The sequence below is a fragment of the Mytilus trossulus genome, chromosome 10 (assembly GCF_036588685.1).
Source record: "Mytilus trossulus isolate FHL-02 chromosome 10, PNRI_Mtr1.1.1.hap1, whole genome shotgun sequence".
NCBI classification, from domain to species: Eukaryota; Metazoa; Mollusca; class Bivalvia; order Mytilida; family Mytilidae; genus Mytilus; species Mytilus trossulus.
Genome location: NC_086382.1, coordinates 66,853,233 through 66,997,411, shown reverse-complemented (window position 1 = coordinate 66,997,411; position 144,179 = coordinate 66,853,233). Strand labels below are relative to the sequence as shown.

Here is a 144,179-nt window from a genome sequence, read left to right as displayed (position 1 = left end):
TGTGGTTTCAATATTTTTTTGTATTTAAAAGAACTTCAAATCATTGACTGAGTGATGAAAATAATAACCGATCCAACTTTTGTCTTTGAATTTATTCTGGTCTTGTTTCTATGTTTTCTCCATTTATTCTAGGTGGTGAATTTCAATCCTTCTGAAAAAGAACCAATAAAATCTAAAGAAATGTATTATACAAAATTGTTTGCATACATGTAGCAATAATATGATTTTCAATAAAAAATAGCTATGCAGTATGGATTTTACTGATTGTTAAAGGTTGTCCAGTGTCATCAGTTGCTAACGGCCTAAATCCTTTGGTCTCTGATGGAGGGTTTTCAAATTAGCAATATACCACATCTTCCTATTCTAATACCATATAACAATCAATTAATTTTTGATTCTTTATAGCATTTGGGTATTTTCCAAAGTTATATACATAATATACATATATACTGTAAATTCAGAGTTAATGCGAGTTTTTTTTATTGCAAAAAATGCAACGGAGTTGTAAACGCAATAATTTAAACTCAAAATCGTAAAATTAAAAATCGCATTCAAGTCTAAAAAGCCAGAATCACAATAATAAATGCACGCAATAATTTATGAATTTACAGTATAAAGATCAATGTTAAAACTTTAGACAACTATAATAACATTCCATTTTTCACAAGAATTTGCAATATATTATACAAAATGCAGACAACAGAAACAATATTTCTTTAAGCTTTTGAAGTTCTGACAGATTTCAATTTGTGTTTTATTTCAATGAAAAAATACCTTGAACTCTTTGAACATATTAGAAATTATAGCATTGATACAAAAAAAATATGTATGTTTCATCCTTATTTTTTGTGTCGTTGGCTTGCTGTCTCATTTTAATATACATTTATACATACATCAATTAAATCTTCTTCTTTATTAAAAGTAAAAATGGGATATTTTTGATTTTGATATCCCAAAACATTATAGTTCTATCAAATTTATAACTTATTACCAAAAACACCAATGTGTTTGATATTAATTTTAAGACATGTATAAATGTTCCAGACCATATCAGTATTTGGATCTTATGTTTACGGTCCAGAACTTACAGTCCCACCATATGTGTACAGTCACACCATTTAAGTATACTTGTACTGTCTGGTACCAGCTCGACCAAACCTGTGTTTTTATTGTAACTGCAATTAAACTATTTGTATTAATCTATTAAAGATTTCAGTTATGTTGATCTGTACTGTACATTTGTTTCTAATAAACTTGACCAACTTCTTAAAATTGGGCAGACTGTATGCGTACAGTCCAAATACTTGTATGTTTTGGAACATAAACATGATTAGCAAGCATTTGGCAGGATGTCATGCTAAAATCTCATTAATATAAGTACTAAATTTTTAGTATATACATGTAAATCCACAAGTTACTTACTGAAATTCATGGCGAACACTCACCAAAATCTTAAAGAGGATACAATTTAGAGGAAAGACTGGACAGATGAATGCACTAACACTATCAAAACAGAGCATAAAACTTACCTAAAAACAAGATGTTTTACATTTATCCAGGAGCAGGATAATTAAAAAGTTGTTTTTTTCTTTCTCTGCCGTCCATCATATAACCTTTGAATTCATTCATGCAAAATATGAAAATCTGCAAAGGTAAGACCTTGAACCTCAGCTCATCCACATTTTGAATTTTGAACTGCATACTTGTCCTTGTCATCTTGCTGCCAACCTAAACATAAAAAAATGATAAAAACATAATTCTAGATTGACTTTGTTTTTATTTTTGTTGGTACAAACAATTTTCTCAACTTTAAAACGAAAACATCATCACCAAAAAGGAGGTCATACTAACCTCCGATCGAAATATTTAAACAAACAGATATTATTACTTGATTGAAGAAATGGCATAGATACTCTTATTTTTGAAAACTTGATGTCTACTGCATACTTATATTCCTTTGTACGAGAGTATGCATATTTAGATGGACTCCATGGACTTTATTGTTAAATAAGCATGATTAATTTAACAGTTTTTCAGCTCTATGTGTATATTTTGAGAGAATCTTGCAATACTGTATATTCTGATATTCAGAACTTATTGTGAGGTTTTTATTAACGATTAATACAACTGAAAGCTGTATCTTATTTTCATTTCTGATACATATTTATGAGCTGAAGACCAGTGCCGAAATTTTCTCACTGCATTGAAGACCCATAGGTGACCTTCAACTGTTGTCTGCTCTCTGATTGGGTTGTTGTCTCTTTGTCAAATTCCCAGTTTCCACTTTGCATTTTATAACATGTATGCTGATTTTTCTTAAATTACAATATTCAATCATGCAATTTTGTCCATTATTGAAAATACGGACGGTAAGCAAAAATAAATGCACAAAAAATTTAACATTGTTATATATAATGATATATGTATTAAAAGGCTTTTTTTTAAATTCAAAACAGTTGCCTACACTCCAAACATGACTGTTAATTTCCTTGTTTGATTTCATATTTTTAAAGCCTTTATAGCTAGCTAGATGGTATGCCGGGCGGATCTCGCCATTTTAAAAAGCGGGGGTTCCCAACCCAAGACAAAGGGGATGGTCCTATATTCATTTGATTTATTTTATTGTCTCATAGTCATACAAGAATATATATGGTTTGAGGGTGGGGATCAGGGATCTGGAATTTTTTTAACCTAACCACTGGGGATCTCAACCATTTTAAAGTTTCTCAAACATGTGGGGGTGGGGGTGACCCCAATTGACTCTTCCTATATTTCATTTGATTTGTTTTATTGTTCTACACAAGAATATATATGTATGGTTTAGGGGTGGGATCTTGACCGTTTACAAGTTTTTAAACTAGAGGGGGTGGACTTCCCTTTTATTTTATTTTATTAATTTTATTGTCCCCGACAAGAATATATATGGTTTAGGGGTGGGGATCTGGATCGTTCACAAGATAATAGCACATTCTCAAATTGAACAGGGTGGGGTAACCCCAAAGACCTCCTTTTTATTTCATTTCATTTATTTTATAGTCCCATTCAAGAATATATATGGTTTAGGGGTGGGGATCTGGACCGTTTACAAGATAATAGCATATTCTCAAATTGAAGGTGTGGATTAGCTCCCCTGGACTCACCCTCCCTTCTTTCTTCCCCCAAAATACCTTTTAAAAGGTCCCAATGCACATATAGTTTACATTATTTTCCCTTGATTTACACTTTAGAATATATACACTATACAGGTGTAATTTTTTTTTAAAAAGATAATACAACTGAAGACCACAGTGGTGGATCCAGAATTTTTCATAAGCGGGGGCCCACCGACTGCCTAAGAGGGGCCTGCTCTTGCAATGCCTCAGTCATTCCATATATAATCAACCATTTTTTTTCCCAAAAAGGGGGCCCTGAACTCCTGACACCCCTTTTTTCCCCTCATTTCAATCACCCTGATATAAATTTAGATTTATCACTTACAATAGGAATGGTTTGAATTGCCCAATAATTCTTATATACCCTTAATATCAACATATTACATTTTTGATAAATGAAAGGCAAAAGTTTTCTATGGTAGAAATGGATAGCGGGAAGCTGTGTTCAAAGTGCTGGGTTTTTATGACCCTCGTTGTTTGCGAACTAACTATTTAGGCCAGTGGTGGATAATAGTGTGTGTGCATTAATCTTCTATACCTCCTTAATCAATATATTCAAATACTGACGGCAAGTGTTGTAATGTATCAATGTCTTATTTGAAATTCCGTACGTGCTATTTACACGTGGGATCGAGAGTGCAGGGGAAGGAAACTTGTCAATTATGTTTATTTCTAAGCCGTAAAATTAACCTTTGGTAATCCTCAAATTGGTGTAAGAGGCTTTACGGGCTGACTACTAATAAATGTCTTAATCTCAAAATAACTCGGCAGCGTCAAATAACAGTGCATGTAAGGCTCGTATCGGAGGGGGTGTCTTTTTTTCTGTTTTCTTTTTTTTAGTTATATTTTTAATAACTTACACTTTTTTTCATTATTCTCTTTCTTTCACTATTCTTTATTCCTTTTTTTTCTTTGTCCTTTGTTCTCTATTCTGTTAATTCACACCCATACCCTCTTATGTGGACTTACGGTAGTTTATTTTTTAGTTCTGGCAGAGATATTAGATGCAATATATATGTCTCTGGTTCTGGTATTATCAAGTCAATTTCTTTTTCATGCAGTGTCATGAAATATAATGGTTTTATGCATATCAGCCAAGATTGTGCGTAACATTTTAATAAACAATTCAACACTATATACACGTTATTTGAATTTGATTAAAATCGATGAAGAACATGAATTTGGCAGCTAGTGCCCCTTAAACTGGGAAAGTTCAATTGAAAAATTCTGATCTACTAGCATTCAACACCAAATTACTAGCCTTACTTGCTGTATATCGATAAATGTGATTGTGTACTGTCAATACCTCAACATCGAGAATACGTCATGTGAGGTGTTGGTCGCTATGTTTGATACGGGGTCACCGGTTGCGGATTCGAGACAGAGAAGAAAATCCAGGTAAAAAGTGTCGAATTTTGTTTTTGAAAATTTGAGTTGTAAATTTTCCTTAAAAAGTACTTAATTCCGTTCATCTAGTTGTAAATTTTCCAAAAAAAGTACTTATTTCCGTTTATCTATATATTAGTAAACAGAATTAATTATTTTACAATTGTTTAAATATATGTGAGAATTAAGGCGAATTTTCTTTAATTACAGATAAATGTATTTTAAGTTCAGGAAATGATTTATTCTTCGGGTATGTCTAAACAACCGCTCAGGACCTCCTGAGTGCACTCAGGACATACAAAGTGCACTCAGGACCCATTACCGACATCGTATCTGCACACATGATGGATGTTTATATTCGTTATACTCTTCATATTTAAGAGTTAAATTTTGGTAGAATTTGAAATTGTAAGGGCGGATCCAGCCATTTTAAAAAGGGTGGCTAACCCAGGACAAAAGGGGGGTTCAACTACATGTCCCCGTTCAAATTCATTGATCGGCAAAAAAAAAAGGGGGTGTTTCAACCCCCCGGACTCCCCCCTCTGGATCCCCGCCTGAATCGAACTTAGATAGATATGTTAATTCTTATAAAATAATGAGGGCACGATTCACTAATTACACAACTACTGAGCCATGAATTATCCAATCAACAAAATTGATTGGATTATCTTTATTGTTTTTTTAGGAATTGTATCGTTAGTTCAGTTTTACCTTTAACATGAATTTGTATATAGAAAAAATAAAATATCTCATTCGATGTACTTTTTCAGTTTATTTTTCATAATGACGGGTAAATTAATTTGTTGTGTTTTACAGTTCACGAATAAAGAAAATTATTTTATAGTTGCGTTTTTTTCTGTAACAAGTTCGATTCTCTCTCTCTCTCTCTCTCTCTCTCTCTCTCTCTTTCTCTCTCTTAGTTGTGGTTTGAACGAATTTCGTGTCAATAGACTGTTTTCGAAAAAGTCTTTCTTGCTGTAACAAAAATCATTTTTTTAAATTAAGTTTAGAATCTTACTACAATCTTATTAACATATTGTTTAGAAATAATTATACCCAAAATATCATAATTTTCAAAAAACGGAGACGAAAACGGAGACAAATTCATTTTCAGAATTTATTTTCACATTGAAATTCATTTCAGGCTTGTGAAACTGGACAAAACGACTTTAATTACAGAAAAAAACCTTAATAAATGCGGATTTCTTAAAACATTCGTATAACTCAAAAATAAAATTCCTGGACAAGTTCGATAAAAAATGAGAAATAACATCTAACTACATGTATATGAGTTTGATTGTTTGAAAAGTACGGCTTTTACAGTTAAGAACGGATTCCATACACAAAACTTTAATTTATATAAATTCTTTTGAAGTATGAACATTTATTTCCCATTTCAAAATCGTACAAAGAATTAATTACTGCATGATCCAGGACAGGATTATAAAATTAAGAATAAAACTTAAAAATTTATGGAACGAAATTTTGATAAAATACGAAAATCTTAAAACATCGTGATATTCATTTAAAACGTCACAATATTACTTCCCGCATGGTCACACTGTACTAACAACACAATCTGTAAACAACAATAAAGATAATCAAATCAATTTTGTTGATTGGATAATTCATGACTCAGTAGTTGTGTAATCAGTGACACGTGCCCTCATTATTTTATAAGAATTAACATATCTATATAAGTTCGATTTCAAATTCTACCAAATTTAACTCTAAAATAAGAAGCGTATAACGAATATATGCATCAATCCTGTGTGCGATGACTATTAAGGGTCATGAGTGCACTTCGTTTATATGTCATGAGTGCAATCCGGAGGTCCTTCAAGTGGTATTTAGGCGTACCGTTATTCTTCTGGCGGCTTCATTTTTTGTTTTATCAATAACTTATACACAAGGAGACATTTTTTTTTTGACAGCATGAACCCCAGTTAATGAGCAAACACAAATTTAGAAAGAAAATCGTTTACAATTAAAATTTATAAAAGGAAAAAAGGGGGGATAATAAACAAATTTTATTTACGCTCACATACTTCTAAAAAAGATTTGCATATGTAAGCTCTCTATAGATAATGTTAAATTATTTCAGGAGTTTTGAAAAAAAGAATATATTCAGTTTAATTTCGACTAAAATAGTGATTCTTTTTATAGATTTGGTACCTCAGTTTCGACGCAACATTCATTATATTATAACAAGGCCTTATACAAATCCTTGATTATAGAATGTTTGGCAATATAAAAAGACGAAAGTAGACAAACCCTAATTAAGCAGGGTTTCACAAGTTGATCTCCAAGCGGCCCACATTGTACATCGAATAAGATCTATATTTGTCAACGTTTTCAAAAGGAAATAACTTGAATTGAAAATTTCCCAACTATGAAAATTTGTTATTTCTAAACGTCTTTAATTATTATTTCGGAAAGAAAAAATTATTTAGCATATTCATATATTTTCATAATTTTTACCAAGGATACCTTTTTTTTGCAAAGTTTACTTTTATATGTTTTTAACCATCACCAGCGACATATTCTCTGCAATCACCAATTAGTCCTAATTATTAAAGATCAATTGACCAAATTCAAATGATGATTGGTATATCGTATTGAATATGACCGTCGGTCATCCGTGACGTATCCAAAATAACGGCGCATGCCGATAGATAGATAGTTTATTATTTAGCGTCTCGCAATTTAAATTTCATCAAGGGGACTTAATTAAACCAGTTATTATACAAATCTGGAAAAAAACTATGTACATGTACTTTTTAATATTTTTAAAACAAATTACGAAAACGTTTAGTGTAAAAATCACCGAATATAACATCAACGTAAGTCGTTTTGGAATCCTAATGCAAAAGACAGTCGATTCAAACTGAAATAACTTCTTTAAAGATGGTTTGATTTTTTCGAAGACACATGTATTATATGTCCATGTATTATGTATGTCTCAATACATGTATTATATGTCTATGATTTTATCAAAACAAAAATTACAAAATTATAAAATAAGTCATCAATCGAATCAGAGACATGAACTCTCACTATTATTTACTAGTATACATGTCCTAAGTTGCTTAATGTCCTGTGTGCAACCAGGAGATCCTGAACGGTTTTTAGACGTACCATTATTGTATATGCATATATTTAAAGTTGTTCTTAATTATATGCATACTAGGTATCAGTGGCGGATCTAGGGGGAGGGTTTCGGGGGTTGGAACCACCCTTTTTTTTAACAATCAATGCATTTGAATGGGGACATATGGTTGGAACCACCCCTCATTCTTTTGTCCTGGGTTGGGACCCCCCTTTTTCAAATGAATGGATCCTCCACAGAGGTATGTTTATATATATGTGTGTATCAGTCCAAATGACTTCCCAATTAGCAGAGGCGGATTTCGTTTTTTCCAGCCTCCCCCCCCCCCCCCCAAATCTTGGGAAACAAATGGTAGATTATATACGGAATCACGGAAGCATGACTGGACGTGACCCCTCTAAGGCAGTCAATGAGTCCCCACTTATGAAAATTTCTGGATCAACCATTGCTTAGTTCTAGTTATCTTAGGTCCTAGTGTGAAATAAAGCCAATGGGTCTTTTAAAACATATCTTAAGTCATATATGTATTCGTTTTTTCACGGATTTGTTCATGCAATATTGAAATTATGTTTACTCAATGCGTAATTACTAAAGTTTATATTTGCTACTTTTCTTCTTAATTTCATATAAATTATTTTTTATTTTTTTTCGTCGAAAATTTAGTGGTGTTGAAATAGGGGATGGACAGTCACACAGATACCTATTATCACATTTAACAAAAGAAATGTTGTATAATGTCATCAATCTGTATTACACGTAGACAGGATGTTCTCTAGAAAACTATACGTTATACACACCCGAGAATACACGCACTGTCGTAGTAATGGGAAATTACTGTTTGTTATAGTTACCTGTAATCAGCTTTGCAACACCATGTCATAACAGTTCAAAAAGATTTTCTTCAAATAAAAATGGAATATTTTCTTTAAAATTTAAAATTTAAAAAAATAGACTTTGACAAAATTATGAAATAGAAAGAATTGAACAATTTAAAATCGTATTTTAACAAAGATTTAGATATAATTTTACAACGATCCTTAAAAATAACCAAACAAACGTTGAATCAGACTATATGAAACTACGCAGTTTTATATCAAAATACTGACACACACCAGTTTGCCATCTCAGTATGCAAGGCAAGGGTGCTTGGTGAGGTGCTGGAACTTGATGAACATGTAACATTAAGTTACAGTCCTGTTAGGATTTGACTGCCTTTTTACAGAGACTTTCTATGCTAATCGATGTTCCAGTATATTTCATATTTATATTTATTTGTGAGGCCCTCGTCATCATTTATATTCACTAAAAGCACAGTCGCCTAAAGATTTAATAAATATAGCGAAAAAATTGCGAAAATTGGGGGAATTAATATATTTTTAGTAGCATTATTATTTTAAAATCTTAAGAGGTTCCCCGGCCGTTACTTGCAAATTAAACTCTAAAAGTGTATAACGATCTATAACGAATATATGCATTCATCATGTGTGCAGATACGACGACTTTATAGGGTCTGTCATAAGTGCACTTTGTATGCCCTGCATGTGTGCACTCAGGAGGTCCTCCTGAGCGGTGTTTAGACGGACCTGGAAAATCGTATCTGATTCAGGATCAATTCATCGGTTACACTCCCCTGTCACCAGTGATACTTTTTGCTGACATTCTGAAAAAGTATTGTGTATTCCCTGTGTAAGTGTTGACTCTCAATTTGCACATGCGATTTTTTAATATTCCCCGGACTTCTGCAAAAAACAATTATTCAGTTCACTGATTAAGATGGAAGGTAAACGAACAGAAAGTCACAGGACATTCCGACAAAAAGTCACAGGACAAAAAGTCAGACACATGTCAAACTCAGACATAAAGTATCAAAGTTGATAGGACAAAAAGTCACAAACAATTTGTTGACAATTGTTTAAATGTAAATGAAAAAAGATTTTGAAATATTTTCTTTTTATTACATATATTCATTTTTAATTGAAGGAAATTGTTCATAATATAAAAAAGAAGATGTGGTATGATTGCCAATGAGACAACTGTCCACAAGAGACCAAAATGACACAGACATTAACAACTATAGGTCTTTACGGCCTTCAACAATGAGCCAATATAAAAAAGATGTGGTATGATTGCCAATGAGACAACTGTCCACAAGAGACCAAAATGACACAGACATTAACACTATAGGTCTTTACGGCCTTCAACAATGAGCCAATATAAAAAAGATGTGGTATGATTTCCAATGAGACAACTGTCCACAAGAGACCTGGCAAAATGACACAGACTTTAACAACCATAGGTCACCATACAGCCTTCAACAATGAGCAAAGCAGAGGTAAAGCCCATACCGCTTAGTCAGCTGTAAAAGGCAATCATACCATATTTTTTTTTTTTATATTTACATAATGTACATGTTAAAAAATGCGTGCAAATGTAATCAAAAGCTGTACACATTGTACATGTTGTACGTAATGATTTTTGTGTGCAAATGTAATGGTAATGTGCGCAAACCTAATGCACTGATTTATTTGTTTTTAATAAATTTTAATTACAAAGTTGCTACATCATGTTCATGTATAAAACTTCAAGAAAAATACAAAAAGAGTGTTTTCTTGTTCAAAGAAAAATAATCTCAAAACTAAATTGTGACTTTTTGTCCTGTGACAGTGTGTGACTTTTTGACTGTGACTTTCTGTCCTACATTCAGATTGAATAGGGGAGTTTGGTTGACCCCGTCTCCTTCTATCTGAGACTACTATGATATCTCAGTGATGAGTTTATGTTTCATGTACAAATGTATTGTGCTTGTCATGTATGTATGTCAGATAAAAGCTCTACAGAGCTTATGTTGTATTGTTATATATGTATAACCGACAATAAATTAATAGCCCCTAACAAGTAAGAATTAGGTTACTTCTTTTTGTTTTGACATCTTGCAAGGGTTTTTATACCCCCGTATTAAAATTATACCCCCACTTTAAAAAAGGGGGTATACTGTTTTACCCCTGTCTGTCCATCCATCCTTGCGTCAGTAAGTCCGTCCAATGAATATTTTTTGTCCCATTTTCCTCAGGAACTACAATAGAAGGATTTCTGAAATTTGGTTTCAGGGTTAAATAAGTCAGCTATACTGTGTGATGCATTTTCAGTTTCATCACTCCACAACTTCCTGTTTTCCGAACACTTGTATGATTTTACACATGATAGCCAAGTTGAAAGTTGAAAACTAACAACCTAATTTATGTACAAAAAAAATGAAAAACAGATATGTTTCACATAAACAAATGACAATCACTGAATTATAGGATCCTGAGTTGGAAGAGGCACATCCATAACAAATTGGCAGGGTATAAGGAACTTTGAAAATGTTTAGTTTTTGTGGTTTGGTCTTTTTTCCGGATACTGTAAGCAATAAGGCCCCTTTACTTAAGTGAATGAAATAATTGTAAGATACACATATCTGTCTGCCATATTTTATATGAACTTGACCTCATTTTCATAGTTCATTGGTCAATGAAACACTGCATTGTTTTGTCAGTTTATCATATGATTAAAGTAACAGGTAGATTATATTTGGTAGATATGAAACAATTGTAAGGTGTGCATGTCTGAATGGCAGATTCATATATAAACCATGACCGCATTTTATTGTTCTTTGGTCAATGATAAGTTTTCTTGGTTTTGTCATTTTATCAGTTTTTCAAAGCATAGGTCTACTTGTTGTTGTATGGAATGACTACAAGGTATCATATAAAAAAATGTCTGCCTGCCAATGTTAATTTTACTGTGACCTCTGATTCATAGAATAATGATAATATTCATGATATTGAACAGCAAGAATGATGAGTAAGTTGATGTTATATACAAATAAGGCAAAATTTTCAGTTGCCTACTAATTATGTAATAGTAGTTTACTCTTTTATGTGTAGGGCAAGAACATTAAAGATAAAGAGGAAACTGTAAACAGAAGAAATATCAACAAAATAAGATTTACAGAGGTCAACAAAGCCTAAATAGTAAGTCCACTGTTATAAAAGTTTTTGTCCTTGAATAATGATTAAATATTTATTAAAATAAGATGTGGTATGATTGAGAAAACTATCCATCAGAGTTCAATTAAGTGGATGTAAGCATTGTAATTACTTATTAGAGGCCAGTGATGACCTGTAACATGTGTAAATAATGAGAAAACCCATACCCTATACATGTTATAGTAATCTATAAAAGACAACACTAACCAAATTTGAAACAGAGCATCAATTCAAACGTCAAATATACCAGACTAATTTATAAAAACAAAAAATTAGGAAAAATAAAAATGACAGATATGAACCAACATCAACCACTGAACTATGTACAAGCTCTTGATATTGGACAGGTATATTACCCGTCCCTAGGATTTTCATGGCATTCCATGGAATTTCCATGGCAAAATTGTTGCCATGAAAAGGATGGAGTATTGAAACGAGCTTTTTCATGGTTTTCATGAATTCCATGGCATCGAAAAAAAGAGTGACAGGGATTGTATACTCAGTATTTCCATCGTTGCCATGAAATCATAAAAGGATGGAAATCATGGCATCGATGGCAAATTGCCATGATTTCCATGGAAAGTATGGCATCAATGGCAGGTTGACATGGCCTCTATGAAAAGTATGGCATTTATGGCAGGTTGCCATGAAAATGATGGAAACAATTACAGATTGCCATGGAAAGTATGGCATCCATAGCATTTCCCTGGTATTCACTCACAAATGGACATGCAGACCTGCAATATTACCATGTATAGTTCTGTATAGTTTAATAACATATTCTTGTCCTTTGTCCTTTTCAAAATAGGACACGGGGAAAGTAAATATCTGTAGGAGTTCTCATCAGATTGAATTAACCTCATTACTTTCAAAATAAAGCTTCACCGTTAAAATTTCATTGCCATATATTACGAGCAAAATAGACCAAAATAATAAAAACTATTAAAATTAGACTATGTTTTAATGTAAAGATAAACATTTTGGAAATGTTCAAAGTTCATTATTGCATCTGACGTCTATCTTGTCTTGTGTTCCTTACTTGGCTTTGGCAGATGGTTGATGACCTAGTGGACAACTTTCCATTTCTTTCGTATGATGCCTAAAAAAAAGTTACCATATATATTAATATCTATTCTGAAAATATCATATATACTATTGAAATAAAACAAAGAGGTGGGGTTTTCCTTCGTTTTGACATATTGACTTGATGGGCTTTTCTCATTGTTGAAGGCTGTATGGTGAACTATAGTTGTTAATGTCTGTGTCATTTTGGTTTGATAGTTGTCTCATTGGCAATCATACCACATCTTCTTTTTTATATTGAATTTACTATTTTTACCATATATCATTCAATATACAACAGAAACATCTAAAACTCGAAATTATAAAATTAAACTATGAAAAATAAGATGTTAAGCATGTTTTAAAGAGTAATTATATTTTTAGAAAAGAATCCTTGTAAAATCAAGGGCAGATAATTATAATGACCTGTTTTGGGGATTTTTTCAATAAAATAAGACCTGTGGGCTGTAACCCCAAATTTTCAAATATGTATATCATGTTTATATAAAAATTAATATTACAGATGGTTTTACAACTTTTGAGTTTTTTCCAAAATGTTTTTTTTCCAAAATGTTTTAAAAGTCCAATATGTGCAAAAATTACTTAAAAAGCATTCATAAGAATTTCTTTCATATAAAACTACTTACTCCAAGTCTGATTGAATGTGTCCATTCTTTAGTCCTATAAGAAAACAATTTTCTTTTGTTTCACCATGCAGTTCTGAAATATAAAACATATTACAATTAAAATATAAGAAATATTAAAATTAAACAAAATAATTATTACATATTCTGTATGAAGTGTATAGGTTAATTATTCTTTACTGTGATTAGTATTGGTCTTTTATTTCACTTTAACATCATAGGCCCATATTTACATGTATGTCTTGCCATTTTTAAAATCTTAAATTTGATCCATAATCATGATAATTCAGAATTTAAAAGATAATACTTTTTGATTTTTCAGAATAGATGTCTATATATATATCATGTATATAATTATTACAGTCATACTACAGATCTCCAATTTTGCCAAAACTACTATCGAATAATATTCTATAAAATAGATTGTCTTAAAGATATAAGTCTTGTCATAATACCACAGTAATTCATGGTAATTATGTACATGATGTAATTATGCAAAAAAATGCATGGTCTTTTATTATAAGTTATTCTCTTGATCCTACATGGTACTTATATATATGTCACAATTTATTTGAAGGAAATAGCAGTTTCATAATATTCAAAAAGGTTGAAATACTTATTCATAATTTTTACTTACCAGAAGATTTAATCCAAAATATATGAAAACATCAATCTTCACAAATCCAATAGCTATGTCATCAGAATAATACATCTGCACTTTTTAATGTCATTAGAATACTTTGGCTCTTTTTATGCCACAACTCTACATCCATGGTAAAATTCATATTTTGGTCAAGATAAATAAGACATCTTTTCTTGTAATGTCTGCAAGTTCAAATTTTGAATCTGACCAGTGTTGGGGTTGTTTGGGGAGTTGTTTGATTCCTTGAAATGTTTCCCTAATTATACTATTAATTACCGAAATCTTAAATATTAGATATATATAATAATGAATAAAAAATATTCACCAATTTTTATCTATTATTTTTATATTTTGGACTATAGAAATTTAAGAGAAATGTACAAAGCCATATGGTCTCCTTCTTTGGGCCCCACCTCTTGTCAATGAATGTGTACATATCATTTCCTGTCCATTTCACAGAGGCAAATGAAAACACATGGGGAACCTACATAACATTTCTATCACTAATTCAGTAATTGTTCAGAAAGAGACTGCATGGAAATAATATCTGTGTATTATTCACACTGTATCATGATTATTACTAAATTAAAAAGAGATACACTTAATAATTAATTAAATTACAAACGAAAGTGAACCAACGCCTGGTGAGTCTGTAGTACGATAGAGTCCATAAAGTGGATACCCGAGGGTATGCAGGGTCGTTATGATAAAAAACATAAAATGTAGAGAGTCTTATAACAACAACACTTTACGGACTGCTGCATTAATTTATTGATCGACATGTTTCGGTGCCTAGGGCACCGTCATCAGGATAAAAACAATACATAAAATCATGTTGAAGTACAAAATCGGGTTGTTAAAATTTAAACGTCACAATGTTGCAATGGTAAGTAACGTTATTTCACTTTCAGTACGTTGCTATTAATAACGTTACTTACCATTGCAACATTGTGACGTTTAAATTTTATAAGACTCTCTACATTAAATAATTAATTGTACTTGAAAATAAATGAATTTAACCTACATTTCCTATGCTAGAAAATTAAAAAATAACTTATTGTCTTATTATTACTGTTAGTGAAATAAGTATATAATATTCTGGTCACTTTTTATTTGTTTAAATGTATTTAAATATATAGCAACACATAACATAAAGTGATAAATTACCTAACAATGCTATCACGTTTTATATTTAATTGAATTTAATATGCAATCTTTAAGACTCTTCTAATATATGTTGGATTTCAGGGTGGTACAAATACTGGCTATATGGCACAAATAATTATCATGCACACTCTCATCAGTATTGATATATTTTTCATTTGAAAAAAAAATTAAAGGAACTTAATTTTTAGGTGAATTCCATCTCGGGGATCCAGCTATTTTTAAGCGGAATCCTCCTAATATTCTCATACAGGAGTATTGATAATGTTAAAGTAACTTTTTATGTTTCAAATCATCAAAATATTCTAAGTCCAATTTGCCTTCGTTTTCATCTTAGAAAATTTCTAAGTGTTGCTTTTCCATCGTTTGCCTTCCTTAAAAATTTCAAAGTCCAAGTTTGCCATCGTTTCCATTCCCCCAAAAAGTTAAAGTCCAAACTTTGCCATCGATTGCCATAGATTTTCATCCTTTCCATGGAATTTCTTTTATACAAAATATGAAAACGATGGCAAATTTTGCCATGGAAAATTTTTGCCATGAATTTCATGGAATTTCATCAAATTTTACATCGTTTCCATCCTTTTTCCATGAAAAATCGATGGCATAGATGGAATGCCATGAAAATCCTAGGGACGGGGATATGGCTGGGTTGATATAAAAAGAAAAAAAAAGAAACACTTAGCAGTCTGATTTCCAATGAGACATTTCTCCTATAGACATGATAGAGATCAAATGACTTTTAAGGAGGCTCTTGGGTATAACAATTTCAGAAAAATATTTAATAATTTTTTTTCATAACTCATTTTATTTATAACTTTATCATATGGTACACCAAATCATTCAAATCATTCAAAACAATCAATTCGGTTTGGCCCCAGATGACTTTTAAAATGTATATATCATTGAAAAAGCTCCAAATTATCTCCCTTTGGTGCAAAAAGGCCATTGTAATGTAATATCTTTTTTAACTCGTCGGTGGCCTTTATTTTTATGCCCCACCTATGATAGTAGAGCTGCATTATGTTTTCTGGTCTGTGCGTCCGTTCTTCAGTCTGTCTGTCCGTTTGTTCATCCGTCCGTCTGTTCTTCCGTCTGTCCCGCTTTAGGTTAAAGTTTTTGGTCATTTAGGTTAAAGTTTTTGGTCAATGTAGTTTTTGATGAAGTTGAAGTCCAATCAACTTGAGACTTAGTACAAATGTTCCTTATGATATGATCTTTCTAATTTTTAAACCAAATTAAACTTTTGACCCCAATTTCACAGTCCACTGAACATAGAAAATGAAAGTGCATGTTTCAGGTTAAAGTTTTTGGTCAAGGTAGTTTTTGATGAAGTTGAAGTCCAATCAGTTTGAAACTTAGTACACATGTTCCTTATGATATTATCTTTCTAATTTTAATGCCTTATTGTATTTTTTATCCAATTTCATGGTCCATTGAACATGGAAATGATAGTGCGAGTAGGGCATTTGTGTACTTTGGACGAATTCTTGTTTATTATAATTTTTAAATAAGCTGTACTTTAACTAAACTATTATAAAAGTTAAGCGATTTCTGTAATTTAGTACTTGAATATTCAAAAGAAAGTTCATCATAATAATCATAAACATGATAAAATAGCCATTTTATTTATTTCTTCAAGGATAATTTTTGAGTTTGTGTATTTGTAGGTCAGACATCTCGATTTTCATAGTCATCATTCACAGATCAATACTGAACGGAAAACTTAAAGCTGATATTTTTCTCCATAGTGTGACTTTTTTTATTAATTTGAAATGGAATGTGTTTTATCCTACATTTATTTGAAAGAGGAAATTTCAACATGAGGACTATAAACAAAAAGGAGTCATATCATCACGATCATTGATGCACAAGAACTTGATCATAGAAATACAACAATGTAATTATCAATTGAAAGATGGAACGAATGAACTAAATATTAGAATGTTGTTGTCCAAATAAACTTGCTTTGTCTTCTCATTTGAATCTCTCCATTCAATAAAGATGTACAGAGGAAGATCTTTGAAGAACAGATTGAAAAAAATGTTTTGTCTAAGAATTGCAGGAATATTCTAGTGAATGAAATTATTTATTGACTTCACTCTTATATAGTGGACTGAGTAATTGTACATAGCAAGTTGTGAATAAAGAAAACAAAAACTTTAACAAAAAGTGTTTATATTATAAATTTCCAAATATAAGCATACTATTATGTACACTACAAAGGTATATCTAATTCAAATTGTTTGCATATGCAAGTATTGCAATGAAACTATAACAAAGAAAATCTTACCTCATGAAAAGAGTAAACTATTCAGTCAAAATATAAAATATTTTTCAGTTCTAATTTTCATAATAGAATAAACAAGTCAAAGATTTCAAAACAATATTTTTTCATTTATTTAGACATTTCATCATTTTGTTTCAGTGAACGGACTTTATTCTTTGACTGTAAATATTATTATACATTCCAAAATAAGAATAATCTTTATTGTCATATAAACAAATAAAAAACATGTTTGTGACAAAAGAAAAATATATATATATATATATATATGTATATATAAAAAATATAAAAAAAACTTGCATACATTTAAAACATTTTACTACCAAACAGCATTCACTGTAACATACACATAACTTTATATTTATATATATATATTTATAATTTTAATCCCATAGGATTTTATTTTGTCCCATGGGATATTGAAAATCCCATGGGATAATAAAAATCCCATGGGATTTTTTTTGTCCCATAGGACAACAAATATCCCATGGGACTACAATTATCCCATGGGACCAAAAAAAATCCCATGGGATTTAACCAAAATCCCATGGGATAATGGTCAATCCCATGGGATTTTGCCCTGTCCCATGAGATATTGAAAATCCCATGTTTTTATAAATCAAATAGCAAAATAAATATGCTAGTAACAGTAGAAAACCAATGAAATTATTGAATCCCATGTAATTCCGCACATTTTGGTTATATTCATGACATTGTAGCTCTTGTTTGAGGCGGCGGCGGATTTGCAAATGAGTGTTTTGCAAATTAAAAGTGTCCAGTGTTGTAACCTTATTTTCGAAACATTAACATATTTCTCAGTTACATGCACTATAATTATTTAAATACGAGTTGATCACATTTTTCGATCAAACTGACTTCTGAGTAACGGGCAAACCACAGAATAAACATGTTAGCTAAGAACTGAAAATTACGTTATACGAGTTTCTAATACTATGTTCCTAATTTTGTCATTTTTTTTAAAAGGGAGACGGATTTATATAAGTTTTTCTTGTTTCCGAATCCCTGTATTTCTTATTGTATAATTATATTTTGTGCACTTCTTGAAATAAAATATTGTTTTAAACTAAATTAATCGTAAATGTTCCGCCGGTTATGGTAGCATTGGTAAATATGTTCATATCTGATAGAGGATTCCTTGATAAAGTTGTGCTGACATTCGAGGCTTGGCAGGAGGGGCCCTTTGGCAGAGATTCATTTATACTTGCGGTAGTCCAAATAATTACGACGTCTGGCAAGGCTATCTTAATTTTTTTTCTGGGACGCCTTCCTAAGACGGCGCCCAGAAAAAAAAAAATAGCATTGTTGAGTTCCAGAAAAAAATTAAAATATCCTTGTGGCGTCCCAGAAAAAAATTAAAATAGCCTTACCAGACGTCATAATTATTTGGACTATACTTGCGGTAGCTACACCCTGTAAAGTTGATGAAAGTGCACGCCATTGTGCATCTGACGATTTAAAATGCTGTATTACATGATGATTAAAATTAAAACTGAGTGACACTCTTGTTGTATTTGTAAAATGCATTGGAAACTTCGGTGGTATATTGGTAATTACGCCTATTTTTTTAAAATAGGAGAATGGGGTTCGATTCCCTGCTAGGGTCAATCCATTTTATCATAAATATGTAACAATTTTGTCATTTCAGTACAACAGTTATAATAACCTACAATGTATACTTTATTTTATATTTATTGTCAGATCATATGTTTCAATGAAATTATTATATACAAGCCTTTTTAACAGGATAGATGAAACGTGTTTTTCAGAGGGAGGGGTTTTGAAGTTAGAACAGCCAACATTAGCAACATAGTAACCATTTGCCATTAGACATAGTGACCATTCGCCATTAGATTCACTGGCCAAAAAAGCAAAAGTGTCGGACAAAAAGCAAAATAATCGGACAAAAAGCAAAACGGACAAAAAGCAACGGACAAAAAGCAAAAGTGTCGGACAAAAAGCAAAATAATCGGACAAAAAGCAAAACGGACAAAAAGCAACGGACAAAAAGCAAAAGTGTCGGACAAAAAGCAAAATAATCGGACAAAAAGCAAAAACGGACAAAAAGCGAATTGCCGACAAAAAGCACCGTATCATACGGTGTTACACTATAATATACACATCTAGATTATCAATATTTTTGGGACGAATTCTATATTGAGTATAGAATCCCACATCTTACTAAGCAACATCAAACATTTTGTTTTAATTTGTAGACCAGTACAAAATCTTTGTTTCAATGTGAAAGTCTTTTCATGAAAACAAGAATATATGAGATTTAATAATTTGAGATGAGTTTAAACAGTTTTTAAAGATACTTAACAGTTAATGGAATAAAAGAGACGTGACTTGTACCACATACAGACATTTTGCGGAATAAAATGTCTAATCCAGGCAATTACGAATTAATATGATGTACACATGTAGGGGTTGGAATAAATGTGTCCTCTGCATGGGTACAAACCTATGGTGGATTAGAAACGACTTAACAAGGCAAAAAGGGGGGTGTATAAATCGTTTTTGGAGTTATTAACGAGGCATTTAACCATGAAAGTTAAAGGTCAAATAATTGGACCTTGAGATCAACGGTAAATGTCATAATGATATTGAAATTGAGAATAGAAATGGAGAATGTATCAAAGAAACATCAACCCGACCAAAGAAGAAACAACAGCAGAAGGTCACCAACAGGTCTTCAATGTAACGAGAAATTCCCGCACCCGGAGGCGTCCTTCAGCTGGCCCCTAAACAAATATGTACTAGTTCAGTGATGATGAACGCCATACTAATTTCCAAATTGTACACAAGAAACTAAAATTAAAAAAATACAAGACTAACAAAGACCAGAGGTTCCTGATTTGGGACAGGCGCTAAAATGCGGCGGGGATTAACATGTTTACGAGCTCTCAACCCTCCCCTATATCCCTCGAGCCAATGTTGAAAAGTAAACGCATAACAATACGTACATTTAAAATTCAATTCAAGAGAAGTTCGAGTCTGATGTCAGAAGATGTAACCAAAGAAAATAAACAAAATTAGACTGTTATGATATCTGAGTCATGGCTATACACTGTATGCCAAATATCACAAGTCAATGTATAAACTAAATAAGTGTAGACCGGGACAAGTGTGTATGAGAATAAAATTCCAAAAAAGAAGAAAAAAGTAATATGTTTAACATAATTAATCCATTCATTTCATTTGAAGCCAGAGAAAATTGACAAAGACAAGTGAAAACTGAGTACAGAATAAACTGTTTTCTTTCAAGATGAAATGGACTATGGTTTGAATGGTTTTACAGTAGTAATTTTGAGGCCCTTTATAGCTTGTTGTTTGGTGTGAGCTTAGGCCCCGTGCCGTACATTGATCTATAATGGTTTACTTGTATAAATTGTTATTTGGATGGAGAGTTGTATCATTGGCACTCACATCACATCTTCCTATAACTATGGAACATTTTTGTTATCTGTAATTATGATGTGAATACTGGCAATGACGGAAAATGGTTTCACTTTCCTGTCAGTGTCAAATGATTTGTGAAATATCATGTAAAATGCATGTATGTGATTGATTTGCATTTTGTATTTTTTCGTTTTGTTTTTGTAATTTGTTTATCAAAATGAACTACATTTTTAATTGGATATGAAAGTTACTAATAAGAGTATACTAATATAAGTTCGGGTTAGGGTGAAGGTTGTCGCCTGTTTAAACGTTTACACATGCTGCGTTTGTTTGCAACTAGTTAGGAACCTGTTCAGTGGTTGTTGTGGTTCATACGTGTTCCTCGTTTCTAGTTTTTTTTATATAAAGATTAAACCGTTGATTTTCCTGTTTGAATTGCTACATTAGCCACTTGTGTGTCCTTGATAGCTTGCAGGTTGGTGTAATCCAAAGCTCTGTGTTAAAGGTCGTACTTTGACCTATACTTGTTTACTTTTTACATGTTGTGTTCTGAAAGGAGAGTAGTATCATTGGCACTAATACCACATCTTCTTATTTCTATAAATGTTGCAAAAGTTATTTCTTTTGGGTGGATGTGTATGTTTAAGCGCGGATTCATATACGATGGATTCTTACAGTATGCACCCTTTTATTCATTCATTGTACAATTTTATAAATATAATAAATGAATTAAAACGCCTGATATCGTGGGTTCTGACACCGGCCTGGTCAAACTTAAGACTTAAAAATTGGTATTTGCTGATTTCCGTCAATCAATTGGCATTAAGGGGTAAGAACAAAAACTAGTTGGATCGGAGTGTCAAGTTAGGGTAATATGTCTTCCAACGGACTGTAACCTTTTAAGCTATAGCACACTAAAAATTAATGAAACAAACAACCCATTCAGCAACATGATGTCCAAAAGTGAGCACTTTGTGTAAACATGAATTATGATTGAAATAGTAACTTTTATGAATTAACTGTTAACAAAACTTTATATTGTTTGCAAAAACTACGGATAATATATTCAGGAATAAATAACCTTTATTCACAAAATAAAATCGGAATTTTGAGCCTTTTATGGTCCTTTGACATTTTTTTTATTCGACCGTCACTGATGAGTCTTTTGTATGCGAAACACACGTCTTACAAGCAAGATATCTTTAATTATGATGCGTTTTTATTCCTTTCATATTCAATACTTGTTTTATTTTCTTCGACGTGTAAATATCTGATTAAAAAATAAAAGAAGCTTTTATTCTTTTGAATATGTTTAAATTCATAATACATGAAGTGCTGTTATTTTAGAAGATATATGATTGATTGAATGTTGTTTCCTGACCGTCCAGTGACAAAACTTTATGCATGCAAATTTTAACGGAAAGATATGAAGAGAATGATTTGCAAACAAGAAATACGAAGTAGCACCAAGTTGTCGTCAAGACAGAACAACGGGAAGGCGGGTGACAATTATAACAAATAATAAGTCCAATAAATTCAACGCCATGACCAAAAAAAATAACTCAAGATACATAATTTAGATCATAAAAGTGTTGGATAGTTTTGTTTAATTTTGATTATTGTTACACAGGTCAGGACCACTACCTTATATGGAAATGCATAAATTAGCATACTTATGTTCTCGCACATGTAATTGTTTATTTACATGTGACGCAATTTATTTTTACCTAGGTTTTTGACCAATCCGCTAAATGAGTCACAATGCATGATGGACTACTACGTGTTTACAATCAACCAAGAACACGTGTTATTTACTGAAATACAACACATTTTTTCGTGCAATGCGGGATTCACAATTTCGCTTAGTTTTTCATTTTGTGTATCCTCATTAATAGATCGTGATATAAAGTATTACTTCCATGCTCAGATTAACGAAGAGTTGTTTCTATGCAAAGAAAAAAAGGTTTGATTTACCCTAAATATAGCCATTAATATGTTTGATGATGGCACGGATATTTTATGAATTGTCAACCAGACAGCAACCGAAACAACAGCGAAAAAAACACAATTACCCATGAGACAAACTTACTGGTGTAGAGAAGCCGTCGATACCAGCCGGTGCTGATATTCACGAGTACAGCAATTTTCGAATAGATAATTAAAGACAAATGTGTGATCCTTGAATTCTGTGTTCGTAAAAAGGACGAAGAAATATTTACATACATGGCAGTGTTAACAAAATTTATAAGTATTTATTTTTGTCACATTTCAGTATATGGGACTTCCAAACTGTTCCCTTTGTTTTGAAGGTAGTGAAGTCAGCAACTGTAGTTTCAGTTTTTTTTTTTTTTAACAGGCTCTGACTTTTGCCAAACTGAATAAAGCATTACAGCTGATTTCTTATACCTGCAAAGTTAAACTTTGGTTGGCTTGCTTGCTTTGTTTGTATAGTTGTTTATACAGGCTTTGAAAATAAGATTGACATCTTTAAACAATATATATAATATAGGCATAGTTTAACTGGTATATCTTATATTTTGTATAATATACAAACAAAGCAAGCAAGGTAACCAAAAGTTTTGCTCTACATGCATTAGGAATAAGCTGTAATGATGTTATCCATATGTATGTCCCACAAGAACTTTTGTGAAAATTACAGCGTTGGATCTATAATAAAAAAAAAGATGTGATATGATTGCCAATGAGACAGCTGTCCACAAGAGACCAAAATAACACAGAAATTAAAATTTATAGATCACCGAACGGCCTTCAACAATGAGCAAAGCCCATACCGAATAGTCAGCTATAAAAGGCCCCGATATGACAATGTAAAACTATTCAAACGAGAAAACAAACGGCCTTATTTATATAAAAAATAAATAAACGAAAAACAAATATGTAACACATAAACAAACGACTACCACTGAAATACAGGCGCCTATACACTATAGTTTTTTTGGGATGGGATAGATTTCTTCTCCTTTTATATATTTAATTGGGCCGGTTTTTTTTATTGTTTTACACAAGTAATTTTGTGGTCATTTATAGCTTACTTTTCAGCATTGAACCTATGACTTACTTTACTGAATTATGTCTTTGTTGGAAAGATGTCTCATTTGGCACTCATAACTCCTCTCCTTTTTTCTAAATACAAAGCACGTTTTAGACAGAAAAAAAGGTAATATGGCACCCAATATGATCCAGAGACCTTTAATATTGGAGATATTTCACATATGTCAACAGGACAGCAGCCGAACGATAAAAAACCTCTGAGGTATATTTTGTGATAAAATTAGCAACAAACGGATATTATCGATGGATGAAACTATAAAAAAAATGTATTGAGCAATATACCGTACCCGCTCCAAGAGGGCGGGGTTCCGGGGGGATCGACCTCCCCTTCTTTTGGACGATCAGTGCATTTGGATGGGGACATGTAGTTGGAACCCCCTCCCCTTTTGTCCAGGGTTAGGACCCCCCCCCCCCTTTTTTTAAATGGCTGGATCCGCCCCTGTCGCTTTCATAAAACTTATTTTTAGCATACTGAATATTATGATGTTCTTACTTTTAGTTCAGGTCCTGATAAAAAAAAAAATACACATTCAGAACAGAAAGAAGTGTTCAAGTTCAATGAAAGTTTTCGTGTAGGAAGAAATAATTTTGGAATGACATTATACCGGTTTAAAAGAGCTCAAATGATTTTCTTACTGGACAGTGGTCACTTCATTGGATATTTCACTGTTTCATATCGTGAAATTAATGCAGGTTCAATTCATAACAATGCACAAAACCGGTCAAACTACTTTTGCAAGGCGAAAAAGAAAGTCGAATCGTGAAGCCAGTAAACAATATTTTTTTAATCTGAGCATGCAAATTGAAGATCACGTTATATATTTTACATTAAATATATTTGCAGATTAAAAACATTGGTAATGAGAGTCCCAGACAATATATTAGTTGACTGTTTTCCCACTAATTCCACGTGTTTTAAGTAGTAGTTTACTCGTAGTAGCCCACAATGCATTATAGGTCATTGAGTCGATTGGTCAGTTTTTCAAGGCCATATTGGCCTTGTGTTTTGGAAATTACTATGCAAATATATTCTGACGTCAGAAAATCTAGAGTTCTCGACCTGTTACACTTACACAAATAACTAATTAAAATGGTCACATGGTGTCTTCTTATGTGAGGGTGAGGACAGGGGGTACCCTTCTCCCTTCTCCCACCCCTCATCTCCTTTCTCCTACCAGGCCTCTTCTCCTTTCTCCTACCCCTCTTCTCCTTTTTTTTTTTTTAATTTACCGGAAAAAAGAGAGATATTTTTTTTTTTTTATATTTTTTTTTTTTCTCCAACTTTTCTCCTTTCTCCCAGCCTTCCTCTCATTTCTCGTACCCCCTTTCTCCTTTCTCCTACCCCTTTCTCCCGGTCTCCCTCACCCCTGTCCTCCCCCTCTTATGTGATATGAATTTCAGTGTATGTTATTATTCACAGTTCTGTAGTTTATTTTCGCCATCTGTATTTTTATTAAATGATTGTCTAAAATGTTAACTTGGCATGCCATACTTTGTAGAAATGCGGACGTGAAAGAAAGCACTTTTCACAAAAGTGTCAACGGAGATTAAAACATTCCAGGGCGACGATTTCGTCAATTATGAAACAAAATACGTATATATGCACTTTTTGAGTATAAACCAGTTATTATATTCATTCACAATTACGTTCCCAGTATTTCTCTGAAGTTTATCACAGTTCCGTTTATTTTTGGGTCAAATTTCGACGGTCTGCTAAAATGTCACTTTAAATTAAAGAATAATGAGTAAAGGAATATCCTGATTTCCTGTCTCAAATATATGTTTATTTTTCGTCCTAAAGAAACTAGCTATTATTATGGCGTAGCAGGAACACTTTTCCGTCGTCAGATCTAGTAAATACCGGAAATCATCTCCGGTCCGCAGTTCGGTTAAAAATTTCGATGATTCAATGAAAACAACGACGATTTTTTGTCACTTTTTTGAATTTTTAACTATGAGCGTACTTACGACCCACTAAAATATTTGAACTACATCAACATTAATGTTCAAGGAATGTCTGGTATAAATATGATCGTGGGTCGTAGGTACGCTCATAGTTTAAAATGCAGAAAAAGTTTTTGAAACTGCCATTTTTCTGCCCTTTTCGCGAATATTGAGGTCTTTACAGCAACAGAGCATGAATAATATCAACGGAAGTTGAAAAATCTATTGATGTTAACAAAAATATAGGTTTTAAACTTTAAGAATAATGTATTATAATTAATGGCAAGTCACTTTTAATTTGAACGAAATTAGGGGGCCGTTCTCTAATGCTTATCGTACCTTGTCCTTTGGGTCACATAATTTCCCTGCAAAATGAAACCAAATGCCGTTTTGAAAAATAGGGGTCCATGAACTCGTTTTCAAATTAAATCAGTTTGAATGATGAAAATCAGTCGAAAAATGCATCTTTTCCCGATATGTCACAGTTTGACGTCGCAAAAATAACAAATTACGTTAGCAACGTCATTACCTTCCCTGTAACTGTATCGTATGCCCGTAAAATAAACTATGTTACTTTCCAGTAACTTCTTAATTGTGTATATTGTTCAATTCATTAAGAAATTTTTGGAATTTATTTTTTTAAGTCGAAATGTTGCCATTCCGTGACTCGTAATAACAAATCGGTGTTGACCATCGGTAATGACCATAGTATAAAATGTATTTATTATAGTTTGGACAAGTAAGTATCATTGACTAGGTGAAACTTCATAAAGTTTTATTTAGCTTATCTTTTTATTATAATAATAATTTAATAATTTAATAATAAAATTACCTTTATGATAGCGTCTTTTTGATGAACGGTCATACCATATGAAGAGTTTAGAAGTATTAAAAGTAAACTAATTACCCCGACTATACGCGTACGGTCGGACCATACGCGTATGGTCGGACCATATGAGTATATACCCATATGGTCATGACCATACGCGTATGGTCCAAATACTCATATGGTCCGGAACATGTATACAATTTGTCAAGCTCTAAAATGTTTTAAATCAAAAGGTTTTGAGAAACTGATCAATGATACCAAGCTTTAAGCTTTGTAACCGAGAAGCGAGTTAAGTCTACAAAAGACTCATCAGTGAAAGACCCGAAGAAAGTACGAAGTTTGAATGCATCTAAAGCCTCAAATTCCGAAAGGTTTTGCTCAATACAGCTACTGTAATCTACTCCCGGGTTAGAAAATCCTTAATATTTTGCACAATTCTCGGTGAAATGTAGCACTGATGTTTCTTAATAACAAAAATAATATAAAAAAGGCAACAGTAGTATACCGCTGTTTGAAATACATAAATTGATTGAGATAAAAACAAATCCAGGGTTAAAAACTAAAACTGAGGGAAAACATCTAATATATGGGAGAACTACGACACAAAAGAAACACAACATTAAAATGTAACACACACTCAAACGAACTATAATATAACAATGACCATTTTCCTGACTTGATACAAGACATTGTAATATTTGAAAAAATGGTTGGTTGAAGCTGGTTTTGAGGCATGCCAAACCTCCCGCTTTTATGGCAATATTAAATATAACATTAAAATTACAACATTACATGATAGGACTACAATACAAATAAATTGGAGTACATATAGGACAGAGAAACACACGAATGATAACTAACAGAAGGTGCCAGGTTAATTAAACGTTAGTAAACAATGTGTTTGCAAACAGATATAATCATTATATATTGGAGTGTTAAGAATAGAAAACCACCTCCACTTATTTTTGATCAGTTGATTCACATCGGGTACATAAAACTTACAACAAAAGATAGGTAGCAAAACAAAACCTTTATTTCTCAAACAACACAGTAAACAATTACAAAACCTACTTTGGAAATTAATAGCTAAAAATTTAAAACTGCACCAAGAAAGACAGCTGTTCAAAATTCATAAACGTACCAAAATATGTTACAGTTTTCAGAGACAATAACTAAATCTAGAAAAAAATATGATAGACGTTTGTTCAATGAGCTTTCAACTTTTCCTTAAATTCACGGATAAAAATATTCAGAAATATTCAGAAATTTTTAATTCAATGTACTATTGGCGGTAGAATGATATAACATCAAAATAAAGTAAAACCAGTGTAGTATATTTCTTTTATATTATAATTTCATTTAAATTTATGCACACATGTTTCTGTTTTGATAAGGAAATATTTTTTTTAAAGTAATTCACCAAAACAATCAAGTTTTATTTCTAGCTAAAAATAAACAGTCATATATCTGATAATCCTTAAACTCTTACCGTTTGGTTTCTTGAGCAAAAATACTCTGATTTCAGAATGCTTTTGAAAATTAATCATATATCAATATATAATACGTATTTCAACATTAGTACGACAGCTGAGACACGCTATTGCTAACCTTTCCAAAGGAGGAAGATATTTGTTTGTCGTTTTAAGTATCATATTATAAAATTTGGCACTAACCTTATTTACTGTTTTGAATAAAACGAAATGAACCAGACTTGATTATACAGACCTCAACAAAAGACATGGAAACCTATAATATCTTAAGCCTTAAGCTTTAAATCGTCCAAATTCTAAAACAAATTATAAATTAACTAAACAGAGAATAAAATGTGATACATTGTACTACATATATCAACCCAAATTTGTCTTTCAAGAAGTAAAATCAAAAACATTCTGTACTCCGAGAAAAATTCAAGAAGTGAAGTCCCTAATCATATAGAATAATCAAAAGTCATACACATCAAATGAATGGACATAGTATATAGTAGTATATAATTCTTATAGAAACATACTTAATAAATAATAAGTATTTCATTCTTTCTTTGTCAGTCGAAACAACTGGTATACAAGGCTTTTGCTTCATGGATACTTCTAATTTAATTAACAACTAACAGATAGTGGGAGTCCTGATGTTGTTCAAAAGAGTTTTAGCTGCGCTCACTCCACCATGTGTACCCATCGTGAAGCCCAATGTTGCCAATAAGTACAAAAAATGGGATTAATCCATCAGAAATAACCATAATCATACCACATAATAAATTATAAAGATACTCAACATGGGAAAATGTAAAATTTTAAACCATTAAAACAAACGGTATGATTAATGTTAAGCAATGAACGAAAACAAAATATGATATATATTAAATTTCTTATATATATGATTCGTCTCAACTTAAGCCCAACAATGTTGTATATGCACATGTCGTATGTGTTCTTCCCTCGGCAGTGAAATTTAAACTTGTGCTTTTGTGAAATTGTGGAAGCACCACTTGCAATTTGTAAAGCGCCCTAGAAAAAAACCAATTTATATAAAAATATAACTTTCATTAGTCGGTTGTATCTAGCGTTTTTACATAGCCCATAAAGTAAATTGGTAAGTAAATTGTGTTCACCGGCAAAATGTATGAATCTCACTTAAAATTCACATCACAAACGAACTTATACATGAAACTCCAGTGACAATTTTCATGTTAATTTCACGTGAACTTTAAGACGAAAAAAAATGGTATCTGAAAATTTAGATGTTATTTGAATTACTTTATTTGAATAAATCATGTCTTGAGAAGAACGTGAAAAGGTAAATCATGGTATTGTTGTTCTGTCATGCATCATGGTATGTTGTCATTTACGTGTTATGTTTAACATTGCAGTAAAAAGCGGGAGACTCAGCTAGCCACAAAACAAGGCTCGACCCACTATTTTTCTTAAAATGACCTGTACAAAGTCAGGAAATTTGCATTTGTTATCTTATAGTTTATTTCTGTATGTTTTGCATTGTCTTGTTTTTGGTTTTTATTTGTTTTGTTGTTAGTTGTACTTTAGTGTTTCTGTTGTTTCGTTGTTTTCCTCTTATATTTGATATGGTTCCCTCAGTTTTAGTTTGTAACCCTGATTTGTTTACTCTTAATCGATTTATAACTTTCGAACAGCGGTATACTACTGTTGCCTTTATTTGTGAACTCAAACCATCTCCTCATTAAGGATAATGATGTAACATAACAGACACAACTGCTACATACAAATCATTTGATTTAACCCTGTAGACATAAATTAATGAATTCACAACCAAAAATGGTCATCCTCTATGATAAAGATAACAATTAACGTTCAAGTCATAGACGTATAAACTAATATTTTGACAAAAAGGATTTGTTCCCCAGCTTCATCATTGAGACCCCTCGGTTCAATAGTTTCTTTTAATAAGCAATTCATGTCTTAAAACTGGAGATAAGGACATCTGAATGGTTTAAATTCTTTTCTTATTTTTCTCCTTATATTTTTCTCCTTAAATCAAGATCATATCCATATGAAGTCTTTTTGTGTTCTTAATAATGTTTGTGTATCAATGCTCAGTATGTGACTGCATCATGCAGTTATTGAAATATGCGAAACAAAAAAGTGTGTGTTTGTGTTATCCATTTGTATTAAGCGGTTCATAAAACATTGATAATTTGTACACAAATGACAAATTATAATTTGTACAATACTACAATTTGCACAACATTACAATTGTACACAACATAAACCGGGTTTTGTGCAATTTGATATCGTAAAGTTACGACCATTTAAATTTAAGGGGGTATGTTTTTTTCCCCATAAAAACCTATTCTGATCCCTTAATTGGTAAAAATTAAAAAAAAATGTATTGTGATCAAGCTGATGACATAAATAATTATTCTGATTCTAAATTTTCCGGATTGCTTCCTAAAATATCAGCCGTGAGCACCCACTATGCTAATGATAGAAAAGCTACACATTTTGATGTTGAAGTTTTACTGTATCTAAAAGTGAAATGTACTTTTTCTTATCTTTTTTACAACCTTTAAAAAGATAAGCAAGCCTGTTGATGTTTCCGCGAAGGGAAGGGCGATAACCAAAAATACAAAGTGGCTTCAAAATTTATTGTGACATACGTTCCTTGTACAATTTACACAAAATCCTCCTCATGAAAAGCTATGCAGATAATGCTGTTTCTCTTTATTGCGTCAACGATGGGAAAATGCAAATCATCAAATAGCAAAATAAAACATCAATAAGGAACATACGACAAGTTAATCTCATTGACAAGTAGAAAGATGATGCGATGTCAAATGATCTTTCACAAGTTTCAGACGACAAACAATGCCATTGAAAAAACAATAATAACGAACAAACCAAAAACATCTTGAACAAATAGTTACACATTAAGCAAAATCAAGAAATTCCTGTGCTTCTTACTGGTTATCAGACAAATGATGATACTTTATACAAATACAAAAAGGATGTATGCCAGGATATGCAAACGTCAAACTACGACAAAGTGGAAGATGGCATAGCTCTGGTGAGGAATAAACACCAGAGAAGGAATTTGAAATATCGATGCTTAGCTTTAATGCGTATCTGAGACAGGCGATATCATTAGTTCCGGTACAGACAGGTAGATATGGGATCCTAGTTTTTAAGTCGCTTCACATTTCATCTTCTAAAGGATCAATGCTTGAGTGTTATTTCAATTCGACTCTTAATATATGGAGTATTTCTCTATCTTACAGATATTTTACAAAATGGCAAATATTACTTTTGTTTAAAATATTCCGGGTTTTTGAAAAGATACCAGCTGGAGAAAGTCAACATTTGTTGCTATCACAAATGATTGACCAATGGATAGGCTGTACCTGTGGACACTCTATTGAAGTCAGCCAGATTCGTAGTAACATCTTTGATGAGAATAGTCTTGCTACATTTAATGTACAAGGGAACTTATTCCTAGAGATCGTTTCTGTAATGGAACCAGTGCTTACGGCACAGAAGTCCCTGAAGTGGGTTCCTTTTCAGATGAAATGTCAAGTTCTTATTGATGTTTTTAAAGTTTTGATTTCAAAATTAATTCAAAAAGTTTTCACTTTTATTCCTGGCTTTCTCAGATTTTCCAAGAAATAAAACAATATGTTTACATTGTATGTACATTGCATTAAATGTTTATTGTTGTTATGTTTTTTTTTTATTTGAATTTTTTTTCTCCAAAATACTCCTCGTTCACTTGCTGAAGAAATGACCAATGATAGCTATAGAATTAACTATAATATCAAGGAACAAGTATAAAGTATCATCATTTGTCTGATAACCAGTAAGAAGCACAGGAATTTCTTGATTTTGCTTAATGTGTAACTATTTGTTCAAGATGTTTTTGGTTTGTTCGTTATTATTGTTTTTTCAATGGCATTGTTTGTCGTCTGAAACTTGTGAAAGATCATTTGACATCGCATCATCTTTCTACTTGTCAATGAGATTAACTTGTCGTATGTTCCTTATTGATGTTTTATTTTGCTATTTGATGATTTGCATTTTCCCATCGTTGACGCAATAAAGAGAAACAGCATTATCTGCATAGCTTTTCATGAGGAGGATTTTGTGTAAATTGTACAAGGAACGTATGTCACAATAAATTTTGAAGCCACTTTGTATTTTTGGTTATCGCCCTTCCCTTCGCGGAAACATCAACAGGCTTGCTTATCTTTTTAAAGGTTGTAAAAAAGATAAGAAAAAGTACATTTCACTTTTAGATACAGTAAAACTTCAACATCAAAATGTGTAGCGTTTCTATCATTAGCATAGTGGGTGCTCACGGCTGATATTTTAGGAAGCAATCCGGAAAATTTAGAATCAGAATAATTATTTATGTCATCAGCTTGATCACAATACATTTTTTTTTAATTTTTACCAATTAAGGGATCAGAATAGGTTTTTATGGGGAAAAAAACATACCCCCTTAAATTTAAATGGTCGTAACTTTACGATATCAAATTGCACAAAACCCGGTTTATGTTGTGTACAATTGTAATGTTGTGCAAATTGTAGTATTGTACAAATTATAATTTGTCATTTGTGTACAAATTATCAATGTTTTATGAACCGCTTAATACAAATGGATAACACAAACACACACTTTTTTGTTTCGCATATTTCAATAACTGCATGATGCAGTCACATACTGAGCATTGATACACAAACATTATTAAGAACACAAAAAGACTTCATATGGATATGATCTTGATTTAAGGAGAAAAATATAAGGAGAAAAATAAGAAAAGAATTTAAACCATTCAGATGTCCTTATCTCCAGTTTTAAGACATGAATTGCTTATTAAAAGAAACTATTGAACCGAGGGGTCTCAATGATGAAGCTGGGGAACAAATCCTTTTTGTCAAAATATTAGTTTATACGTCTATGACTTGAACGTTAATTGTTATCTTTATCATAGAGGATGACCATTTTTGGTTGTGAATTCATTAATTTATGTCTACAGGGTTAAATCAAATGATTTGTATGTAGCAGTTGTGTCTGTTATGTTACATCATTATCCTTAATGAGGAGATGGTTTGAGTTCACAAATAAAGGCAACAGTAGTATACCGCTGTTCGAAAGTTATAAATCGATTAAGAGTAAACAAATCAGGGTTACAAACTAAAACTGAGGGAACCATATCAAATATAAGAGGAAAACAACGAAACAACAGAAACACTAAAGTACAACTAACAACAAAACAAATAAAAACCAAAAACAAGACAATGCAAAACATACAGAAATAAACTATAAGATAACAAATGCAAATTTCCTGACTTTGTACAGGTCATTTTAAGAAAAATAGTGGGTCGAGCCTTGTTTTGTGGCTAGCTGAGTCTCCCGCTTTTTACTGCAATGTTAAACATAACACGTAAATGACAACATACCATGATGCATGACAGAACAACAATACCATGATTTACCTTTTCACGTTCTTCTCAAGACATGATTTATTCAAATAAAGTAATTCAAATAACATCTAAATTTTCAGATACCATTTTTTTTCGTCTTAAAGTTCACGTGAAATTAACATGAAAATTGTCACTGGAGTTTCATGTATAAGTTCGTTTGTGATGTGAATTTTAAGTGAGATTCATACATTTTGCCGGTGAACACAATTTACTTACCAATTTACTTTATGGGCTATGTAAAAACGCTAGATACAACCGACTAATGAAAGTTATATTTTTATATAAATTGGTTTTTTTCTAGGGCGCTTTACAAATTGCAAGTGGTGCTTCCACAATTTCACAAAAGCACAAGTTTAAATTTCACTGCCGAGGGAAGAACACATACGACATGTGCATATACAACATTGTTGGGCTTAAGTTGAGACGAATCATATATATAAGAAATTTAATATATATCATATTTTGTTTTCGTTCATTGCTTAACATTAATCATACCGTTTGTTTTAATGGTTTAAAATTTTACATTTTCCCATGTTGAGTATCTTTATAATTTATTATGTGGTATGATTATGGTTATTTCTGATGGATTAATCCCATTTTTTGTACTTATTGGCAACATTGGGCTTCACGATGGGTACACATGGTGGAGTGAGCGCAGCTAAAACTCTTTTGAACAACATCAGGACTCCCACTATCTGTTAGTTGTTAATTAAATTAGAAGTATCCATGAAGCAAAAGCCTTGTATACCAGTTGTTTCGACTGACAAAGAAAGAATGAAATACTTATTATTTATTAAGTATGTTTCTATAAGAATTATATACTACTATATACTATGTCCATTCATTTGATGTGTATGACTTTTGATTATTCTATATGATTAGGGACTTCACTTCTTGAATTTTTCTCGGAGTACAGAATGTTTTTGATTTTACTTCTTGAAAGACAAATTTGGGTTGATATATGTAGTACAATGTATCACATTTTATTCTCTGTTTAGTTAATTTATAATTTGTTTTAGAATTTGGACGATTTAAAGCTTAAGGCTTAAGATATTATAGGTTTCCATGTCTTTTGTTGAGGTCTGTATAATCAAGTCTGGTTCATTTCGTTTTATTCAAAACAGTAAATAAGGTTAGTGCCAAATTTTATAATATGATACTTAAAACGACAAACAAATATCTTCCTCCTTTGGAAAGGTTAGCAATAGCGTGTCTCAGCTGTCGTACTAATGTTGAAATACGTATTATATATTGATATATGATTAATTTTCAAAAGCATTCTGAAATCAGAGTATTTTTGCTCAAGAAACCAAACGGTAAGAGTTTAAGGATTATCAGATATATGACTGTTTATTTTTAGCTAGAAATAAAACTTGATTGTTTTGGTGAATTACTTTAAAAAAAATATTTCCTTATCAAAACAGAAACATGTGTGCATAAATTTAAATGAAATTATAATATAAAAGAAATATACTACACTGGTTTTACTTTATTTTGATGTTATATCATTCTACCGCCAATAGTACATTGAATTAAAAATTTCTGAATATTTCTGAATATTTTTATCCGTGAATTTAAGGAAAAGTTGAAAGCTCATTGAACAAACGTCTATCATATTTTTTTCTAGATTTAGTTATTGTCTCTGAAAACTGTAACATATTTTGGTACGTTTATGAATTTTGAACAGCTGTCTTTCTTGGTGCAGTTTTAAATTTTTAGCTATTAATTTCCAAAGTAGGTTTTGTAATTGTTTACTGTGTTGTTTGAGAAATAAAGGTTTTGTTTTGCTACCTATCTTTTGTTGTAAGTTTTATGTACCCGATGTGAATCAACTGATCAAAAATAAGTGGAGGTGGTTTTCTATTCTTAACACTCCAATATATAATGATTATATCTGTTTGCAAACACATTGTTTACTAACGTTTAATTAACCTGGCACCTTCTGTTAGTTATTACTAGTATTCGTGTGTTTCTCTGTCCTATATGTACTCCAATTTATTTGTATTGTAGTCCTATCATGTAATGTTGTAATTTTAATGCTATATTTAATATTGCCATAAAAGCGGGAGGTTTGGCATGCCTCAAAACCAGCTTCAACCCACCATTTTTTAAATATTACAATGTCTTGTATCAAGTCAGGAAAATGGTCATTGTTATATCATAGTTCGTTTGAGTGTGTGTTACATTTTAATGTTGTGTTTCTGTTGTGTCGTAGTTCTCCCATATATTTGATGTTTTCCCTCAGTTTTAGTTTCTAACCCTGGATTTGTTTTTATCTCAATCGATTTATATATTTCGAACAGCGGTATACTACTGTTGCCTTTTTTATATTATTTTTGTTATTAAGAAACATCAGTGCTACATTTGACCGAGAATTGTGCAAAATATTAAGGATTTTCTAACCCGGGAGTAGATTACCGTAGCTGTATTGAGCAAAACCTTTCGGAATTTGTGGCTTTAGATGCATTCAAACTTCGTACTTTCTTCGGGTCTTTCACTGATGAGTCTTTTGTAGACTTAACTCGCTTCTCGGTTACAAAGCTTAAAGCTTGGTATCATTGATCAATTTCTCAAACCCTTTTGATTTAATTTTTTTTAGAGCTTGACAAATTGTATACACACCTTACTTTATTTTGGCTTTTTAATACCTTTAAGTTATTAGTGTCTTTGGGTTGCGGTCTGCTTGTCGTGTAATCAATCTGTTATTTATAATTATATAAATACGAAGATGTCGTATGCTTGGCCATGACCTCAAATGATCATTGTTACAGGAATTTAAATATATATTGATACCACATTGCTATATTGTTTTTAGAAATAGTTTTTGATGTAATTTGACACTATTGTAGGAAAAGAAAGCAAGCTACTCGACATTCATGGTACTTATGGTTAGTAACTTAGTCTTGTCATCAGTTTGTACTCAAAAACTTTTATTGACAGTCACACGTTTATTTAAATAACAATGATTAATAAACTTATTAGAATATTTTCGGATACCCATTGAATAATTTTGTTTCATTGTAGTTATTTCTACATAATGCTGTTCGTTGTCCAGTTTACTTTGCTGGTTGTGGTGATTAAGCAGGCTTCTAGTCAAACCTGTCTTTCCAATGAGTCAAAGGATGACTTTGACAAGTCACGGAAATCCTTGACAGATGTACAGGAAAATATCGGAAAAGTTCTCAACAAACTTGAAAATGACAATAAAAAGACACTAGACATGTTTAAAGAAACTCTTAACACTATGGGCCAAAAGATAAAGAAACTTGACACAGATTTTAAAGTCCTTGGAAAAGATTTTCGCAGTAAGTACATACTCGAAAAGCATTAAAACTGTCCTTTGAAGATTCATGTGGTAAACCTTCTAGAGAACCTGAGATCACCCAAGTTTATGGTTGAGTTCGTGTTGCTTAGTCATTGGTTTTCTTTGTTGTGTTTTGCTTACTGTTGTTCATCTGTTTTTTTTAGATTTTTTTTCATTTTAAGCAATGACATTGTCAGTTTGTTTTCGATTAATGAGTTTAAATGATCCTTTAATATTCCTTGCTTCATTCCAACAGTAGGTACTTTAAATAAAATTCATAAAGGTACACAGTGTCTTAATTAGATACGATGATTTAGAATACGTTGTGTGTAATCACACATAAAAAATAATCAGAAAGGATTAATTTAAGAATTATAATAGATGAAAAGATGTAAAGAACCTTTGGTTAGCATGGACTGCTCACCGTAATGGCGCACCTTAGATCACCCCCAGTTTTTGGTGAGGTTCGTTTTGCTTAGTCTTTAGCTTTCTGTGTTGTGTCTTGTGTACTATTGTTTGTTTGTTTGTCTTTTTTGTTTGTTAGATATGGAGTTTTCAGTTTATTTTCGATCTATGAGTTTGCCTATCCCGCTGGTATCTTTCGCCCCTCTTTGGCAAATATTTTATCCTCTCCAAAGAAGCTTAACGATACTGGAATGATTGGTGAATTTCGGTCATGCTGTCATTCATCCACTTGTTTTGATATTGCCTCCTCTCCCCTCGGTATCGTACATTTAATAACTTGAATGTACAAGCTTTATGATAAAAATTAAATCACAGTTCGTTATATTATAATTTAATATAATTATTTCAATTATTTCAAATTAATCAGATATGTATCGGTATCTATTTCAGAAACAAAATGGCACAAATATAATGGTCATTGTTACTATTACAGTCCGGACACAGCAGATTGGTTTACTGCTGAAGTGAGTGAAAACTTAGATATACTATAATAATTCGATATTTTTCATTAAAAAGACCGCAGTTAATTGCTTTTTAAAAAGAACATTTTATTTTCCATTTGATGTTTCGTTCCATCTTCTGCGAAGGGCAATTTCAATCAACATTAACAGATTAACATCAAAACATATAACACTTTATTAATATAATTGCATCGTAATGCGCATAGATGATTTACTTCCTGAATCAACTAGAAAATGAAATTTATTCTTAAACAGAGAAAATGTAGAGACATTGGAGGATATGTTGTCAAAATTGACGACAAAGAAGAAAACAGCAACATTGCGGCAAACAAAGCAAACAGTGGTAAGTTTACTTTCTTGAAATGTCAAAATAAGAAAACGTGTAAAGTTCATAACTCATTACTTGTATGCTGAAAGAACAGGAACAGCTTTCCGTCTGCAGCACCTGAGATCCCAATCACGCAATAATTGGGGTCCTAAAAATAAGATATTGTTTTGCCAAAGAGGAATAAAAAAGGAGCATTTGTCAAAATCAAATAGTTGATATTCAACAAAATGATATTAATCTAATATCCAAACTATTTTTTTCCTGATACATACACTCGACATTACAGTTGTCCCAATATACGATTTAACAACATTTAAAATAATCAAAATTGGACTTTTTATTATACATTTCTTTGGGAGAGTTACAGAGTGAAACACTTATTGAAGATATTGACAAATTGACTTTCGGTTTGACAGGTTTCACATTAGATTATAAAATGGACACTACCATTCGTTTGAATTTATGATTATAAACATGCAAAGGTACAGGACATGGTTAATCAATCATTATTTACACGTTAAATTATGTACAACCACCCTTTGCTTTTCTTAAGTACTGCAATCGCTGTGCAACGTGATTATAACGGAAAACGTAACAAAATATTTTGAAGGGGAACATTTCATCCGTAGTCTTCAGTGCGTTTTTTCACCGTGATCTAAATCTACTAAGTAGTTTGGTAACCAAGTCATCATACAATTCAAATATGCAGCGTCTTATCTTTAAGGTTATCACTACTGGATTGGCTTGATAGATCTCAAAGAAGGAGAATGGCGCTGGACCTATGATCAGTCGAAAGCTTCGTTTACAACGTGGTATCCTGGTTATGGTGCCAAGGGGACAGACAGTAATTGTGTGATGTTACATGCAAGTAGAACAGATTGGTTTGATTACAGTTGTCATTACAGTGCATATTATATTTGTGAAAGCAATTTTTGTAAGTAGTCTCTTGATTGATTTTTCTGTACTCCAGCTGCATGCAATGAATAATTATACACAGTTTATTTTCTTGTTCACGCCTTAAATGTCCTCATGGAAAATACAGATATTATGCTAAAATCTGTAGTAATACAGGAATATTTGTTATATATTTATTTTGCTATTGTTGGTGTTTGTTTTAATTATTTTAATTATTTTATCTTACTTTCAACTTTCCTATATTTGATTGCAATGATCATTCTCTAAAACGTGGTAATCGTAAAAGAAAGAAGAATGTAACGTGTTCCATATTTGTGATATTCCTCTTCGTGTAGCCCAATAGAAGATATATTCAAAATGTTTATTGAATGTGAATCACCTAAAGTAAAAAATAAATAAAAATGTTTAACAACAAATTGGATCGGGAATAGATAGTCAGTGTCTTTATTATTACATATCAACCGTGTAATGGCTATATATCTTTCTTCCTTTGTACTGTATAAGTTTAAAGTCCCAATAGCTCTCGGATTTAAATTTTAAGTTTTTCGAACGCATGAAATTATTCAACGTGTTGTTTTCAATTTTTTCAAGGTTTCAACTCCTCAGGTAAAGTTGACTTTATGAATGAAAGGTTGAATTTGGCTATTTATTTTACGTATCTTTGACATTTAGCTCGTCAACTGTTTTCGGTACTTATACATCCTCGGATTTCTAATGTCTGGCTTTGCACGTTCCTGATGAAGTTAAATCCAGAAAAGCGCTTCAAATGCATGACATTATTAAACGTGTTGTTTTCATATTTTTTTCAATACGAAGTTATCTATGAACTTTTTATAGCTTTTCTTAAATTAAAAGCCACACACTGTAGACAATCCCTTTCATTTTTACTTTTTATTTGGCCAGTCATATATTTTCCAGTTGTTTAAGTTCTAATTGCCTTATTCTACGTATTTATGTATGAATGTAGTGTCCACTTCTGAGCAATCGAAATTACACAGCAAAAGATAATTATGTTCTTTATAAAGTTTTTTTTAGGAAATGTACGTTTAAAATGTACCAACAATGTCCTTATAACATTTCTACGTTTTCCCGCTTTTTTCAGGTTTTTGAACAGTTCATAGAAGAGAACAAATGAGACGCAAAGAAAACATCGATGAACTCAATTTCTGATGTTAAATAAAATGAAATACATTATTGAAATCTTTTTCTATGCAGTTTTAACGTAAAAAAATAGATACAAGGGTTATCTACATTATTCATCATGTGTCATTACTAGTACTTAGAATAACAGGCGCAGATAATATTGTGAATGTAGGTCACCGTAATGCCGTTTAAAAACGTTACTTAAATCTCATACCGTAAAATAAGCATTGAATCGTCCCGAGATGACAGAGGCAAAACAATTCAAATCAGAAAATCTCATACCGTAAAACAAGCAATGAATCGTCCCGAGATGACAGAGGCAAAACAATTCAAATCAGAAAACAAACAGTCTATAGTGTATGTACATACAATAAATGCAACCAAATATCATTTAGTACAACCACTGAAATAAATTCCCGATTTAGGACAGACAAGTTGGAAATGTAGCGGGATTAAACATAATGACAGGATCCTCACCATGTATTATTGAAACGAAAGATACAACGCATGCGTTATTGCATATACATGTATCAATATACATCGTTCATTATATGCATACACGCAGTGAATATTTTAAATTCATTTCTGGACGATTAAGACCACTTCGTATTATAGAAACAATAGTCTGTTGTTGACTGTTTAAACATGTTAAAGGAACACATAAAAAATCCTTATAATTTGGTTTCGTTTTTATCTGCAAAAGAATAGTCAGTGACCCTCGAATCTAAAAAATTGACATACAAATCATTGTAATAAAAAACATTGCGGAGCTCAATTCAAATTTCCTTCTTGATATCATTCTTATTATTTTTGTCGTCGGATATGTATTTCCGGCATCACTTTGTCATATTTTTGTTTTTGTTCGTGTTGTCTAGTCTTTCTGTTTTTTTTATGACGTTTTATGTGGATGTGTGTCTTTTCGTTGTCTCTTGTATTTGACCACAGCGTTTGCTGTTTTTCCTTGAGTTTGAATGTGACCTTGATATTGCCTGCCTTTTAGCCCAGTAGTCAGCACTTTGGTGTTGACATGAATATCAATTATATGGTAATTGTTATAAATTTCCTGTTTACAAAAGTATAAATTGCTCGAAATACTAAGGATATTCTTATCCCATGCATAGATTACCTTAGCTGTATTTGGCACCATTTTTTGAATTTTGGGTCTTCAGTGCTCACCAATTTTTTACTTGTTTGGCTTTAAAGGGTGGGTTGAACCTGGCTTCATGGCAAGGCAATTCCCGGTTTATGACAATGTTAAAAATTTTGGTTAAAATGACAACACACATACAAACCGAAGAAGACCAACGAACAAATTCCATCTACGACTGACACCATGGGATATCACAAACATTGAAACGCTTATGGACTAGTATAAAATTGAGAATGGAAATGGGGAATGTATCAAAAAGACAACAACCCGACCATAGAAAAATACAACAGCAGAAGGTCACCAACAGGTCTTAACTTACATGCCATCTCGAACAAATATTTTCACAATTTCAAAACAATGTACATGACAATAATGGTAATGGAAGGCACTATAATGATTATTTTGACAGCAAACGGTAAGCCATAACACATTATTCAACCGAATCAATAACAGAAACATAAAAAACAAATACCTCAATGTGGGATTTACAAAATACTGAGAACGTCGTATAGCAAATTAAAACTTTGTATAACAGTCATATTTGGGAATAGGTCAGGTTCGGTACATATAATACAGACGATATAGATGTAAAACCACAATCGTAGTCGTGGTATAAAAATGCCATTAGCTAGTGAAGACACAAACACATCGTATACATCAACCAATTCGCGATGGTGTCCATAAAATGTACGGAGTGATATTTTTTGTCTTTCCTCCTCATGAAATACGTTATTTACGAAAAACAGTGTGTCCTTTTTGCGTTTTATCTTTAATATAATAAAACAAAAAGGACGTGGTACATGCACAATTATCAAATGACTTGGATAACAGCAATTATAATCACCGTAATGACTGATACATTGAGAAAAAACTCATATCGTTATGTTAGCTATCAAAGAACCCGACATGAATGCATGAATGACCGAGTGCAAACAAGTACATTAAGAAATGCTCATTAGCTAGTAGATTCATTTGTCTTTTCAAATACAACTGGCATATAAGGATCGTAATGGTGCTATGTGGATAAATATATCAGTTTTCAAGAGCTAAATTGGCATCACGTTATCCCTACAATTGCCTCTATTTTTAAAATTGTAAAAATGAACTGGCGCAATGAGGATCCAGTTTTGAACTAGTAGAATCCTGACTTCAACTAATTGCAATGGGTTTAAACGTTTTAGTGGTAACAAACCTTTACCCTTATCTGAAACAATAGCGTAATATAACAACATAGAAAGACATACTTTAATATAACAACGCCTGTTTCCAATTTAAAATCCTGTCAGTGGTTGGCAAGGTATCTTTCTTGGTAAATATCGAGTTTCGAAGTGCTAGCTCTAGTCTTCTTTTTTATGCTGAAAATGTTTGGATATTTATGTTCTGTTTATATTAATAAGACAGCAAATCTTAAACACAAACCCCGAATTAGGGATTAAAAAAACATTTTACTGTATATTAACTATGTAGACAAAGACCCTTTAGGTCTTTGAATCTTTCCAATGAGTCAGCAATGTTACGTCTTAACAGAAAAAAAATCGTTATACGTTTTAAAAATATATTAGAATACAGAACTCAATCGACAGTAGAAAGTTTTAGGCTAGCTTACCGGACTTAACCAAAGAACCAAGACACTGTGTATTTCCTTTTTTTCCTCTACGAAAACATAAAACCAAATCCTGTGATTTTATTGTCTGTGCGCCACATATATCTATATTTTAACATTAGTTTTCCTACCATAACTTCAGTTTTTCTATGAACTTGAATAAGTTTATAAAACATGCAAAACTTCAATTTAACTATATATAACATGCTTGTTTATGTCAGTTTATATTTTATCATCTTACCATTTAAAGAAGCAGATAACTCTTTATCTTGGTATACATTTTTGGACATACTAATACAAGCAGCAACCACTTTTTCATACTGGTTTTAAGGGCCTTTGAAATCACATTACGTTAAATTGTAAATATTGAAAAGGAAGATATGGCACCATTGCCAAATGAGACTACTCTCTACGGCAGACCAAACTCAATAGATATTAAAACTATGAGTCACTGTGCGGCCTCCACTATGAAAAAAAAATGCATAGTAAACTATAAAATGCCCCGAATGTAAATCAATTCAAACGAGAAAAGTAACGACCTGATTTTTAAAAGAAAACAACGAAGAAACATGATAAACAGCTACAAACGACAATCGCTGAATTACAGCCATCTGACTTTAAACATGCATATACAAAATTGGACATATTTTATGCTAGCACACACTTAAATAAGGGTTATTAGTCAACAGAGCAACGTCAATTAATATGCGTGAAAGTTATGAAATGTGCTTTTTTCTTCGGATATGAATTCTTCCTTTGTTAATTTAAAACATGTTTGCCTAAGAGGTGGACAATTAATACCTGTTGTAATACAGACTGTTTGTTGAAATATAAGTACATCAACTCAATAAATTTGAAAAGACCAGGTTCTGAGTACTTGTTGCTGAAATCAGTCAGATTTTCCATGGCCTTATAAATGAAAATTATCCACAGATTCTTATGTATATGCTATAATGTGGACAGTTATATCTTTGCACAATGTCGGCGAATACTGAAAAGGAAAGGAAACGAGATAAATGTACGCGAGTATTTAAGACTCCTCTCCTTATTAAATTTGAATTTGACGGTGGTCACTATTCAGATACATAACTGTTATTCCTGTATTACACGACTGTGTGTTATGCTCTGCTCCATATATAGATTAAGTACTGTGAGGTCCGTGTCCAAAACTTTAAACACGAATTGTTTCTTATCTTAGTTTTTTACTAAGGTTAAATGATAACATTAAATCATTTTGTTCATTTTATCAGACAAATCAAAAGACAATCACGTGTAGACAGGGCGTAAGCTGTCCTTATACCCCAATCGATTAGATTACAGAATGTTGAGAAGGTGCTATCAAGATATGTCAATTAATTACTAATTTAATTGGCCATTGGTTAAACACTATCTTAACAAGGAATATATCAAAATTTATTGTTATGATACTTATAATGAACACGCAACCTCTTTCCTCATTCTTAAAGTTGTGATAGGCAGCCAGAACTATCCGACTTATTTTGATATACGCAGTTAATTATTATATTTTTATCTAAATTTTAGAAAACATTTAGAAATCGAAGGATTTTAGCTGAATCAACAAAACGGTAAGAATCGAGATATAATTCTTTTTTGTATATTGATACCGATAATTTATGTTTTATCTAAATTATATCATTAACTGAAAATAAAGCATACATGTATAAAGAATAACAAATATTTAAAATATCATTGGTTTATTATTTATTTCACTTGCAGAGATGGGTCAATATGTATTAATGATAATAATTAAGATTATAGATAGCAGTCGATTGAAGAAGCGATTCGATTGAAAACTTTTCTTATATCAACGAGCGATATTGTCTTATATCAACGAGTTGCATTGTTGGAAATTTCAAACGAATGTTAGCAATTGTACGAAGAAAGGCAGATTTATCGGTATTAAGTAATTACTCTTTTTTTAAAACAGGATGAAATTTAACACGACATACATCTGCTGTATAATTTCCATTAATTATTTTATTTAATAACAAGCAAGGTGTATTTAAACGAGAAAATTGAATTCTTGAATAAATGAAACATAAATGCAAGATTTATCATTTGTAGGTGTACAATTCAATAAATATCACGTAGCAAATTCAGTGGAATGCAATTGAGATGAATTCAATTGTTTACTAAGCCAAAATCACCTATAAGTCAAAGATACTGCTATATTATCTTATATCAATGCGATGTTTGTTTTATATCATAGCGGTCCTTTTTTAATATAAAAAAATTATGAATGCGATACTGTTCTAATATAACTGCTATAGTTTTCTAATATAAAATGAATACGATGAAACGTCACAATGCATGTCAAGAAAACCGCAAATATAATTCACAGTCTTAGTTCATGACCGGCTTAATGTTTTAGGATCAATATCACTAAAATTTCGTATCTGTAACAAAATTAACGCTTACATAGACTTATCATTTCGAAAATGTTGCTTGACCCTATTCATAGTTGAAAGTGTTAACAACCTGTTCAGTCTATTGGGGGGGTACCGGGGGTTTGAAACTCAATTTTTTTTGCCGATTAATGGATGTGAATGAGGATATATGGTTGAACCCCCATTTATCCTGGGTATGGAACCCCTATTTATCCTGGGTTTGGAACCCCCCTTAAGAAACGGCTGGATCCGCCCTTGAGGTAACACTGCTATAGCCTATCCACATGGGTAATATCGAAATAAACAAAAAATGTCATTACTTAAAAGAAAAAGAAACTTTCATTCAAACAATCCAATCCAATACAGCTCCAAATAACAAAAAAATATTCAAATGGTAAAATAAATATTCCAAACAAATTAAAATGTACAAATGCCGATGTCCCGAACTTTGAAGATACCAACTGAGTAGCCTCAGACTATAAATTGAACAACTTCAGATAGAACGAAAATCAAAAATCTTGTGAAACAGAAAATGTATTTATTATCAACATAGAAAAAAATATTGAGAAGAAAAACAGTTATTTTTGTATATCAAAGACATTCCCCGATGGTAAATCGATATCTCTATGAACTTAACCCATTTCTCTGACGTCAGTCTATTGTTCTAACGGTGGATTATTTTTCAAGAATCCACTGACCACCATGTTAACTTATTAAGATAACTTATATCATTTTTTTAACTAAATCATTTTGTCCTCTCAAAAACGAGTGACTAATTTATGTTCGAACTCGGGCGTATTTCGACTGTTAAGTCTGTAGTCTATGCATGATACCACTAGACCATGAGTTCGGATATAAATTGTTATTTGAATATCACTCTTATAGCGTATATCTGTCAATGCATGTCAATAAACTGTATTTCTGTCTTTTTTTTTATCTAATGAAATATATAAACACTATGAAATCAAGGAACTGTAGCTATTACTTTCTAGTACAATTCCTTGATAAATAAACATCCAGGTACACACTACACTTATCCGTTTTAAGGTACAACGTCTTTCCCCTTTTCATCATCTTTTGGTTTTATGATTATAATGATATCATACTCATGATCACTTAACATTTGTTTGATTATAAATGGTCCAAATAAACATCAACATTTAACTGACTCTTATGTGAATACAGTGTGATTAAATACGACTGTAAAACTATTTCTTTGACTGTGAAACCAGAAACAAAATCGTCAACTTTAGAGTAAAATTGTAATATAGATACTTCTAAGATTAAAAACAATATTTTGGTAGAGAAAAACATTACAAAAATAAAATAATTCCGGGTACTGGGCTTGAACTTGGCACTGTTAATATCACATTTTTATCTTTCGGTGCCAACGACTAGACGATCACGGCTTTGAACAACTTTTAAAAATGACACAATGCAAAATTGACATCATTATATATTGTACATTTGAAGCAAAAGCAATTCTGCTTGGGTTTTAGGATGCGTACCACAAATAATACTAGTTCATTAACTGATTGACGATGGATGACAAATGCAAAAACGTTAAAAAAAATTGAAACAAAATGAAAGGGGACCAGTTTTAACAAAACGTATATATAATATTTCAATTATGACCAATCAAAGTATGTATTTTATCAACAACTAGTGAAGTGGTGTCAATGTGAGTGTTTTTAGTAATTTAGAATGTGTGTTTTTTTTTATCTTTTTTATTGAAGGTGTGTTCTAAATTGCTAAATACTATATATATAAATATTAAAGGTTTTTAAATGTTGGTAATTAAAACATTTAAACTTTCCAAAAAAGATTTTAAAAAATCAATATATTAGTTATATGTCTCTTTGAATGAATTATAAATACTAAAATCTAATCAATATAAATTATTTGTAAATATTCAACATTGAATGAATTGATCATTTAATACAAATACAAAATCTGGTCACAAAAAGGGAAGATAACTACACATTTCAGTTAAATTGAACTTATATTAAGTATAATATAAACGTGAACCGTGTGGATCTAGTCAGTTCCAGCTATTAGACAATAAAAAAGACAAAATCCGGAAATATTTTCATGAAATTCAGTTGATTCATTGTAAGATCATGAAACAGATAGTCGTTTTACTAGGAATGGGTTAAGCTAGAGAATTGATAAACGTTTACGAATCCACTACTTCTTATCAATTCTCTATTATATAATCAGCTCGCCGCGTGGACGCTCTTTTGCGGATTTAGCTATACTTTTTGGACCTTTTGGATTATAGCTCTCCATCTTTTATATAAGCTTTGGATTTCAAATATTTTGGCTACGAGCATCACTGAAGAGACATGTATTGTCGAAATACGCATCTGGTGCAGGAAAATTGGTACCGTTATTGTTTTTACATCGCGACGACCGAGAGGACATTCCGATGTATTGTTGCCACAGAGATTTGACCTTAGTTTTTGACTAGTAACCGATCGTATAAATACGCCAACATTTCTTAATGCAAAATAATAATCCGTATCGCTTGTTATTAATTCATTTCTTCAATGAATACTAAAAAAAATGTTTAGAAAACAAATCAATAAGATGTAAATGTCTGTTGACGTTAGAAATAAACTTATCATAGATACCAGGACTAAATTTTGTATATACACCAAACGCGCGTTTCGTCTACAAAAGACTCATCAGTGACGCTCGAATCCAAATGTGTATACATCTTTTCTATATTTAAGAAATAATTCATGGAAGCCATAGATTGCTGGAAATTTACACATGGATTGGGCCGTGATATTCGAATTTTATCCTGTTGATTTCTCCGAGCTCTTGTGCATTACTTCTTTTTATTATGCATCCAAATAAGAATAACAGTTATTTTGTCTTTTTTTTAATTGCACTTTTCAAAACAATAAAATCGGCAAAGGGTCTGCAAATAGGTTCCAATACATGTAGATTTACGTGGGAAGTATATTGTAACAGCCATTATTATCTATACCTCTGAGTCTGCGCTAAGTATAGATATATCGAGAATTTTGTCACAGTGTTGTTTATAAAGCGAAAGAAGCACGTCATACTAGAATTATAAATTTAGATCTTTCAGTGTTGTTTATTTGGTATTTTTATTGACGTAATCATTCTTGTACCATCATAACTGTCTTTATCGTTAAAGCTTTAGAAGTGTGCTAGTTCATATTGCACTGTACAAAAGATTCAGCACCCAAATTACGTTTTTGGAGGACTGGAAAGCAGTTATGTATAAGAGGAAAGATTTATAGATATAAGAAGATGGTGCATGAGTTCGAATGAGACAATTTTCCAACTAAGTCTAAAAATTTGTTTCAAGTAAACCATTATAGATCAAAGTAGGGCCTTAAACACGGAGCCTTGGCTCACAGCGAACAGAACACCACGCTCTATAGGAACAAAAAAAAATACTAGTGTTTAACCATTCAAACAGGAAAACCAACGGTCTAATTTGTACAAAAAAAAAGGAGATTCAAAAGTACAGGTCAGATTTTGTCGAATCGATCTGAACGAGGACAGTATGATTCATCTTTGTCACAAGTTAGTTTCAGTGTTATCATGATAAAGAAAGTCTTCCATGCATGCATTGCGAGCATATCAGATATATATTATTTCGGTGCGTTCATTATAAAATTTGCTAAAAATGTTATATATGTGAACAATAATTTTGATATATACTTAGCTATTTGATTACGACATTGTTTATTAAACCCCAATGGTAATGGCATTTATAAATTTTGAAAATGGTGGATTGAACCTGGTTTTATAGACCTAAACCTCTCACATGTATGACAGTCTCATAAAATTCTGTCATATTTACAACGATGCGTAAACAAAACAGACGTAATGGGTAAAATTGTAAAAATATGGGTACAGCAGTCAAATATTAAAATAATAATAAGTACTTATATTGATATAACAAAAACACCGCTATGATATTTTAAAAGTATCGCATTGATGATTTAAAAGTATTGCATTGTTTATTTATGTATATAAGAAAAACACAGCACTTCAATTTTTACACGGACATAAACTTTAGCTTCTAACTAACTTCTGAATGTATATTTAGACTCAATTGTTGTTTATATTTGAACAATAAGTTTTAAAGTTAGTATTTTCTTAATTTTTCGTTGCCGAAAACAACATCTTCCGCATGGAATGTCTGCATATTTACAATTGATATTAGACAATATCGCTATGTGATATAAGAACAGTTTTTATCGATACGCTTCTTCCAGAGACTGGATAGGAAGATGTGGTATGTGTGCCAATGAGACAACTCTCCATCCATGTCACAATATATATAAGTAAATTATTATAGGTCAAGGTACTGTCTTTAACACGGAGCTTTGGCTCACACCGAACAGCAAGCTATAAAGGGCCCTAACAAATTACTAGTGTTAAATGAATATAATTTGGTGAGTTCATGTTATCAACAGAGAAAAGAACGGTAAATGAATAGGCTGACGACACAATATTGGTTAAAAGTGTTCTATTGATTTATAAAGAAAATGGTATAAACAGTCATAGATATTTTTGGAAACTAAACAAAATTTTAATGCTCATTAATAAAACAGTTATAATTCATACGATAAGTTGTCGTGTCATGAAACTTTCTTATTCTAGTACTGGATGAATTGGTATTGATTACTGTAGTTCTCTTGTAAGATACAAAGTCAATTATTAAAATTGAATTATCCAACCCTCTTCTGACATAGAAAGTCAACCTTTAAAATTTATGTGTCAAGAATATGACAGTTGTTTTTTGCCATTTCGTAAACGACTTTAAATTTAAGTAAATATTTCAATTGATTAGCAAAACATGGACTCAGAAACATGCATTCTACCAAAAACTCCCAGGTGCTTCAGAGGGGTATCTTTCTTAAGCAATGGTGTTAGTTGATTATTTAGGTTATTCGATCTAAGAAATTTATTTGTTACTGCAATTTCAACTATGTTACCTTTCTGTATGGCTCTATTGAATTAAAGCTGTATGTGCAATTATAAAATATGTCAACCATTGCACATCTGCCGACATCTTTGGTCATCTCTGAAATGACATATGAACTTTTTGATAAACAAATGCTCCAATACTTAAGGAGAAGTTGACTTTGCATAAATTTCCTATATTGATTTTTAACGTGTTGTCAATAATGTAACCCCACATTTCAACATATCCTGTAATTTATATCTGATTAATATGTTCACATTTAGATTGGAACGATTACTTCGCAGACATTATTGACTGTATTGTATTCACTTCTGATAATGAGGTACATTCTAAATGCCTTTTGTTGGATTGCTGTCTGATTGCTATGTATCCTAATTTTTTTAACTTTATTTCTAATATGTTTATCTTTCTTCATAAATTTTGTTTTTGTGTGTTATTTGAATGGAGCGTTATTTATAAGATGCTAATTTAGCTGGAAAGCAGCTAGTTACACAACATTTCCACTGAAATGATTCGTTAATGCACAAGAACACACATGACAATTAAACCCTTTAAATGGTGCTAGCACGTTAGTAAATGATCTCATCATAGATACAGTATTGGAATTTTGTATTCGCGCTATCTCTACACGAATAAATCAATGACAATCAAAACATATACTAGTACTTGTTAAGATAGAAATATTAAATGAATGACTAAAGCTCTTCATCTTTGATATAAGCTTTGGATTTCAAATATTTTGGCCACGAGCATCACTGAAGAGACATGTATTGTCGAAATGCGCATCTGGTGCAAGAAAGTTGGTACCGTTAATTTTATTTCGTTCTTTTGAAGATTGTTAAAAACTATGGTGTTTGTAGTCCAGTTTACTTTACTGGTTGTGGTTATCAAACATGCCGCTGGTCAAACCTGTCTTTCTAATGAGGCCAAGGAAGACTTTGATAAATCAAGGAAAGCCCTGACAGATGTACAGGAAAATATTGGAAATGCTACTAATAAACTAGAAGAAGATAATAAAAAGTTACTGGGCACGTTTAAAGACACTGTTAACACCATGGGCCAAAAGATCAAGAAACTTGACACTGATTTAAAAGACACTGTTAACACCATGGGCCAAAAGATCAAGAAACTTGACACTGATTTAGAAGACCTTGAAAAGCAATTTGAAAATGACAACAAAAAGACACTAGATATGTTTAAAGAAAGTCTTAATATCATGGGTCAAAAGATAAAGAAACTTGACACAGATTTTAAAGTTCTTGGTGAAGATTTTCGCAGTAAGTACATGCACTTAAACTATTGAAACTGGTTTTTGAATTGAAGATTCCTATGCTCTGAAGCACCTGGAATCAGTTTTTGGCGGACTTCATATTGCTCAGTCTTTGAAATTCTTTGTTGAGTTTTGTTTACTGTTGTTGGTCTGTTTGTCTTTTTCCTTTTTTACAATAACATTGTCAGTTTGTTTCCGATTTATGAGTCTGAATGCTAAACAACAACAGAATATGATATTTTGATTCATTCTTCACGGTATCAAATTGTCATAATTAGATTTGATAAAAGTATAGCTTGTGTATATGTCTGTTCCGGACCATATGAGTATTTGGACCATACGCGTATGGTCATGACCATATGCGAATACTCATATGGTCCGACCATACGCGTATGGTCGGACCATATGAGTACGATACTCGATTGGTTATTAACGGGCCGGATCAAATGAGTATTTGGACCATAGAGGTATTTGTTTTTCAATAATATGCATTAGAAAACTTTATAAAAACAATGATTTCTACATGTATTTACAATTCAAATAGCAATAAATAATTATGACAAAGCTACTTTTCATCGTTTATGGTATTCTTGCTTGTATGCGTAGGGTGACATTTACCGGCTTCCATACGGTACCATAGCTGTTCTTGGTTCCTGGGTCATTCCGATGTGTCTACGATGTTTTTAAAAAGCTCTAGATCTCCAATATCGTAACAAGACTGAAGTGCATCATATCACCAGACAACTTAGAAAATTAAACTAGGGTCCTTGTCGGTTACGTCATTCATTTTTTAACAACAAAAACACGTTTTAGTATAAAAATTCTGAATATTGCACTGCTAAATAAATGCTAATTATATAAAGTCTCAAAAGTAAGCAAATTATTAGAATCTTTATCCTGTCGACTTTTACGTCAGTTTATAGTAAAACAATTGATTTCTTGTGAAAAGTTCATTAAGATATTTTTGGAAGTTATCTTTCCAGGTCGACATTTTGCCATTCACTCGTAATAACACATCGAAAAATGAAAAAAAAGTGTTTACTGTAGTTTTGACTAGTGATGAAATTCATTGTGTGAAACTGGTAGTGTCTTTTTAATGACGTGACAACAAGAAGTAAACCTGTTAATTACCCCGACCATACGCGTACGGTCGGACCATACGCGTATGGTCGGACCATATGAGTATATACCCATATGGTCATGACCATACGCGTATGGTCCAAATACTCATATGGTCCGGAACATGTCCATACACAAATTGATAGGAATGGATTAATTTTCAAATTGTAAAGCATCTTTGGTATGCATGGAGTTGCCGTCAAACACTTATTATCCACGATTCATGTGTATGATTTGGCGAAAAAACTCCTCATTAATTTTAAAGATATCTGGCGTTTATAAGACTAACCAGAGGAGTTCAAAGTTCAGTTAATAATTTCGTGTAACACGAGACAAAGTCAAATTGATTATTTCTTCTAATACGAAGTACTAGATAGCGTGTCAAGACTTGTCTAAATATTTCAAATGCTCTTCGACTAGAATTTCCGCTTGCCTACCGTTATGAAAAAAAAGCAGGTGTTCAGATATAATCTTATTTGTTTTGATAAATAGACTGCTATATGATTACCATCTAAATGTTAGAAAGAAACTTGTAGTAGTTCTGCGTCATATTTGTTCACAATCTTCAAGGCAAATCAAGGCAAAAAGGAATATATTTTTTTAAATTTCCACATGGCAAACCTTGGTTTTTAGAAAGCAATCTTAAAGTAACACTGAAACGCTGGCACACGGAATACATTTCCTTCGTTTATACGAAATTCTATGCTTTTTTTAATCTATTTTAATTTGATTTCAAATTTAAGGTGACTGCTAGAGGACAGATTTTCTTAATGGTGAAGAAGATTTTCACACGATACTGGAATTTAAGTGAATTTTGGCCAAAATTTCATTCTTTCACTAGTTGATTTCATTGTCTCCTCCCCAATCGATATCGTTTTCTTACACAAGTTATATACTTTAAATGTACAACCAAAATCGGATGGTTATATGTAAATGAATTATTTCAATTTAATCAGATATTTATCTGATTTTATTTCAGAAACAAAATGGTACAAATATAACGGTCATTGCTACTATTACAGTTCCGACAAAGCATACTGGTTTACGGCGGAAGTGAGTGAAAACATTGTTTTACATGTACAAATAATTTGTCATTTTACATTATACTAACAGCAGTTAATTGCTTTTAAAAGAAAAAATCATTTGTTGAGGTTTCGTCCGTTCTGTTGTAATGATTAGCACAATAAATTAAAAAAAACAAGTTACACTATATTAAACTATAAGTATAGTCGCATTGTAATGCATATCAATGATTTACTCTCTGAATCAATTAGTTAGCGAAATTTATTCTTTAACAGAGAAAATGTAGAGACATTGGAGGATATATTGTTAAAATTGATGACAAAGAAGAAAACAGTAACATTGCAGCAAACAGAGAAAAAAGTGGTAAGTTTTTTTTAATGTCACTATTAGAAAACCTGTAAAACTGATGTTAGTCAACTATTCAAACTACTTTTTTCTGATACGACATACGACATTACAGTTAACCATCAAATCTCAACCAAAGGGTTAACAGAGAAAAAAAGTTGACTGGTTCTTCTTGTTTAGGTTTTTTTTTGGTACAAAATGTCAAAAATATGGATAGGGTAGTTCGACTTTTCATCAACATGTTGCTTATGTGTAAATATTTTCGTAATCAGGAGAATATCATACCTTGATCTTTTCCTCAATATTGTCAAAGATGGACGACTTCACACTAAAATCTATGACAAACGTGACGATTTCAACTTCCCAATTATCAATTTCACTCTTCTCAGCAGTAACATACATTCTTTCTCATCGTATGGTGTTTACATATCTCAGTTGATACATTATGCTCGTACATGTTCACACTCTACGTATTCATATACAGAAGTGTGCTCCCTACGGAAAACTGCTCCAAAAAAGGTATGAGGAGGAAAGATTAAACACGACACTACGTAAATGTTATGAACATCATCAAGAATGTGTTGATCCATACGATGTGTATGTGTCTAAACTAACTAAGGGTATGCTTACAACGTCTTAGATTGTGATTACCAATAATTGGTATTAAGATACTTGAATGTACTTGTACATTCTGTCTTTCTGTAATTATTCATGTTATTGTTTATGATATCCTTGTATTCTTGTCTTTCATTTTGCTAATGTGCTTTGTGTATATGGTCCGTGTAACACTTATCAATTCAAAGTTTTAAAAAGTTTTGAAATTTTAGATTTTTGGAATTTTGATCAAAGTTTTAAAATATCAAAATTTCAAATTGTGTTAAAGTTTTGAAATTTTGAAATTTTAACCAAATTATCAAAATATCAAAATTCTAAATATCGTTTATAAATTTGATATTTTAGAAACTTGACCAAACTTTCAAAATATTAAACCTAACGCTCAATTTTGATTATTTCACTTTTTGAAAGTTTAATTTTTTAAATGTTTGCTTAAAATATCAAAAATATAAAGGGGCGACAAGAGGGGTACCTATAATCACTGATGTAAACACGGCTCTGTTAAGAACTATTCTTAGTTATAAATAAATAGCATGAAATATATCAATTCATTCTTAATAACAAATAAATAATGAAAAGAAGAAGTCGGGTTTTTTTATGAAACATATTAGACATCACATGGGATAACAGTATCCTGAAATTTTAAGGTTGTGCATCTATCAAAAAAATATATATAATTAAACCTATTAAAACCGGAATCAACTACGTGGATTTAAATCTCTTATATAAGGTTAGCGTTTGAGATAAATAATTCAAAGTTATTTTGTGTTCCCAGTGCCCAACATTTAGAAGTATCAGTGAAAAATGACCAACTCGCAGTAAACCATATAGTATTATTCGCCTTTTTGACGTTCCTGATGAAGGTAGATCCAGAAAAAATTATTCATTTCAGTTCCAAGAAATGATACGCAAGGAATACTTAATATATAGCGTCGCAATGAAAGTTGTGCTGGGCGTTTTTCAGCTAGCCCCTAGACAAAAAAGTGTACTGGTTCAGTGATTATAGACGTAATACTAAACTTCGAAATATAACAATAAACTAAAATCAAAATCATACAAGACTTAGAAGGACAGAGGCTCCTGGATTGGGACAGGCGCACAAATGCGGCGGGGTTTAACATGTTTCGTGAGAGCACAACCCTCCCCTAAACCTCAAGCCAATAAAGAATGAAAAACACACAGTAATACGAACAGTAAAACGCACTTCAATAAGAAATACAAGTCCTATGTCAGAATAGGAAACAAACTAAGAACTAATCAACATGACAATGATAATAAATTAACAAAGGACTACTATATATAAGGCTAGCAGTTACTGTCATACACCAGCTCCAGACCTCAATTAAACTGATTGAAAGGTATTATATGTCTTCATTATGCACACTCTCTCCCTGTTGCATTTATTGCTAATTTGTTCCGGAACATTCATGATATATTGGTCACTGGCAGCAACAAAAAATCGATAATTTAAAATAGGTTGTTTACATACAAATTACGAAGAAACGTAAGATTCAACTTCCGAGCACAAAGTTGCCCTGATAGATGGATTTAAATATGTTTTAACTTCACTTTGGTCAAACACTTCTTTAATTGTTTCGTTCTTATTTTTCTTGAATTTCAAATTTCAGTTTCAGCGTTCCGTAGGTGAATTCTTTACTTAAAATTCAGCGTTTTACATTGTACTGGTTTTTCGAGAGCAACATTGGTGTACGGTAAAAAATGGAAAAAAATCCAACATGCAGCTGACAGTGTGGCTTCTCTTTGCACGCCCCATTCTGACTGGATGTACATGTGTACTTTTAGGTTGCTCAAAGTCGAATGTCGTACGATAACTTAAAAATACCCAAATAACAAAATGCAAATACGGGACAATAATATCCTTTAATACAAAAAAAAAATCTATTCCTTTTATTTACTATTATAAAACAGTGGTTGATTTAGAACCTATAATGGAGCTACGTGTATGATAACCAGTCCAAACGGTGTCTTTAAGGTAGCAATCATTTAACTTTAAATGTGGGGTGAGGTTGTTTTGTCGAAGCGCTAACAATTCTATTAAGTTTTTCATCGCTATTAATCAACTTGTCTGGTTCAAAATTCAACACTAAAAGGCATGGATAATTTTTCTTTTGTCCTCTGCTGGCACAGAATATTATATCATCAAATTGGGGATCAGAATATTTTAATGTCTAATTATCGAAGCCCCTAGTGGTAGTATCAAGTAAAAAAACAGGGACTATCTAAATATTGGTTCCCCAAAAGATTACCATTTATCGCTGATAGAAACTTTTGAACACAATTTTCAACTTTCAAAATGCCGACACCTACAACAGGATAGATGGGTGCTTAATGTAGTACAGCGGCAACTATTACATAAACATGAATGCAAGTTGGGTGCTTAATGTAGTACAGCGGTAACTATTACATAAATATGAATGCTCGTGAAAATAATGTTTATGGTATACGTTTGTATATGATATGAAAGGTTTCAGCTTTTACAAAACCAGAGCTATACGTTGGATTTAAAAGTTTACTTTATTTGGCCTTTTCAATTTTATTTGACTTTATTTGCCTTTTTAACTAAATTTGGTTCGAATGTCAATGATAAGTCTTTTGTAGACGAAACGCGCGTCTGGCGCAAAAACTGGCAAAATTTATATTCTGGTATCCATCTATGATGAGTTTTTGTAGATACCTTGTAACAGTATCTTGGCTCCAATTTGCTGATATTGGATCTTAGTACCGTCTTAATTTCAGCGTAAATAAGATTATATTAAAAACCTCCCACACTATGGACTAGCACAACCTTAATTAGGACAACATGCATTCAGTATCATGAAGCGCTTTTCTTGATCGACCTTCTTACGGAACGCATAAAGCTGAATATTTAGGGCAAACAACTTACAAAGAACAGATAAAAACGTTTAAGATGATCTTTCATTCTGTACATGAAATGATATATTCTTTAGCCAACATGATTGCAGAAAGTAAGAAGTTGTAAAGCAAATCAGAAAAAACATGAAATCAAAAGAGATAATACATCGTGTATTGGGCCTTTTTATGGCTTAGAGTTTAGTAGATAATGTATACATGCTCAACATAACCATACTATTTGACCTACTTCGAGTTGTTCAGTTTTTACTGTTACTCCTGTTTCTCCTAAAATATGGGTGCTTGAAAAACCAGCAGGTAAAATGGTCAATCAGAGCCGTACGTCTGGTTTTTAAATAAATTATCTTCTTTTAATATTAATTTTGTCATTCAATTTTACACCGCTTACAACTGTCCGTTTTATTTCATACATAAACTTTTAGGTATCAGTATGTTTTTAATTCATATTGTTTCGTTTCGTTCCGCTTTTATTTCGTTTCGCTTTTACAGGTATCCCTCGTATTGCCCTTTTTCTATTTTGATATTTTAAGCAAACATTTAAAAAATCAAACTTTCAAAAAGTGAAATAATCAAAATTGCGCGTTAGGTTTAGTATTTCAAAAGTTTGATCAAATTTCTAAACTATCAAATTTATAAACGATATTTAGAATTTTGATATTTTAATAATTTGGTTAAAATTTCAAATTTCAAAACTTCAACACAATTTGAAATTTTGATATTTTAAAACTTTGATCAAAATTCCAAAAATCTAAATTTTCAAATCTTTTTAAAACTTTGAATTGATAAGTGGTACACGGACCGTATATGCCTTTTGGTGTTACTTCGAAAACTTGTAAGTTGCTCGTCTTTCATTTTTGCTATGTACTTTATATGCCTTTTTTGTTTCTTCGTTACAATCGAGCGCACCAAAGTCAACAACTAGTACGTTAAATCACTGAGAAGAAAATTGATATTTTGCATATTGTAAGTGTGTATATGTGATAACTTGTCAATTATCAGCAAAAGACAATTATAAAGAAGGTAAAGAGGACACAAAACAAACAATATATGCAATTATTCATCTGTTAAACAAAGCCCACACATAGGCACGGGCTATAAATTTTGTAAACACATACTGAAATTGTAATCGGAGAGACTACGAAAAGTTTCCGGAAATATAACACGAAAATATTCAGTTATGGAAAACGTTGAAGTTGAAGCCACTGTACATACGGAAAATTCTAACACTCTACCAAAAAGTACATGCAACGAATCAAGAAAGCGTAATATATCTGAGCTATCTGATATTGACTCTAATTTGGAGAAAATTAAGTATGAAAATAAAAAACAGAGAAATTGTATCGAAAACAACCGTCCTAACATAAATGACGAATCACTCAATGAACTTGACATTAAATCACTTGTAATTGGGCTTTCGCTAGAATTGAAGTCCGCTGTCTCTACACTATCCCAACAAATGACAGATTTAGAAAATAGGCTTGAAGTAAAGATAACTGAGAAGTTAGTTTCGGTGATGGACCGGAAATTCGATAGCAAAATAGACCACTTTAAGAGCGAAATTAGAACTGAACTTGACACTATGAAAAACAAACTTAACTCGGTGGAAAAAACGTATGCATCCGTCGTGAAATAAAAAAACTTGGACACAATTGACAGAGGGAAAAATTTGATCATTAAAATGTTACCCAATGATAAAAATGAAACACCCAACAATAACTGTTAAAAAACAATGTTATTTCCATGATCAGAGATGGACTTAAGCTAAGAGACGTAACAGTGGAAAAGGTGGAAAGAAAGCAATCAAATGGTCCCCGTCCAGGTGTAGTAGTGGTAAGATTAAATTCAAAACAAGACAAAACAACAGTTTTGGAAAAAAAATGGAACTCAGAAAAACACAAAAGTATAGAAACGTGTATATTGAGAGTGATGTTGCATACGAGACAAGGGTCCAAAACTCTAATATGCGCACTATACTTCAAGAAATTGGAAAAATGAACTACAAAATTTTGCAAGGAAAGCTAGTGACAAACTTCCAAAGAAATCATAACCCATACAAAAGAACATAGGAACTAACGCTTGGTGTATGGAATGTCGGCGGGTGGTCACAACACACTGACAGGGAAAATTATAAATTTAGACATTGTGTTTTAGAACAACTGAACTTTGATATATTCTGTGTGTGTGAAACTTTTTTAGTTGGAAACAACAAATTCGATATAGACGGTTATACATTCTATGGACACAACAGACTGACTAAGCATCATAAAGCGAAGCGTGGCTCGGGAATATTTGTAAAAAGTAGTATTGAAGAGAAATATGAGGTTAAAATTTTAGATAAAACCGTCGAAGGCATTCTTTGGCTAAATTTCGATAATGAACAGGAAACTTTTTGTGTATGTGTGTGTTATTTACCACCAAAAGGCTCAAGCCGCTCAAACGACCCTGAACAGTTTTATGTAGATCTTACTAATCAGGTATATATGTATCAGAACATTGGACAAATGTATATAGTAGGTGATTTCAACTCGAGATGCTCAGACATTTCAGATTTCATTGAAGGAGTTGATGATGTAACACCAAGAGAGGTGATTGATTATAGTTCAAATACGAATGGTGATTTATTAATAAATTTCCTAGCCGACTGTAATTTATGCATGCTCAATGGAAGAAAAGGAAAACAATATTTTACGTGTATATCGAAACGAGGTAAATCAGTGGTCGACTTCATAATAACAACCCATGAAAACATTCATATGTGCACTGACTTTGATGTTAAAATCATGTCTGATATTACCAACGAATTAGAATTACAAGACATGAACCAAATACCTGACCACTCGGTACTTACAGTTTCTATCAAGAGAGAATCGGCTAATCAACAAGATAAAACACCACAAGGGTCTTACTCCGATATTCAAACACTTCCTAGTAAACCGAGATCTCGGACCATACCAAACGAATTTTTAAATGACGATACGGTACGAGTAAAAATAGAACAAGTCATTCAAAACATCGAAAATAATTTAACTGTGAAACAAGACGTCGATGCTGCCTACGGTTGTTTTGTTGAACTTATTTCTGATGAAGTGAAATCCAAGATAGGTGAAAAATCAGAAGGAGATAACCAATACAGGAAGTCAAAAGGAAAATCAAGATACAAACCATATTGGAACGATAATCTCAAATTACTGTGGGATAAAACCTGCGAACACGAAAAAGTATGGCTGAAATGGAAAGGATGTGGTACCAAAAAGAAACGTGTGCGAGAACAATTTCTTACATCGAGAAATGAGTTCGATAAATTTTTGAGGAAAGAAAAACGAAGTTATCAATTGCGACAACAACAAGAGTTACTGAATCTTTCGACAGAGAACAACACAAGAGACTTTTGGAAGAAAATTGGTAAATTAGGAATAGCGAATGACAGGCGTTCTTCAATACCAATGGAAGTATTAACATCAGAAGGTAATGTGTGTAAAGATATTAAAACAGTATATGACACATGGAAATGCAAGTATGAACATTTATTCAATGTAACTGATAGTAAGTACGACGAAGACTTTCTATGTACTGTCCAACATCAACTAGAAAATGAAATAATAAATCTTTCAGGAAAGGATTCGGAAATCTTAAATAATGATATTTCGTATGATGACGTTGAGAAGGCTGTTTATCGAGCAAAACTTAATAAAGCCGGCGGGCTCGACCAAATATGTGCCGAATTTCTTCGTAACAACTGGTGTGTGAATATTCTATTCAAGATCATAAAGTTTGCATTTGACAATGGTGTTGTGCCTGCGACATGGAACAACATACTCATTAATCCAATATTAAAACCAGACAAAGATTATCATGATCCTTTAGGTTATCGAGGGATAGCTCTGATGTCAATTCCCTGTAAATTATATGCAGATATTCTTAACACACGTTTATCATCCTGGTTAGAAGAAAATAACATCTTAGCCGATGAACAAAACGGCTTTAGAAAAGATCGTGGTTGCATTGAACATTTATACTCTCTAACAAGTATTATAACTAATAGAAAAATCGAAAGACTATCAACGTTTGCTTGTTTCATCGATGCCAAAAAAGCTTTTGATTCTGTACATAGAGAGATGATGTGGTTTAAACTGATTACAATATGCATAAATGGAAAGTTTCTAAAAGGACTACAGTCGCTATATGTAGATGTTCGCTATGCTGTTAAAGTAAACGGCCATATGACCGATATGTTTGGCGTTAATATGGGCGTAAAACAAGGCTGCAAAATATATTATTCTCTGTGTATGTAAACGATCTAGTCGATGAAATAAACAATCTGAATCTTGTTATCCCGATCAATGAGTCGTGCATTTTGTCTATCCTGTTATACGCTGACGACATTGTTTTACTAGCACCAGATGAAGAATCCCTTCAAATGAGGTTAAATGTAGTCAGCAACTGGTGTTCAAAATGGAGATTAAGTTTAAATTTTGAAAAGACAAAAATAATACATTTTCGTTGTCCCGCATCCCCTCGATCGAACTTTAACTTTCTCTTTGGAGACACAACTATTGATTCTTGCAGTAAATATCGATATTTAGGATTGTGGCTTGATGAACATCTAAATTGGAAATTTACAGTGAGGGAAATAAGAAAGTCGGCCAGTAGAGCTGTCTCCGCACTTTATACAAAGTTCATTTCATGTGGCGGAATGGACTATGACATATTTTACAAAACTATATGAAAGCCTTGTACAACCTGTTTTATTATATGAAGCGAGTATTTGGGGCATATTAGAACACAAACAATTAGAAACTGTTCAAAACAAAGCATGCCGATACTACCTAGGTGCTTTTAAGAACTCTTCAAACCTAGCTATACGTGGAGACATGGGATGGACTACGGTAAAAACTAAACAAAAAAACGAAGTTTTGAGACAGTATTTTAAAGTTACAAATTTAGATGGAAATAGGCTAGTTAAAATAATACATGAATCGAGTAAATCAATACAGCGCTCGTGGAATTCCCGTGTACTGAAATTTATTGAAAAAAGTGACTTAAGTTCTTTGATAAACGCTCAAAATATGACAATCCGACAAAAAGTTAACATTGTAAAGGACAAGTTAAACACTATGGATGCTGAAAATTGGCTACGCGATGTGCATAACGATCGAAACTGTGAAAATGGAAATAAACTTAGGACGTTCAAACAGTATAAAAGTAATCTTCAGCCAAGCAGTTATGTGAAATCCGTCAAGTTTAGAGACTATCGTAGAACTTTATCAAACTTTCGTTGTGGTTCATTACCACTCGCCATTGAAACAGGACGTTACGCCAAGCCAGTTTCACCTTTAAATGAAAGAATTTGTCAGTTTTGTGATGGAAATACGATTGAAACTGAACAACATTTTTTAATGAACTGTAATTTTTATTCGGACTTGAGAGAGGAACTTTTAAAATCACCCTTTTTATCAAACTATGTTTTTATTATCTTGAGTGTAGAAGAGAAATTTAATTATATTATGAGCTGTGATGAAATTCAATTTTTGTTAGCTAAAACATTGCATTTGATGTTTAAGAGGAGAAAGATAAATTTATAACTTTTAAAGAACTTAAATTTTTAATTATTATTTATTTGCATATTATTAAAGATTTTTAAATCAATTCTACCCTTTTTGTACTTTTTAGTTAAAAATGGTTCATATACGAAGTAATTGTTTTGTATTTTAAATTTTACTTTTGAAAAATGTATTAAATTGTGTATGCATTTAATGTGCATGAGGTAAAAGTGTCTCATATGTCTTTTAAGGCAGGAATCTAATATATTTTTATGCTGTTTTTATCTGATGTATAATATATTATGTATAATGTTAGATTGTGACACTGTAATAAACTAATTACTTACTTACTTACTTACTATATTGAGTGGCTCTGTACTTATACATCCCGTCATTGTGTCATTGTATTATGATGTATTTGTGTATTCATTTAATTTTTTTACAAATATCTTTCGTCTGTATACCATTTTATGCTTCTTTATTACATGTTTGTATGGTTTTTGAGTGATTAGGATTATAGCACAATGTTGACTGCTGTATTATTGACATTTGTCCATTTTATGTCTTTTTGTTGTGGTCACGTATCGTTGTCAGTATAATGGAATTTGATGCGACTGTCATACAAGTGAGATGTTGAGCTAGCTATCAAACCAGGTTCAATTCACTATTTTCTACATAAGATTAAATGTGTTTGAGCTTTTGATTTTGCCATTCCGTATCGAATTTTCCTTGGAATACTGTGATTTTACCTTCAGCATCGTCTGGTCTTTTAAATTCCGAACATTAGCTAATCTTTATTATACCGTTTTTGCTGAGGGTGAATTTGCATTGCTATAAAACGTGCCACCGTATCCAACACTCATGTATTTATTTATGATGTTGTGTTTGAATTTCTGATCGGATAGTATTAGATTATTACATGGCATTTTTCATATCGCATGTATTATCAGCCCTAGGTTCAATATCTGCCCAAGAGCCGCTTGGCTCGAGGGCTGATATTGACCGAAGGGTGATAATACATGCGATATGAAAAATAACATGTTATGATCTTTTTATCATATGCTTCAACAATGGAGAAAAATAACAGATTCATATATTGATCCTTTTACGTGGCTCTCAAATAGAAGTTCAAAGAGTAACGGAACTTTCTAAATTATGTTTGAAACTTTTAAAAAATGCATTTATTTAATAATTTGTTTGTTGTTTTTTTTATTATTATTATTTTTCACAATATACTTTTCAGTATCCAAATTATTGTTTTGTACACTTCTTTGTAATGTTTTTCACTGAAAACGTAGCATTGGGGTGTATTTTCCGGAATATGCCGAGTATCACCGGAATGCCATGCTATAACGTTACGGAAAGGCATATGATAACAATAGAACCTTGTGAAAAACTTTTCATATCAGCCCGCTAAGCACCAATTCCAAAAATATGAAATATACGTAAATTTAATGCTATTTTCATACGGTAATAGTTATCAAAAGTACCAGGATTATAATTTTATACGCCAGACGCGCGTTTCGTCTACATAAGACTCATCAGTGACGCTCAGATCAAAATAGTTAAAAAAAAGCCAAATAAATACAAAGTTGAAGAGCATTGAGGACCCAAAATTCCAAAAAATTGTGCCAAATACGGCTAAGGTAATCTACTCCTATATAATATAAAACTTATATGTTATTTAGTCTAAGTATGTGATAATGTTAAATATCGTATCGTCTGAAGTTGTAATTCTCTTTTTTCTTAGTTTTGTATTTGTATGTAAAATACCTATCTACCAAGTCACTTATAAGATTATAGTTTCAAAATTATTTATTCCTCAAACACATATAATTACAATAGTACAAATAAGTTCATCAAAGTTAAAACATAACAGAATACAGATGACAATTATATGTACACGATACAATTATATGTACACGATTTATTTGTTACACAGTTTGATTTAGAAGAAATACCAACATAACTATTTATACAATTAATTATCTCATTACTAACGGAATTCTGTATTAATATGCTTTTATTTATTAAACAATACACCAAATAACATAATAACAATCCCAATCTTGATTTTTTTTTAAATTTAGCTGTGTCGTCACTATTGTGGCGTTGATGCAGTCGTGTGACGGACAGCTCGTGGTTCTGTTGTGCTGCTTTTGTGTGTTCTCCTATGTTTTTTAGGTGTTCGTTGATATTCTGTGGTTAGCATGTCGGAATGTAGTATTTCAAGACAGACAGCTAGACACCATAAACATACTATTTATTTATTTTTTTATTCAAAATCATAAAATGCAAAAAAATCCATTTTGCAAATAAAACATTTGACATAAAAGTTCATATTTAATATGAAATAATAATACATAATTAATACGAAATTACGTCAACTAATATCATATCAATTGAATAATTGACCAAGAACAACAAAGGTGGGGAGGACAATCTGCCCCATAAATAAACATATATACTTCAAAAGATAACATTAAGGGAGGCATGTTTGTCGGAATTTTTAACAAATTGTTTGATTCCAATCACAAGTTAACACATCAAATGATGTCAAAAGGAAGTGACCACAACGCACTTACACGTGAACTCGTGCCAACCTCGCAAAATCTTTGACCAATAAGAAAGATGAAATACAATCATGCATTGGTCATAAGTGAAGTTTCTCTGCACGTGAAAACATGTTATCTAATTTCAACAATTTATCGTTTAATTCAGTAGGACACTATGAACCTATGAGCACTAGAAACATCATAAATTTACAGTATAAATAACTCACTCTTTAAATAAGCCGGCTAGTAATAACCAATTAAAACAGAAATATCTCCTCTGCTATCTTACATTATTATATTCAGCTTAATTTACAAAAAGCAAATAAAAATGGTTATATTATTTATTCATGTGTGTAGTTCTCTGTCCTCAATATTTTTGCATATATTTGTACTGTATTCATGCCATGAAACGTTGTCATTTTAGTTGTATATTTAACATTGCAATAAAAGCGCGAGATTTGGCTAATCGCAAAACCATATTCAACCAACAATTTTTTCTTAAAATATCCTGTACGTTTCTTTGTGTGTTGCATTTTAATCTGTATTTTAGTGAAATTCAGTGTTTCTGTTGTTTCGTTGTTTTCCCCTTATAGTTGATGTGTTTCCCTCGTTTTTAGTTTGTACCCGGATTTGTTTTCTCTTAATCGATGTATAACTTTTGAACAGCGGTATAATACTGTAGCCTTTGTTAATGCAACATACAACTGAATGAGATCTTATTTCGTTTATAACTCAAACCAATGTGATTTAAGATAAATTGAATTAAGCTGAGTATGTTATAAAGTTTGTCAAGTTGAGATTGTCTGGCATCGGTAGTGATATTCTGAACAATGTTAAAGTCATTTTGAATCACATTGGTCTGAGTAATATTTTTTTATATTTTGTACCAGAAAATATCAGGAAGTGCCAGTTATATTTTTTTCACGCTAAATCATTTTAAGATATCGATAAATGTAACCTTGGTTTGACAGGCTTCACATAACATTTAAAAATGAACAATTCCATTCGTTTGAATTTAAAAAATAATAAATATGCAAAAATTAAAAAGCATTTTTTATTCATTGAATAACTTTAAATTTAATGTTATTTACGCGTAGATAATGATCAACCAAACTTACTTTTTGAGAGTACTGCAATCGCTATACAACGTGATCAAAACGTAAAACTGAAAATATTTGGAGGAAAAACTGCTTGTTGACCCCGTGCATTCAGCTCTGTCCGCGGTTCTAAAAGTAAAATAAAAAATTCCGAGGAAAATTTAAAATGAAGAATACCTAATGAAAAAACAAAACCAAAAGCTCAAACAAACCAAACGAATGAAAACAACTATCATATTTCAGACCTGGTACAGGCATTTTTATTATGTAAAAATTTTTCATAATATTTAAGGGAACTAAGTCATCAAACATTTCAATTAAAGAGCGTTTTATATTTCAGGTAATCACTACTGGATTGGATTGACAGATCTTAAAGAAGGGGAGTGGCGATGGACCTATGATCAGTCGAAAGCTGAGTTTACAAATTGGATTTCTGGTTATGGTGCCATGGGGACAAACAATAATTGTGTGCTGATACATGTTGGTAAAGAAGATTGGTTTGATAACAACTGTGATTACAGTACTTATTACATTTGTGAAAGCAATTTCTGTAAGTAGAATATTGATTAATGTTTCCTGTAGCGCATCAAAAAAAATTATACAACATTAATTTTCTTATTCGTCTAATTCGTCTTTATTATATTTCTAACTTTGCTTCGAAGTGCTAAGATAGTGTCTAGTCCTAATACGTTCAAAAAATTTAATCCTAAACACTACGTTATTATAAACCATTGAACACTTTTTCACACATTGTATCCTTATTCTTGAAGACAATTAACTATAGATTGGTAGTCATTTCCTTTCATCCTTTTTTTTTTGTGTGGCCATTTACATCATTTTAATCATGGTAGATGGGTTGCTAAATTTTATGTTTACATGAACATGTGTTTAATCTTTATATAATTGATATACACAGAAAAGGCTTATCCCTTTTCTTAAAGATCTTTTTGAAAACTTAAAAGGTCTTTAATGTGATCTAAATATTACTGAATATTGCCTTGTTTTTGTTTCTTTTTAGGCTTCTAAATGAGGTATAGAAGAAAACAAACTTGAAGCAAAAGAAAACACAAAACTATTCTATTTCAAATGTTGAAAAAATGAAATAAAGTTATAAGGAACCTTTTCTATGTGACTGTGATGTAAATACAACTCGTCTAAATATCAACATATCAATGTTAGATCTGTAAATTTGCTTTTGCAAATTGTTCTCCCCTCGCCGGGATTCGAACCAATGCTATTGTGATATCGTGCCACCAAATTGCATGCACTGCAGTCGTCCCGCTAGACCACACGACCACCTTGGCTCTACAATAATAAAGCTTTCAGTGACCGTGTGTTACCTTTCCTCGTCAGTTTTAATCTAGCGGCGTACTACAGTACATGATATATAAGGCATGGAGATGTTGTTGTTACAGATCAGCTCAATTATCTATAGTAAAGGATCGTACAAATTCATGTAAGATACAGTCACAGAAAATAATTATATTTATAAGTACGTCTGAGTCATTGACAACTGTACAACATATTTGTCCATTGGATCGCCACCAATGATGTAAATATGATGTAAATATATAAACTACAGTATCAAGCATGACGGGAAATGGTTTGTCAACCTGTTGGGTGTAACTATCTATAAAACCAGTTTTGTTCAACCATTATCTACTGGAGAAATAACAGTACCAAGACAGTTTTTTATACGTTTGATGTGTTTTATCCTTTGATTTCTAATTTTGGTAAGGGATTTTGGCTTTTGAATTTTCATTGCAGCTCTTTATTTTGGCATGCAGCTTTTGATAGTTTTAAAATTCTTAACTCACTTTTAAATATTGAATACATCAAAGCGATATGAGGTTCGTATTTGACATTTACCTCAAATAGTCGCTGATATAAGTGTTTGGAAGTGCATATATTGTATGTCAGAGGCACTCAATTACCTGAACTTGATTTCAGTGCAGGGATTGGGTCGATTAATCTAAAATGTAATCAATTAAATTACAATTACTTTGTTAATTAAAAGTAATGGATTACATTACAATTACACCTTAATTCAAATGTAATTGATTACATTTGATTAATTTTCTTTAAAGTAAGACCTGATTACTTTAGATCACATATGATAACAATATATATTGTAATATTCAAGTCTTTATTATAAACTTTGTTTACTTACAGAAGAGCTAATTTTTGTGACTTTTTAAATTTTTTTTAAATTTCCTTAGTTTATTCATCTGATTAAGAATTCAGACAACTAGAAGCAGTGCTACATTTGTACATGTGTAAAGTTTGATAGCATAGACAAAAGTAAAATCACAAAAATACTGGACTCAGAGAAAATTCAATCTGAAAGTCCATAATCACATGGCAAAATCAAATGACAAAACAGATCAAAAACGAATGGACAAGAACTGTCATATTCCTGAATTGGTACAGGCATTTTCTAATGTAAAAAGGGGGACATTAAATCTGGTTTTATAGCGCTAAACCTCTCACTTTGTTGAGAGTCTCCTCAAATATCGTTATATTTACAATGATGCGTGAACTAAACAGACATAATAAATAATATGGTCAAAATATGGGTACAGCAGTCATCATCGTGTACCAATTTTAAAAGGAACAATTCAACAGAACACAAAAACATCTATCTACAAACACATTCATTGATTCGCGTGTATGACGTCCGTAAATTATATACGTCACATGTTTTTGTCGTTTAATGTTTATACAAACAATTTTAAAATTTCACATGGGCAATGTTAGCAGACAGGATTAAAAATCAAAAGTATGTAAAGTTGATATCAGAAATAGACCGAAATTTAAAATAATTCCAAATGCTTTATAGACTTTATAAGAATCCACAAATAGTTCATTCCACTACGCGATTGAATAATTTTGACGTTTGTGACCTCCTTCAGTTTTATCTGTCTGGTTTTTTTTTTTTTAGTAGTATGAGTTTGGTTTTTTATGTATTGGTTGCTACATGTAGTATTAAATTTAGGAGATGTGATATGAATATTGTACCGAAGGTTCGATTTTCTCTAGATCCTGGCACTCCGTCTCCCTCTATTAATAAAAACTGGCCGACAGGTAAAACACAACAGTGCTGTAAGTGGCATTAAAACGCCAATCAATCAATCAATACTAAAGGCAACAAATATTTAAGATACATCTCGGATCGGTTAGGACCACGACATATATTATAAACAATTATATGATGTTCGCTGTATACAAAGCACTTAAAAGTACTAGGCTTATAATTTGATACACAAGATGCACGTTTCGTTCACAGAAGTCTTATAAGTGGCCCTCCAATTACAACATAATAATGAAAAAATATCCCATAAAGTACATAGACGAAAATCATTCCGGACTTCAATGCCCTTTTGATGGCTCTAAGTTGTTGAAGTCGTTGGGTTGATGTCTCATGTTCTCGGCTCTCTTGATTTGGATTTGTGGGTGATACTTATCTTTTTATTAATTTATTTCAACGTCCTGAATGACATATATTTACATATTAAGACTCTTTATGCATTACATTTAGCCCTCATTTTCTCGATTGTTACATCTCGTATTTATTATTATCATAACCAACATTGCTGCTAGATGACAACTATGGTTAAGAATTTGCTCAACCTTCGGAACACCTAAGGTCACAACTAGTTTTTATTTGGATTCGAGTTGCCCGCTTTTAGTTTTGTATGGATTGTTTTGTAGATTCAAAAGTCTTTTTGTCGTCTTTTGTATTTTATCATAGCGTTTGCAGTTTAGTCTTTTTTAACCTTGATATCGTCCGCCTTTTTTATTTGTTCAGCTGAAAACTAAAACAAACTATAAACTACCGGCAATATTATACAGGTTAGAGAAATATTTCGCTTTACAATAATACAAAATACATAGAATGGAGAGTAACACATAGTTAAGGCCCATCCTCATCTATTAAGTACTTGAAAAAACATGTACCTAAATATTACAACATTTCTAAAGTAATGAAATAGTACTAAATATTAAAAGTAAATTTCCAGTACTTCAGATTTTAAGTACAGAAATAGTAGCTGTGTAGTGTTACCTCTGTATCAATACTGAAGAGAAAGCAGAAAATCACGCTAGTTTCGACTTAAAGAGGGAAGGGGGTTTTATCCACTGGATATCCTCCTTCCAATTGATTAACAAGATACATACAATCATTATAGATACTTTGATATTTTATAACTCTATACATCATGATAACATTTGATAACTTTACTTGAAAACTAGTTCTACTAGTGACGCCGATTGTATGACAATTCTTTTCTCCATTGGTATGATATAGTTATAGTAGTGATAATGATGGAAGGATATTTAAATCAATGTTCATATTTAGAAAATAAAATTAACAATTCATGAATGTCATTGCCATTGTAGCCGTATTTTGCACAACTTTTTTGAATTTTGGTTTCTCAATGCTCTTCAACTTTATACTTTTTGGCTTTCTAACTCTCTTGATCTGAGCGTCACGGATGAATCTTATGTAGACAAAACGCGCGTCTGCTGTATCAAATTATAAGCCTGGTTCTTTTGATAACTTATCACAATAGCGTATTTTCACTATTGTCATGGAGGAGGTTTTGCTCGCAATTTAACTAGGTTCAAATGTCCTTTACCAAGTCCAAAATATGGCAGTTGTAATCAAATAGTCAGTTTCTATGTATCTTGTTTTTGTTGCAGTTCGTTGTTCCTCATGAGTTTTTGGTGCTCCATCGTTTTTTATAGTATAACTAATCGCCGTATTTGAATATAAAAAATAAGACAACTTGTGACCGAACGCCGCTATGGATTAAACTCGAGCGGCGTTCGGTCACGCGTTGTCTTATTTTTGATATTCAAATACGGCGATTAGTTATACTTTTTATTACATTGGCTAATGGCTTTTTTATGATATTAATTATGTAGAAAATGAAAGGAACTATATGTTTTTCCTACCCATTCACAATTTGTTTTGATCCGACGTTATCGACGTCTTTGCAACGCCTATTGTTGTATGACGTCAGAGAGTGAAATAACCACGTTTATTTCACATGTTAAATTATCGGTTTTTATTTAACTGGGAAATCAATATAATTTATTGCACCCAATGTAATAAACTCTTTTAATTGATGTGTGTTCCTTGGTTTAAGTTTGTAACACGGATTTGTGTTCTCTTTATCGATTTAGGACTATTGAAAAGTGGTATAAAATTAAACCGGCACTGATTAAAGTGACTGACCATCAAGGGATAGTTTTTAACTTAAGACAGGGGCTTCAGAAAGAGGGAATGGATACTGGAAACTAAATAATTATATTTTAAAGGATATTGAACATGAAAAAACAATCAACAGAGTAATAAATCAGTTCGAAAATCGTATAATCAATAATGAAAGTAGCGATATCCGTCTTTTATGGGACAATCTAAAAATTGAAATTAGAGACGAATCTATTCTATACTGTAAAAGAAAATCGAAATTATCAAGGGAGACAACAAGAATATTAGAAAGCGAATTAGAATATTTAACGACAACCAGAGATAAACAATTAAAAGAAGATGAAACACTAACAAATAATATAAATCAATTAGAATTACAATTAGACACAATTTATGAATATAAAGCAAAGGGGGCTCAAATTAGATCAAGACAGAAATGGATAGAACTAGGGGAAAAGAATAATTCTTATTTTCTGGGATTAGAAAAACAGCGACAAGTCAAAAAATCTATTAACAAACTCAGAAATGAAAATAACGAGGTAACAACAAATCAAGAACAAATTTTAGAAATGATTAAAAACTATTATAAAATATTATATACAACCACGGCTCCAGATAAAAATCTACTGCATACATATGTAGGTGATACTGTTATGGAAAGGGAGATAAATGTAAATGACTTTAAAATTTGTGATGGGGAGGTTACTATAGATGAATGTACTAAAGCTATTAACACGATGAAGCTAAATAAATCACCTGGTCTAGATGGTTTAACATTAGAATTTTATAAGACATTCTGGGAAAAATTAAAAACAATGTTAGTAAAAGTTCTAAATAAAGGACATGAGGAAAAACTTCTTTCATATACACAACGAACAGGTGTTCTTTCTTTATTATTCAAGAAAAATCATTATCTTTAGACAATTATCGTCCAATATCATTATTAAATGTAGATTTGAAAATAATATCTCATGTTTTAGCACAGAGACTAAAAAAACTTCTTCCCAAATTAATTAATGAAGATCAAACCGGATATGTAAAAAAACGTTTTATTGGATTTAATTTACGGCAAATCCAAGATATAATGGACTATGCAGAATCAAACGGAATAGATGGGGCTATAATATTTGTTGATTTTACGAAAGATTTTGATTCTTTGGAATGGGAATTTATGTTAAGTGTTCTAAAACATTTTGGTTTTAATGAATCATTCATATCATGGGTGGAAACATTAAATAAGGGAATACAGACGTGTGTAATAAATAATGGATGGGTATCCGAAATTTTTGAAAACTCTAGAGGAATCCGTCAAGGGTGTCCTTTATCGGCTTTACCTTTTGTTTTATCGGTCGAAATTATGGCCGAGCGATTGAGGCAAACCTCAGACATTAAAGGTTTTCGTATTACTATAGATAATAAAACACATAGCATTAAAATATCACAATTAGCTGATGATACAACTCTGTTTTGTAGTTCAAAATCAGATATATCTAAAGCTATGAATATAATTGAAACATTTGGCTCTTTCTCAGGGTTAAAGCTAAATCGTAATAAAACAGAAGGAATTTGGATCGGGGAGCCTAAAAACAGCGTGGATAAGATTGAGGGCATACGCTGGACAGACAAACCCGTCAAAGCTTTATGCATTTATTTTGGTCACGATAAGACTTCAATGTGAAAAGTTAAATTGGGAACCTAAAATAGATAACATGAAATCATTAATCAAAACATGAGTAAAAGAAAATTAACAATGGTTGGGAAAATATTGATCATAAAATCTTTAGTATTACCATAATTTACATTTTTGGCTTCTTCGTGCAAAGTTCCAGATATTTACTTGAAAGAAATTGAAAGCTGCTGTTTCAAATACATTTGGGAAGGAAAAATGACAAAGTAAAAAGAAACACACTTATTGGCGAATACCAAAAATGGGGATTAAGAATGATCGATTTTGACAGTTATTTTACAGCACTGAAAGCCTCATGGGTCTCAAAATTAACAACAGCCAATATGCCGAATTGGATGATTATTCCTTCCAAATATTTTATCAATCTTGGTAAAAACTTTCTTGTTTTTAACATGAATTTAGATAATATTAAATCAATAGATAGACTTGGAAAAGTACCCGATTTTTATTTACAAGTAATTTCAAGTTGGGTTAAAACAGGAGGAGGTTTGTCAACATTTTCTAATCACTTTTCTAATATTAGAAAAACAGATTATTTGGGGAAATAAATATATTAAATATCGCAACAAATGCTTGTTTTTCCCGAACTGGGTTAAAAGTGGATTGGTTTATATAAACGACATGATGGATAGTCAAGGAAATTTATTCGAAAGTTTTATATTAAAAAGTTAATAAAACAAACTGGATTGCAGATGTTAAAATCCTGCATCCCAAAAGAATGGATGCAAGTTTAAAAAAAAAGAAAACTCCGTTAAGAGTAAAATCAATATATGTAAGGTTAAATTAAGATGGCAAAATAAAGAAATTGAAACAAAAGATATCAACAATAAAATACTCTATAAAACTTTAGTAGATAAAAAATATATAAAGCCAATCGGTATCAATATTTGGACAAGATACTTAAAATTAGAATACGTACCACAGATGACATTTGTATACAATTTTAAAGAAAATAAGTTAAAAATTTTCAGATGGAAACTGCTTCAATATATTATTCCTACAAAGCAGCTACTATTAAAGTGAAAACTATCTGAGAACGATAAATGCAACTTTTGTAAAACAAAAGAAGAAGATTATTTGCATTTCTTTATTACATGTTCATTTTTGAAAGATTTTTGGGAGAAAGTACATGTACATTATCTTCTAGCAAAAATGAATTTTCAAAACAAGATATTGGCAAAACATGTAGTATTTGGATACAAAATATCAGATCAAGGGTATAACGCTTTTAATTATTTCTTGACAATTATAGGTTTTTGTATTTACAAGTCGTACTATGTGTCCGAGCAAAAACTGAAATTTTTAGAAGTGTATACTATGTTTATAAAGGAGCTACGAAGGTTTATGAATGAAGCAAAACAGTATCTCAAAATGTATTTTTCATAAAATTAAAATGATTGATGTAATTGATGGAAAAAAATAATGTTTATATTTTATTATATTCTGTGTATTTTCCTGGATACTCAGAGAGTATTTCATAGGGATACTTTATTGAAGCTTGGACAATGAAGTAAAGTTGTAACAAGCAATTTGATGAATGAAGAATATTTATTTGTTGTTAAAAAAAAAGAAAAGTGGTATACTACTGTTTTCTTTATTTTAAGCACCAGGCTCATTTTTCTGAAGAAAAAAGGTCCAATATAATATACAAGCACATTGTCTAATATTTATAGCATCTATAAGCGAAACAAAATCAATAAAAGATTCTGATATATACACAGCGTGATTTCATTATTTAAGATATTGTAGTTATGTTGTTGAAATCCGTCAACGTTCCGTCATTGAGAATTGTTTTTTCTATACCTTGTTGCTTATGGTTGTAGTCTTTGTCATCTTTACCAGCAGTCTTTCGAGAATCCAGATTCTTCTCAGTAGCTGGTGGAGTTTTAACCCGGTCGACATGTGCTTTCTTGGGTTGTTTCTTTTCCCTACAAAACATTCCTCTGAGACTTTCTCTGAACTGCTTAGACATTATTATGTACACCCAAATATTGAGGAGATAACTTAAGGTCAAGGACATATTACAAAACTTAATTCCGTCACCCGTCTTCAGCCATATTTGAACCTTTGGATAAAATGAAATAAAGAAGAAGAGTATTGAACTCGGCAACTCTCCAAGGACATATGATAACATGATAAGTATAAGCATTATGGTGGTTCTCATTTTATTCTTTTGGTCTGAGGACCGACCAGCTCCTATCTTCTTACGATTCACAGTGACGGCACATACTATCATACAAATTATGATTATTGCCTGTGGTGCGAAGATTGTGAGAAAGCGAAGGATGTTATCCACGTTCAGATATTCCAGAAAGGCATCATCACTTAAAATAAAATCTGTGTCACACAAATATGATGTCTGATTTGTTAAAACTTTCAATTCACCCAATCCCGAAATGAAAATGCGTGGACAAATTACAAGGACTACTGCTATGATGGACACTAATCCGCATAAAAGTGTCGACTTCATTCTACAATAACGTGGTCCAGCAAACGGAAACACACAAATGACACAGCGCTGCACAGCAAGGAACGTCGTGGTGTATGACGATAGAACGTGAAATACCCTCGCAAAGTTAAAAGTCACAAACGCTAAATAGCAATCGTTGCTGTATGACAAAACCACGAAAAAATATCCAACAATGGACCATAACGTACTGAAAAGCATTGTAAAGGTGTCGTAAAAAGCAATCATGGACAGTAGAACCGTTATAGCAGTTCTATTGGTCGGTGATAACCACGTGATAGCTACAATAGTATTGGAAACTAGTACAGCAACAAGTAAAATGATCTTTGTAATCGTCATCTCGATGGATTCAGGAAGAATATATCGATAATACATGTCGATATGCTGAAATAGAAATCAAGACAGACTACTTTAAAGTAAACAAGTAACTCATAACATGGAATATAAATATCTGTGGTGAAAGGAGATGCGTATAGCCGTCTCAACCGTATCACATATCCAAATCATAAATACCACTATTGGTGATATTTTCAATCACATCTATAGAACAAAACAAGCTGATGTTAGGTTAATTAAACCATTAAAACAGGAGCTTACGAACTTCACAATAAAGACATATAAAACAAACAGTCCACATTGAAGCAATATGGAACGGCAATGTAAGATATTGGAAATTGTCATTTTTAAGAAATAACGATTTAATTAATTATCACACATATATCTAATATGCTATATTAATTCAACAGTGATTTTTTTTAAATAAAATCAATATTTCATAAATGTTTGGCTTTAAGCGTTCCTGATGAAGGTTAGTTCAGAAAAGCGCTTCGGACGCATGAAATTATTAAACGTGTTGTTTCAATTTTGTAAGCCGTTCACAATATATTGATTATACTGCTTAACTATATCATATAAACAAAATGCTATTTCAGTGTATTATTTTGCTTAGTAAGCTTTCGGTTAATCTAGATAATTTCAAATCTCTCATCCATATAAGTTGTTCCAGCTAATCGAGCAAAGAGCAGAATGTCTATATATCAAAGGAAGTTAAAAAAGAGGTACGAAAGATACCAGAGGGACAGTCAAACTCATACATCGAAAATAAACTGACAACGCCATGGCTAAAAATGAAAAAGACAAACAATAGTACACATGCCACAACACAGATAACTAAAGAATAAACAAAACGAACGCCACCAAAAACAAACTAGGGGTGAGCTCAGGTGCTCCACAAGGGTAAGTAGATCCTGTTCAACATATGGCAACCGTCCTGTTACTTTTGTTATAACAAATTCGATAAATAGTCTAATTCGGTAGGTCACATTCATGAAAGGGAAGGGGATTATAGTTACGACGTAAGAAGCATATCCGATTTCATTTGTGAAACGGTTATTCCATAACGGTCGACCAACTCGTGATGGCGTCAGTAAAATTTATGAAGGGATGATTTCAACTTCACCATTTCAGGTATTTGTCATTAAAAAGTTTCAATTGTATATTTCTGTTTATCTTTTATCATATTCGCCTTTGTAAAAGATAACAAAATATATATATAGAACCTCTTGTCTACATTAACCTTCAGTAGTATCCTAAAAAACAGCAATTATTTGAAAGCAGAGGTATGTAATTACACATGGATACTTTAGATGCTACATGTTCATGACTAAAAATTTTCTCCGAAATATTTGCCATTGCCTGATGCAGTTTGAACCTAGGTTCCTATAAAAAAAAGAAGAAGATGTGGTATGATTGCCAATGAGACAGCTACCCACAAAAGACCAAAATGACACAGAAATTAACAACTATAGGTCACCGTACAACAATTTCTAAACATGATCATTTCTAAACTTTTCAAAGAAAACATAATGAAAATAATCCCTTTGTTAGTTGATTGTACAGATGCAATGTAAGTTAATTGAACGTTATAAAATATCTGATTCATAGATGAAGACAGTAATGTTCCAACTGTTGTAATCATAATCCTGCATTCTTTTCGTGAAATGTGATCTCCCGAATAAACTCATCATAGATACCAATTAAAAATCTTATTTACACCAGACGCGCGTTTCGTCTATAAAAGACTCATCAGTGACGCTCAAATCTAAAAATGTTTAAAAGGCAAAAAAAGTACGAAGTTGGAGAGCATTGAGGACCAAAAATTCCTAAACGTTTTGCCAAATACAGCTAAGGTCATCTATTTCTGAGGAAGAAAAGCCTTATTTTTTTTTAAATTATACTCATTACCGAGTTTGTACTTACATGAGCATTAAATAATCACAGGTGTCACATATGGAGCCGGATCTGTTCATCTGTCTTGAGCACCCGAGATCACCTCCGGTCTTTGGTTGACTTCGTGTTGCTCTCTGAGCAGTTTTTTGTGTTGTGCTGTGTATTCCGCTTGTATTTTGGTTGTTTTGCTTTTGTTTTTTTGCAATAGGATTGTCAGTTTGTTTTATTCTTCCTTTGCTATTTTTAACCTTTGTTTTGTAAAAGTAATTTGTAAACTAAAGTTGTCAACCAACAGTATTCTCAAACAATTCTTGTCATTACTTCCTTTTCACGGTAAAATTTGAATGATATTATCGCTTGTCTCTTTTTTCGCCAATAGACATTTTGCATTGCCACACTTTCAGTGATAAAAAAATAAAAATATAAAAAGAAGATGTGGTATGATTGCCAACGAGACAACTGTCCACAATAGACCAAAATGACACATACATTACCAATTATAGGTCACCAATTATTCATTTAAAACGCGTTATACTATATTATCATTTCTCGATCGCACTGGACGTTTACATTGGGTAGGTCAAATTATTTTCAACATCAATCTGATTAGTATTAAGAAATATAAATAATTTAATTATATCTCCAAACCAAGAGTCTTAAAATGAAGAATCTTACCTGTGTGATATACCTCGGAGTGCTCTGTATAAAGAATAAAGTTGTCCTATCTGACATACCTCAGAGTACTCCCTCTTTTATATCTAATGAACTTAAGTTCATTAGATATAAAAGAGGGAGTACTCTTTTATATCTAATGAACTTAAGTTCCTGCATACGAACATTTGTAAACTGATCGATCTTCTTTTAATGATGAAGATCAGATGAATACAAATGAGGACTTCAAGAGTTAGTTTTTATATTTTTTGTCTGGAGAGAATGTTTTTAATAATTTTACTGATATAATTGAGTATTTCACTTCATGTCAATAAGTAACTTCTGAACAAATACTAAAATGATAAGGATTTTACCTTTACATTGATGCCTGTAATAATATGTTATCTTTCGAAAATGTTCTATATTGAAAAAGTGAGAAGAAACAGAATTATGCAAATGAAGATCGATTCATTCTCCAAGCTGTAAAATTCTCAAGAAAAATGACATCTTGATTCTTGGTGTATGAAAATAACCAAAATTAACAGAGGCGGCATATACCAAAGTGTCAATCAGACTTTGGATTTGAAAGAAACCGTAAAGAAACAAATGATATATTATTGTTTGTCCAACTCAATAGTGTCATCTATTTGCTTTTGAAAACAATACATTCGACTGAAAATAAATATATATATGTGATGTACAAATTATGATTATGGTATAATCTGATTTGATCGCTAACGTTGCGCTCGATGGTGTACTTTTTCACATGAACTTTTCTTTATTTTGAGATTTCTAAATACAGTAAAATTCATAAAATGCATACATTGTACATTTATTTATAACTTAAGATGCGACGTTATTAACAACATTGACCAGCAATTATCAGACGCGATTGGTTTGTCTTCATTCTTTACTGCCGATTTTCATTTTTTTCAATGTTGATAATTTAAATGAAATAACAAATATTCTGATTGTTAGCAATTAATGTATAAACAATTAGTATAGAAGAGTAATTTCATCTTAAATATGTACACACAAGATTAAGGAAATGTGATTTGAAGATGTGGCATGATTGCCAATGATCTGTCCCCTTCCAGAGAAAAACTGACCTAGAAGTTAACAAGTATAGGTCACCTATAAAAGTCCCTGAAATGAAAAATGTAAAAATATTCATACGAGAAAACTAACGAGCTATTAAAGGTACAAAACAAATAACGCTAAACAAATATGATATATAGCAGCAAGTAACAGCCACTGCATTACTGGCTTCTGAATAGGGACAGCCACATACATAAAGCCGCGGGTTAAAAATGTGTAATGGCGCCGAACCATTCCTCTAACATGGGACAGTGGCGTATAACAGTACAAAATATGAACACACTTAAAAAACCAGTGGAAATAATTCCTTAGTGTATTCAACAACAAGCTCATAAGTTATTACCGTCTAAAGATACCTTAACCTGCGTGAATCGTATTGGGTATTTCTAGGTACAAGACTTTCTTTCTTATGCAAAAAATCATGCAAAGTTATCGGCAGTTGTTTAATAACTTTTGAACTAACAGTTATATTGATAGATAGACATATGTGATATGACAGCAACCAAGGAAACATTACAACACTGAAACATGTCTATTCTGCTCACCTTTGCTGTCTTTTCGATTTCAACACAGTCAACTCTGAAGGAGGCTCAAAACAAAAATTTCAGAATTTCTTTTGACATTGTTTTTTTACACTATTGGCGGTTATCTAATATATATTTGCAGCCAGAACTACAGCATGCTTTCTGTTGTTGTTGTTGTTGTTGTTTTGTTTTTGTTTAAGATCAGGCGTCTATTGTTGTATTTTATAATGGTTTAAAGGTGAACTTTATGTATGACCCTTGCAAACTCGGTTTACCCTTAAACAATTATATGCTATGTTCATTCTCATTTCAAAAATCAAGACCTACTTAAATAAAATATACTATATAGATATAATGGGGTGCATCTCGCGAGGTTGCATTTCATTTCTTCAATGATTTCAATCAAACACACTGATAAATTTAAGATGATATACTGCATGTAATATATAAGTGACAACTCATCTTCATTTGCTCACTCAGAGTAGCCAAACTCTAACATATGAGGGAAAATGTCAATGTTTTAGAAACGTCTTTAAATTCGTTAAACAAATCTTAAGTATTATGATATCATAAGTTAAGGGCAAATATTGTCTTTTAATCAAATTATAATTTCTAATTATGTTGCTTTGGGTTTTGGTTTTTTTATTCACATTGTGTGTAATTGCTTTCATTTACTTAAAGCTTAAGAAAGATCTACTAAACTCCGCATGATCCGTATAAATGTTATTTTATGTAAAAGAGAAGGCTTCATAAATTAACTAAATTATGTCCGATCATATTTGTCTCTGACAGCCAAAAAAATAGTTATAAACACAACGTCGAAAAAGATCTCAAAGTTATGAACGTGAAGTCAAACATACTTTCTTATTAATTTGACCTGTTGATACTATTTGTAATACTTTTTGTTATTATATATTAATAGGGATATTGTCTATATAACAGCTGAAATTATTTGGAATATCTACTAATTTTCACTTCTTTGTAATACATTTGTATGAACATCAAGATTTTTTCCTTAAATCTGTACAGGGAAGTTTTATCTAGCTCTAATTGTATAGTTTTATTGTTGATATTCACCCCATACGTATCTAGTGTTATATCAGGTATTTTTTGACAGAAATTTCTTGGTATTCCTAATTACTGGAAAATTTGATATACACAGAAGTAGTATACCTAAAACGACAAAGTTATTTTTCATTTACCTGTGTAGTATATTATGAATGAAAACCTTTTTTTTTTTCAAAAGTGATTATTTTCTAAGGTTTATTAAGTATTTTGCGGTGGTGTTTTGTTATGGCTTTGCTTGGACTTGTTTGTTTGCTTTTTGGCCTTGAATGTTTGTCCATAATATCTTATTAACCATGTATTTGCATTCAGGTATCGGAGAACCGGCAAATTTATTCATTCATACAAAGGAGTGTGATAATTTACGTTTTTTTTTCACTGAGTTAAGCCTTCCAATTGATATCTTATCGTGTTATTTTCTATATTGTGATGTTATACTATTGTTTCAGAAAAAGGGAGAAGGTTTGGTACCATTAAAACGTTTAATCACGCTGCATTTTTTTTTGCACCTGTCCTAAGTCAGGAATCTGATGTACAGTAGTTGTCGTTTGAGTATGTGATAATACATGTTTCTCGTTTTTGTCATTTATATAATTTATACGTGGTTCTCGTTTCTCGTTTTTTATATAGATTAGACCGTTGGTTTTCCCGTTTAGTGGTTTTACACTAGTAATTGTTTGGCCCTTTATAGCATATTGTTCGGTGTGAGCCCAGGCTCCTTCTTTAGTGAAGGCCGTACATTGACCTATAATGGTTCACTTTTATAAATTGTTATTTAGATGGAGAGTTGTCTCATTGGCACTCACACCACATCTTCCTATAGCTATATGATGTCGGTAATTACTTTGTGATATGGGATTTTGCTACGAACTAAGCAGGTAAGACCATAACAAAACCCGCTTTGTAATTATCTTTCAATGGCGATCTAAAGTTTCTATTTAAGTTTTATCTGGAGTATTTTGTAGCATCCCTTCTTGGCATGCTACAAACAAAATTTGTGTTTTACAAATAGTTTACTAAATAGCTTTCAATTTACAACAAAAAAACATCTACAACTTGAAATTTAAAAATTTAATAATGAAAAATAAAGTGTAGTTAAGTGTATTTAAAACTTTAAAAAAAACCCACCTTAAACATAAAGCACAGATAATTACACTTAATAAGTCAATTTGTATTTCGGGGATTTTTAGAGTCAATAATCACTTTTTTTATTTGATAGTAATAATAAAAAACAATTCTTTCAATAAATTGTAACCAATGTTATTGTTTAGTGTTCCCTCAATCAGGAAAACGAAATTTGTAAAAATAACTCATATTACATACCTGATTTCTTTAATTTCAATGTATTTAAACGAAAAATACAAATTTAACGCCAATCAAATAAATGAGACATAATTAGACATTCTTTCCCAAAGCTTTTTCAATGTCTAGTCCCTCTCCAACGTTTATCAATTTTAATACATCTTCCGGATCGGAATATTGTGAAGAATTTTTCATCACAAGATCGTAAAATCTGTCAATGGCTGATGGTAAAAAATGGCCATTACAGCCACGATGTGTTGGTGAAAATTCTGCAAAAAATAAATGATCGTCAAAACCGAAGAAGTCTGTCCTCATCATACTAAAACGTTTTGATAAATCTGTAGCATATTGCAACATCTCTTCTAAGAATACCGGTTTGTTTATATAACGGTTGTTTGATATATTGGCTGGCAATTCCCTCAAAGGTATCGGGTTCCATTTAGGGGTGAAATAATCAAAGGTATAACGACCTTTTAAGTTTCCGCTAACCCCAATAAAGTAAGGTTTACCATAAAATGTGAATATCTTGTAGTCAGTTAGCGTTCCATTATAACTTAAATACTCTTCGAACATACAAATAGGATGTATATCCTTATAGTATTGTTCATACTTTGGTCTGTATACAATTTTTAACCAATGTTCACATATTTGCCGCAAACAATGCAGTAGATTTAATCCTTTACAAGATGGGCACCTTCCGAATGGTGAGATGCATTTCGTGACTTTATTTCTTTGTATAATAGCTAATGCACCTGACATATGGTTTGGTTTAAACATATATTTATTTGGTAATTGATCTATGATATGTTGTGTTATATCGATAGAATTTGTCACGAAAGCATACTCTGTAACTGTCCTAAGACCTGGAGTTACTTTGTTTACATATCGCTTTGCCATATGTTTGTCAGCATAATTAGTATATGTTAAATTTTTGAGGTTTTGTAAACACCACTTGTGCACGTTTCCATAAGCTTTGACTTTTTTTTTATTCAGATCGTAGATACTTTGCAGTTCTTTACTCCTTCCTGGTATCTGATCTTTTTCTGCGTTGATATCAGTAAACTTTCTGATCTGATCTTCTTCTGCGTTGATATCAGTAAACTTTCTTATCTTGTTTTTGCTGCCATTGCTATTCTTTCTCTTTGGTATTTGATCTTTGTTGTAATTGCTATATTTTTTCATTAACGTTTGAGCGTTTATTTCGTTGATTTTGTTTCTCATTGTAATCAGATCTTTTATTCCGTTGTTATCTGAACTTTTATAATTACTATAATACACTTGAGTAGTCTTAAAACTAATAATGGCACAAATAAGAGCTAAAATCCAGACAAAACATAATATACGCCATTGCAATCCTCGATGAAAGTTTCTCATCGTGAACATCTTCGTTGTTTTTATTAATTCTCTGAAAATATATTATGATATACTAGTGCATTTTACTTTAGATCAGTTATTTATTCTTTTAAGAGTGACGTATATGAATAATATCAATTGTCATGTGAAGAACATTTATTTAATTGCATGGTTTTTAGAATTAAAGGGAGTATTTACAACGTTCACAATGTAGATAACATCTCTTAAATTTTGCCAAACCTTTTGGAATGTCGATTTTACAATGCTCTTCAACTTCGTACTTTACTTGGCTTTTTTATTCGAGCGTCACTGATGACTTTTCTGTAGACGGAACTCCTGTTTGACGTATATTTTTGTTTGTATTTGTCTGTTATATCATTTTAAAGTTTGTATATGTTCTTGGATTTTAAAATAATTTGGTCTTGGGCATCTCTGAAGAGACATTAATTGAAAGACGCAATTGGTGCAGTTAATTTGACACAGCTAACGTTAATATGTAATAAATGTATCATATGTGTTGGTACACATTATTATAGAAAGTTATAAAAAGTTGCAAATGAGAAAACTATATTAAATTCACCAATATAGAACTAAGGATGGGAATTATCTTATAAGAATTATGTAACTATAATATTGATACATATAATAAGTGATGAAATTATATTATTGCTATTTTTTCATTTTCATACGTTATTCGGGATCCTCAAGGGGCTTGTATTCGATCTTTCTGTCGGTGTTTTAGGCGAAGGAGAAACAGGGCACTTACAGAGAATATGAGCCAAATTCCTTTGTTAATTCCGAATAACAGCTATAGTACACTGGAGTGTTATGATTTCAACACTAATTACCATTTTTAGGTTTTTTTACATTTCTGTGGAAAGACCTATTGTTTTTCTTCTGATTATTAGGTCTTTCCACTTTTCTGTGGAAAGACCTATTGTTTTTCTTCTGATTATTTTTTTTTCTTCCGCCTAAGTTTGTTCTTGCGATAAACATTTGTTTCGCAATATGTCGCTTATATATTCTGTATATGATATCAAACAGTTTATGCACTTTTGAAATTTACCCTGCGTAAACGAATACTTTTCTTTGTAGGAGTTATCTCCCCAAACACTGTTTTCCTTGTGAGTGCATCTCCTTCGCAACTGTAAAATATTATGACAAATTTACTTTACAAAATTGCTCGTTATATCCTTCGCATGATTTGTCCTATTTTGACCGAAGCGATGTGAACGCTCCATATGAGAGTTATTTCCCCTTATGCATTTGTTATAAGTGATATGCATTTCTATCTTGTAAACCATAAGTGTTAGAGACCTAGGATATTTTAATTTGGGGTCCTTGGTCCAAAAAAATTAAAATTAGGTCAAGGTCAAAGGTCAAGGTCATATTCTAATTTTTGAAATTGGCTTATTCTGTCTTATTTCCAGAAACTGTATAAGATAACGACAAATTATTTTATCTAAATTGTTTGTTGCGACATGTCGTTACACGTAAATTTTAGTCGAAAGAGTACGTAGACATTTGATGCCAGTTTTGCCCCCTTTTATATATAATATTAGTTGTGAGGTAATACAACTCATTAACAATATATAGTAGAGGCCTAGAGTCTTTTGATTTGAGGTCCTTGGTTGATGACCTCGAAATTGAGCTCAATGTCATAGGTAAATGTAACGTTCTAGATTTTGACCGTTGCTTTTACCTCATATGTATACATGATCAAGACATGGGACTTTTTTAAATTAGGTTGCAAACAATGTGATCTAGAAAAAGACAACCGGAAGTGACCTTTTGTAAACCGGAAGTAACCATATTTTGTACTTAATTAATGAAAAAGTATATAGAACCATATATTTTGGGAATCAGTGTCAAGTAAACAATAATAAATTACCGGAAGTAACATATTTTAAACCGGAAGTAAGAAATGATCTCCCTTATTTATATCTTTTTGTATAGAAACCATATTTTTTTGGAATAAGCGTTCAATAAGCTGTCATTTGACGCTAAAATTGACATTTAAAACCAAATTTTAATATATCATATAAAAAAAGGTCTTAACTGGTGGAAAGACCATCAATGGTTCTCTGAACAATTGGTTTTTAATTAGGTCTTTCCACTTTTCTGTGGAAAGACCTATTGTTTTTCTTCAGATTTTTTTTTTTTTTTTTTTTTCTTCCGCCTAATTTTGTTCTTGCGATAAACATTTGTTTCGCAATATGTCGCTTAGATATTTGGTATATGATATCGAACAATTGATGCGCTTGTGAAATTTACCCTGCGTAACCGAAAACTTTTCTTTGTAGGAGTTATCTCCCCAAACACTGTTTTCCTTGTGAGCGCAACTCCTTCGCAACCGTAAAATATTATGACAAATTTGTTTTACAATATTGCTTGTTATATCCTTCGCATGATTTGTCCTATTTTGACCCAAGTGATATGAGAGTTATTTCCCCTTATTCATTTGATATAAGTGAATTGCATTTCTAACTGGTAAACCATAATTGATAGAGACCTAGGATCTTTTGATTTAAGGTCCTTGGTCCAAAAAAATGAAAATAAGGTCAAGGTCAAAGGTCAAGGTCATATTCTAATTTTTGAATATGGCTCATTTCCACTCATTTCCAGAAAACGTATAAGATATTGACAAATTATTTTTTTCTTAATTGTTTGTTGCGACATGTCGTAACACGTAAATTTTGATTGCAAGGTTACGTTGAATGTAAAAGGGAGTTTTCTCCCCTTTGGTATTTAAAAATATGTGTATGGTGATATAACTCATTAACTAAACATAATTAAGACCTATGGTCTTTTGATTTGAGGTTCTTGGTTAATGACCTTGAAATTGATCTCAAGGTCATAGCTTAATTTGACGTTCTAGATTTTGACCTTTGCTTTTACCTCATGTGTATACATAATAAAGTCATGAGACATTAGACAAACGGTATCAAACCATTTAACCTTGAAAAAACAACCGGAAGTGACCTTGTGTAAACCGGAAGTAGCTATTTATTGTACCATATTATATAAAAGTATATAGAACAAGATATTTTTGGAATCAGTGTCAAGTAAATAGTCAAATATTATCGGAAATAGAGTTTTTCAAACAGGAAGTAAGAAATTATCTCCCTTATCTAAAAAAATATTGTTTAGAAACCATATATTTTTGGAATCAGCGTACAATAAGCTATCATTTGACGATTGAAATGACATTTTAAACCTATTTTTACACCTTTCATATTAAAATACATTGTTTTGGTGGAAAGACCTTCAATTGTTCTCTGAACAATTGGTTTTTAATTTTTTTTTTTTCTTCCGCCTAATTTTGTTCTTGCGATAAACATTTGTTTCACAATATGTCGCTTAGATATTTGGTATATGATATCGAACATTTTATGAGCTTTTGAAATTTACCCTGCGTAAACAAATACTTTTCTTTGTAGGAGTTATCTCCCCAAACACTGTTTTCCTTGTGAGCGCAACTCCTTCGCAACCGTTAAATATTATGACAAATTTATTTTACAAAATTGCTCGTTATATCCTTCGCATGATTTGTCCTATTTTGACATAAGTTTAATTAATTATAATATGTAAATGTGATTTATATATAAAAATGAAGAGAGGGTATGATTGCCAATGAAACAGCTGTCCACAAAAGACCAAAATGACACAGACATTAACAACTATAGGTCACCGTACGGCCTTCAACAATGAGCAAAGCCCATACCGCTTAGTCAGCTATAAAATTAAGGCCTCGATAAGACAATCTAAATAGTATTAAAGGTACCAGAATTATAATTTAGTACGCCAGACTTGCGTTTCGTCTACATAAGACTCATAAGTGACGCTCATATCGAAATAGCTATAAACCAAACAAATACAAAGTTGAAGAGCATTGAGGATCCAAAATTCCAAAAAGTTGTGCCAAATACGGCTAAGGTAATCTATGCCTAGGATAAGAAAATCCTTAGTTTTTCAAAAAAATCAAAGTTTTGTAAACAGGAAATTTATAAAAATGACCACATAATTGATATTCATGTCAACACCGAAGTGCTGACTACTAGGCTGGTGATACCCTCGGGGACGAAACGTCCACCAGCAGAAGCATCGACCCAGTAGTGTAAATTCTATCAAAGGTACAAGGATTATAATTTAGTACGCCAGACTCGCGTTTCGTCTACATAAGACTCATCAGTGACGCTCATATCGAAATAGTTATAAACCAAACAAATACAAAGTTGAAGAGCATTGAGGATCCAAAATTTCAAAAAAAGTTGTGCCAAATACGGCTAAGGTAATCTATGACTGGGATAAGAAAATCCTTAGTTTTTCGAATAATTCAAAGTTTTATAAACAGTAAATTTATAAAAATGACCACATAATTGATATTCATGTCAACACCGAAGTGCTGACTACTGGGCTGGTGATACCCTATAAAACAATTCAAACAAGAAACCAACGCTCTTATTTATATAACAAAAATAAACGAAAAAAACAAATATGTAACACATAAACAAACGACAACCACTGGATTACAGGCTCCAGACTTGGGACAGGCACACACATAAATACTGTGGCGGGGTTAAACATGTTAGCGGGATCCCAACCCCCCCCCCCCCCTAACCTAAAAAAAGTAGTATAACAGTAGAACATGAAAACGAACTATAAAAATCAGTTAAAAAAGGGTTAACTCATCAGGTATATACATTTTTATATATCATAGAGAAAATAATTAGTTTATGTATGTCAATCCAAAGTCAGCAAGAAAATAAAACAAAATTGATATAAAGAAGCATAAACGGGGTAAGTATATACATGTATGGATGTGTGATTCAATAACATTTACAACATAAAGCAATGAGGTTTACGAGTAATGATGTCATTCAGAACATCTACAAACAATATGTTTAAGCTGGAGGACATCACACAGAATAATAATAACAAACAATTTTAATTTTAGACATTTTCAATTGGCTAAAAACAATTTTAATTTTAGACATTTCCAATTAGCTTAATGTAAGATAATCTTTTGAAAAACGTCTAAATCAAGTCATTTTCAATTGACTTAATGTAAGATAATCTGTAGAAAAAAGTCTAAATCCAGTAATTTTCAATTTGCTAAAGATATCCATGCTCTTCAACTTTCTTAATCGTGTCATTTTTAATTGGCTAAATGTAAGATAACTATAGAAAAACAATCTCAATCAAGTCATTTCTTATCGGATAAATGTAAGATAATTTATAGAAAAAAAGTCTAAATCAAGTCATTTTCAATTCACTACATAAAAGATAATACATGTATATAGAAAAAAGTCTTAATCGAGTCAATTTCAATTGGCTAAATGAAAGATAATCTATAGAAAAAAGAATTAATCAAGTCATTTTCAATTTGCTAAATGTAAGATAATTTATAGAAAAAATCTTAATCATGTCATTTTTACTTGGTTAAATGAAAAATAATCGATAGAAAAAAGTCTAAATCAAGTCATTTTCGATTGGTGAAATGTAAGATACTTTCTAGAAAAAAGACTAAATCAAGTCATTTTTACTTGGCTAAATGTAAGATAATCTATAGAAAAAAGTCTTAATCAAGTCATTTTCAATTGGCTAAATGTAAGATAATATATAGAAAAAAATCTAGATCATGTAATTTTTTCTCGGCTAAATGTATGGCAATCTATAGATTCAAGTCTTAATCAAGTCATTTTTCATTGGCTAAATGTAAGTACTTTATAGAAAAAAGTCTTAAAAAGTTTTTTTCAATTGGCTAAATGAAAGATAGTTTATAGAAAAAAGTCTAAATCAAGCCATAGTTACTTGGCTAAATGTAAGATAATTTATAGAAAAAAATCTAGATCGTGTCATTTTTTCTCGGCTAAATGTAAGATAATCTATAGAAAAAAGTCTTAATCAAGTCATTTTCATTTGGCTAATGTAAGATAATTTATAGAAATAAATCTAAATCATGACATTTTTACTTGGCTAAATGTAAGGCAATATATAGATACAAGTCTTAATCAAGTCATTTTTCATTGGCTAAATGAAACATAGTTTATAGAAAAAAGTCTAAATCAAGCCATATTTACTTGGCTAAATGTAAGATACTCTATAGAAAAAAGTCTTAAACAAGTCATTTTCAATTGACTTAATGTAAGATAATCTATATAACAAGTTTAAATTAAGTTATTTTCAATTGGATAAATGTAAGATAGTCTATAGCAAAAAGTTTTTATCAAGTCATGTTCAATTGTCTAAATGTACGGTTATCTATATTGATATGGTTATATTTATAAATTATATGTTAACAAAATTTAGAATTTTTGAAATACTAAGGCTTTTCTACCTCAGGCATAGATTACCTTAGCTGGATTTGGCAAAACTTTTAGGAATTTTGGTCCTCAATGCTCTTCAACTTTGTACTTTATTTGGCTTTTTTAATATTTTTAGATTAAAACGTCACTGATGAGTCTTTTGTATACGGAACGCGCGTCTGGCGTATATACAAACTTTAGTCCTGGTATCTATGATGAGTTTATTTGTAGGAAAAATGATAAATCAAGTCATTTAAATAACAAAGTACAAATGTGCGTGAGTTTTGATTCAAATTATTATTCAACTTCCCAGTTTAATATGTATAATTATTCAATCTGGAATTGTTGCGATCTTAGTTCCGATAATCATACACGGATCATAGCATTACCGCTATCGTTTTGATCCTAGTTCTAATAATCATACACGTATCATATCATTGTCGCTCTCGTTTTGATCTTAGTTCCAATAATCATACACGTATCATATCATTTTTTTTGCTTTATTGATTTTATTTATATGAAATTTAAAAAACAATGAAGTAGTACGATGTCACAGATGACAATTTGATTTTTTTAAACGACATGCATGTTTGAACAGAATGTAAATCATATCTTATGTATTACTATGTGGCAGTCAGTGTGTTTTAATTTTATTTAAATTAGTACCTAACACTACAGGGAGATATATCTGTAAAATCAGCAGAATGTTTTAATGACGTTGTGTTCTTAACGGAATATTAAGCTTCTCAATGATCAAAATAAGTTTTTGTCAAACTGCTATATAACCAGTGTATATTTTTTGATGAACTGGCTGGTTCAAAGTTTTTGAAATTTTTATATTTTTGTCAAAGGGTCAAAATAAAAACATTGTCAAAATATTAAGAAAATTAAACGAGCCAAATTAATTTTAGTTATCGTGTTAGGTACCGCCTTAAACATTTTGCTGATACATTATTGTCTTGCTAAAAGAGGAGAAAGTACCACGACAAGGAAGCATGCATTACTCATTAGTCCAATAAAAACTGAGAAAGGGACGAACTCAAATGTCCACTTAACACAGAGGAAGAGGATACTAAAGGGACATTCCTATCTCCAATGTCCAATAAACACATATAAAGCGGATACAAAGGGGCATCCATACCTCAAAAGTTCAATAAAAACAGAGACAGGAGGGATCAAAGGTGAATTCCTAACTCAAATGTCCACACAGAGGAAGGGTATACTAAAAGGAGCATTCTTATTTCCAATGTCCAATGAACACATATAAAGGGATACTGAGGGGCAATCATAACTCAACAATTCAATAACAACAGAGAAAGGGGATATCAAAGGTGAAGTCATAACTTAAATGTCCACACAGAGGAAGGGGATACTAAAAGGAACATATTTATTTCCAATGTCCAATAAACACATATAAAGGGATACTACGGGGCATTCATAACTAAACAGTTCAATATAAACAGAGAAAGGGGATATCAAAGGTGAATTCATAACTCAAATGTCCACTTAACACAGATGAAGGGATTTCTAAAGAGCATTCTTATTTCAAATGTCAAATAAACACATATAAAGGGATATTAAGGTGCAATCATAACTCAACAGTTCAATAAAAACAGAGAAAGAGGATATCAAAGGTGAATTCATAACTCAAATGTCCACTTAACACAGAGGAAGGGATTACTAAAGACACATTCCTACTTCCAATGTCCAATAAACACATATAAAGGGAATACTAAGGGGCAATCATCACTCAACAGTTCAATAAAAACAGAGAAAGGGGATATCAAAGGTGAATTCATAACTCAAATGTCCACACAGAGGAAGAGGAAACTAAAGGAACATTCATACTTTCAATGTCCAATGAATGCATGGAAAGGGGATACCAAGAAGCATTCATAACCCAAAAGTTCAATACAAACTGGAAAGTTTAAAAGCACTAAGATGCATCTAGGATGGACTTATAAAATGGTTTTGATCGATTCAATTTTTTTTTATCAGAATTAGAATTTAGACTTTCTATGGTAATTTGGCTATGTTTATAAGTCGAATTTGACGAAAGAAGAATGAGGGAAAAAAAATGTTTAATTTACACAATCTATATTTAATCACTAGTATCTGTTCTTACCGTGCCTTTAAAGATAATGTACAGTTTTTGTCATTTTCATTTGTATAACGGTTCAGTGGAGGCAATGTTTTTGAAAGCTCAACAATCATTTCCTTCATCAATATGAAATTTTGGAGATTGTTATACTGATCCAAGTTTGGTAATGATGGCTCACAAATTTGAATTGATGCACTGGTCAGTCAACTAAATTTTTTAAAAGCAGCACATACTCAACATTGTTTGTAAATTTGTTTAGTCCTTCAGATAATTTGTATGTATTGCAATTGATTTTCTTAAATGCAGTGTAAGTTTAAAATAACGAAGGTATTATCACAAATCATAGATCCAGAAGAACACCATACTTGAACTTTTTGACAGTAAGACTAAAATAAAAGATGTGGTTTCCCATAAGACAAGCGATAGAATGATTCTATGGTTTTATCATGGCTTCTTTGGTTTCTCTTTTAATCAATATCTTATTATGTAATCGCAATAAAATATTGCAGGCCTATGACTTGAATTTGCTATGCCCAATAAACACATATAAAGGGATACTAAGGGGCAATCATAACTCAAAAGTTCAATAAAAACAGAGAAAGGGGATATCATAGGTGAAGTTATAACTCAAATGTCCATTCAGAGGAAGAGGATACGAAAGGAACATTCCTACTTCCAATGTCCAATAAACACATGTAAAGAGGATACTACGGGGCATTCATAACTCAAAAGTTCACAGAAATTAGGTCCGAAATATTGATATGATTGGTCCAAAATTTTCTTTAATTGCGATTTGTTCTGCGACCGTGAGAACGGCTTTTACGAACAGCTTAAGAAACTATATCCAAAATGTTAATAGGTTCTAGATATATTACCAATTCCTATGATATTATCATTAAGACCGAGAGGGTAGACTGTCTGTAATTTTTTAATCCAATTTAATTCAATTATTTTCCGTGATCGTACAAACTTTGAATGAGATTCACCAGGCTGCTTATTTACTACTTCTTGAGGTTGAACTGCTAAATATTTAAAAGGATGGTTGTGCTTCTTAAGGTGTCGATGAATGATACTTTTAAATTTATTTGGGTCTTTTAAAACGATACAGATGTTTTTGAGTGCGTTTAGATAAATATCGTCCAGTTTCACCAACGTACTGAATTCCACATCCCGGTTTGTTTCATGTGAGTAAATAAATAATACTGTTTGTTTTTCAAGTTACTTTAGTATATCAGTTTCAAAATTCAAGGAAAATGTGCGACCATTACACGTGGACCTTACCGTATTGTTGGTGGAAATACGGGGACATGTAAGTCATTTTTTGGCATGACACTTATCGATAGAAAGGTAACCAAGATTTGTATTGTTAAAAGTGTTAGCGATGGTAGTATTTTTAGATAACCGATTTTGAAGATTGAGACGTGTAGATACCCTTTGAACAAGTTTAGTATTTAATATTTTTCCATTTCTAAGCTTCATAATTGTTTTGTTAGTGAATCATATAATAAAGGAGCAAAGACTGGCGTCCAGAATATGAACCAGCATACAATAATTTAAGTTATGTAAAATTGATAAATCTGTTCGGCTAAACATGTCAAACGCTATCACTATTAATTAGCCGAAAAAGATAGGGTATATCAGGGTAGGACTGATAGCAGACTAAATAGTAGAATGGGGCTGAATATTGAAATACTACTTTGAGTTATGATTCACATCATTATTCAACTTACCAGTTAAATATGTATAAGTATCCAATCTGGAATTGTTGCGATCTTAGTTCCGATAATCATACACAGATCATATCATTACCGCTATCTTTTTGACTTTAGTTTCAATAATCATACACGTATCATATCATTGCCGCTATCGTTTTGATCTTAGTTTCAATAATCATACACGTATCATATCATTTCAGCTCAATTAAAAAGATGATAGTCAGAAATATCGTCTTTATCGCGTCTTTTGCTTCATCGATTTTATTTATATGAAATTTAAAAAAAAATGATGTTGTAGGGTGTAACAGCTGATTTTTAACGACACATATGTTTGAACAGGATGTAAATCATATCTTATGTATTACTATGTGGCAGTCAGTGTGTTTTAATTTTATTTAAACATTTTGATTATACATGATTGTCTTGCTAAAAAAGGAGAAAGTACCACGACAAGGGAGCATTCATAACTCATTAGTCCACAAAAACTGAGAAGGTGACGAACTCAAATGTTCCCTTAACACAGGGGAAGGGGATACTATAGGAACATTCCTACTTCCAATGTCCAATAAACACATATAAAGGGGATACTAAGGGGCATTCATAACTCAAAAATTCAATAAAAACAGAGACAGGGGGTATCAAAGGTGAATTCATAATTCAAATGTCCACACAGAGGAAGGGGATACTAAAGGAACATTCCTACTTCCAATTTCCAATAAACACATATAAAGGGGATAATACGGGGCATTCATAACTCAAAAGATCACAGAAATTAGGTCCGAAATATTGATATGATTGGTCCAAAGTTTTCTTTAATTGCGATTTGTTCTGCGACCGTGAGAACGGCTTTTACGAACAGCTTAAGAAACTATATCCAAGATGTTAATAGGTTCTAGATATATTACCAATTCCTATGATATTATCATTAAGACCGAGAGGGTAGACTGTCTGTAATTTTTTAATCCAATTTAATTCAATTATTTTCCGTGATCGTACAAACTTTGAATGAGATTCACCAGGCTGCTTATTTACTACTTCTTAAGGTTGAACTGCTTAATATTTAAAAGGATGGTTGTGCTTCTTAAGGTGTTGATGAATGATACTTTTAAATTTATTAGGTCTTTTAAAACGATACAGATGTTTTTGAGTGCGTTTAGATAAATATCGTCCAGTTTCACCTACGTACTGAATTCCACATCCCGGTTTGTTTCATGTGAGTAAATAAATAATACTGTTTGTTTTTCAAGTTACTGTGGATTCATTTATTTTCGTGGGTACTAATTTTCGTGGTTTGAGAAAAATTTGCATATTCGTGAATATTTAATCTCGTGGTATTGGAAAGATCTACATACAATCCCTTAGAAAACTTGTAAATCGTTGATCATTTAAATTCGTGATTCTCCTTCATCCACGAAATCCACGAAAATTGGTATCCAACGAATATTAATGAATCCACAGTATATCAGTTTCAAAATTCAAGGAAAATGTGCGACCATTACACGTGGACCTCACCGTATTGTTGGTGGAAAGACGGGGACATGTAAGTCATTTTTTGACATGACACTTATCGATAGAAGGGTAACCAAGATTTGTATTGTTAGAAGTGTTAGCGATGGTAGTATTTTTAGATAACCGATTTTGAAGATTGAGACGTGTAGATACCCTTGGAACAAGTTTAGTATTTAATATTTTTCCATTTCTAAGCTTCATAATTGTTTTTGTTAGTGAATCATATAATAAAGGAGCAAAGACTGGCGTCCAGAATATGAACCAGCATACAATAATTTAAGTTATGTAAAATTGATAAATCTGTTCGGCTAAACATGTCAAACGCTATCACTATTAATTAGCCGAAAAAGATAGGGTATATCAGGGTAGGACTGATAGCAGACTAAATAGTAGAATGGGGCTGAATATTGAAATACTACTTGAGTTATGATTCACATCATTATTCAACTTACCAGTTAAATATGTATAAGTATCCAATCTGGAATTGTTGCGATCTTAGTTCCGATAATCATACACAGATCATATCATTACCGCTATCGTTTTGACCTTAGTTTCAATAATCATACACGTATCATATCATTGCCGCTATCGTTTTGATCTTAGTTTCAATAATCATACACGTATCATATCATTTCAGCTCAATTAAAAAGATGATAGTCAGAAATATCGTCTTTATCGCGTCTTTTGCTTCATCGATTTTATTTATATGAAATTTAAAAAAAATGATGTTGTAGGGTGTAACAGCTGATTTTTAACGACACATATGTTTAAACAGGATGTAAATCATATCTTATGTATTACTATGTGGCAGTCAGTGTGTTTTAATTTTATTTAAACATTTTGATTATACATGATTGTCTTGCGAAAAAAGGAGAAAGTACCACGACAAGGGAGCATTCATAACTCATTAGTCCAAAAAAAACTGAGAAGGTGACGAACTCAAATGTTCCCTTAACACAGGGGAAGGGGATACTATAGGAACATTCCTACTTCCAATGTCCAATAAACACATATAAAGGGGATACTAAGGGGCATTCATAACTCAAAAATTCAATAAAAACAGAGACAGGGGGTATCAAAGGTGAATTCATAATTCAAATGTCCACACAGAGGAAGGGGATACTAAAGGAACATTCCTACTTCTAATGTCCAATAAACACAAATAAAGGGGACACTAAGGGGGCATTCATAACTCAAAAGTTCAATAAAAACAGAGACAGGGGATATCAAAAGTGAATTCATAACGCAAATATCTATCTAGAGGAAGGGGATACTAAAGGAACATTCCTACTTCCAATGTCCAACGAACGCATGGAAAGGGGATACTAAGGGGCATTTATAACTCGAAATTTCAATTAAAACAGGAAAGTTTAAAAGCATTAAGCTGCATCTTGATTGGACTTATAGAATGGTTTTGATCGATTCAATTTTTTGTTATCAGAATTAGAATTAATACTTTCTATGGTCATTAGACTATGTTTATAAGTTGACTTTGACGAAAGAAGAATGAGGAAGAAAAAATATTAATTTAAACAATATATATTTAATCACTAGTATCTGTTCTTTCTGTGCCTTCATCAATATGAAAGTTTGGTGATTGTTATACTGATCCAAGTTTGGTAATGATGACTCACAAATTTGAATTGATGCACTGGTCAGTCAACTAAAGTTTTCAAAAGCAGCAAATACTCAACATTGTTTGTAAATTTGTTTAGTCCTTAAGGTAATTTTTATGTATTGCAATTGATTTTCTTAAATGCAATGTAAGTTTAAAGTAACGACGGTATTATCACAAATCATAGATCTAGAAGAATACCATACTTAAACTAGTGCACAGTAAGACTAAGATAGAAGATGTGGTTTCCCATAGGACAACCGATATTATGATTCTATCATGTTATCATGGCTACCTTGGTTTCTTTGTTTATTTTAAATAACTGTTATGTTGTTTTAATAGAAGTGTCGCAAATTAATCGCAATATACAATTGCAGGCCTATGACTTGAATTTGCTATATGGTTTTAGATGAGAATTACACACAAAAGATTGATGATAGCGACAAGTAAACATCACATTATAAAATTATTTTTAACTAAGCAGGGTAGTACATAACAAATAGTTTGATAAATATCATTCGATATACAACAAAAAACATCTAAAACTTGAAATCTAAAGATTAAACTATGAAAAAATTAAGTGTGGTAAAGTGTACATGTATTTAAACTTTAAAAAAAAAAATACTTCAAAAACTTTAAGCACAGATTACTATACCATGTATACTTAACAAAACAATTTGTGTTTCGGGGATTTTTCGAGTTAATAAGGCCCGTTGCCACTATTTTCATTTCATATCTCTGAAGTATTAATGAAAAGCAAATTTTAACCAATACTATTGCTGAGTGTTCCCTCATTACGGAAAAAGTAAATTTTCTATATATAACTCATAATGAATTACTGATTTCGTTAATTTCAAAGTATCATGAGTATTAAAACGAAAAAACAAATATAACGTCCGTCAAATAAATGAATCATAATTAGACATCCTTTCCCAAAGCCTTTTCAATGTCCACTCCCTCTCTAACGTTTATCAATTTTGATACATCTTCCGGATCGAAATATTGTGAAGGATTGTCCATCACAAGATCGTAAAATCTGTCTATTACTGATGGTAAAAGATAGCCATTACAGCTACGATGTGTTGGTGAAAATTCTGCAAAATATAAATGATCGTCACAACCAAAGAAGTCTGTTCTCATCATACTAAAACGTTTATATAAAACAGTAGCCTATTGTAACATGTCTTCTAGGAACACCGGTTTGTTTATACAACGGTTGTTAGGAATATTGTCTGGCAATTCTCTCAAAGATATCGGGTTCCATTTACGGGTGAAATAATCAAAGGTATAACGACCTTTTAAGTTTCCGCTAACCCCCAAAAAAGTAAAAGAAAGTGAATATTGTGTAGTCAGTTAGATAGACATAGGAAGATGTGGTGTGAGTGCCAATGAGACAACTCTCCATCCAAGTAACAATTTAAAAAGTAAACCATTATAGGTTAAAGTACGGCCTTCAACACGGAGTCTTGGCTCACACCGAACAACAAGCTATACAGGGCCCCAAAATTACTAGTGTAATACCATTCAAACGGGAAAACCAACGGTCTAATCTATATAAACAAAACGAGAAACGAGAAACACGTATATATTACATATACAAACGACAACTACTGTACATCAGATTCCTGACTTAAAACAGGTGCAAAGTCTACTTATAACTTAGATACTCTTCAAACATACACATATGAGGTATATCCTTGTAGTATTGTTCATAATTTGGTCTGTATACATTGTTTAACCAATGTTTACATATTTGCCGCAAACACTGCAGATCTATTCATTTATAAGACGGACACCTTTCGGTTAGTGAGATGCACTTTGTAACTTTATTTCTTCAACTTCTAGCTTGCGCGGATGATATATGGTTAGGTTTAAACATATATTTATTCGGTAACTGATCTTTGATATGTTGTTATATATCGATCGAATTTGTCACGAAATCATACGTCCTAAGACCAGGAGTTACTTTACGTACATATCGCTTTAATTTACGTTTGTCAGCATATTTAGTATATGTTAATTTTTTTAGGTTTTGTAACACCACTTGTGCACGTTTCCATAAGCTTAAACCTTATTTTATTACGATTCTGACGCCCATGATTCAGATCGTAGATAACATTTATTCAAATTGTATGCTCTAGTTTCAGATATTTGAACAAAGCGCTCTTTGATACCTTGCATAAAAGAAGCGCCTATTTCTCTGTTTAAAACCCTCCTGTTTTTTCACAATTTTTTCAAATTATATGCTCTAGTTTCAGATTTTTGAACATAACGCCCTTTGATACTTTGCGTACAAGAAGCGAATGTTTCTCTTCTCCAAGACGTTTATAGTCATACCCCGTGACATTCCTTAATATTTTTCTCTAGAAGCCCTGGAATAGGCCAATTGCCCTGTTTATCACCATTTTCTTCAAATTTTGTCCATAAGTTTCAGATTTTTGAACATAGCGCCCTTTGTTACTTTGCGCATAAGAAACGCCTCTTTCTCTTCTTCAAGACATATATAGTCATACCTCGTGAAACCCTCATTATTGTTCTCTAGAAGCCCTTGAATAGGCCCGCCCTCCTGTGTGTTATCATTTTTTCAAATTTTGTGCTCTAGTTTCAGATTTTTAAACATAGCGCCCTCTGATACCTTGCACCTGTTTATTCTCTTCAAGACGTATATAGTCATACTCCGTGACATCTCTTATTATTTTTCTCTAAAAGCACTAAAACATGCCAATCCCATTGCTTTTTATAACTTTTTTCCAAGTTTTGTGCTCTAGTTTCAGATATATTCATACCCCGTGACATCCTCATTATTTGTCTCTAGTCGCCCTGGAATAGGCCCATCCTCCTGTTTTTTACCATTTTTTTCAAATTTTGTGCTCTTGTTTCAGATTTTTGAGCATAGCCCCCTTTGATGCCTTACGCAAAAGAAGCGCCTGTTTATCCTCTGCAAGACGTATCAGGTCATACCCCGTGACCACCTCATTATTTTTTCTCTGCAAGCCCTGGAATAGGCCTTCCCTCCTGTTTTTTACCATTTTTTCAAGTTTTGTGCTCTAGTTTCAGATTTTTGAACATAGCGCCTTTTAATACTTTGCGCATAAAAAGCGTCTGTTTCTGTTCTTCAAGACATATATAGTCATACCCCGTGATATCCTCATTGTTTGTCTCTAGAAGCCCTGGAATAGGCCCAACCTCCTGTTTTTTACCATTTTTTTTCAAATTTTGTGCTCTAGTTTCAGATGTTTGAACATAGCGCCCTTAAATACCTTGCATACAACAAGCGTCTTTTCCTCTTCTGCAAGACGTATATAGTCATACCCCTTGACATTCCTTATCTTTTTTCTCTAGAAGCCCTGGAATAGGCCAATCGCTCTGTTTTTTTTATCATTTTCTTCAACTTTTGTCCTATAGTTTCAGATTTTTGAACATAGCTTCCTTTGATACCTTGCGCAAAATAAGTGCCTGTTTATCTTCTTCAAGACGTATATAGTCATACCCCGTGAAACCCTTATTATTTTACTCTAGAAGCCCTGGATTAGGCCCGCCCTCCTGTTTTTTACCATTTTCCCAAATTTTATGCTGTAGTTTCATTTCTTTTTTTAAATAGCGCCCTTTGATACCTTGCGCAATAGAAGCGCCTGTTTATTTTCTTTAAGACGTATATAGTCATACCCCGTGACACCCCTCATTATTTTTCTCTAGAAGCCCTGGAATAGGCCAACTCCTTGTTTTTTTACCATACCATCGTTTCAGATTTTTGAACATAGCGCCCTTTGATATCTTGCGCAAAAGAAGTGCCTCTTTTTCCTCTTCAAGACGTATATAGTCATACCCATTATTTTTCTCTAGAAGCCCTAGAATAGGCCCTCCCCATTTCTGCAAATTGATGTGTATGTTATTTCAATTAAACAATGACATCAAAAGTGCTATATTTTACTGGGTAGAACTACTTATCCGTAAGTTCTAAATTGAAGTGAATGCGTTGGTGGTTCTACACATACAAATAATCCGTTGATAGATGCAGAGCTACTATGTAAGTGAATATTATACTAAAATGATGTGACTTGTTTTATCAATGGATGAGATAAAAACCATTTCAAAATTGAGTTTAAATTTCAATATTTGGACGGATTTTCTGTACCTTTAAAAAAAAAATTTATTTAACGGGCGTTGTTGTCTTATTCTTCTTTTTTGGTTTCTCGATATTTAAAAAGAGTTATAATGGTATAATTATTCCATATTGGTATAATTTCAGTAGTTTTCTCTATATGAATTGGATTTTGAATAAAAAAGCATATTCACCTGAGAAAGTGTTATTCACCGCGCTTAACGTCACGCGCTTTTACATGCAACGTTACAGTAAAATGTTTCATGAAAAATTTGTTTTAGTATAATATGATGTTTGGCATAAAATGCATTTTCTTCTCTCGGAATATGGAATAAAACAGTTACTGTCTTTTGTTTCGGTAAATATTGGGTTTAATTGACTTTTGAACAAATGATATTCACTTCGGCCGTCGGTCTCAGTGAATATCAGTTTTTCAAAAGTCAACAAAACCGCATATTTACCTCACCAAAAGACAGTAATTGTATAATATTCCATTCGTGACGAGCACAGTGTGACCGATTAGATCGAATATCATATGACTCGTGAATAATAATTACACACTTTTATTGGTCCTCATTACGAGAATAAGTATACTATAATCATATTTAAAAAGAGCTATAATAGTATGATTGATAAGGAGACAACTATTCTTATTATGTTTTCTCTTCTTTTTTTTTCTTATCGACGATTTGAATGTTTTATCTAAAAGGAAAGACTTCCTTAAGGTAGCACAATACAAAGATTTTTTTACTTCCAATCACTAACCTTTGAAATGCTGTAACTATCTTATGAATGCATAGAAAATAATAAAAGAGGTATATATAGATAGATAAAAGATTAATCTTTTAAATGAATGCAATATGTTTATTATGCAATCATTATGTAATTAATTATTACGTAATTAGTGTCAAAATCTAGGTAAGTTCACTTGAATGAATTTAGCTCTATCATCTCTTATACAATACAGAAAACTTTAACGAAATCTTAATCAACACATCATGCGCTTCAGAAGGGTGTCTCAGATTGTCTCTATGGTATTCAATTCTCTCATAAATCTCTAATTAGTGTAAACATCCTAACCACATAAAAGACGATAATGTTTAATTAGCTGTAAAATTTGTCCTATACATTCTATCTAAAATCTGAGACACTATTTTATAGATAATGGCCATAGGAACAACATATAATAAAATCAACCTTGTAGGGATACCTATGCAGAAGCTTATTTCATTTGAAAGTGAAAATTTTGTGAAAAATATTTTAGACACAGTTAACATTATAATTGGTTACATAATTGATGCATAATACTAACATTGCATTAATTTGAAAGATTAAAAGGTTAGCTATCCAGAACTACCATTTTTTATAAATTTTCAAGCATTATCAAGAAAGTTACAGCATTTTAAAACTTGGGAGTTGGAGTTATAACATCTTTGTATTGTGCTACCTTAACACATTAAAACGGTGGAGTTGCAGTGAATGATGAAAAATACACCTTACAATCTGTGTTCAGTCTTTTTGGAAGCTAATTGTAACGTATAAATTAACAGCATATATAAATGAAGAAATAAGACCACTTTCAAATATTTTCCCTTTATTTTCCCTTGACTAAAACTGCCTTAAACTCGTTCCATCCGTAGTTTATATACAGTTGACCTTTATTTACTACGATAAGACTTCGACCTATTTTCGTACTAATTTACAAACCATGACACAATAATCAGTCCAAGCAGTATGTTGTTATCTGGTAAGGTTGTAATAAGTAGCTGAAATTAAAAACTGTAATATTTTACTAATAACAATAAGTAACAATTTAAGTAACGTCAGTTCAATATGCATTTTTACATTATATTTTAGTAATATTTCTGCTGTTAACTCTGTTACCCGCATCTGCGCAACAATGCGAGGACATAGAGACATCACTTTGTGACCTGATGCTGAACAGGTTGCCAGAAATGTGCGGTGATCCGTGTCTTGCAAAATTCTGTAAAAGATCTTGCGGATTATGCCGTAAGTACTGACGCGATCTTTTATTTGATTTTGTGTTTTAAGGGAATTCCGAATAACGTGAACTTCATATTACCACGTTAAAGTCGCCAAATTTAAAAAAAAACCCGATGATTTATTTTAATGAATATATTTTATTATTATAACGATATGATTAGTTTATACTGTATAAGAACCCAGATGAAAAATAGTTTAATTGTGGAGGGTAATTCTTTAATAAAATCAACAATATATATATATATGTGTTTTACCGACTGTACTTAGTTTAAATTTAAAATAAGTGCTTTATTAATGAAATTAGTTATTACATAATTTTCTAAATATTCCCTGTTGATAAATAAAAAAATCAGAAACTTAGGTTCCAATTATTTCAAGCATACTTTACCTCATATGAATTTGGATGTTCTAAGTGGTGTCCTTTTGTAGTTTAAAACACGGAGTGAAAGGATCTAATCAGTATGTAACTAAAATTAAAGTAAACTATGCTTAGCTAGATAATGTTTTAATTGCAATAAAAAAAAAAACTCTTTCCATAGATGGGTATAAAAACAGGGAGCTCAACAATTTCCCACTGAACATGCAACTGTTTGATAAAATGCCGAACCATCAAACTAAAGAAAAAAACATGTGGATAGTTTTGTTTATATGTACATAATTATATAAGTATATTGTGTTTTCAGCATTGAAATGTTACACCTGTACAGAAGTAAAGGATGTAACAAACTGTACTACATTTACAACATGTTCTGATGCTAATGACGTATGTTAACCATGTTTTACTTTTAATAATATAGATTTTTGCTTAATTCTAATCTCATTTTTAATAGAAAAGTATTTCATGCATTATACGCTGTTTTTACATTAAATTTAAGACGACCAATTTGAAATTGGATCAACTTTCCAATTGTCAACTACTCATTTACCAGCAGTAACATACCCTCTGCGTCTTCAATTGTATGGAATAGGCACGATAAACATGTACGTATTTCATCAAAAGGCCGAGGTGTACTTTTAAAATAAAACAAAAAAAAACGTGCGTCAACTTGTTATGGAGAAGAATTACTGGAATCAATGCTACATACGTTATACGGTCACGGTCATAAACTGCTTAAAAAGTTCGATTTGTCGGTGTTTTAACTAACTAGCGACATGTTTGCTCGGTTCAAAATCTTAAGATACTAGTATAGTCATCAAATGTGTAGTTTTACCGATAGTGTCCTATTCGCGATTGTGACATGTTGATTGAGTGTCAGTTTGCATGACAGGAGATGCATCTATATCAGGAGACGTTAACCCTGTCAACGCAATCGTTCTCTCTCCTTAGATTATATACAGAAAGCAACAAAAACAACTCGCCATTTTCTAAATCAACAAATAACGAACAAAAATAACGATATGCTATAAGGACAATCTCTTTAATTCAACTTTTGTTACTTTTTTTTTACAGTACTGCTTCGGAATTCACTGCACAGACATTTACGGCACATTTTTATAAAGACAATCTCTTTAATTCAACTTTTGTTACTTTTTTTGACAGTATTGCTTCACTGCACAGACATTTACGGCACATTTTACTGAGGCTTACAGACTTGGATGCGGCAGTAGGCAGGTATGTGTATCATCTTTTCCTTCATTGAGCACTGTAATGTCGAAGTAGACAGTTTAGAATGGTTTAAGCGACGCAAGAGACAGGTAAATGTCTCATTACACCATGAAGTGTAACAGGTGAATTTTCAATAGATAGCTTAAGTTTGCAGTATTTCGTACGGCAGTAGACATATGCATGTACCATATGTGTGTCACTTTTTAGCGATATTTGCAATCTCTAGTGTTGCAGTATACAGGGGTCACATTCTACCGAAAGATGCTTGCATTATCTGGTGTGGCAGTCTACAGGTGGATGTCTTTTTTACTTAGGCTTGCAATACCTGATGTGGCAGCAGACAGTTGAGTGTGACATGTTACCGATGCTTGCAGTCTTAGATGTGACAGTACTTGACAAGTGCGTGTCACATTTTACCTAGGTATGAAGTCTCTGGAATGGCAGTAGACAGGTGGCATCACATTTTATCGAGGCTCTTAGTCTCTGGAATGGCGATAGACAGGTGGATGTCACATTTTATCGAGGCTCAAAGTCTCTGGAATGGCGATAGACAAGTGGATGTCACATTTTATCGAGGCTTGAAGTCTCTGGAATGACGATAGACAGGTGGGTGTCACATTTTATCGAAGTTTCAAGTCTTTGGAATGGCAGTAAACAGGTGGGTGTCACACTTTATCGAAGCGTGAGGTCTCTGAGTACCCTGAAACTGAAACAAGTCATATATACGGTAACCATATTCAAGATTTTCTTAATTTCTTTCAGACTTGTCTCCAGTATTCCCCAATATCATCAAAGTTCAGATCCAGTATTGAAGCCGGGTGTTGTAATACTGACAAATGTAACAACAAACCACCGCCATTACTTCATATAACTCCGCCACAGAATTATTCCTCTATCAGTGAGTCATTAACCATGTACATTAGTTAATACACATTTGCATTTAAAACATAGAAAACTGTCATTTTTTCATACTGTAAAATGTAGATTTAATTAGAATTACAACTGAACAAATATTTAAGTCATATCATTATCGGTTTTTCAAATGTTGTGCCAAAAAGATTTTCTGATCGTAAAATTGCTGTGAATTTTCATAACATTTGGAAGATCTTTTGATTGACACTTTGCAATTACTTTATAATTATATTTGATCATTATTCAGTTGATTTTGTTATACTTCCTGTTTTACACCAAACGGCCTGTAACGTTGCCCCAAAACAATGTACCTTCTATGAATACGTTTATTATCTGAAATAAATATATATAAAAACTTTGCAAACTATATCTTTTCTGCTATAGAACGTTCATAAAAGAGTCGAAGACTGAGTTGTAATTATCTTGTTATTCTTCTCTTTTTCGGTTTGTTTTCTCAATGTTATTATTTTGGTGACAACTCCAGATGTTTCTTTGCTTGTACTTTTTATTAGCAACAACTGCAGACCCTTCTGTGTGTATGAACAAAGATGATGATATATGTACACGTCTAGCTTTTTACCTACCAAATCTGTGTTCAGATGATTGTGTATCGTCAAAGATATGTCCACACATGTGTCGGAAATGTTGTAAGTATACATTCAAACAAGTACCTGCTTACTAATGCTGACCTGTTTTTTTCTCTATGACCAATTTTTTACATTTCATTTTGATAGACTTATTCATAAGCAGTGATTCAATATCTGGATCTAAAATTAAAAAAAACGATTACTTACTTTATAAACTATTTCGTTTTATTTTATCCTGCAATGTTGGTAAGTCGTTCACCTTTCGCACACTTTGTTAAACAACGTGATTAATAACTGATGTTGTAACTATAAATAACTCAGATCTAGTTCAGCTGTGTTAAAATTTCGTAAATCGATTAAGAATAAAATCTAGTTATAAAAAATGCGGGAATCGCATCAAATCTAAATAGTTATTAAAGGTACAAGGATTATAATTTAGTACGCCAGACGCGCGTTTCGTCTACATAAAACTCGTCAGTTACGCTCATATCAAAATAGTTATAAAACCAAACAAGTACAAAGATTAAGAGCATCGAGGATCCAAAATTCCCAACAGTTGTGCCAAATACGGCTAAGGTAATCTATGTCTGGGAAAAGCTAGAAAATCCTTAGTTCTTCAACATATTCAAAGTTTTTTAAACCGGAAATTTAAAAAAAAAAACCCACATAATTGATATTCATGATACCCTAGGGGACTAAAAATGAGTCAGACCGAGTATATGTACACTGAATAAGCATCTGTTATATTCAACAATGTATCAAATGGTTACAATGGTAAAAGTACAAAATAGATTGTACTGATATCCAAAGATATTCAGAAACACGTTGCAAACAGAGTTGAGACACTTACATATCGTATTGGTCAATCATAGTGTAATTAAGACCGCATAACTTATTTACTGCCCTATTTCATTCATTGTGTAAGGATAACTGACTAAAAGGTATTCGTTCAACATAACATGCCTTTAAATATTCTCATATTCCTATAAATTTTACAGTTACGACCTTGGTTTTTTTTATTCTCTCCATATAGGAAATCCGAATTAAGTTTGTTTTCTCATTTCTGGATTGATCTTTCGTACACTATAGGTTTTATGCTTCATTTGTCAATCTCCTGTATATAAATGACATTAACGAGCTGAATAATTATGCTTATTCTGTTGCATTATGTTGATTATACTTGAAACTGTATTTTAATATATATTCCATAGACACCATACGCGTAGCTCTGTTTGATTTGCAACCAAGATCTCAAAGCGAGATTGGTTGATAACTTGCCATGACGACTTTGAAGCAACATTGCAATAGCACCTGCAAATGAGTAATTTCCCTTTGATATTTGATATATTTCATTTCCTGTTTAAAAAACAATTGGATACGCATGCTAATATCTATATTTTTAAGATTAATTCATCGTGTCCTATTCCTCAGTGTGACATTTTGACTGAATGTAGATTTTAGTGACGGTGATATAAGCAACGCCCGAGACGCCAAACCTCTTGACATACTATATCCGGCTTTGTCCATTTTGAATTCCATAGAATGCCCTTATAATTTTGTGTTTTATCTTGAGGTGTTGCTCAACCAAACTGATCAATAGAACGGAACTTTAAACAGCTGCTATTTAAGCGGAAAGTTTATCTAGGTACTAAAGCCGGTTTCATCAACCATTGTTTTCAGAAAGTATACATACCAAGTCAACATTATGTCAGGTGTTCTCTATTAGGTCCGCTGGTGCTATAGTCGAGCGTTTTGAGTTTCATGGACACCCTTTTTTTTTTAATTTACCTAAGAGTTCGATATTTTGATAGATATTTGTTTTAATTAATGTATCGGTACACTACTGTTGCCTTTAAGTATTCCTATTAAAAGAAATCTTTAAAAGATGGTAGCTGGTAGCAAAACAAAAATAGAAAATAAGGAATGACATTTCTATATTTTTATTGTTATATGAAATTCAATCAATATATCAATGGTTGATAATGTAATAAGTAAATTCAAAGTAACATATTTCGTTACAGTTTATTGCCTTGATTGTTATGAAGTTGATCATCCAGACAACTGCACTCAATCAACAGCTTGCAGTGATGGGAAGGTATGGAAATTCACATAAAACACTTACATTACAATGGATTAAAATACTAATGAGTAATGCTTTCTGTTTATAGATTATTAAGTGTGCATGATTAAATCCATATTTTTTCTTTCTTTCTCTTATAAAATTGCTTATGGATCGTCAATAGTTAAAATGTTTTAAAATGTGTGGATATAAGAAGCACAATTATTTAATTGTATTAACATATTTCAAATTATTCCTCACTTATAAAGTAAAAGTGATATCAAAACTTAGGATAGTCATAGCAAAAAAAATCATCAAAGATACAAAAGGCTTTAATACTGAGGAAGCTTGTTAATATTCTTGATTCTTGATTCGGCAAGGCTCAGGGGCTACAATGTAGGTGTAGTAATCCATGGTACGCACAATGCTTGTCCAGGTTGTTTCAAATCCCTTACTAATTATTTTTAATAAGTTTCACAGTTAACCTGTATATTCAACTTTCTGGAAAATTGCAAATACTATAGTCATTCTAAAAATAAAAGGATGTTGTGAGATTGCAAGTTACACATACATACAAGAAACAAAGCAACAATGTTGCAAGAAAGTACTAGTCTTGTTTATTCTCACATTGGAAATTCAACCCAAATCCGAAGGGCTTGAAAGATCTTACGCTACAATTTATCAAGTAATTACTCACTTCCCATTGATTTGCTCCATAGATAAATAAACATGTAGTCCATTCGAAAATATAAATTGAAAACAATTAGCATTCACTTCAAAAATCATTGTATTGTCGAACAACATTGAATATTATCTTTGATTGTCAAACACAAACAATTCATATAAATATATAACATTAGCCAAAGCTTATCTTTATTTATCTTTTTTTCACTGCAAATTCAAAATTTAAATATTGTTATTCTTACCTTTTAGGAATGTTATGGACTTGAAAAATTGGGATCAAACTTTAAAACTGCAGTTCAACTCGGATGCATTGACCGGAGCGTAAGTTTATTAAATATAGGAACAAGCCAAGTGTTGTGGTCATTATAAGAACAAAATATACAAGTAATGTATGATTGAATTGTAATATTTGAGGTTTTCACATGGTACTAATTATTAATTAGAGACATAAGAAAAAAGCTGTACTTATAGAAATTCATTTTTCCTGTATATGATTACTTTATTTACTACAAAATACGAGATACGAAAACTTTTTATGTAAAGTTATAAAGGGTGTTTTTCGTTTTGATAAGGGGAATATTTTTTTGCGAGTTTGATAACGTTTTGTTTTAACTAAAATCTCGTTTATGAACTTTTTCTTTTTGAATGTGCCTTTCAGCTCGGTATTGATCCTATTCTTTTTGGAACTAATTCAAGATTATGACAATCAATTTGATTCAACAATCTGTCAGAAATTGTCAAATGTTCAGCGAATCCTGCATACAAAAATAATCAACCACAGAACATGTGATCATCTATATTTGAATCTAAACTTATAAAAACATACTTATAGAATTATTGTTTGCCATATTCTAGTTGTGTGATCAACTACAGTCACCCTCAGGCCATGTCTTTGGACGAAGAGATTTTACTTTCACTGGTGGATGTTGCAAGGGAGATAAATGTAATGCACATCCAAAGTCTCAAACAATATCAACTACGACTACGACAACCACGGCCCAACCACGTATGTTACATGTAGTTTAAAATTGATACTCAATAGCGATTCAAAATTGGGTGACCACTGACTGCCTAAGAGGAGTCCTGTTCCGGCCATGCTTCAGTCATTTTCTATGAAATCAACCAAATATTTCCCAGAAAGGGGTTGGGCGTCCTCCCTTGGCTCCTTCTAAATCTGCTTCTAAAAATCAACAAGTTGTGACAATTTTTATTGGTCAATTAAAGTACATCAATAGTGATTTATAGTAATCAATTTCGTACTTTTTAATGCCGAATAAGGACATATGTCCCTTATGATGGACGTCAATTATGTCTCTATTTTATGACCTGTAATAGTTGAAGTGAACATAAAAATAAGAAGACGTGGCATGTTTGTCAATGAAACAATTCTCCACCAATGTCTTAGATTTTAACAATTTAACTTTTTTTATTTTCAAAATGAATCTAATTCTTTCACATAAACTATTGAATATATAAAAATCAAATTAAACCGATTTCATCAACTTGAACGATTTTCATTATTTTAGACTGTTCAAATCGTTATCATCGATGCCCGATTGGTTTTCGTCAGCATGGAAATAATTGTTATCTCTTTGGTAATCAGAGGGTAAATAAACACGAAGCTCTTGTAAGTATAGTTGTTCTTTTAAACATAATTATGTGGAAACAAATAAACTGTATTGGACAAAATGAATGCGAAAACCAATCATGAACTTTAATATGTATGAATACGTAAGAAAAGTTAATGATGACATTGGCTCTCTGTCCTCTTACCTAGTGTATTTCTGTTAATGATATGACATTAAACATGAACGGCAAAAGGAGAAGGTAATCTTTCTTTGTTTACCTTTATAGGGTACGCTGAATATTGAAAAGCGGAGAAGGTATAAGAACCGAAACAGGAAAAGATGAAATCTAACAAATACATGTACTTAGATCCGTCTACTACAAACTTTTACTTATTTAATATTTTTAGAATTATAAGATGTATGAAATTCTTTTTTGAAAACTCAAAGTAGTAGGTTCAGTAAGACCCCCTTTTGGCCCCAAAATACAGCAGTTTTACAAAATTGTTTGAATGTAAACTTTTAGTTATATTTTGGAAGGTATAATGCCTCTACTACCGATAAATTTAGGCTTATTTTGGCATTGCAATGTACATATATCGGAGACTTGCATCATTAAGTCATGCTAAATTACTGAACTCTATACAATGTCAGCATTTTAGTTAAATTTTAAACGGTTTCCGTCTTAAATGAAAGTGACTGAATTCGTGTTCATTCTTAATATTGAAATCTAAGTTGCGGCCACTTTCATTTTTTACAAGACCCATATGCAAAGTGACAGTTTTTGGCATATTTGATAGATTTTTCATATTTAAGCTTGAATCGGAGCGTTTTTAATGAGTGAATCAGTTAAAATCTTTCAAATCTTTGAATCAATTGAAATAGACATTTAAGTGTTTAAAAAGTGTCCAAATCTTTCATCAGATCAACTTTAAATTTGAGACCAAAACCGGCCCTTTCCTCCTTTGTAGTAATCAAAAAAGTGTATAGAGTGTGTATGAATGCACAATTGAGAAGTACGAACTTCAACATCAATATTTCAGAATTAACAATGGCCTAACTGTTACATGTAAAAATTATTTTTGTAGAGATTCTGTCGAAGTCATTGCGCAGACCTCTTTTATATTCAATCTAACTCTGAACTCTCTGCATTCGCACAATACCAACACAATGGATATATAGGTATGTTTTGGAGATCTTTATAGCTTGCTGTTCGGTGTGATCCGAGGCTACGTGTTGAAGACCGTACTTTGATCTATGATGATTTACTTTTATAAATTGTGACTTGGATAAGGAGTTGTTTCATTGGCACTCATATCACATCTTCTTATATCAATGTAAAAAATAGGTTATGGCGCATGGTTGTATGCGTTAGATTAGATAAATTGATATATTGCTATTAAATGATGGGATCAATCAAACATCATATTACTTAGAGAGGGTGAAACCATTTAATCGATTAAAGTATATTTGTAACGGAAATATACAACAAAGTATGAATAAAAAATAAAATAAACCACAACTAACAAGACATATTGTATCATGTCATATTAGCAAATCCTATCATGATTGTTTATAGCATCATGGGCTGCTGAATCGATAGCGAATGCTCTCCTTTCGCACGCACGCAAATATACATACATAAAGTCTTTAAGCTTGGGTAGACACTAAAAGAAGGACTTAGTTTATGTCTCAATCTTACAATAATTTCGCGTTGGAAGTCCTTATCACTCGATATTTTAAAAATGTAAAACAAATACATATATTTTGCTTAGAAAAAAAACAGTAACACATATAACCCGTTTCTCTATTTGTTCTAGAAGATTTTTTGTTTTGTTTCATGTTATGAATTTTTGACTTTCCATCTGGTTGTTTTATTATCTCTTTATTATTTGCAACTAAATATTCAAATGGAAAACAGAGTTGCGGATTTAACATAAGGGAATTGATTTGCTAGGAACATCAAATTTATGGAGACATCAAATGAAAAATATATATACCATAAGTGATATCTGTGCAAGCTTAGTTCGTCGTCGACATCAGCTAAACAAACTTGTCGTACGCAATATCTCAACGTTATAAAAGAATGTCCTAATTCAGAAAACTCTTATCAGCATGACGACTGCATCTATTCATTAAATCCTTGTTCAATTTTATTCTTACAAACATGTAAATTAAGATGTTACCATTCGGTCATAAATATAGTAAAGGTATGTTGATATTTTTTTTTTAGACGTGTTTACGGGGTTGGTACGAGATCATCGTCAGGGATGGATTTGGAGCCACAATGGTTCGCCGATCCAGCAGTCCGTGCAGGTTAATTTATTCCTTAATTATAATCAACATGTAACTGGACAAAATTGTGCGACAGCTAATTACCAATACAGCAATAATAATGGCCATTATAGTTTAAGAGCAGTACCGTGTACAGATTTACATCATCCATTTTGTAAACTGGAAATGGGATAATGGTGTTACTTAATAATTGTCTTGTGTATCTAACTTTCTTTGGAAAATAAAATAATCATATACTTATGTTTTTTTTACACTTGAAAGATAAATGCTGATGTAGAGCGTATCAAGAACCTATTACGATCTTACCTGTTGTTTTGTTGAATAAAATACTTGGCATGAGTGAAGTGTTAACCTGTTTAGTACAATAGACAGAATTTAACATTGTATTTCCTTGCATACAAGAAATAACCATCACTGGACGTTCGCCAATAAAATTTCCACCTGTTTTCCCTGTGTACAAACTAATAAAACAATCATGTAGTTTTGTCCATCTGATGAGTTCAGCCTTTTTCAACTGTTTTTGATAGTTCGTTCTTATGTTGTACTTTTACACCACTGTCCCAGGTTAGGAGGAGGGTTGGGATCCCGCTAACATGTTTAACCCCTTTACATTATTTATGTATGTACCTGTCCCAAGTCAGGAGCCTGCAATTCAGTGGTTGTCGTTTGTTTATGTGTTTCATATTTGTTTTTCGTTCATTTTTTATATACATAAGGCCTTGAGTTTTCTCGTTTGAATTGTTTTACATTGTCTTATCGGTGCCTTTTATAACGGACTATGCGGTATGGATTTTGCTCATTGTTGAAGGTCGTGTGGTGACCTATAATTGTTAATGTTTGTGTCATTTTGGTCTCTTGTGGACAGTTGTCTCATTGGAAATCATACCACATCTTCTTTTTTATGTGTAAAAAATATCATCATAGATACCTGGATTGAATTTTCAGTGAGGTTCCAATAAAGATAAAAGTTGGAAGAGGCAAAATAAAATACGAAGTTGAAAAAAATTAGACCAAAAGTTTATAAAAGTTATGCCAAATACAACTTATTTATGATATCTGAGATAGAAATACTTAAGTTTCCAAATTGTCTGTAAAAAAACACCAAACACAAATAACTGTGCTTTGAAACACTCAATTAAAATGTCTTATTATACAATTTTTCGTATGCAACCAGATGCAGCGTTAAAAGAAGACTTTTTTTGTTTAATAAACTGAATATGATATTTCCCCCATTGTATTACTTGTTAACCAAAGCATTAATGTCAAGTTTGTCATTGTCATTTCTATAGTTTGAAAACAATGTAAGTCTTTAGCGATTCAAGAAAAATCCAATTCAAGCTGCACCATGATAAATCGAGTTGACCAATATATTTATCTCATTATCCTACGAACAATTCGATATGATACAAAAGATGACTCTTGGATTATAAATACAACTAATGGACCTCTTTGTCCTTATCATAAGGTCTCTATTGGTCCGTTTATACCTCTCATTTCTCAATATTTCAACTTTGTAGGCCAATAAATAATCGAATTAGGGTAACCTTCACATATGAAAGAACTGCAATAAGAAGAGATCAATTAAAGCACTCAAACTGAATGAGCTGTTCATATAAAACTGAGTTTAAAGACTCCATGGTTGGATATAAATCATTTCACTGTCAGTAAACAAAAATTGTTATTATTGATTAAAAACATTGCATTTTCCTAATAACTATATACTTGTTAAAGTATTACGTAAAAACCCATTAGATAAAGCGCACCAAAACACTGAGTATGGCTTGCTCTGTCTACTAATATTCATTGTAGAGTCATATTATTTGGCAATTTTCTCATAAAATGTGTTTTTTGATACTATCTTTGTAGTATTTCGCTTAACAGCATAAAGGAGTTTACACACTAGGTCGAAGTGCATGTACAGCTTCTCATAATGCACATAGGTGCAGTACCACCATTGATCTATCCTGTCTAATCAACCTTCAACTAACGAAATGCTTGGCACGAGTAAAGTTATATCCCGTCCAGTACTACAGACAAAATTTCACATTGCTTCATTGCTTATAAGAAAAAAATAACATCACCGGAAGGTAACCAATGAAATTGTCATCCTTTTTTTCTGTATTCAAGCTAATTATAAGTAACCATGTAACCACGAGTTTCAAAATATAAAAACACCAAACAAAAACAATAATGATGCTTTGAAACCTCCAAAGATATACCGGTATGTTTAATGACTCAGAAATGTTTTACTGCAATCAAACGTATGATTAATTTCATACAACTGTCACATTCAAAGAAGTAGTTTTTCTACCCTTTTCCATATGCAACCGGATGTGACGTACTATGATTATATTTAATTCTTTATTTATTTAAAGAGGATTGCCAACAGCCAGAGGCTACGCGTGGATCTCCTCAACATAGATATATACAGATTCACAATTATCAAAGTTTTGAATACAAACATGTTAAACACAAGACAATAAAATTGAGAATGGAAATGGGGAATGTGTCAAAGAGACAACAACCCGACCAAAATAAAAAAAACAAAAACAAAAAAAAACACAACAGCAGAAGGTCACCAACAGGTCTTCAATGTAGCGAGAAATTCCCGCACCCGGAGGCGTCCTTCAGCTGGCCCCTAAACAAATATATACTAGTTCAGTGATAATGAACGCCATACTAATTTCCAAATTGTACACAAGAAACTAAAATGTAAATAATACAAGACTAACAAAGGCCAGAGGCTCCTGACTTGGGACAGGCGCAAAAATGCGGCGGGGTTAAACATGTTTGTGAGATCTCAACCCTCCCCCTATACCTCTAACCAGTGTAGAAAAGTAAAAGCATAACAATACGCACATTAAAATTCAGTTCAAGAGAAGTCCGAGTCTGATGTCAGAAGATGTAACCAAAGAAAATAAACAAAATGACAATAATACATAAATAACAACAGACTACTAGCAGTTAACTGACATGCCAGCTCCAGACTTCAATTAAACTGACTGAAAGATTATGATTTCATCATATGAACATCAGGCACAATCCTTCCCGTAAGGGGTTTAGTATCATACCATCATAACATATATGAGAAGAACATAACCCGTGTCATGCCAACAACTGTTTTTAGAATAAATGTGTTTAGTTCCGACGCAAAGACCTTATCAGTGACTCAATATTAACGCCAAAATATGCAATCTTTAATGACTTGACAACAGTATCGTAAGACAATATGTACAGGACAAGACATACAAATACTACACACCCGTCCAATCACTCGCTCATTCTTACTCACATGCACACGAATTAACAAGATATAGGAAGATGTGGTGTGAGTGCCAATGAGACAACTCTCCATCCAAATAACAATTTAAAAATTAAACCATTATAGGTTAAAGTACGGCCTTCAACACGGAGCCTTGGCTCACACCGAACAACAAGCTATAAAGGGCCCCAAAATTACTAGTGTAAAACCATTCAAACGGGAAAACCAACGGTCTAATCTATATAAACAAAACGAGAAACGAGAAACACGTATATATTACATAAACAAACGACAACTACTGTACATCAGATTCCTGACTTAGGACAGGTGCAAACATTTGCAGCGGGATTAAACGTTTTAATGGGCCCAAACCTTCTCCCTTTTTCTGAAACAATAGCATAACATCACAACATATAAAAACATACGATAAAATATCAATTAGCAGACTTAACTCAATCAAAAAACGTATGATTACACAAAGAACGAATAAATTTGATCTGCGATATCTGAATACAAATGCACAGTTAATTAAATATTAGAGACAAACAGTCATGACCAAAAGGCTATCAAACAAATTCAAACACACTGAGAAATATTTAACCAATCAATGTTAAATATTTAGTAATATAAAATAGTGATTATGGAAAGACAATTTTGAGCATAATCAGGTCAAAAAAAGTTTTTAAGCTATCGAGAAAATCTGTTCGAAGATTTAATAAATCGAAACACACACTCAAACAACTCTAAATTAGTATCATCAGACAAATCATCACTACCTTCTATTAATATTTTGCTCAGATAGTTGGGACATAGATCCCGCAACATTGCTATATTTATATCTGGACAAAGCAGATTCTTAATTCCAAGTAGAAGAGTAATCCGATAGTTCGTGTAACGGGCGCAATGAATTAAATAGTGCTCAGTGTTTTCAATGCAGTTACCTGGGCAGAAATCGCAAAACCTATTTAATGTTAGATTATATTTATACAAGTGGTCATTAAGAGCACTTAGCCCTAAGCGTAATCTAGTATGAATCTTTTTCTCATAACCATGTCCTCGTGAATATATTTTTTTACTACACAAATTGAGATTCTTCTTTAACAACTTTTTGAAACTCGCCAAAGATGTTGCTGTAATTAGTTCAGCTGACAAACTATTCCAGTCTCTAATCGTAGCTAGAAGAAAATAGTTATAGTATGCTACTGTTCTTGACCTGATGGGTATCAGGTTAGCATGTCGTCTTAAGTTATAGTTTTCAGTATTATGATGGAACAATGGATGAAAATTACAGAGATAATCTGGGACAAGATGATTTTTAATTTTGTACAAGTATGTAAGTCTATGAACTTGACGGCGTGTTTTGAGAAGCTCAAGACCAACCTCTTTCAATAAAGTGACATTTTTTGTGACCCTGATTGCCCCAGTAGATATAATGCAGGCACGTCTCTGTACATGTTCAATGTTTGCAGAATCGGCGCTAGTGCAGTTATCATAGATGACATCTGCATAATCTAGCAATGAACGAACAAATGTTTTATATAATTTTTCAATGCATAATCTAGGTAATATATGTCGCATCCTCAAGATAGTGTTCAGTTTATTATGACATTTCTTACAAATATCAGCAATATGATCGGTCCAAGAAAGTTTATCATTCAAGATAAGACCTAAATGTTTATGGCATGTAACTCTCTTTATATTTACATTATTTAAGATCAATGGAGGGTAGTGTGGTATTTGCTTCTTCTTAGAAATAATAAGATACTCAGTTTTTTCTGCATTGAATGTTACACACCATTGCTGGGCCCATGTGTTCAACGTGACGAGGTCACTGTTCAGAGTTTGGAAACAATCAGAGATGTCATCAATTTGTTTGACCAGGGACGTATCATCAGCAAACAGTTTGATATTGCTGACAATTCCATCTTTAATATCATTCACATATATAAGAAAAAGCAAAGGACCGAGTATAGAGCCCTGGGGTACACCAGCATAGGTGTTTTGACTCGATGATGTCTGACCATTAATAACGACTCTTTGAGTACGACCTGAGAGGTAATTCTCTACAAGAAACAAAAGTGAGCCACATATGCCAAATTGTTTAAGTTTGAAAATCAGGCCTTTGTGCCACACCTTATCAAAGGCCTTTGAAACATCTAAAAAGATTGTACATACATCTTTACCGCTATCTAATGACTTGTAAATTTCATGAGTAATAGTAATAAGTTGATTCACTGTTGAATCGTTTTTCTTAAAGCCCGAATTTTCACTGATGAGTAAGTCATTAAATTCACAGAACTCATAGATAGCCTTGTAGATGACTTTTTCAAGGATCTTGGACACAGATGATAGTAGAGCAATTGGTCGATAATTAGACATGATATTTTTATCGCCTTTATTTTTGTACACTGGGCACACATTAGATACTTTCCAGAGAGATGGATATACTCCAGAATGGAGTGAGAAATTAAAGAGTGTAGTGAGTGGTTTATACAGAGAATGAGCACAGTACTTTAGGATATGGTTTGATATACCATCTGGGCCGCATGACTTATGGGGGTTAGATTGGCGTAAATATTTAAGAACATCTTCTTCGATAGCTACTATCTCCTGAAGACGCTCTACTGTAAGAAAAGATAATGGCGGTAGAGCGGGCAAGTCATTTTCATGTTGACCCAAGTGCATCTGAGCAGAAAAATAACAATTAAGGAGTTCTGTTTTCTCAAGATCATCAGATATCAGATTCATGTTATCTTTTAAAGGAGGGATAGTTCTATCTGAATTGTAACCTAACACAGATTTACTAAGGGACCAAAATTTCCTAGGATTAAGGTTTTCTCTAGAAAATGAGCGAATGATATTAATTTCATATCTTTGCTTTGCGTCTCGTTTTAAGCGATTGACCTCTCTCCTAGCAACTATGTGATATAACTTGTCTTCGTCTCTTCGAGTCCGTTGATATTTTTTGAAGCAACGATCACGCTTGCGAATAGCTCGCCTAACCTCGTTACTCATCCATGGTTTATCCCTATGACGAATAGTTACAATTTTATTCGGTATGAATTCAGAATAAGCGGAGGTGATAAGATCACTCGTATAACTAGCAATGTCGTTTACATCGTCAAAAATTTCATATGCGGAATCAAAGGGAGCGTTTAATAATGCGGTATTCAGACTATTAAAATCAGCTGACTTGTAATCCCAAACACGACGCTGAAAGGCACGTGATTTACTTACTTTGAGGGATAGTTTACAGAAAATAATGCAATGGTCGAGATTAAGTAGGGGTGGGCTAACTCCGAAGTCCGATACACAACGTTCATTGTCAGTGAATATAAGGTCTAACAATGTCGCACTGCTATCCGTATACCTGGTCGGTTCATCAATTAATTGTGATAGACCATACCTATGGGCCAGATTAAAAAGAGTAAGACCGATCTGGCTGTGACTATGACTATCAAACCATGAAACACACCGGTCGTTGAAGTCCCCTAGAATCAGGCACACATCTGGGCTGTGTGATTTCATATTTTCAATGACTGCAGTAAAGCTATCAGTGAATTTTTTACGTTCATTTGCCGTTACATTCGGCGGTCGGTAACAAACACTAACAAGGATAGACTTATCCTTGGTTTTGACTTCAATGCATAAGAATTCGAGACCCTGTATTTCTAACTCCTGACGGCGCATAGAATATAATCGGTCGGAAACATATATGGCTACACCACCGTAACCCGACCCGTCAGCCCTATCTCGCCTGTAAGTATTATAATTATCAATCTTAATATCTTCAAATGATATATCTGGTTTTAACCAAGTTTCACTTATACAGATCACATCATATTGGAGTTCGTTACACAGGACGAACTCAATTTCATCTAGCTTAGTTCGGTTGGACTTTAATACGGTATCAAAAGAATATAAACTACGTGCATTTAAGTGACATACAGATAGATCCCCAGACGGACCCGGATTAGGATGAATAGTTCCCGATGTGACTAGTAATAAAAATATCATCATTGCTAGCTTGTGTAGTGAAACAGAAAATGAAAGAACAGTAATAACTGATCAAAAGACGTACACGTAACGAGAGTGTGACAAGGTGCTATTCAAAAAGTGAGAACTGTTTATTCGTAATTGCTTTGATACAATAGTATTATGAAATCGTCCGATACACGCACTATACTGATCAACCCCGATCATAGGTAAGCAAGTGGAATGTTGCGGGATTATGGATCACTGAGCACAACGTATACATAAACAAACAATATAATACAAGTTGACAAAAAAATACAAACAGGGTAAACATAGCGAAAAAATAAATAAAAAAAAATAATAAAATAAAAGAAATGAATACAGGCAAACGGATATCCAATGCACACAATAAACAATTAAGCATTATAAATTTGGCATCATACTTTATATGCCTTAAATAATTTGAGATTTGGTTATTATCAAGACTAAAAAAAAAGAAAAAAAAAAAAAAAGAGGATCATTAAAACTTAAACTAAAAAAAGGATCAGAAAAAAAAAATAATAACACTGATAATTACAGATTAAGAGGTTTATTGCTGTAAACTTAACTATTGAAGAATGCAAAAGTGATATATTTCCCCAAAGAAAAAAGAAACTGAAGCAAACCATGTGAATCTGTTGTTCATGAGATTAGTAAAATAATTTTACAATTAAGGATATATATTTATACAAATATAAAAATAATCGGTTACATGAATCAACATAAATAAGGTTATATGTATATATATTATAAAGAAAATGCATCAACTCACGAGAAACAACAAGTTTTTCAGCAGTACTACATGTGATTTCAGTAAATAGATCAGCTTCCGAAGACTCTACTAACATCAGCAATGTCAATTATTCTTTTGATATCATTGTTTTTGTGTTTGGCAAAGATTTTACCATTGTAAGACCAAGCTTGATCTATAAGCTCATGTTCCTGTAGACTTTTTAAAAGTTCAAAGTTTAGTTTAGTAAGTTCATCACTAATAGAAACTTTTTGGCCTTTAAGTTTACGACGGGATGCTATGACTTTGATTTTATCAGTTCTACGGAGCATTTTGCAGATGATTGGTCTTCTGGTGTTAACATTTTCATCAGAATCTTTGACCGGACCTATTCTGTGTGCAATTTCGATGTCAATGTTATCAAGAGAGAGCTTTTCTTTCAATAGTTTTTGAACAACATCATGAGTATTTTCTTTCTCCTCTGTTTGTACAATTCCAAATATTCTCACGGTGTTTTTCTTGTATATTGAGCAGTTTCATTTATTTGGAAACGATGTTGTTTTAAGTCTTTATGTACCATGTTCAGCTCTGAATGAAGAGTGGATATCTTCAATGTTTTAGCTTTATTGTCGTTTAGAAGTTCGACGAGATCTTTCGAAAGTTTACTATTCCATTCAAGTTGTTTATCGTATGATTATGTCGTATTACACCCAAAATGCGTATGATTTTTAATATTATTTGTTACAAAATGCTACTTGTAAACGTCACAAACACTTTGTCAATCAAAAAGTCAAGGATCTTGACCATTTCAGTTTTTGATGATTTTTTTGTCTAAATTTAAGCTGTTTTTTTTACAATGTTAAACCCGTCTAAAACAAGATATCAGTGTCTACTGTGGTCATTATTTTCTTTAAATTTGTCTTTAAGTTTAGATTATGGTATACTAGAGTCGAACGTTTTCATTTTATTGCTAAAAGAGACCGATGATGATTCTCTAGCTAAACTGTCTAATATCCACATCCGATATATATCGTCCTAAGAGTAGGAAGTGTCACAGTAACTCAAAGCTGTTGTTTTGATTGCTTACAACATTGGTGTTAATAATTAAGAAAGCGAGACAATGCTGTGCCAGAACATTTTTGTCATCGAATACAATAAACAAAGATCAAGTTCATCATCTCTGATTAAAATGCAATAGCAAAGTAGAATAGATATGTATGTACAAAAATTCTTCTTTTGTAAGTGTCGTGGTGGTATTGGTTGAGAATACAGGATGAATTGAAAATACCTTTTTACGTTTCAAGCAGTTTTTTTTCATATGATTTGCGAAAAGCTGAGGGTGTACACTTTTACATTTTTACATTTCTGTTTGAATTCGTGAACAACAGATATAGATCAATATCAATAGAGAAATATGTAAAGTCATGTCACAGAACTGATAAAGGATAAGACAACAAGGTCACCTAAAATGTCGACCATGAAATATTACAGAATTTTTACTTTATCAGGTCAGTACAACTAAAGGACTGTTTATTTAAATGTTAAATACATCAAGGGCGAATAAGAAATATCGTTTTTAAAGTGTACAAAATTATTTGATTATGTCATAAAATCTCACCATGATATTTATACATATCTATTTAGGAGAAGAATGTAGACGCATCTATCATCAAACAAGCCCAATAGATGAAGAAATCATAATATCTTTACTAAAGCATTTCTCATTTTTACGTCAAGATACTTGAGCAATTTTTGTCTGAAAAGATCCATACATTTTTAGAACTTCAGATGTTATTCGTAAAATTACATAGATTTTAATGTTGAATAAAAACAATTTGAGCTTTGTGTTTTATTGTAAGGTTTTGATAATTTAGGAAAAACTGTATTTTGTTTGAGCACCAATAATGAGCAAATTGAAGAAAAACCTCACAAATGCATAGATGTGCAATAACAATGTTAGTTTTTTTTGCATGTCTATGTCTTTTTATTAAATATCCGACTTAATTACGGACCATATATATCATTACATTCTGAATGTAAAACTGAAAAAAACAGAATTAGAAATGTAAGGTTATATATATGAGAGAAAATAGATAGACAACGATAAAGTTAATTCTAACACAGTTAAGTTTGAATACATCATGAAATCGAAATTTAAATAAAATAATTGTGTTTTTATTGACTGCAATGCAGTCTTTAAGTTGTCAGTATAATGTGTAGTGTTAACTGCCAATAACTCTTTGTGTTTTTCAGTAAAATTTGTGTGATATTTACTGTAATGTTTACCATAACTCTACCGTTTGCTAATAATTGCATTGACTCTTATGAAGCCTTTGTGTACTCGGTAACTTGTACAATGTTTACTATAATGTTTGCTTATCGTTAAATAGACTGTAAAGAAGTCTTTGTGTTTTCTGGAAAATCTATAGTATTTATTGTAATGTTTGCTAAGTATGGTATTGACCGTGATGAGGTCTTTGTGTTTTAAGTACAATGTGTAGTGTGTAGTGTTTACTGTAAGAATTTTATTGAGCGTGATGACGTCTTTGTGTTTTACGTTTGTATTGACTATTTTTCTAACGTGGCTGTAACTTGTGTTGTCTTAACTGTAACGTTTGCTAATCATTACATTGATGTAATGATGTCTTAGTGTTTTCGTTCACCTGAATTGTGGTAAATAAAGTTAACAGTAGTATACCGTTGCTCAATAATCATAAATATATTTATGATATATTAAGCGAAAACAAATCCGGATTACAAATAAAACCAACGTAAACACATTATCTGTAACGTTTGCTATATATTCATTACATTGATTGTAATAAACTCACTGTGTTTTCACACACTTGAACTTAGTATATATATATTACATTAACTTTAACGTCTATATGATTTCAGTATTTTATGTAGTGTTAACTATAACGTTGGGTGATGTATGTGACGATGATAATACATCATTGTGTAGTCTGATGAAAAGTCGTATACCTGATATGTGTGGTGATCCCTGTTTGTCTAAATTCTGTAAAAGAACTTGTGGTCTATGTCGTAAGTAAAATTATAATCAACAAGTGATGAACAGTTTTCTTTTTTTACTTTCCAGGGTATTTTATTTTGTTGAGCATTCTAAAGTGTATGATTTTAATGTTTATTCAATCATATAATTGTAACTTATAAAATTTGATAAAAAAAATTGTTTCAAAAGAAAATAATTCATAAATGTTTGGTCTGTCAGTGTAAATACGTAAGGAAATGCTAATATCAATATCAAACAACTAATTAATAATGTGTGTATGCGGAATTGATTTGTTCATTGTTGAACTACGTACGGAGAAATATCGTTTCTTGCATCATCATCCTTTTGTTTCTGTTGGATTGTTGTCCAATTTTCTAATTTTTACACTAACATTAAAAGGACATCATTCAGTTGAGGAATCGTTGTTTGGATTGTGATTCTTTCCTGCATATAAAATGTTTGCTGTATTTATTATAAAGATTTCAATCAAGTCTATATCAAAATGATTTGATTCTATCATAAATAAAAAAAGAATGTACCGAAATGACGTTTTGTTTCTCTGTATTCCATTTATTTTTTGATACTTTTAGCACTAACCTGCTACGAATGTATTGATGTTGATGACGCTACCCAATGTACTACAGTAAAGACATGTGCCAAAGATCAGGTAAAGACAGTGTAATATTGTTATAGCTCTAGCTTTCCAGAATAGACAATATCTGTAGTGAAATTATGGAATTCGTTAGTTCGTCCAACATATGTATCCACAATATTATTGCTTCTGAACCGCTTGACAATTTATTTTAATTTTTAACATGATATACTTTTTCAACTCATTTTTCCTTTCGTTATGCGATTCGTATTTTTTGGTGTACCTGTCATATTTGCACACTATCGTACTTCTTCTCTTAAACCCCTATGCATAACAATGATGAAAGTTTCTTAGAAAGGTTACCGCATAATTTCAAATAACCCATCCTATTTTGATTTTTAGGTCCAACATATGTTTAATAGTTCCCTTAGCAAATTTAGATAAGCGAAAGGGGTATCATTTTGTATTTTTCTCTCGTAATAGGATCCACCTTTATTTATAATGGTAGATGTTGAATCGTTGGGTTTTTTTTATACTACCAACAGATAGGATTTAACCATTTAGATTTTCCTACTGCAAAAAAATGATGATGAGAACAAATAATTTCACAAAAAAAACAGAAGCTAAAACGAATTGATAATAAATTATTATATTTCAGTATTGTTTTACTGCCCAGACTTTTACCATAAACTTTGCTGAAGCTTATCGTCTTGGTTGTGGTCCGATTAAGGTTTGTATATTAAAGTTCGTTATTCATCATCCTTTTTAAACTATTTTTCATTTTATCCTTTTATTTAACTATAGTTTATAATTGTCCGAATACGAGACGAACACATATTTTGAGCATCCTTTAATTTCTTTAATTTTTTTTTCTTCTTATTGTACGTGTTCTATGCATATTTTGTTATTCATAGAGCTACACAATGTATTGCAGAACAATACAATGTTGGCAATTATTATTTACAATTATTATTATTATTATTATTTACAATATTTATATAGCGCATTATCTAATTAAAATTACTCTAAGCGCTGAACATAAAACAATCAATACAGTTAAAAGGTATACCTATGCCACATTGTAGCATGATGCATATTTTTTTCTATAACGATTGTAAGTCCTCAATGCTGTCAGCTTTGTACTTGATTGGCGTTATAACTGTTTTGATTTGAGCATAATTGATGAGTCTATGTAGACGAAACGCGTGTCTGACGTTTTAAATTATAATCCAGGTACATTTAATAACTATTTGTTTCCTCGACTTTAATCCCCACATCTTATTTTAGTCATTGTAATAATAGAAAATAAGATTTTACTATATATCGAACAGATAAGAAGTGTCGATTCATATGTTCTGTGCTGTAATATGTTTTCTCTGTATCCTAGACCTGTCTACAATATGCCTCGATATCAACAAAAAGAGTAAACTTAGATGCCGGATGCTGTAACACTGATAAATGTAACAATAAACCGCCCGCTCTCATGAAAGTGATACCAAAACAAAACTTTACTAATGCAACAAGTAAGTGTTGAAAGTGTTGAACATGTTGAATATGTTTAATAATTAAATGTTTAATACGATGACAATTTACGATGAAAATATACTGTTATATGAATTCAAAACATTCCACGATGTTTGTTTGCAATTAGTTGTCTATTTACGATTATAAAATATTAAAAGAATTTATAAATCATTAAACTGAACAAGGAAATGCGAACAAAATAGTAAATATATATCAATTCGTATATTTGAAACTGTGTTTACGCTTCTACAATTCAGTTCAACATTCAAACAATGTAACAATCAATTCTTAAAATATCAAAATGCTTCATAGCGAATAATGTCATTTGTACTGTGTACATAACAAAATGTCTATATCAAGTCAGGAATATAACAGTTGTTATCTATTCGTTTAATGTGTTTGAGCTTTTGATATTGCCATTTGATTAGGGACTTTTCGTTTTGAATTTTCCTCAGAGTACAGTATTTGTGTGGCTTTACTTTTTGGTACTTGAGTATTTGAAATATAATAAAATCAGATTTTGCACCCTTTTTTTAAATTGGGAGATGTGTTGATCCTTTCGAAAACGATAGACGATAAATAATATATATACATTGTTTTTAATTTTTATATAGTACCTACTACTGATAAAGGTTTCTGTGTGAACCTGGACGACGATGTGTGTACAAGGCTGGCAATAGTTCATCCTAATCCCTGTTCAGACGATTGTATTGCTTCAAAAATATGTCCACATATGTGTAAGAAATGTTGTAAGTAGACACAATGTGCAAAATGCAATAATTCAAAGTGTGACTCTACTTGCTGATAAGAACTTGTCACAATAGCTTGCGAAAATAGAATTATTAATATTTTCCTGCATTTGCAAAGTACGCACTTGTAAATTATCATCCACAAAGACTCATGATTTAATCTATTCAATTTAAATATATTAAGTGCAAGAAGCACATACTATCTTTTTTGAGTGTCTTTGGGTTTTAAGAGCGAGAAGTGATGTTATGTCACAACTTCATGATTATTATCTTTTTTTCTTCTTCTTTTCCTCCAATAGTGTTTGTATTGAACAATTCTTCAGTCATTTTATAAATTTTGTAGTTTATTGTCTTGACTGCAATGAAGTCAATCATCCTGATAACTGTACTAAAACAACAGCATGTGGATATGGGAAGGTTAGTTCTGTACTGCATTTACGTAAAACGACATGATGCGGTTCCTTATGTCCTTTGTAATTTAAGAGAATGCTTTAAAATGTACTGAATTAGTTTTCTTCGAAACGATATACAAAGTTGTCTGAAACACTTGACTTTTTTTCTAACTTGATGAAATCACCCACATCACACATCCTATTTTTCAATTTATATTTGTCTTGGTTATTATGTCTTCCCAGTCATGTTTATGATTTTTTTATAAGACGATGTAAGTGTTTCTGATTCGATTGAACAGATAATGGAAATTGACTTTCGGAAAATAATATTTAAAAGTTCGGCGAAATGGACGTCCAATTAAACTATAAAAAAAAATGAATAAAAATAACAAGACTATTAAAGGCTATGTTTCCTGGCTTGTGCATATTGGGAAAGGTGCAAACATGTGGTACGGTAAAGAGTTAAAGTTTTGCCTTGCGAGTACATTATTTAATGCAATAGTTTAGATGCAAGGGCATATTCTGATTACAATAACACATCTTATTGGCATGATTTTATACCACAAAACCAGGTTCAACCCACCATTTTTATTCCCCTTTAAAAATGTCCTGTACCAAGTCAGGAAGATGGCCATTGTTATATTATTGTTCGTTTCTGTGTGTGTTGCATTTTAATGTTGTGTCGTTTGTTTTCTCTTATTTTTGAGATATTAAGATAAGACGTGGCACGGTACTTGTTTATCTAAAATTCATGTATTTGGTTTAGATGTTATATTTGTTATTCTAGTGGGATTTTGTCTGATGCTTGGTCCGTTTCTGGGTGTGTGTTGCGTTTCGGTGTTGTGTCGTTGTTCTCTTATATTTAATGCGTTTCCCTCGGTTTTAGTTTGTTACCCCGATTTTGTTTTTTGTCCATGGACTTGAGTTTTGAACAGCGGTATACTACTGTTGCCTTTATTTATAGAAAGACGTAAAAACAAAAGCAGTTTTTCCTTAAGAATATTGTATACAAGACCGACAAAAGTTTGAGTTTTTTTTTAAATTAAAAATCTAAGTTTATTTTTCCGTTATATGTTTCATAACTATATGAAAATATGTTTAACGTATACATGTGACATTCTATATTTGTTTAACTAAATACTGCTATAACGCATTCTATGTCTAGCTTGTACTTGTATTAATTAGTAGAGTGTGTATCGTGTTTACAGAAATACTTACATATCTTTTTTTCAATAATTGGTCTATTACCGCCCATTTAAACGTTTGAACCTGCTGCATCTGTTCACACCTGTGCTAAGTCGGTAACGTTTGTTATTGTGATTCATTAGTATATCTCGCTTTTGTTTTATATTGATTAGACCGTTAGTTTTCCTGTTTGAACGGTTTAAAACTTGTCATTTTAGGAGCCCTTTAGATTTTGCTGTTCGGTATGAGCGAATGTTCTGTTGATGCCATACTCTGACCTATAATTGGTTTCTTTTACAAATTGTGACATTGATGGAAAATTATCTCATGCATCTTTTTACATCTATTATTTTCTACTTTTGATTTCCTTTCAGCAATGTTATGGCTATGAGAAAATAGGATCAAATAGGTTACCAGCAGTCGAGCTAGGATGTATTGACGAACAGGTACAGTAAAAACTATTCATTTAGTCGATTAGTTGTTTTGAATTGTATGTTTGCAAAACTCTCGAACTTAATATTCGTTATATATCTAGACATTATCTAAATCTTAAAGTAATAAAACACCAAATAGGGAAACAAAGTAAGTTGAGTCGATGAGTTAATAAATATGTTTGTGCTCTAGTCATTTTCTTCTTCGGTAATCAAACTTCTACCTCAATATTTTATTTTATTAACGAAGTATTAAAAATAAAACTGATTTTTGGATATCCTTAGAATTGCTACCGGTAAAATATCTACGTATTCTATCATACAAATTTTGCACACACTCATTTTCATTTTTATTATGTTTCTTAAGGTATGCAACCTTCTGCAAACACCGTCAGGTCACGTGCTAGGTAGGCGGGATACGTTTGTTTTCATCGGAGGATGCTGTGTCGGTGACTTTTGTAATACTCATCCAGATGGTATTGTGACAACTCAGCCTTCAGTCGTTAAGGTGTCTACGTCATCGCCTGCTATTGTTGGGCAAAGTATGCAAAATAATATGCACCAGTAAACTTAAGATCAATAAAAAACATAGAATAATCTGCTCATAGTAAAATGTGTTAATATTAAGGTATGTTCCTCTTGCATCTGATATTAATGTATAGATATTCAAAGCTTTAGTTGAAAACACATTTAGTTGTTAAAACTATCAATTTGAAATCAATGATACCAAATCTCATTACACATGTCACATGCGCATTTCGAAATTATTTTCTCGTCAGTGGCACTTAATTGAAGTAAACATTAAGCAGTACATGTTATATTAAGTGTAAATTCACATTGCGATAAGACGTATCACGGTACTTGTTTATCCCAAATTCATGTATTTGGTTTTGATGTTATACTTGTTATTATCGTGGGCTTTTGTCTTATGCTTGGTCCGTTTCTGTGTGTGTTACATTTTATTGTTGTGTCGTTGTTCTCCTCTTATATTTAATGCGTTTCCCTCGGTTGTAGTTTATTACTCTGTTTTTGTTTTTTTGTCCATGGATTTATTTGAACAGCGGTATACTACTGTTGCCTTTATTAAAAAATGCAACAAATCAATCAACAGTTACCAATATAAAGAAAATCAGTACATCGATCTTATAATCTTGATGTATATCAAACTTCACATGATAATAATAAAATCTTTTTTCTTTATCAGTGATCAAATTAAAATAGAATTAAGCTATAACAATGTATAATACATTTTGTTATCTGTGGTATATCAGCAGTTGAAGCGATCGACCTAGGATTTGACCAAACACAGCTTTTTCATATTTGCATGTATTAAATTAAATTTTGATTTGGAACGCCTGAACAGCTGTTCTTAATTTACTTTCATTGTGAACGACACTTCAATTCCATAAATAGAATATAAATTATGGAATATATAATAGTTCCTTGTCGAGGAAAAAAAATAAAAAAATCCAACCAACACACATTACTATTTATAAAAAGATATATCAGAAACACGTTTATGTTAATGACGAATTATATTTTCAGATTGTAGTTACCAGTATCACTTGACCTGTCCAGCAGGATTTAAACCAATAGGCAAAAACTGTTACCACATGCCACCGAACATAAACGTGACAAAAGTCAATGCTGAGGTAGTTATATATAGACCAATGCCGTGTGTGTGTTGTGTGTGTGTATATTTTTTTTATATATCTATCTTTATAAAAACTCATTTTTGAAATATTGACTATTAGTAGACGAAACGCGCGTCTGACGTAAATATTAAATTTTATCCCTGGTATCTATGATGAGCTTATTAATTATCTGTAAATCAGGAATTTTAGCGTGCAAATTTATTTTTTTGTTTGTTGAACAATGAACACAAATGAGAGGTCTCTGCAATTACTTGGAATGCCAAATAGCAATAAAAAATTATTTTTGTTTTTATATTTGCGAAGCATATCCCGTCGTGATAATAGCAAAGATAAAAACACCGCAAACATTTTTGAATTACAAGTTTTTGTTTACTGTGTCACATGTTGCTGCTTCGTTTTGTGATTGCACCCACGTGATTAATAAAATGATTAATCGAGTTAAAAAAGAAAAGAAAACAGGATAAGACCTTGGCGAATATATCATACTTATTAAAATCAAATTAAACCGTTTTGGTCAAATGCTGCAATTCCAACATGATTACGACACAAAAAGACATAAAAGTAACATTCATCCACTGTCTACATCACAAAATCCCTGTACCACGTCAGGATTATGACATTTGTTTTATATTCATTTGGTGTGTTTGAATTTTTGATTTTGCCATTTGTAAAAGGACTTTCTGTTTTTTATTTCTTCTGAGTTTGGTGTTGTTGTTATTTTACTATTTTATTTTACTATGTTATTTTATCTGTTACTAATGTTTGATTGTAAATTTATTGCTAGCGCTACTGTCATGACAGATGTGCTCATCTGGTAAAATTCTCAGACAAAGTTGAAATATTGAACGTATTCTCTCACTATGACAACAATCATCACCATGGTGACGGTAAGTTCCTATAATAAAAAAAACTGAGGTGAAAATAGAATCAAATTAAAGGCTAGTTAGCAATTTGACGTTTTATGAAGCAATATCATAACAGCACAGTCATTCATACATCTCTCCTTGCACAAAAAAGTGACAAGGTATCTTAAAAAGAAAGAGGATTACTGTTTACTGTAAACCAACTTATTTTCATGGCAACTTTATATCGCGTTTCACCCTTTCTTGACCACTTCGCGGCTATTAAATTTCGCGATTTTCTGATTTACTTGATGATTTTTAATAAGAAAAGAACAAAGTTGTACTATTCGCGTTATTTTTCTACTCGCAAAAATCCCGAAAATAAATCGCTCGCGAAAAAAAGTCGGTTTATATAATTTGAAATCTACTGTTCGTGAGGTGAATATTTCTTTAAGTTAAGTCACCTCTGAAATATCGTCGCACATATATATATACCATTTTACGGTTATTTTATCAAACTTTCCGACATTTCCCGCTCTGATCCACATGTTAATCTGACAAGGTGCGAAACTTTATCATTTTCGGAACAGAATCGATTATTGTCTATTTATCAATATTCTGATTTCTATGTTATATAAGTGCTAATGAGGCAACTCTCCATCAAAGACACAATGTATAAAAAGTTACAAATTACAGCAGGTTAAAGTACGGCCTTCAATACGAAGCCTTGGATGGTACCGAACAGCTAGCTATAAAGGGCCCCAAAATTACTAGTGTGATACAATTCTATATATATAAAAAAGGAGAAAAAAGTTTTTTGTCCTGACTAAATTAAAAGCTATGAATATTTTAACTTTATAAACACAAGACAGCAAATATGAACATACCAGCATGTTTGACCCAGCCATTGTTGAAGGCCGTACGGTGAACTACATGTGTTAATTTTTGTGTCCTTTTGGTCTCTTCAGAAGAGTTGTCTCATTGGAAATCATACCACATTTTTTTAAAGACTAGAAACATATTATCATAATGAACTGCTGTTATTTTTCAGAGGTATTTACATCCTTGTCTAAAGATGTATTTGATCGTTGGATCTGGGACAGTGACAAGACGCAAGCCAACCCCCAACTGATTGAACACGATTTCCATCTTACTCACAACACATGCGTAGTAGCGTACATATCATACTTCACAGGAACTAATGGACATATAGTATATGCTTATGGCTTGTCGCCTGTGGATTGCAACCACAAAGCCATCCCTATGTGCTATGTTACACGATCATAGTACTGTATATAATTTCAATAAATATAATTGTATCATAATGTCATCAAAAATATCTGTCCAATGTCTTCAAATTAATTAACGCCACTGCTTCATGTATGTCATCAGTCAATTTAACATATCAGTTCATACTTTAAATGCTTGAGTATCCGGCAATTAAGATATTTTTCAAAACATGGCCAAAAAACAGTCAGGCAAAATAGCCATCAAATTTTTAAGTTACCCTCATCATTAGTTTGAAACACAATTCGTCTTGGCATGTCTGGTAATTTCTGAAATCCCTAAGAAAAGTTTCGTTAGAATGATAGCATATTACGGAGTTATTTTCTTCACATTCTCTAAGTATCTTTCCTAAATCAGGATCCTGCAATTCTGTGATTGTCGTTTGTTGCATAGCTGTGTTAAAGATCCAGTGGTGACCTTGTGCTGTTTTCTGCATTTGGTCGTTTTGGTTTTTTTTTTTTTATCTCTTTGCCACATTCCCCATTTTAATTCTCAATTCTGTTTTTCGCTTTCATTATTTTGTAATGAAGCACTAAGTTTGATCGTAAAATTATTTTGTATTTGTCATATCGGATTCTTTTCTAGCTCACTATTCTATTTGGGCTTAGTTCATTGTTGAAGGTGGAATGATGACCAATAATTGTTAATTTATGTATCATTTGGTCACTTGCAATGTGTTAAGATTGTCTCATTTGCAGGCATGCCACATTTTCTTCCTTTTTGTGTATTTAAGCTCTTCTTAACTGTAAATTTCGATTGCATTTTTTACTAAATATATCTTTAAATACAAGACCATTTAAAAGAAACGAATTGATATAAGTGTTCCATTACACATTTTAAAGTAACATTAATGTAAAGTTTTGATTTGTTTGTCTTTTGTTTTGCCATTACCTGATTCTTAGACAGATTGGCTTTTAACATGAATTTCCCGGTTTATATATTTTAAAAAGAAAATTTTGTTTTATACGCATCAAGGTTAATTGGAAGATTGGAATAGTTCTAAGGGATTATAGAGCACACAGATTGGTGGATTAATGGATGATCTGAAATATTCGTGGAGTTAAACGGACTTCAGGTTTAATTTGACGACTAAAACATTCAAAGAATAAGACAGGCAAAATTAAATAGGTCGACTAATAGAACAGGACCAATGTTTATTGTGTAGAAATATTTTTATCGTTTGACAATCACAAAGATAAGGCAATTTCCACTACAATGTTTACCGTTTGACATTCATAAAGGTTATGCGGTCTATTGATTGACTGTTTTCGTTTGCATTGACAATCATAAGGGTCAGTTGTTCTACTGAACGATTTTTATTGTTTGACAATTATAAAGTTAAATCGGTCAACTGAAAAAAGTAAAATAAAAAAATACTGAATTCCGAGAAATCTTCAAAACGAAAAGTTCCTAATAAAATGGTAAACCGACTTATCATTATGACTGTCAAACAATAAAAATCGTCCAGTTGATTGACCTACCTTTCTGTATGTCAAACAATAAGAAGTTACAGTAAACCGACTTACCTATATAATTGTCAAAGAATCAAAATCGTTCAGTAGATCGACTAACCTTTATGATTGCCAAACGGTAAAATCTTTCACTACGTCGACTAGTCTTCATAGTTGTCAAAACAACCAATAAGAAGTTTCAGTAAAGGCAAGTCGTTCTACTGAACGATTCTTATTGTTTGACAATAATAATAGTTATCAAAGGTACCAGGATTTTAAATCAATTCGCCAGACGCGCGTTTCATTTACAAAAGACTCATCAATGCATCATTGACGCTCAGATCAAAATAGATATAAAGCCAAACAAGTACAAAGTTGAAGAGCATTGTGGACCAAAAATTTACAAAAAGTTGTGCCAAATAAAATTAAGTCGCTCTACCGAACGATTATTATTGTTGACAATCATAAAGTTAAGTCGGTTAACTATAAAAGTAAAATCACAAAAATACTGAACTCCGAGGAATATTCAAAACGAAAAGTCCCTAATAAAATTACAACATTAAAAGCTCAAACGATACTCATAGTTTTACAATCCCAAAGGTTAGTCGAAAATTTATATTGAACGATTCGAATCGATTGACAATCATAAAGGTCCGTGGGTTTATTGAAAAATCTTATTGTTTAACGACCATAAAGGTTAATCGACCTACTGAAAGATTTTTACCGTTTGGCAATCATAGAGGTCAGTTAGTGTATCAACTGGTCTATTCTTATTGTTTGACTATGCATATGATCAGTTTGTTTACTGAACGATTCTTGTCGTCTGACAAAAATATAGGTTAGTCGATCAACTAAACGATTGAAAGTGGAACAGTTGATGTTAAAATTTATTTAAGAAATAATTCATGGGGGTTGAATATATCGTGATTTTACCACGGGTTGGCCCTTTATGACAAATATTTTACCCTGAGCGATAGCGAGGGGTAAAATACTGGCATAAAGGGACAACCCGTGGTAAAATCTAGATATATTAAAGCCCCCATGAATTATTTCGATTCTAATAGGTCAAATACGGAAATTCTTTTGGATCGAAGCGCTCTAGGTGGAGGCAAATATTTGCCATTCCCAGAAATATACACACTATTAAATTGGCGCAAAAGAAAGGAGCAAACTGAAATAGTGACACGCTTAAACTATTTAAAATAACTTATACAGATAGTTTCGAATTAATTTAAATGATAGTTTACTTATATGTCTAAAATGTTTAAACAAATATGGCTTTTAACACATTTTAGCATCGTTTGTTTTTGTTTCCATGTTGTGATGATTTTCGGTAATACAAGCGTGTATTTTCCCGTAAAATGCTCATATTCTAACGTCATCGTTTTATGACGTCGCAAACTCATTCATAAAAAAGCATATGACGTGGGAGTACGATCGGAACAGCCCATGCAATATATTCAAATTTTACCACGGGTGTGTACTCAACGCGTTTGAAGGACGTCATGTTAGAATATTTAATATCATATATAACTGAAAGATTCCTTTGTTGTAAAGGAACAAGAGTAAATGGACCAACCACAATATTCTGAGAACCAAACAGGATTAAGGATAAATTGGTCAATCTGATTGTACTTATGTGAAACAGGCACGAAGGCTATTTAGATACTATGACTAAAAAACAGTAGTAGACTGGCCGTGGTGTATAGTTATGAATACTATTATTAAAATATTGGAACCCCTTTATCAAAAACTTGTATATCGTCGCTGGGCTTCTAAAAGGTCGTATATGACTTTTTTGGCTAAAAATACTTTTGACATTAATGGTCTGGGCGGGAGGAAATCTTAGGAAATACAGTTAGACCAATCAAAACATTTGAAATAAGATATATTACAAAATTGCCAATGTCAGTTGTTTCTTAATTTTGCTTCCAAAATGTTGTATGAAAACTTGAAAATCGTTGTATAGTGACTTTGGAAATAGATTAATTGTACATTTCTTTATTTCTGTGAACAAAATTCAGTACTCGGTTAATTCAGAAATGTCAAAGTTATTATTTCGCTGCTATTTGCAAAAATGTCCAAATTCACATACGACATTTTGGAAACATGCAATTTGTCAAAATTTTCAAAGACTGTTTGTAAGATATTTTTTTCTTGAAAAATTTGTAATTTACAACATTTTGGAAGCCAAGCGACGACATATCTGTGTCTTTAACAACAATGACGAGAAACGACAAAACGCCACAGAAGATCAATACAAAAGCTTTTAAAAAAAAGACTGATGAAACCAATGGGACATTCCAAACTACTAAGTAGAATAGAAACTGCCATAGAAACTAATATATGAATGATTGAGAAGGACAAAACAATGTTCAACATTTTAGTTTAAAGTAATGTATTTAAAACTGCTCGACTAATACTTTCATTTCCGTGTTAATCAGGCATTTTATATCATATGTTCCTTATTCTGTTTTGTAACCTTGTTTATCAGAAACAACTATCCCTCGAGAGGGCAATTTATTGACCCGGCTTGTATTTACAGTACTGATTAACTTATACGTAAAGTTCATTTCCTTACGTATCTCTGATAAGAAAAGCCGGAGAAATATTGTCTAATATGTTCATTATAGGTATGACAATTAATATTTATCTAACGTCGAAAGAATTGTCAAGGAACTTGTACAGCAATCTTGAGTTTTAAATCAAATTTAAGAAATAACAATAGATATGTTAATGACTACCGGTATTTAAGACAAAGATATACTAAATGTATATGAAATTTAACATGTAAGAACCCTTAAGATTTCTTATCTTGAAGGTATATAAGAACGTTGATGATTGCTTAATATAATATGACAAGCTATAACATCAGAATGGCTATAATCATATACGGGATAGGTATATCATCCCAAATACATGACTACAATCTAGCAATAAGGAGATGTGGTATGGTTCCCAATGAGACAGCTCTTCAACAGATACCAAATGGGAAGAGGTATTAAAACAACTGCAGTCTGTACGGCCTTTAACAAATATTAAAACACATACCGCATAGTCAACTATAAAAGGCCCCGAGATTTCAAATACAAAAACAAAAAAGCTTACGACCTGCAAATTTATGTACAAAACAATACACGAATGACAAATATGATATACAGCAACAAACGACAGCCATTGAACTACATACTCATACTTGGAACAGAAACATACAGAAAATGGCCGAGCTAAAAATATATGAAGGCGCCAACCCTCCACAACTTTGATACATATTTATACAATTCTGTAAATTAGGAAGTATTATAAATGCTCGATTATTTTCCTCAAAACGAAAATGATAATCTAATTTAATTCGTTTTTCAGTTACTTTGCTGTTGATGGTTGGGGTTAATTCTGAGTTGTGCTCAGACGTTGACAACATACTGTGTAATTTGTTACTCCACAGAGTACCAGACACATGTACCAACTCGTGTCTGTCTATGTTCTGTAAACGATCATGTGGGAACTGTGGTAAGTATTATATATCAGACGTCGACAACATACTGTGTAATTTGTTACTCCACAGAGTACCAGACACATGTACCAACTCGTGTCTGTCTATGTTCTGTAAACGATCATGTGGGAACTGTGGTAAGTATTATATATCAGACGTCGACAACATACTATGTAATTTGTTACTCCACAGAGTACCAGACACATGTACCAACTCGTGTCTGTCTATGTTCTGTAAACGATCATGTGGGAACTGTGGTAAGTATTATATATCAGACGTCGACAACATACTATGTAATTTGTTACTCCACAGAGTTCCAGATACATGTACCAACTCGTGTCTGTCTATGTTCTGTAAACGTTCATGTGGGAACTGTGGTATGTATTATATATCAGACGTCGACAACATACTGTGTAATTTGTTACTCCACAGAGTACCAGACACATGTACCAACTCGTGTCTGTCTATGTTCTGTAAACGATCATGTGGGAACTGTGGTAAGTATTATATATCAGACGTCGACAACATACTATGTAATTTGTTACTCCACAGAGTTCCAGATACATGTACCAACTCGTGTCTGTCTATGTTCTGTAAACGTTCATGTGGGAACTGTGGTATGTATTATATATCAGACGTCGACAACATACTGTGTAATTTGTTACTCCACAGAGTACCAGACACATGTACCAACTCGTGTCTGTCTATGTTCTGTAAACGATCATGTGGGAACTGTGGTATGTATTATATATCAGACGTCGACAACATACTATGTAATTTGTTACTCCACAGAGTACCAGACACATGTACCAACCCGTGTCTGTCTATGTTCTGTAAACGATCATGTGGGAACTGTGGTAAGTATTATATATCAGACGTCGACAACATACTATGTAATTTGTTACTCCACAGAGTACTAGACACATGTACCAACTCGTGTCTGTCTATGTTCTGTAAACGATCATGTGGGAACTGTGGTAAGTATTATATATCAGACGTCGACAACATACTGTGTAATTTGTTACTCCACAGAGTACCAGACACATGTACCAACTCGTGTCTGTCTATGTTCTGTAAACGATCATGTGGGACCTGTGGTAAGTATTATATATCAGACGTCGACAACATACTATGTAATTTGTTACTCCACAGAGTACCAGACACCTGTACCAACTCGTGTCTGTCTATGTTCTGTAAACGTTCATGTGGGAACTGTGGTATGTATTATATATCAGACGTCGACAACATACTATGTAATTTGTTACTCCACAGAGTATCAGACACCTGTACCAACTCGTGTCTGTCTATGTTCTGTAAACGATCATGTGGGAACTGTGGTAACTATTATATATCAGACGTCGACAACATACTATGTAATTTGTTACTCCACAGAGTACCAGATACATGTACCAACTCGTGTCTGTCTATGTTCTGTAAACGTTCATGTGGGAACTGTGGTATGTATTATATATCAGACGTCGACAACATACTGTGTAATTTGTTACTCCACAGAGTACCAGACACATGTACCAACTCGTGTCTGTCTATGTTCTGTAAACGATCATGTGGGAACTGTGGTAAGTATTATATATCAGACGTCGACAACATACTATGTAATTTGTTACTCCACAGAGTACTAGACACATGTACCAACTCGTGTCTGTCTATGTTCTGTAAACGTTCATGTGGGAACTGTGGTATGTATTATATATCAGACGTCGACAACATACTGTGTAATTTGTTACTCCACAGAGTACCAGACACATGTACCAACTCGTGTCTGGCTATGTTCTGTAAACGATCATGTGGGAACTGTGGTAAGTATAATCTATCAGACGTCGACAATATACTATGTAATTTGTTACTCCACAGAGTTCCAGATACATGTACCAACTCGTGTCTGTCTATGTTCTGTAAACGTTCATGTGGGAACTGTGGTATGTATTATATATCAGACGTCGACAACATACTGTGTAATTTGTTACTCCACAGAGTACCAGACACCTGTACCAACTCGTGTCTGTCTATGTTCTGTAAACGATCATGTGGGAACTGTGGTATGTATTATATATCAGACGTCGACAACATACTATGTAATTTGTTACTCCACAGAGTACCAGACACATGTACCAACCCGTGTCTGTCTATGTTCTGTAAACGATCATATGGGCACTGTGGTATGTATTACATATCAGACGTCGACAACATACTGTGTAATTTGTTACTCCACAGAGTATCAGACACCTGTACCAACTCGTGTCTGTTTATGTTCTGTAAACGTTCATGTGGGAACTGTGGTATGTATTATATATCAGACGTCGACAACATACTGTGTAATTTGTTACTCCACAGAGTACCAGACACATGTACCAACTCGTGTCTGTCTATGTTCTGTAAACGTTCATGTGGGAACTGTGGTATGTATTATATATCAGACGTCGACAACATACTGTGTAATTTGTTACTCCACAGAGTACCAGACACATGTACCAACTCGTGTCTGTCTATGTTCTGTAAACGATCATGTGGGAACTGTGGTATGTATTATACATCAGACGTCGACAACATACTATGTAATTTGTTACTCCACAGAGTACCAGACACCTGTACCAACTCGTGTCTGTCTATGTTCTGTAAACGATCATGTGGGAACTGTGGTAAGTATTATATATCAGACGTCGACAACATACTGTGTAATTTGTTACTCCACAGAGTATCAGACACCTGTACCAACTCGTGTCTGTCTATGTTCTGTAAACGATCATGTGGGAACTGTGGTAAGTATTATATATCAGACGTCGACAACATACTATGTAATTTGTTACTCCACAGAGTACCAGACACATGTACCAACCCGTGTCTGTCTATGTTCTGTAAACGATCATGTGGGAACTGTGGTATGTATTATATATCAGACGTCGACAACATACTGTGTAATTTGTTACTCCACAGAGTATCAGACACCTGTACCAACTCGTGTCTGTCTATGTTCTGTAAACGATCATGTGGGAACTGTGGTAAGTATTATATATCAGACGTCGACAACATACTATGTAATTTGTTACTCCACAGAGTACCAGACACATGTACCAACTCGTGTCTGTCTATGTTCTGTAAACGTTCATGTGGGAACTGTGGTATGTATTATATATCAGACGTCGACAACATACTATTTAATTTGTTACTCCACAGAGTACCAGACACCTGTACCAACTCGTGTCTGTCTATGTTCTGTAAACGATCATGTGGGAACTGTGGTAAGTATTATATATCAGACGTCGACAACATACTATGTAATTTGTTACTCCACAGAGTACCAGACACATGTACCAACTCGTGTCTGTCTATGTTCTGTAAACGATCATGTGGGAACTGTGGTAAGTATTATATATCAGACGTCGACAACATACTGTGTAATTTGTTACTCCACAGAGTACCAGACACATGTACCAACTCGTGTCTGTCTATGTTCTGTAAACGATCATGTGGGAACTGTGGTAAGTATTATATATCAGACGTCGACAACATACTATGTAATTTGTTACTCCACAGAGTACCAGACACATGTACCAACTCGTGTCTGTCTATGTTCTGTAAACGATCATGTGGGAACTGTGGTAAGTATTATATATCAGACGTCGACAACATACTATGTAATTTGTTACTCCACAGAGTTCCAGATACATGTACCAACTCGTGTCTGTCTATGTTCTGTAAACGTTCATGTGGGAACTGTGGTATGTATTATATATCAGACGTCGACAAAATACTGTGTAATTTGTTACTCCACAGAGTACCAGACACATGTACCAACTCGTGTCTGTCTATGTTCTGTAAACGATCATGTGGGAACTGTGGTAAGTATTATATATCAGACGTCGACAACATACTATGTAATTTGTTACTCCACAGAGTTCCAGATACATGTACCAACTCGTGTCTGTCTATGTTCTGTAAACGTTCATGTGGGAACTGTGGTATGTATTATATATCAGACGTCGACAACATACTGTGTAATTTGTTACTCCACAGAGTACCAGACACATGTACCAACTCGTGTCTGTCTATGTTCTGTAAACGATCATGTGGGAACTGTGGTATGTATTATATATCAGACGTCGACAACATACTATGTAATTTGTTACTCCACAGAGTACCAGACACATGTACCAACCCGTGTCTGTCTATGTTCTGTAAACGATCATGTGGGAACTGTGGTAAGTATTATATATCAGACGTCGACAACATACTATGTAATTTGTTACTCCACAGAGTACTAGACACATGTACCAACTCGTGTCTGTCTATGTTCTGTAAACGATCATGTGGGAACTGTGGTAAGTATTATATATCAGACGTCGACAACATACTGTGTAATTTGTTACTCCACAGAGTACCAGACACATGTACCAACTCGTGTCTGTCTATGTTCTGTAAACGATCATGTGGGACCTGTGGTAAGTATTATATATCAGACGTCGACAACATACTATGTAATTTGTTACTCCACAGAGTACCAGACACCTGTACCAACTCGTGTCTGTCTATGTTCTGTAAACGTTCATGTGGGAACTGTGGTATGTATTATATATCAGACGTCGACAACATACTATGTAATTTGTTACTCCACAGAGTATCAGACACCTGTACCAACTCGTGTCTGTCTATGTTCTGTAAACGATCATGTGGGAACTGTGGTAAGTATTATATATCAGACGTCGACAACATACTATGTAATTTGTTACTCCACAGAGTACCAGATACATGTACCAACTCGTGTCTGTCTATGTTCTGTAAACGTTCATGTGGGAACTGTGGTATGTATTATATATCAGACGTCGACAACATACTGTGTAATTTGTTACTCCACAGAGTACCAGACACATGTACCAACTCGTGTCTGTCTATGTTCTGTAAACGATCATGTGGGAACTGTGGTAAGTATTATATATCAGACGTCGACAACAAACTATGTAATTTGTTACTCCACAGAGTACTAGACACATGTACCAACTCGTGTCTGTCTATGTTCTGTAAACGTTCATGTGGGAACTGTGGTATGTATTATATATCAGACGTCGACAACATACTGTGTAATTTGTTACTCCACAGAGTACCAGACACATGTACCAACTCGTGTCTGGCTATGTTCTGTAAACGATCATGTGGGAACTGTGGTAAGTATTATCTATCAGACGTCGACAATATACTATGTAATTTGTTACTCCACAGAGTTCCAGATACATGTACCAACTCGTGTCTGTCTATGTTCTGTAAACGTTCATGTGGGAACTGTGGTATGTATTATATATCAGACGTCGAAAACATACTGTGTAATTTGTTACTCCACAGAGTACCAGACACCTGTACCAACTCGTGTCTGTCTATGTTCTGTAAACGATCATGTGGGAACTGTGGTATGTATTATATATCAGACGTCGACAACATACTATGTAATTTGTTACTCCACAGAGTACCAGACACATGTACCAACCCGTGTCTGTCTATGTTCTGTAAACGATCATATGGGCACTGTGGTATGTATTACATATCAGACGTCGACAACATACTGTGTAATTTGTTACTCCACAGAGTATCAGACACCTGTACCAACTCGTGTCTGTCTATGTTCTGTAAACGTTCATGTGGGAACTGTGGTATGTATTATATATCAGACGTCGACAACATACTGTGTAATTTGTTACTCCACAGAGTACCAGACACATGTACCAACTCGTGTCTGTCTATGTTCTGTAAACGATCATGTGGGAACTGTGGTATGTATTATATATCAGACGTCGACAACATACTATGTAATTTGTTACTCCACAGAGTACCAGACACATGTACCAACTCGTGTCTGTCTATGTTCTGTAAACGATCATGTGGGAACTGTGGTATGTATTATATATCAGACGTCGACAACATACTGTGTAATTTGTTACTCCACAGAGTACCAGACACATGTACCAACCCGTGTCTGTCTATGTTCTGTAAACGATCATGTGGGA

The 144,179-nt window shown here is 32.2% G+C and overlaps 4 protein-coding genes and 1 long non-coding RNA gene across 5 annotated transcripts; 4 read left to right on the top strand and 1 right to left on the bottom strand.

The window, feature by feature from the left end:
* Positions 1 to 12,670: 12,670 nt before the first annotated feature.
* On the bottom strand, positions 12,671 to 14,477 carry LOC134686520 (uncharacterized). The gene is made up of 3 exons (XR_010101620.1): positions 14,019 to 14,477; positions 13,385 to 13,457; positions 12,671 to 12,774 (listed from the first exon to the last, which is right to left on the bottom strand). It is a non-coding gene; the product is annotated as an uncharacterized LOC134686520 (long non-coding RNA).
* Positions 14,478 to 36,724: 22,247 nt separating this feature from the next.
* Positions 36,725 to 40,354, top strand: LOC134688098 (perlucin-like protein). The gene is made up of 5 exons (XM_063548567.1): positions 36,725 to 36,992; positions 37,847 to 37,920; positions 38,173 to 38,260; positions 38,970 to 39,179; positions 40,263 to 40,354. The coding sequence occupies exons 1-5, from the start codon at positions 36,725 to 36,727 to the stop codon at positions 40,268 to 40,270; spliced, it is 648 nt and encodes a 215-aa protein (XP_063404637.1). The 3' UTR covers positions 40,271 to 40,354.
* Positions 40,355 to 44,536: 4,182 nt separating this feature from the next.
* LOC134688097 (C-type lectin domain family 4 member E-like) lies at positions 44,537 to 67,921 on the top strand. Its single transcript, XM_063548566.1, has 6 exons — positions 44,537 to 44,642; positions 51,274 to 51,716; positions 53,808 to 53,881; positions 54,127 to 54,214; positions 67,236 to 67,445; positions 67,914 to 67,921. The coding sequence occupies exons 2-6, from the start codon at positions 51,287 to 51,289 to the stop codon at positions 67,919 to 67,921; spliced, it is 810 nt and encodes a 269-aa protein (XP_063404636.1). The 5' UTR covers positions 44,537 to 44,642; positions 51,274 to 51,286.
* Positions 67,922 to 103,524: 35,603 nt separating this feature from the next.
* LOC134688096 (uncharacterized) lies at positions 103,525 to 113,722 on the top strand. The gene is made up of 12 exons (XM_063548565.1): positions 103,525 to 103,583; positions 103,694 to 103,846; positions 104,524 to 104,603; positions 105,381 to 105,452; positions 106,209 to 106,344; positions 106,871 to 107,005; positions 108,967 to 109,040; positions 109,938 to 110,009; positions 110,544 to 110,694; positions 111,215 to 111,315; positions 112,342 to 112,435; positions 113,487 to 113,722. The coding sequence occupies exons 1-12, from the start codon at positions 103,571 to 103,573 to the stop codon at positions 113,720 to 113,722; spliced, it is 1,317 nt and encodes a 438-aa protein (XP_063404635.1). The 5' UTR covers positions 103,525 to 103,570.
* A 9,278-nt stretch (positions 113,723 to 123,000) lies between these two features.
* LOC134688095 (uncharacterized) lies at positions 123,001 to 133,224 on the top strand. Its single transcript, XM_063548564.1, has 12 exons — positions 123,001 to 123,062; positions 124,453 to 124,599; positions 125,158 to 125,234; positions 125,818 to 125,889; positions 126,547 to 126,682; positions 127,298 to 127,432; positions 127,776 to 127,849; positions 129,384 to 129,455; positions 129,808 to 129,982; positions 130,986 to 131,092; positions 131,880 to 131,982; positions 132,989 to 133,224. Exons 1-12 carry the CDS (start codon positions 123,023 to 123,025, stop codon positions 133,222 to 133,224), a joined length of 1,374 nt encoding a protein of 457 aa, XP_063404634.1. The 5' UTR covers positions 123,001 to 123,022.
* The last annotated feature ends 10,955 nt before the right edge of the window (positions 133,225 to 144,179 follow it).

Excerpts from the sequence above, each read along its gene's own strand:
- LOC134688098 (XM_063548567.1), top strand. The coding sequence starts at position 36,725 with ATGCTGTTCGTTGTCCAGTTTACTTTGCTGGTTGTGGTGATTAAGCAG. Across the intron at positions 36,993-37,846 it reads CCTTGGAAAAGATTTTCGCA|AAACAAAATGGCACAAATAT; the intron begins GTAAGTACATAC and ends TATCTATTTCAG. Across the intron at positions 38,261-38,969 it reads GGCAAACAAAGCAAACAGTG|GTTATCACTACTGGATTGGC; the intron begins GTAAGTTTACTT and ends CTTATCTTTAAG.
- LOC134688097 (XM_063548566.1), top strand. The coding sequence starts at position 51,287 with ATGGTGTTTGTAGTCCAGTTTACTTTACTGGTTGTGGTTATCAAACAT. Across the intron at positions 51,717-53,807 it reads TCTTGGTGAAGATTTTCGCA|AAACAAAATGGTACAAATAT; the intron begins GTAAGTACATGC and ends ATTTTATTTCAG. Across the intron at positions 54,215-67,235 it reads AGCAAACAGAGAAAAAAGTG|GTAATCACTACTGGATTGGA; the intron begins GTAAGTTTTTTT and ends TTTATATTTCAG.
- LOC134688096 (XM_063548565.1), top strand. Across the intron at positions 105,453-106,208 it reads TTGGATGCGGCAGTAGGCAG|ACTTGTCTCCAGTATTCCCC; the intron begins GTATGTGTATCA and ends AATTTCTTTCAG. Across the intron at positions 109,041-109,937 it reads CAGCTTGCAGTGATGGGAAG|GAATGTTATGGACTTGAAAA; the intron begins GTATGGAAATTC and ends CTTACCTTTTAG.
- LOC134688095 (XM_063548564.1), top strand. The coding sequence starts at position 123,023 with ATGTCGACCATGAAATATTACAGAATTTTTACTTTATCAG. Across the intron at positions 123,063-124,452 it reads CAGAATTTTTACTTTATCAG|TATTTTATGTAGTGTTAACT; the intron begins GTCAGTACAACT and ends ATATGATTTCAG. Across the intron at positions 125,235-125,817 it reads AGACATGTGCCAAAGATCAG|TATTGTTTTACTGCCCAGAC; the intron begins GTAAAGACAGTG and ends ATTATATTTCAG.